The sequence below is a fragment of the Lepisma saccharinum genome, chromosome 5 (assembly GCF_977018435.1).
Source record: "Lepisma saccharinum chromosome 5, izLepSacc3.1, whole genome shotgun sequence".
NCBI classification, from domain to species: domain Eukaryota; kingdom Metazoa; phylum Arthropoda; class Insecta; order Zygentoma; family Lepismatidae; genus Lepisma; species Lepisma saccharinum.
This window is the reverse complement of record NC_139233.1, coordinates 100,974,029-101,095,924: the sequence shown is the minus strand read 5'-3', so window position 1 is coordinate 101,095,924 and position 121,896 is coordinate 100,974,029. Positions and strand designations below refer to the sequence as shown.

Sequence of the window (121,896 nt, the reverse complement as noted above, 5' to 3'; positions counted from 1 at the left end):
CCCACCCCTGTGGTTGTTCTACTAAACTAGGGCATTCCTACTAGAAATCCAGTTCCGTGTGATAAAGGCTTTAATATAACTTTATAGAATTAGGCCGCCAGTTCCCAAGATTCTCATAAACAAGACGTTTTCTTTGTCAGATGATGATAATGCTGCTTTATAAACGAAAATTATTCTATAATTCATGTTCTTATCATGTAGCGCTATTTTTGGTGATTTCTTCGCTTTGCCTAGCGCTTTTCTGGTGGTTTTTAAACTGCAATCTAGCGCGTTTCTGCACTGGTATTTGGCAACCCTGCAACAACAACGAGAAAAGGTAACAGCAATAAAAGGTTTGTTTTTATATCATCTTCAATAAATAACTGGCGTGTACTTAAAGAGATTGTATTTCATGCATGATATTTTGAGAAATTTGTTTCATCTCATGAAACAAGACATGAAAAGTGCTTTTATCGACAATCAATGCAATTTGAAACCAATGGCAATTTTTTTAGTTCATTAACCTGAGCATTTTTCTGCATTGTACAATAACGCAGCAAAGTTTATGAATGTAAATTGCGATTAATGGCATACATATTTTTACTATTGTTGTGTTCGCTTCGAAGGAATACTCCAAACAACTTATTGTACTCCCTTAAAATATTCGAGAATAAAACGTGCTCACGTATTCTTATCTCATAAACGCCGGGGGGCCGTTTACCCACTACCCCCTCGAGAATTACGTCGATTTTTTTAATCGACAGATTTCAATGTTTTACGTAATATGAAAGTGGTTCCACAAAGGTAACAGTTTCATATATCGGAGAGACGTTTCTTCATTTTTACAGAAGAAACTACTTACGGAAATGAGTTTCTTTAAGGTTTCCAATGTTCGTCGAGTTATTTTCTTTCATCGTGGAATCTATTTGACCGAGAAATCATGTATTTTTCAAGAGAAAAATATCTCACCGACGCGCGATTGCCATAGCTTTCCCTACGTGAACCATATGCTGCATACGTATTATGACGTAACCCCCTGTCAGTGTTTCCAACCCCACTTTTTTTAACTATGCTTGCCTAACCTAACCTAACCTTATCAAAATGGTTCGTGGGACTATCCATCAGCTACCTGTGCATAATGTACAATTTGCACACGTGACGAACACGATAGTAGGTATTTTTCGGTGAAGAAGGTTTGAAACACTGCAAACCCACTACGGTAGTCAAGTTTTGCCTGCCATATTGTGTGTTAAGGAAGTGAAAAAAGGAATAAGAAAAATTACTCTCTATGTGAAAAATTGTGTTTGTTTTCGTGTAAAGAGCATAATGGCACCTTGAACTATGTTTCGCAATACACAATTGGTAAGTATGAACCATGCAAAACACAAAATATCAGATTTATTTTAATGTGTGTCCGATCTATGAAACTGGTACCAAGCACAAATAACGGAGTTATTTGATCCCAAAAAATGGCCCACGTAAGTTAAAACCTGCAATTTCAGAGTTTTTTCGCTGCTTTTTGTTTGTAAAAAGAATGTTTGTATGCACTCTAAAATGGCGAAAAAACATGTCGAAAATAACTATCAGTACCAAACCTAACCACGTAAAATTATAGGGTGTTGTGGAAAGTCGTTTTGGATGATATATTCACTTGCGCAAAGCCTTCGGGCTGTTCTGCTACACGGTAAAGTAACATGCTAAGGTAACAGGCATACTTTAATTCACAAGAACACATTTCTGAGAGCTAAAATCAACTGAAAACGTTCATGAACAACAAATTCTTCATAAACTATGCAAGATATTTCACATTCTGCAGGGGGTACAGAGGGTCAGGCGTACAATATATTCAGTGGTGTAGGTTAGCGTGGCAAGTATAGGCAAATAGGCCCAAGTTCGGATTGTTTAATTCAGAATTATCATGATACACAATCATTTTTTTACATGATTCGATGTCAATTTATGTCTATTAACACATCCTTCTGAGTCTTGGTACTTGCTTACTGGGTGTTTTCTGGGTAACGATCTTTCCTTACTTATGCTTCTATGTGATCTTTTGTGAGCAGCCATACGTTTACAGTCATTTTTTGTATGGCCTGCCGCTGTTATCTACTTCGCATGCTGCGAAGAGGTATTAATTACATTGCTATCGTTGTCAAATTAGGCAGCTCAGGTTCAGGGTTCATACTAAAACATCCCTAAATGCTTTCTTTGTTATGTGGGTCAGGTTTAAGGCCCTTACCATTAAAATAACATCCATAAATACTTCACATAAGATCTGGTCCAGGCATGCAAGGGATGACCTGGTAATATATTCAAAAACCAACCTCACTTCCCCGTAGCACACCCCAGTTACTAATTTTTGCAGGCCTACAAGGCTCGTGTCTAGACGTACATTTGCTGACCCCCGTGCCGGAGTGGTCAGCACATCACGCTACAACACTAGGGGTTCCGAGTTCGAATCCCGGCTTGTGCATGTCCATTCATTGCATCATCACTCATCCCCATTTTTTGCAAATTAGTCAAAAGTGGCACAAAAAGCAAAGTAAAATATCAAATCAATCAATCTAGACTTACATTTAGTATAATCCTCTGTAGAGCTGTGGTTTGTTCTTATATGTGCTGAGTGCCCCATTACAGCCTCAGCATTTAAAGGAGGAAATTTTAGTCCTCAGAGACAAAGTGTTGACGGGTACAAAATAACACAAGTCTTAACGCACTTGAAAATTTTATTTCGATCAACTGTTCAACATCTGGTCCCAATTTGAGCTTCACATGAAAATCAGCCAGAAATCTGGGTAATGGTTCCGATTGTGTATGGTTTTTTTCAAATTCTCCTAGCAGTAAGACTAATTATCCTAGAATTTTGGCAATCATTGTCACACGAAATTTGAAGCTTCCTTAAAGTCTTAGTAGAATGCATTTAGGGACTTAATGCTAAGAGAACCAAACCTGGCCTGCCTAACCTAACTACAAAGCATATATTGAACAAAATCTTAAGTAATCGCTGAAACTCCACAGCATGTGTTAACAGAAGTAAATCAAAATTGAACCATTAAAATTGCATTTCTAGCATGATGAAATCGCAATAAAACAAAAGGAAATTGGACCAAAATCTGCACCTGAGGTGACCATCAACCAAAGAATGACTGCTTGCTCCAAAGTGCGGAGACTGCATTAGCCACTTTTCCAATTATAATTTTTCTAGTAATGAAGCTTTTAACTGCACTAATGAGTTTCTCCAAACTTCTAACTTACTTCCACAATTGCAGGGTGGCTACTCACCGGGAATTCTGCGTGAATTATTTGTTCCAGGAATTATGCACGGATTCTGCTTGAATTTTTCTCCGTAGACGTGAAAAATTGCAACTTTTATTAATCCAAATGCTATTGAATTTATACATATTGATAAATGCCCTGAAGCGAGGTTTTCTCAGGCGAGTTTTTATTTTTATCGAGGAAGGAAAATAATGTGTGAAAAATAAAACAGAATTCTCTCGATCTGTTTACTTTGTTACTATCCTTAGTAGAGCAATCTGACAGACGGAAGATTATTGCAAGATAAGATTTCTTGAAGATGATTAGGTCGGTTTGAGTTAGAAATTCTCACACAATCAACAATTTTTCACAGGTTAGAATATATAGCCTACACCATAACATTTGTGACTTCTGTTTGTAGATGTATTTCGAGTCTGAGTATGTGAAGTGGCAAATGTAAACTAAGGACCTCTAATTAAATGTTTTAAATACACCGTTGAATTAAATTAGATTAGAATTTTTCGATACATTGGAATCACACAGACACTTCATATTGTTACTATATTTGTGTGTGCATATCAGTGGTGCATCCACAGTGGGGCAGGGGGCATTGCCCCCCCCCCCCAACCTTGAATGGAAATCAATTCTGAGGAGGGCAAGGAGGCAAACATTGATGGCCAAAGGCACCTGCAGAGTGCACAGAGGGGCAATTATTCCCCTCGATTTCAAATTTTATGCAAATAAAAATACATTTCATAAACTTTTCTCGCTCACAATGCCTGCTTTTCTTAGTCTTGTTAAGGTCAGAGCCGTAGCTAGGGAGCGGCGGGAGTCGGCCCTGGCTGCCTAACAATCTAAATGATAAAAATTGTAAAAGAGAGAATGCCATGTGCCTTGTGAAATTATTTGCACCCTATTAAATCAATATTGTTATCAGTTTGCAAAAAAATGGATTATAAATTTTCTTGTTCACTTCACTCGCAATATGATTGTCTTCTGTAATGCATTGTAAATTACCAGAGAAAAATAATACTTCTCTTAATGGATTTTGTCTTAAATGCAGGAAGAATTGTTGGAAGGAAATGGAACGTGCACATTTGAGAGACAATTTATATAATTTTTGCTGTTGGTTTGTTAAGAGGTGGATGAATTGATTATGTAATGAATATAAATAATACCAGGTAGACCTATATTCTGTATACAGGGTGTTTCGTAAGTTCGTTTACAACGCTTGGGAGGTGCTTGTACGAATGAAAATAAGGTGGAAATTTCATGTAACGAAATTCCAGAAACGGCTTTGTTGCCAAGTTATTGACGTTTGAAAACGTGGGAAAATGATTTTCTGAAGTGAATAATAGCAAAATGGGTGGAGAGAAGTCGTCGGTGTTGGGTGGTCCACTAAGAAATTGGGTACACTCTTGTCCAAAAATCACGCGGCAATGTCGGCATAAGGGATTCCCCAAAGGACGCGAACGAAGATGTTGACGGGAGTAGGGTGGGTGTGTGTTCTGCGTGAGCTGGTATCAACGAAAATTGGCATGTGTTGAATGGCACCAAAAACAAAGAAAATTTCCTGAGCGAAGGTCACCATGACGTAAAAATGAAAAAAATGAACTGTCATAGGTTGCATACCCTGAAGGGCAGATGGGTATCCGTGTGATCTGACGTTAAGTACCACATTTCCCGCTAGGGGCACCAACAGTGTAGGTTTCCTCATGAAGGAGCGCACGTGTCTGTGCCATTCATGCTTCAGGTGCTGTGCCAGCAGCAGGTTGTTAAACATTCACGGTTGAATGGAAAGACGTGAGGTTCTTGGACAGTAGTGTTGGGCAAACATTTCACCTAGCGGTGTTATGTGTTAATTCTTAGCCACAGCCCATCGTGTTCTGTGAACTGTACTAGTGTTAACACCCATAAACACTTGTAGCCCAGTGTAAGGGATGGCTGCATACACGTCCCAAGAGCTGGCGGACATGCATCTGATTTATGGGTAGGCTGAATGTAATAGCCATGGTGCAAGGTGTCTGTATGGGGCACGTTTTCCAAATAGGTTGTTACCATAGCACACCTTATTTCAAACTGTAGACACTCGACTTCGGGAAACAGGATCAGTGTTGCCACCTCGTCAAGAAGTTGGACGACCGCGAAGTGTGCGAACACGACGGTTTGTGGAAGATGTGCTAATTGCAGTGATGGATCTTCCAGGCACCATTGCGCACGCACTAGCCCACGAATGAAACACCTCCCTTGTGAATGTGTGGCGAGTCCTGGCAGAAGAGGGGATGCAACCGTACAAATTGAAGAAAGTGCAAGACCTTTTACCTCGGGACTTCGGCCCAGGTGAGGACTTTTGACAATGGTTTGTTCATCAAATTGAAACTATCCATAATTTTCAGAATACGGTACTATGGACTGATGAGGCTATCTTCACGAAAACTGGTGTGTTCAATAGTAAAAACAGTCATGTGTGGGAACATGAAAATCCACATGCACTGCTAGTGGCACATCATCAGCACAGATTTGCAGTGAATGTGTGGTGCGCTATACTGCATGACCATTTGATTGGACCGTACATTCTCCCTGTTCGCCTATGTGGACCCACTTATCAAGCATTTCTCAGTGAGGTTTTGCCTGAACTACTAAAGGACGTGCCCTTGGCACTGAGACAAAGACTGTGGGGTCATTCCACGTCAATTCATCCAGGCCATGTCACCCACCATTCCCGATTTTGATTAAATTTGGTATACTTATAGAACTTTTGATGCTGATTACAAAAATGACAACTGTTTTTAAATTGGTCAAGGGGTTCAGAAGTTACGAGCTTTTTAAGAACTCCATGTACACCACATGCAGCTCCACTTTGAATGACACGCATTAGGTTATAAACGATCGTATCTTCCCTCGGGTTTGCTGTAGAAACTTCAAGTTTGTTTTGTTTTGTTCAGAATAGTATAAGCTTTCATTTAAATAATGTTTCAGATGAATGCATCAATAAACATGTATTTTTATATATAGTTTTATGTATTTTTTTCGAAAAATAAATGACTAACTTCAAGAGCGAATTTCATGCAATGCCCCCCCTTCAATTTCCCCCCAATTTTTTATGTAGGTAGGTCAGAGTGTGTTCTAATGCCTGATGGAAAAATTGGGATGGGCGGTTCAGAGACAGGGTGATAAAAAAATCATTTGCATAAAATGACATTAAAAGTAAATCTTATTAAAAATGCTTATGTATTTAGCACAAAGCCTGAAGTACATTATGTTTCAAGCTACAATATTCAAAATTTATGTTCGCTATGTGTGAATGTAAGCAAAGGCGTAACCTGGCGGGGGCAAAGGGAAGCACTTGCCCTATCCCAAATTTATATATTAATTAAAATTTGCAAGTAATAATTACAGTGGAACCCCGATTTAAGTTCCTCGATTTTACATTTTCCTTCATTTTGCATTCAATCTTGGTGGTCCCAACATAGCAAATTGTTCAGAAATTTTCCAAGATTTTACATTTTCCCACGTATTAAGTTTTTTCAGCTTTGTCTCCTGGATAACGTAAAATCAAGATTCTACTGTATCTAAGTTAGTATCAACAGTCTTCATTTTTTTAAAAAAAAATTATATATTATATAATTATATATATAATCATTATTAACATTCCCAAGTTTAGCAAATTTATCTTCGAGAACATTCTTTTTGTGCATTTTATCTCAATATGGAAGTTCTTTTTTGGATACTCTTCATGGGATACGTAATATGAAGTAAGAATTAATACTACACATTTGTGCTGATTGAAGTTTTTTCAAATGGCGCTTTTTCGTCACATACCACAGAAAATATCCTTGTGACAGGATGGGTGAAACAGTAAAAATATTTGTATAGACTTCTATAGTATAAAGCAACAAGTACAGCAATTATTTACCAATTCCGTAGAAATAGTATTAAAGGCATAAATTTCTTAGTAATCATCTAGGGTGAAATGACAACAACCCACAGTACAATGTGTCAGGGATTGCAAAGTACTACAACAGTACCAGGAAGTATGCACTTTTTTGAATTTACAGGTTCCGTAAGTTACTTTTTACAAGTAACTGAGTTACAGTCAATCATTAAAAAAGTTACTCAGTTATTGTTACTGGTACTTTGAAAGTAACTGAGTTTCTTTTAGTTACTGTAACAGTAACGTACTGTTAATGATCATTGATTTTGTGTAACTTCCGTGTTTTACTTATGTTTCTAGTACATAATATGCATTCATATAGTACTTACATTATTACTGCTAATAAAGGATGGAAAACACAGTCAGCTTTGCTTGAACGATATTAATTAAGAAATCATTTGTATGCCGACCACGGTATATTGAATATGGTGTCATTGATTCCACTTGCGCCTATTTCTCCTCCATTTCAAGTTCAACAAGATCCAAAGATCCACTCCCTCGACAATGAATTTTCCCTAGCTGGACAACCACATTCCAAACGAACGCAGCAGTCTACCAAAAACAATGGAGTTTTCACATACAATTAGAAATGAATTGCAGTAAAGCGTGGATGTTCTAAATTTAGCATGCAACAAAGCATAGCTTCCTTGTCAGCAATTCCAAGAAAATCTTTTCACGTAGCATCCGGAGAAGGTACATATTTTAATTTTTATAGTCTGGAACAGAATTGTCCAATTTAGCTATTTCCCTACTGCAAGAAGTAACACTGTTACCGTTGTAAACGCTACAGGTACTTACTTTTAAAAGTAGCTAGTTACTGTTAGAATTCCTAAATAAAAAGGAACTGTACTTGTAACTTTGTAACTATTTACTTCAAAACACTAGTTGTTTAACAGTCAGAGCAAAAATAGTAAGTGCTGATGTAATATGTTTTGTATAGCTGTATGGTTTGACTTTTGTGAAAAAGTGGCTTTCCGAATTCAAACTCTAAACAGTCATGTAGTAGCATGTGTGTGCGTGACTCAAACTTGATTGTAGGATTGCTTCAAAAGTCCACGTGAATATGAAGATGCAACTATTAAATTCTTGCATCTACTTGGTCCATCAACTTCCTACTACTGGCCAAAAAGTATGATGTGTCCAGTGGACATTAACAACACAAATGGATGGACATATGTACTTAGAGATAAGTCAAATACTTTAGTGTGTTTAAAATGGTCAAAATATACATCTAAAATGTGAACGGCACAATTTATAGTACATAAAATTTTGGCAATGCATAGAGTACAATTTTTAGGTGCTATCTTAATGGGTGTCACTTGGAAACTATCTTCGGGTTGGGATAATCACAAAGTTTTCCATCGCATAAAAATACTATCCAGAATTATTTGATTAATACACTTGAAAAATCACAATTATTACTCTTTATTCGTTTGTTCCTCAAGTGCCAGGAGGATCACAAAATATATTTAACTTGTAAATTTTAATTAATATATAAATTTGGGATAGGGCAAGTGCTTCCCTTTGCCCCCGCCAGGTTACGCCTTTGCTTACATTCACACATAGCGAACATAAATTTTGAATATTGTAGCTTGAAACATAATGTACTTCAGGTTTTGTGCTAAATACAAAAGCATTTTTAATAAGATTTACTTTTAATGTCATTTTATGCAAATGATTTTTTTATCACCCTGTCTCTGAACCGCCCATCCCAATTTTTCCATCAGGCATTAGAACACACTCTGACCTACCTACATAAAAAATTGGGGGGAAATTGAAGGGGGGGCATTGCATGAAATTCGCTCTTGAAGTTAGTCATTTATTTTTCGAAAAAAATACATAAAACTATATATAAAAATACATGTTTATTGATGCATTCATCTGAAACATTATTTAAATGAAAGCTTATACTATTCTGAACAAAACAAAACAAACTTGAAGTTTCTACAGCAAACCCGAGGGAAGATACGATCGTTTATAACCTAATGCGAGTCATTCAAAGTGGAGCTGCATGTGGTGCACACGGAGTTTTTAAACAGCTCGTAGCTTCTGAACCCCTTGACCAATTTAAAAACAGTTGTCATTTTTGTAATCAGCATCAAAAGTTCTATAAGTATACCGAATTTCATCAAAATCGGGGATGGTGGGTGACATTTTCACAAAATTCTGGATGATTTGACATGGAATGACCCTGTGGTTTCAACATGACGGTGCACCCCTACATTTTGATCGGAATGTGCGCCATTTCCTCAATACCGTATTCCACAACCAGTGCATTGGCAGGGGAGGGCCTATGCCATGGCCACCTCGATCGCCTGATATTACGCCCCTGGATTTCTTCCTTTGGGAAGAGATGAAACGCCTCGTTTACCAAAACACCTGTCATGTCAGCCGAGGACCTCGTTGCCCATATCAATTTAGCTGCAGCATCAATAGCAGAAACACCGGGGTTGTTGGGTCGCACTAGACAATCCTTGATTCACCGTTGTTGCCTATGCTTGGAAGTACATGGTGGACACTTTGAAAACCGTCTGTGATGAGGTTCCCTTCACATCTCCATTAAGCATACTGTGTGCCCTTCAGGGTATGGAACCTATGACAGTTCATTTTTTTCGTTTTTATGTCATGGTGGCCTTCGGTCAGGAAATTTTCTTTGTTTTTTGGTGCCATTCAACACATGCCAATTTTCGTCGATACCAGCTCACACAGAACACACACCCACCCCACTCCCGTCAACATCTTCGTTCGCGTCCTTTGGGGAATCCCTTGCACCAACATTGCACAACATTGCGCGTGATATTTGGACAAGAGTGTACTCAATTTCTTAGTGGACCACCCAACACCGAGGACTTCTCTCCACCCGTCTTGCTATTATTCACTTCGGAAAATCAGTTTCCCACGTTTTCAAACGTCAATAACTCGGCAACAAAGCCATTTCCGGAATTTCGTTACATGAACTTTCCACCTTATTTTCACTCATACAATCACCTCCCAAGGATTGTAAACCAACTTACGAAACACTCTGTATGTATTAAAGAAACTTTGAATATGTACACAATTTAGTGTTGGCATGTATTTTCTTATTTTACGTCACTCCATTTTGAATATTTGTAAAACATACGTTGTACATGAAAGTTATACATGTTATGTGTACAAAAATAATAATATTCGGAATGCATTTATCATACATTTTCTGCCATTCAAAAATACAGTTTGTGTACTTGTTTTCCATTATTAATGATTGTGAAATTGAGCATTTTTTAAAAAAAATGTTTAAAATAGTTTGTTCCAACACAAATGCTTTAACACAGACTTCTACCCCCTTTTTGTGTAATTTTCGAGGATGATAACGTATTTGACACTATCACTACTACTACTACTAATAATAGTCATAATAATGTCATTATTATTATTATCGGTACGTGCTTGCTCCCCCCCCCCCCTGACAAAAGTTCGTGGTTGCGCCTCTGGTGCATGTGTGTGGGTGTTGAGAGGCGGTAATACGTAAGGTTGAAATAGAGAAAACATCTGCTTGTGGCCTTGAATTTTTTGAAAATTTGCCTTGAAAACCGGGAATTATACTTGATTTTCTCATGGTCCTAGAGAGTGGCCACCCTGAATTGTTTCCAGTATTTTAAATCACTTCCTAATATTCCTGTAAAACTTGTGAAAAATCAATAAACACTTGGAACTGTTACCATTGACTGTGATATTGTTTTTTTTCCACAATACTGTTCCACACACTTGACCTTGTTTGTATGATTTTTTTTTCTAAGTGTTCTGTGTGCGCATCTAGGCTAATCGCAACAAAATGTGAGTTCAGTGTGATGACTGAGATAGTTACGCCCAACCATAGTTTAACATATTTTATGCAATTGGCTTAGGTTGTACACTCACCTCACTTAGTGCTCTGGCAGTTTGTTTCTGAATGCAGCGTATTTGCAAGAGATAAAATTCAACCTACGTGATTCAATTGCAATAAAGTCATAATTTCCATACTTTCCTGTAATATAATTTTCATTCTTATTAATGAAGATCAAAAAGCTTCTAACTGCGTGCACAAAGAGTGAAAAATAAGTGTACACTATAAACTGCACCATATTTCTACATTTGTTGGCCTTGTGCATTCTTTGTATCTTCTTGAGGTACAACGTGGCAGACGGGTAAAAAAAAAACAATGTGCTCATATTTAGGACTCCCGTAAGACACATCGCAAGACTAGCAGCAGGACCAAAAGAAAATATAGAATGTATGAATGTAGGCTGTGGAATCCCATGTAGGCATTTGATTAGTGGACAGTGTGAATGGTCCTGACTTCAATTCCCAATGGAAGCTTCGAATTTCTTGTGCTGATGAAGCCTTATGCTAATGACAATTGGGATGTTACTTTAAAGCTACAAGCTAGAAAACAGCAACAATGGGTCCATGCTTCACTCTGCAAAAATCCACTTGGCTATTCCACCGATAAAATTACACAGTTTAAAACTCATGTAAGAATGCAAAGGTGAAACTTTGGATTGTTCTCTAAGGTACAGGAAGGTCCCATTCCCATTAAATCGTTTTGTCCATTTTTCATTCTCACATATTGGTCCCAACATTCTTCATAATATCTTTCTTTGAAAGGTCTCTACCAGCTGTTCATCTTTCCTTGAACTGGTCCAAGTTTCCGCAGCATAGGTCAATACAGGTCTTATCAGTGTCTTGTAAAGTGTTAACTGGACAATATTGTGCTCTTAAAATATCTCTGTAGTCCATAATAGGCCCTATTCACTGCTACAAGTCATGCCTTTACTTCCTCCTGTGAATCATTCTCATATGTCACAACAGAACCCAGGTAGATAAAGGAATCCATCCACTCTATCAAAGGTATAATTAGCCATTGTTATGGTTGGTGATGGATTATATTTGTGTGCTTTACCTCCTGCCATGTACTTAGTCTTCCCATCATCCACCACCAATCCCATCTTCTTTCCTTCCCTTTCTATGGCTAGAAATGCTTCTTCTATTCATGTAGAGATCTTCCTACTATGTCCACATCCGCATATGCTAGTATCTGGATTTACTTATAACATATGGTACCCCTAATTTGCACCCGAGCTTCCCATATAACCTTCTCTAAGGCAATGTTAAACAACAAACAGGACAGCACATCGCCTTGTCTTAGTCCATTCTCTATTTCAACAGGTTCTGAGACTTGTCCTCCTACTCTTATCCTACTATTAGACCTACAATGGTTATTCTCACCATTCTTAGTTATCCTATTGGAATTCCAAGATCTTCCATTGCCAGATATAGTTGGGTCCTGTTTATATGCAGATTTAAAATCAATAAATTGATGGTACGTTCCTATCCGAAACTCCAGAGTTTTCTCCAGTATTTGCCTTAAGGTGAATATCTGGTTAATTGTAGATTTTACTGGCCTGAATCCACATTGATATGGTCCAATGAACTTTTCTACATATGCTAGTAGTCTTTTATATATAATTCTTGCAAATACTTTATAGGCAACGTTCAGCAATGTAATTCCACAATAGTTTGAACACTCCATCATGTCGCCTTTCTTGTGGATAGGTACTATGATACCCATCCTCCATTCGCTTGCCGTCTGTCCCTTTTTCCAAATTATGTTTATTATTTCATTCAAGCCTCTGTCCTTCATGCTTAAGCAGCTCTGCTTGCAAGTTATCTATCCCAGGTGCTTTACTATTTTTCAATATCTTGACTGCCTCCCATACTTCATCTAACGTTGGACTTTCTATGCCCTCTTTTCCTTCCTCTTCCTCTTCTTCACTTAATCCTCCTTCCAGCATACCTGCTACATCTGCACTGCCATTCAATACATCATTAACATGCCTTCTCCACCTTTCTAAAATTTCATTACTTTCACTAATTATATCGCCTGTTTCATTTCTACAGACTGTTGTCCTTGGCTTAAAAACATATTTTGTATTATTTACCAGCTTATACATCTGCCTTACGCAACTGCTTCATCTCCTGCTTCGTCCATTCCCTTTTTTTCTTCCTGTGGACTCTCTTCTCGATCCTTCTTTTCTCTTGATATTCATCCCTAACTCTCCTTGTTGCACTTCTTTGCTGCATCCTCTTACATACATCATTCTTTTCTTTGCTTACATTTTGACATTCCTCATCGAACCACGTTTCTTTGTTTGCTAGCTTTTGTGTTTCATGTATTTCCTTTGCCACATTACTAATCCTAAGCTTATATCTGTCTCACCTCTCATCTACATTTTCCACTCGCGCCCAGTGAATCCCTCTTGTATTTACTTCGGTACTCTCAACGGCCGTTGGATTTCTTAACTGCGTGACATTAAACTTGATCAGGCTAGTCTAGTCACCTTCATTTTTCGACTATTAGATATTCTTGCTCTAGTCCTTCCCATAAGCAAATAATGGTCAGAATCAATATTAGCCCCCTGTACGATCTACCATCAATGATATCTGATCTATGTCTACAATCTATCAGCATGTGGTCAATTTGATTGTAAGTTTTTCCATCCAGGGCTCTCCATGTCATTTTATGAATATCTTTGTGCTGGAACAGAGTTGTTGTTATTACTTGATTCCAAGATGCTGCAAACATTATTAGCCTCATACCATTGTTATTTGTTACTTTATGCATACTTTGTTTACCAATTGTTGGTTGATACACGTCTTCTCCCTATTACTACTTTCATGTCATTTTTTGGGCAATCATCAAATGCTTTCTCTAATGCATACAAATCTTCTTTTACATCATCTGTGGATACTTCCGTGGGTGCATGGGCATTGATTATAGTGTAATTAAAGATCTCTCCTTTAACTCTTAATGTCGATAATCTTGAACGTATAGCTTTAAATCCTATCACTAGATGTTTTATTTGTTTATGTATTATAAACCCAGTTCCTAGCATATGCAGCCTTTCATCACAGCTGTAGAAGACGGTTGCTTCTCTCTTTTCCAAAACTCCTTTTCCAATCCAACATACTTCTTGCAATGCCACCATTTGCAGGCTTATAATTATTTAGCTGATCCATCTATATCCTCAATGCACTTGCCCTATACAAAGGTAGCACATTCCAGCTCCCTACATATAGATCCCTTCCCTTTTCATAATTTGCTTATCCATTATTCACGCCAGTCCGTCGTCGGTAGATCTGTCCGGCTACATTTCCTTGAGGTCTCTTAACGTGGTTCTTTTTGTGGGATGGGGTTGTCAGCCCCACTCCCAACCCCCATTCTTGGAGGGCCAGGATTTGTTTAGGGTTTACTCCCCTAAGTCAGCTGGCTTCACTATGCCTTACGAGTCTGCCCCACCCTTGGTTTTCTGTCAGGGTATCCTTCCCTTAGTCTTTGGGGATTTCTCCCCTTCTTGCAAGGCAGCCGGGCCTGAGCTTATTTAGTGGCAGCTCTCCTCGCCACATCGCAGGATTTTCCTCGGAGCCTTGCAGTATTTACCGAGATGCAGTTGCCGCTGCACATCTCGCCACCTCCTCCAATCCATCACATCAGATAACAAAGCTAATTATAGGGGTGCAGAATCTTTAAGACACGAAGATTTAACTTTCTAAGTTCCTACTTCGCAACACTAGTAAATTTTTTCAAGTGTTATATTTTGATTATAATGCACAAATCAATAACTAACGTGTTAACTTCTTTATCAGAACAGAAAAATATTTTCTAAACTGTCATGAAGAAATGACGTGCATTGATTTGGACTATTCCATTTTAATGTATATTCACAAGTATTTCATGCATCCTAATCTTGCATCAAGGACAGTTTAGTAATAAGTATGGGTAATACCAGCAATTATATTTTGTTTAGAAAAAAAAACTGATCATATTGGTTGCACCGCATTTTTTTTGCCAAAAAGTTTGTCATGAAATCTGTGACAATTATGCTGCAAAATATGGTAAAATTCCTAAAATGTAACGAAAGAAAGGGACAATATGTCTCAATTTGATGTTCATGATATTGCCATTAAAAACATCAAAGTTTCTAATACTTGTTTTGTTTTTAGTAACAATTTCTCTTTGTAGTAAACCACTTATCTGTTGTAGGTTTGATTTGCACCACCAGTGAAAATAAGATATGTTGACCTCAATCGAGACAAGACATGCTCCCCTCTCTTAGCCTAGTGTGAGAAGAGGTAAAGGTAGAAGCACTTTTCACGTTAAACAAGGGTCTGTTGTTATTATTTTGTAATTGTGTGTAAATTTCATCAGATATAATGTTTTTTTTGTTGTTGTGGGAAAGTAATACTAGTACAAAGTATCATTATTTAGTTTTACCCAGTTCTTTTTATGTACGTGTAGATGTCGCAGGATCCAAATGAAGCCATGCTGGATGAACGCATCCAAAGAATAAGGAGAAGAAATGAAGAAATTCATCAACGATATTTGGTAGGTGCATGTATTGAATTACTTAAATTGTTTACAGTTGAAGAAAAATTGTATTGCTATTCATAGTGATAGAACTGATCTTTTGATAGTGGCATGCATCATGTTGATGATGTGGAAATTCAACCGAAAATGGAAGTAGTGACACTTCAAGTTCTTCATAATGAAATAAGAACATCTTCTAGTTCCATTCCCAGGAAAAGAAAAAAAATTCTATCTCATGTTTCAACTTGGATATTTATTTTTGTTCCAAGCACTCTAGAATTGGCAGTAATCTTTGCTTAATTTTTTTGACCTTTCACAATATGTGTGAAACCCTTGAAATATGACTGCATTGGTGTCATTAAGGGCTTCATTTACAACCCACCACCAACTGTTGTGGGTTTGAGTCCTGGTGTGGGTACAGCACCTGCAATGGAAGGTAGTGTGGGGAAATGCAAGGTACTGCTCTCTTCGGCTGTTCCACTGCGAAGGTGCTGGTGTCATTAGTAGTAGATAGATATCATCTGCTTATAATGGAAATAAATGGAGATTTTGTTGCAATGTTTGATTCTTTTCCTTGCAACTTATCTGTGAATGCAAAAATTATATTTGCAATTTTATCTTTCTAAGGGAAGAAATTTTGATGACAAAAACAAGCTTTGTATGCTCAGACAAAAGTGCATGAAAAAGGAAGAGAACATGGCTCCAATTTTTTTGGAACTGACATCTGTGGCATCGTTTTACATTCCATGTAGCTAGAGGTCTTGTATCATTGTGTTTGTCCCATCATTCATTTTGTCAGTTCATTGTTCATCCTTATCATTGCACAGGGTTCTCGCACACCTGGAAATCTCAGGGAATTTGAAAAAAGTAAAATTCTCAGGGAAAATCACCTAATTGATCAATGAGTCACATTAAGTACATCTGAAGGGTTATAATATGCTTCTACCTGTTGATATTCTTCACACAAGCTTCTTTGAAGACATAGCCTTGTAATATATGTTTATTTTCCATTACAGATTAATGGATATCGTGTCCATTTGTAAATTTCTGTTTCTCAAAAGTGTGAAAATATGTGTTCTATGTGTGGTATGTTTCGAATGCTATTTTGTGCACTGCAATACAGTTGGAAAAGGTGTTAACTCTAATATCTGCCGTACCTGTAGTCCTTAATTATATGTGCACAGGGATTCTTCATTTAGTTTGATTTCGGAAAGTGAACTGATATGAAGTATTTTCCAGTACTGATAAACTGCTCATATAAAATTTACTGATTCCGATTAACTGAGCCGGTGCAAGATTGTAAATAATTCTTGCAGAACATTCATTCACCTCCTCAATTGACGTATGTAACCAAGTGATTCAATATGATTTACTTTAATAAGGAACTGCTTATTTAGACATTTACTTCACAAAGCCATGACATAGAATTGTATTTTTTTTATTCGTAATGGTAATAAAAAATGGCTAAAATTATCAGTAATATTACCGACACAGATGTGCCCATACCAATAGAGTAACAATTAGTTTGCTGATGTTGGGTCCCAGTCACGTAGGCACCAAGGGGTACGAAGAGCTGATGCTACCGCCAAGTCTGCTGATGCAGATGGTGACCTTCTCGTCCACCTTGTTCTCGTTCTCGCCGAGAATAAGACATCTTTACTCTGCTTTGAATCCGACACAGCCGTCTCACACATTGCCATTTGCTGCAAGGGCTGGACCCTCCGCTGTGCCATACCTGTAACGGTGTGTTAAGTGTTCAGCACATTCTTCTTGCATGTGCTGATTTTAATTTCGTCAGACGATTTATCATCCATCCATGTTTAAAGATGGTGACAGTGTTTTACTAAATGTTTTTATCTTTTTTGGGAAGAGCAGCCTTTAACACTGTTTCTGAGGAAGTTTTTAAACTATCCTTGCTTTTTTAAAGTTCGTGTTACTCCTGTGGAAATCCCTTCAGAACTTGAGTTTTTAACCTTTCTCAAAGGTCTCTTTACACCCATTTTTTAATCTTAAGATGAGGGGATTTTCCCCGTTTACTTAAAAGGGTGCAAAATGCCCACAATGGTCGAAGCACCCAAAAATTTTTGATCAATTAATCAGCTAGTCCATCTCATCTCTAATAGTAATAATAATAATAATAATAATAATAATAATAATAATAATAATAACAAGTTGGTGATGTTATGGCTATGAGAGGAAATGGAGGCTATTGTAAAAAATAAACAATACTGCACTGTGTTCTGAGTACTCTGGAAGAAAATTGAAGATTCTGGAAAACTCAGGGAAAATATTTGGTCTAGGAATTAATTCGTGCACCTGGACAAGAGATGGCGTAACGAGCGTATCGTCCAACAGTTCCGTGTATCCACACATGCGTTGAAAACTCCTGTCAGCGTGCATCGTTCGTAGTATAGGGCAGTTGATTGACGCGTCAACAACAGCATTTTGTAGTCAACTGAACATGGTGCAGTTCGTGCCAGATAAAGTGTTTTTGCGGGGTGTTCTGCTTCATTACTTTAACATGCAGAAAAGTGCTACCGAAAGTCATTGTATTTTGGTGGAAGTATATGGTGACCATGCGCTAGCTGAGCGAACGTGTCAGAAGTGGTTTGCATGGTTTAGAAGTGGTGATTTCGGCCTGGAAGACCAAGAGCGACCTGGACAGCCAAAAAAATTTTAAGACGAAGAATTGAGAGCATTGCTCGATCAGGATTCGTGTCAAACGCAGGAAGAACTTGCAGAAGCATTAGACGTTGATCAAACAACAGTTTCCAAATGCCTCAAAGCCATGGGAATGATTCAAAAGATGTCACATTGGGTTCCACATGAATTGAAAGACAGAGACGTTGAAAGACGAAAAACCATTTGCGAATTGCTGCTTCAAAGACAGAAAAGAAAGGGGTTTTTGCATCGCATTGTTACTGGCGATGAGAAGTGGATCCATTACGAGAACCCGAAACGAAAAAAGGCCTGGGTGAAGCCAGGTGAACCAGGTCCATCACAACCGAAACAAGATATTCACTGTGCAAAGGTTATGCTCTGCATATGGTGGGATATGGAAGGTGTGGTGTACTATGAGCTGCTGCAACCGGGTGAAACTATTAATGGAGAACGTTATCGATGACAATTAATGCGTTTGAAGCAAGCTCTGGCCAGGAAACGACCAGAATGGGAGAACAGACATGATAAACTTATTTTTCAACATGATAACTCTCGCCCACATGTCGCAAAACTGGTCAAAACCTATTTAGAAAATGTCTGATGGGAAGTTTTACCCCACCCGCCGTATTCACCAGACGTTGCTCCTTCGGAATACTACTTGTTCGATTGCATGAATAACGATTTGATTGGACAGCGGTTCACTTGTTCAGAAGATATCGAAAAATGGGTCTCTGACTGGATCGCTTCAAAGGATGAGGACTTCTTTCGTCACGGAATCCGTAACTTGCCTGACTAATGGGCGAAAGTGGTGGCTCACAATAGACAATATTTTTCTTAAGGTATTTATGTATTTTGTGTTTGAACTACAGCTTCAATGTGTGCGTAACAACTGCAAGAATTAATTCCTAGACCAAATACATTTCAAGTTCACATGGGAACCCTGATTGCAAATGATCCCAAGAGGGAAAAAGTGATGCAAAATAACCTAAATAATTATTTCGTATCTTGAGCCTAGTCGGTTGCTGAATGTACCGTACTGTACACCCTCTCTCTATGTGACATGGAATTCTCTCAAGCAGGAAGTCACGAGGAGGTACTTGTTTATTTTGCTTTGAAAAGTGGGATCCAAACCACTATGTGTCTCCACCAGGTATCGGGACCTGGGACCCCTTGATTGCAAGGCAATGACGTTACCACTACACCATCGGGAGGGTCCTTGTTTCTTTTGCATTGCCGACACAATTTACGCTGGTTCTCCTTCTCCACTTTCGTTGGAGAGGGGTTGTTACCTCCGTGCTGGCCTCAAGAAGATTTTGACAATTCTGACACGTGTCTCCCTGTTCTCTTCTTCAACAAGAAGATGCACAAGATGACATCTAATTTCTCTGTCACATTGAGGCATAAGAGGCGTTACAGTGTGGTGCATGCACAGTAATTTCCCATGCGGAGGATTTGCAAAGTTCATTGTCAAACTGTCACGGAACTTTATCCAGTTCAAGCACTAATTGCGGCAGTGCCAGGAGTTCATGCAGAAAGTTCCATTCAGGAGATGACGCTAGCAGTGCAACCATCTGTTGAGGCTCACCATATGCCAGAATGGTGCAGCAAGGTATGTTCTCCGGCATCCTGGTCCTTGGTGCTGCTTCTAAATGGAACGTGAAGATCTAGTTTATACAAGAAAAACATGTTTTCTTCTGTAGTCCTTTTGGTCAGCCATGTAAGGTTGTGGATATCTTGGATTTGCTTGTCTCACGCAACGAGAATGAAATGCTGCTATAAGAAACAAAAGCCACTGTCAAAGAAAATATTGTAAAATTTGGTAATAATTCTAGAACTGTACTATTTATTATTTTCATCTTATAACTTTTTAAATAAGTACAATGACATGGACTTAAATTTACAATACAATTGTTTCGAGGTTGGAACTTTTCCATCATGTTGTTTTTATTTTTGCGATGAATTTTCTTCAAGATATGCAGCTGAAATAGAGTAGCCACCGTGAGAATGCCAAGGAAAGTTAATTTGCTCAACGTTAAAACTTTTCTAAGGAAGCTTAGCTCTTTAAGTGTTTTTTTTTTCATTTCTTTCCTAATCAAGGTATTAAATCAGAAAATTGACCTAAATTAGGCAAGGACGTATTTAGGTGGGGTCTGGACCCCCCCCCCCCAAAGACTTGCCAAGTACAAAAATTAAATAATGAAAATATGCATTGTTTAACATTTCTTGTATAATCGAGGGTTATTTGTTTCAATTTATTTGAAGGTAGTAAATATTTAGTTTTTACAATTGCTTTATTTAACATTAATTTGATGTGTGTCTGTTTCTAAACAAAAGCAAACGTAGTACAATGACTCTTTTGTTGCATAACAACAACATAATTATTTTATTGGGAGACGCTTGATACTAAACTATCATACTCCACTGCCAATGACATATTTAGGGGTGAAGCCCACGTTTTTTGGGCTCTCCACTCTCCCCTCTCCCCGCCGCAAGACTTACCAAGTACTAACATTAAACAATTAAAATATACATAGCATTTGCTGTATAATCGATGGTTATTTCCGCCGAACTTTGAATGACAGTACCAAATATATTAATCTGAAACTTTAATTTTTTCAACTTTATCTAACATTCTATCTTGTTATTTAATAAATATGCAATTCTTCATCTATTTGGCACTGATTTCCTTGCCTTCATACAAATTTTAGTGATCTTAACTAACGCTAGATAATGAATACATGCTTTTATATCTATTCTTACACCATTTTTTTATTTATTAGTGTACAGTACAATATTAATTTAATATTTATTAATTATTATTATTATTTCTGAGACCTTGGTTCGAACCCCCCCCAAATAAATTTGTAAATACGTGCCTGAAATTAGGGTATTTCACATTGAGTACAATTTTTCTGCTTTGGTTTCATAAATGTATGATTGTTTTTGCAGAAGAATGCTTTACAGGTGTAACACAGTGCATTTCTTTCTATTTGCTGTGCAGGAAGTAGAAGCAGATAAACAGAATGCAGACAAATTCAGTATGGAAACTGAAACTTCGTCCCCAGAGATTAAAGTCGTTCCCAAGAAGACCCCAACAGGAAGACACAAGTCTGCTGCATCAGAAGTGTTCAGACAAAGCAATAAACAATTTAAAACTGTCGAAAAGAAGTACTCGAATGTGTTTGCGCAGGTAAGATGCCTGTTTGGAGCACAGTAACTAAGAGTACCTAATATTGTTCTTTGTATCGACTTGCAAAACCATCAGAACCATAATTAATAAGATGTCTGGCTAAAAAAAACAAAAAAAAAACAAGACTGACAACCCTTTTGGAAGTATACGTGCAGCAGTGGGGAGTGCATGCATGGGAACCTGCTGACGACAGAATCCTGGGTCGCTGTCACTCGTAGTTAGTCTGTGAGCAGTGGTTGAAGGTGGAAGTCTGTAATCGCGTTGCCGTAAAATGGCAAATATGAAACTCTAACAGCGCATTAGCCTCAAATTCCTGGTGAAATTGAAGAAATCGCGTAGTGAATGTCCACCAACACTTTATCAATATCCATTATGTCTGCTATCGTTCGAATGGTGACCAGGCTGTTTCCGAACAATGTCAAAAAATTTTGCCACATTTTGTTCTCTTGTTGCCTTGACAGATCGACCCGGTCTTTGTTGTCTTTGACGACCTCGCATCCCCCGGCGAAGCGTTTGTGCCATTTAAACACACACACACACACATGTGACATTGCATTATCACCATCTGCCTCCTGCAACAGTTTTAAACACACACACGCACTTGGTGATTTCTTCAATTTCACCAGGAATTTGAGGCTAATGCGCTGCTCGAGTTTCATGTTTGCCATTTTACGGCAACACGATTGGGGACCTACACCTTCAACCACTGCTCAAAGACTAACTACAAGTGACAGCGACTCAGGGTTCTGTTGTCAGCTTTTTTTGAAGCTTCAAGGTTTATTTCCCACACATGAGCTGCACTTGTATTTCCAACAGGGTTGCCAGTCTTGTTTTTTTTTTTTTTTTTAACCAGACCTCTTATATCTTGAGTAGCTGAGTGGTTAGAAACATGTTGCTTGTTTATGTGGAAAAGTTGCAGCTTAAAGAGTGAGACTTACAAAACAATATAGTGTACAATTGTGTGCCTTAAACTCTTTTATTCTCTGTTTGTTAGGGGAGGAGATGAAATCACATGTAACCAGGAAATGAATTGCATGCTTTTTAAATGGGTGTACTCAATGTTTTTTTTTTTGGTGGGGGGGAGGAATGTATAACATTATTGAATAACAGCATTTAAAATAGTTGACCTTCGTGGTGGATTGCTTGTCACAGCATGCTACAATGCCAAGGGTCCCAGGTTTGAATCCCTGCCTTGGCATGGGTGTTCTTTGAAAGTGTCCCTTCATCAATTTCATCACTCACCTTCACCTTTGCAATTAGCCAAAAGTGGCAGAAAAGTCAAAGAAAACAATTGGTCAGTATTTAAAATATAAAAAGAAGTAATCTACAAAAGAAATTCCAATTAACCAGAATATAATTTAAAAAAAACACACCAATGAAATAACACACTGTATTAAACCTAAAACTGCATTAATACGCAAACAGTACACCTTACCTTACAACTGCTATGTTTTATCCATATCTCCATTCAGGAACAGCACACTTATTGGAATATTCGCATCACGTGATTGTTTGAACCACTTTAAAACACACACGTCAATATCGGGGAAGTTGCTGCCTCCAACACGCTTTCTCTTTCGCACACACTTCAACTTTCTTATCTAATGTTAAGCTATTGTACGCACCACGTTTCGACATTGTGACTCCACTAAAACATACAAGACAAATGACCTCTTCTGTCCGGCTATCCGCTCGCCTCTCAACTTGTTTCTGAGAGGGTGAAGGTCACATTCCTACAAACAAAAGCTCTGGGGATTCCCGCTGCCCTCTCTTATCTGCCGTGGGCACATCTGTTAACCATAAAAACAACCTTTTCAACAAGAAAAGGAGGAAGAATCATCTGTTGGAATTTCTTATGTAGCAACCACTTTTGTCTTTCTTGGAAAGATGTATGTTAAATTATTGGAAACCTGACTTCGAATTATCCAAATTTAACCTTCAAAATTCGAATTAAGTAGTCATTTTTAACATTGTTTTATGTAGGGGTTTCAAGGGGAATGTGCTTTTGTTCGAATTATCCAAGTTCGAATTAAAGAGAGCACACTGTATAAGAAGTTTTTAAAATGCCGTGTGACTTCTGTGGTTAAAAACAAGTGCACAATAATGTGTTCGTAGTTTTATCTACTGACCACAATAGATGCTGTAGTCGAAAGATTTCACTTCCAGTCCAAGGCATTCTCGCACTTCAAATATGGTCTTGCACCTTTCAGACACAGGGCCTCTGTATCAGATTGGTAAAATATCAGTGTCAGTAAATTTTATGTGAACACTTTTATCATGTCTAAATTGAAGTGATGAGTGAAGACTCATACAACACTCAAACCCAGGTGTCTGGTATGACAGGCCATTCCTCTATTGACAGCTACTGAGCCGACCCTGATTTTGCCCAGATTTTTTTTTGTTCTGTGTGGGATATTTTTACCTCTTTTGGAATTGTTTCAGTCAGTGGTGTTGCAGTGGATCTAGTGCCTTTGAAAAAAAAAAAAAAAAAGTGGAAGAAAAAAACTTATTTTCGACACTCAAGTACATGCCTTGAACTAATTTTCAACGTAGTTGCCAACATTCTTGAGACACTTATCATAACAAGACACCATGTTTTGTATCCCCATAGAACGATTCCACCTGTAACGATAACAATTTTGTGAAGCAGTCAGTGACTGGGAGATGTGTGGAAAGTGCTGACTGGGTGAATCGTCTGTTCTCTGTAATCTTCTCTTCTGCAGAGACCAAGTCGTTAGCCACCACAGATAGTCCCCCACTGCATTCTTCATCATGCACATTGTTCCACCCTGCGTTAAACTGTTGCAACCATCTCCTTACCATTGACGTCCATTCATGGTCTGATCCCCATACACCTCACCAGTCTGTGGTGGATTCATGCAGTTGACACATTCCATGCATTCAAATATTGCATCGCAGACTGCATGTCACATGTGACAAGCAACTCGATTTTCTTAGTATTACCACAACCCACTGCGAAGCATCTGCACTACTGATTATTCCTCCAACTGACCTCGCTGTCTTCCCAATGGACCAAACAACTCAGTGCTCATGCATGCCCTTGTGATCACAGTGCTGCTGCAGCACAAATTGCAAACGGAACTTGCTTTCTGCATATACTATATACATACTGACTAACCTAAATATCTATATATGCACTTACAACAAATTTAACTGTTTTCAAAAAGTAATATAGTAATAAAAATGTAGATTGATGCTTCAGATATGTTTTTATTACTATTTTATTATGAACATACTGACAAATATCTCACAGTTTCATAGTGCTAACCTATCATTCTTGCAATAAACAATACCATTAGTAACAGAAAAAAATGTTTAGAAAGTGGGTGTAAAATTTAAGTGACAGTTACGAGGTAGCAGCAAATTTATGTCTCAAGGTTTTTTTTTTATGGTGTGGGGAAGGAGGGGGATGAGAAACAGAACTGAAACTTGCTATTTTGTACCTTCAAAATAGTCTTCTTGCGCAGACAATCGTGGTTCCAGTAATACTGAAGATCATCAAAGCAATTCTGAACTTCCACTGAATGGAGGTAAGTTTCTGCTGTCTCTACAATGAAGTCAACTTTGTCGAAATTTGTGTCTTTCATGACCAGTTTCAGATGAGGAGACAGGTCAGATAAGTAGGAGGTAAGAAAGCACCATCAGTGCTTACCAGCCAGGAACTTCTGTACTGATAATGTGGTATGAGAGCTTGCATTATCATGAAGAACGTGGCACTGGAGAGGCTGGTAAAGTTCAGGATGGTGGAGGCAGACATTCTGTACTATCCACCATATGCATAGATTTTTTTTACAATGTGACCTTAAGGAATGATTTCTTGATGCACAATGTTCTGTATATCAATGAAAAGCATTTTCTTTGTTTTTGATGGCTGGCTTGGGGCTTTCTTTGATAGCAGTGATCCACAGCCACTACTTGTCCCTTTGTGGTTTGGTTTGTGTGTCTTGTTGGTAGTACTAGATTTCATCTGCTGTGACCTTTTGTTTTACCTGTGTGAATTGGCCATGCATTTTGACGATGTGGATACCAAGTCACCTTCAGTCAGAAAGAAAAGCCCCTTTGCTACTTGACAAACTTCAGCATCCTTAAAACCACTGTTTCGCTGCACAAGGAGGCTATTTTGAAGGCACAGCATATAGTCCAGGACCTGGCTATGGTTCTGTACGAAAGTTTGAGTATAGAGAATTTTTTTCACCAATGCTTAGTTGGTGTCAATAAGTATTTTTGACTTGGGTGAACATCTGCCATCTGGTACATTTTTCTGCTATGATGCCATCTAAGATGGCAGCCACTCGATCACAAAACTGCTCATATCTCTTTTAATACTTGACAGATTTTGATTTAATTTCTATTTAGAAGGTGAATAAAGATTATTTGTGAACCATTTTGTATTTTGTTTATTGTTTTTCTAGTGTTGTTTCGCATAAGAAGATCCTTAGATACTTTCGCTTAATACGTATTGCAATAAATTGAATATTACTGTTTTTAAGTCCACTTTATGTACAGAAAAGCTCATCGGGACTGGACCACAGTTTAAAGTGGACTTACGGGCACCCTGTATATCCAGGAAATGAAGGAGAAAAAAAATTATCACATTTTTTTTTAGATAAAACGTTTGTGTTGATTGATGCAGCTAGAGCACTGTAAAGTCGGGCTTTTGGCTACCCGCTGCTTCTTGCCCTGCGAGAACAGGTTTACCTGCTCCCCGGCCCATGGCAACGAGTCGACTTGAGTCTTTACCTGTGTTCCTCGTCTTCAAGGTGTTCTGTGCTTACAAGGTAACTGGGCCTTCAACAAGAACCGAGCACCTGCAAAACCAGTTGGAAGGAAACAGCCGGCACTGTTGCTCCAGGCGTTTCTTCAACACGTGGACAGCTGCAGCCAGTGTTGCCTACTTACGTAGCTACTAAATCCTAGGAAGTCCTAGGAGGAGCTTCCTCCTCCAAGGAGAATTTATATACTTAGCAATTTCAGTTCAGTATAAGCAGTTTTTATCTTATTGCCAGGAATTGCACGCAGTATTACAGCTTCGTTTATTTAAGAGCCCGTATCAGCGTCGCTCGCAAAAAGCAGCGGACAGATGTAATTTATTCTTCCTAGTCTTACCAATATTGATTCCATTTACCCTTCGAAGGCAAATCCATTGCATGGGAGACCTGAGACTTTGCTGGAGGGAGGGGTTGCTCTGTCGAAAGAAGCAGACCACAAGGTTCCCTGTCCGCTACTCTTCCCTCGCTCAAGAGTCTGACCATAACAGGTTTCCTGTTACAAGACAAAACTTTTTCCGAGTGTTTGAAAGAAGAAAAACCATAGACGAGAAAAACACACATTGACGAACATCGCAATACAACTGAGAGCCAAGGACTATTTAGGGGAGGCGGGGTGTCCAGGGAGTCCGAATCTTCCACTAGAGATTTACGAGGTACTAAAATGAAATAATGTAAATATGCTTGTTTTGTTTAGCATCTGTCGTATAATCGAGAGACGTGTATTTCCGTCAAACATATTCTAAGGGAAGGATTACATTGGGGTCAAACAACTTTGGATGACTGTATCAAATAAGATTTATGCACACCACTACTTAAGTAATATGATTAAATATTAAATTAAGAGCTTTTCTTTTCGTCAAATGGATCTAACATCCTTTTTCGTTATTCAATAAATATTCAATTCCTTATCTGTTTCACAATCACCTTGCCAGGGCAGTTGTTTTTATACAAATTGAAGCGTTCTGAACTATTCATGAGCTAGATAATGAATATGTGCGGTTATATTCCTATTCATATGCCGTCTTTTCCCATTCATGTAATAACAATATTAATTAATATTTTAATTATTAATTTAATATTACAGTTATTTTAATTTGTTTTTACTATTAGAAGAAGGTACCAACATCATAGGCTTGCGCAGACTCTCTGATAAAGGGGGGGAGGGGGCAAAAGCCTTGAAAATTCAGTCAGATCGGGAAAGAAAACCTCATTTTATCTCACTGTTTCTAGTTTTTTGCATTGATGTGCATTTTGCACGCCCGTGTGTATATTACTTATATATATATACCTAGGTATTAACATATTATTTAAATACATTACGTAATCTATTCATCCGCCCCTTAACAAACCAACAGCAAAAATTATATAGATTGTCTCTGAAATGTGAGCGCTCGTTTTCCTCCAAACCAAACTGTTATAGCAGCAACTGTCTGCATTACTTATTTGTTCTTACTTTCTCTCTGGTAATTTACAATGTATTGGAGAAAAGAAACTGCGAGCGAAGCGATCAAGAAAATTTTTCGATCCAAATTTTTGAAAGTTGAAAACAGTATTGATTTAATAGGGCGCAAAAAATTTCATGGGACGGCATGGCATTCTCTTTTACAATTTTTCTCAATCAGATTGTTCGGCGCCCAGGGCCAACTCCTGCTACTTCCTAGCTACGGCTCGGAAGTTGAAAAGACTGCAAGAAAAGCAGGTACCGCGAGCGAAGCGAGAAAGAAAATTTTACGAAATGTATTTTTATTTGTATAAAATTTAAAGTCGAGGGGACAATTGTCCCTCTGTAACCTCCTGCAAGTGATCCTGACCGTCTGGAAGAAATAATTCAAGATGGACGTGAAAACTAATTCCGTCTTGAGTATCCTTTTGTCCTGCTACTAGTATAGATTCTGCTAGTCTTGCTTTTTTTTACTTCAATGTATGCCCCCCCCCTATAATTGATTTCCATCCAAGGTTGGAGAAAGGCATAAGGCAATGCCCCCCTGTCCCCTTGTGGTTGCGCCATTTCCTTCATTTCTAACCTAAGGCATCATGCTTTGTGCTCCGCCTGAGGATGAATTATATGATGAAACTGATGAACGGACACTAACAAAGAGCATCCAAGCCGGGATTCGAACTCGCGGATGTGCTAACCACTCCATCACGGAGGCCAGTGCTAATGCACATGAATATCACTCCAAGTTAGTAATTTGGAATCATTGGGAAAGTCGTGTAGTTAGTAAAATGTGTACTTTTAGCATTTTTGATACAATTAAAACTATTTACAGCCAATGCATATTACTCATATTGAACCGGAACGACGAATTTGTGAATTTACTACAGGACTTTTCAAACATCCGCAGATAAGGCTAATACAGTTTCTTGTTCATATCTATCATAGTTATCCTGAAATACACGTATGTCAGTTTTCACGCAGCTTACTAGTTTCCAGATATGCTTGATTCTGTTAACTGTTCACTCCTATTATTCATAGTTGCGAACTATCTCTCTGGATCCGAGCATGCATGTGAAAAAGAACTGAATCACTCCGCTCCGGAGGGCTCCTTTAGTACCACCGCGACCTAGCTCCGAAACCCTGCCTGCTGGCAATCGTATAATTGTCAGCGATGTTCTCTCCATCCTTTCATCCTTGGGTTCGAGTCCTCGTTGAGGACTGCATTTTTCACTGAAAATTCTACGTAAGTTATGGTTGTAGCAAAATCTGGATTGTCTCCGAAATGGGGAGATTACCTCCGAAATCCGGATTCTCTCATTTTTCCATCGGATTCCCAAATAGTAAAAAAAAAATCTGGATTTGGCCATCTCTACTTCACACGTCTTGCGCGAACACTGACCTGCTGATGTGTAAGTGGAATTATCAGTGTGATAATTCCTAGTAATTCAGACTTCATAACATTCTGGTAGAAAAATGTGCAGAACAAATTCTCGAGTTAGTAACCTCAAAGTTGTCTTTTCGACAGCATTTGCTCTTTTTTTTTTTAACTTTGGACGGAAATGCATGGTAAAAAAAATCAGAATTTTCAGTTTTCATGAGATAATTTGGAAATGTGTTTACAGGACAATAATACATCATCATCACTGGCACTGAGATATGGATCTCACTGGCACTGAGATATGGATCTCATACAAAAATAATTTAAATACACGAATAGAAGAACAGGGGAAGAACACAGAAACGAGCACTGCCGGATCTACAAGCCGCAAGACCCCGCAGTGCGGGGGTGGGGGCAGAGAGAAGTAAGTCTCTAGAAGGCCCTCAGTGATTGACATAGTATAGGGTTCGTATATGCGTATTTAAAAACTAAACTTAATTACTCAGGGGTTCAGAAACGAATACACGATATACAGGGGGACAGTCGGCTCCCACTTTTCACCACTTTTGTCCCCCACTATGCTAAAACGTACAGTATCTACAATGGGATATATACTGTTCCCCCCCTTGGTTTTGGAACCCAATCGCCGCCACTGGGTAAAGGTAAAGTTAAAGTTCCCTGTGCATATAGCACCGTGCCATGACGTCCACTTAGAACACACCAATGTGTTTATATATGAGTTGTTGAGGGACTTTTGAATCACCCTCTAGGCTCTTAGATGTGACTTTGTCAACATGAGATCAAGAACTTCACACACACACATGCATTATAATATACATACAGACACACAAACACACACACATATTATATATAGAGCGTAGAGGGTATGTTTGTGTTTGTGTGTGGTAGATTGGTAGAGGGGAGCCTTTGGTCCGTTGTTGATCCATGCAGATCTGCAGCTGCCACCTCCAACCACGATTTTACGTACAACACGTTGTAATAATCTTGCGATCTTATAAAAGCAGGAAATGTACTTGAACATTGCAATGGCCTTGCCCTAAGGAAAGTTTTATAATGTAAAATATTACGTAAGATAGCTTCTACTTCTTTAATTTTCGATCGCAAGGCATCTACCGTACTATAAAAATCTGGGGGCTACAGGGAGCTTAGATCTGTTGTTGGGGTTTCATCCCCCCTAACCTCCTTGTAGCGCCGTCCCTGGCTGTATGTATTTTGTCCAATGAGTACAAGCTAGCAAAACTGTGAATTTCAACAAGTTTGTAGATAATTCTGCAGGTGTTCATAAAAACAGACGTACGCGTATTTTATTAGTTTCTTGCTGTGGTTCATTTTCCCATTTCAGCAAAAAAGTATTCACACTCTTTGCATACGGTGAGTAAATGTGGGGGAAGGAAGAAGTTCCCCCTTAATAGTCTCACTTAGAAATTTAGTGCAGAGGAATCTAATAACCGTTCTTAAACAACATTATGTTTTTATAGAAATAAAATACTATTTCAGACCTACGAAAGTTCCAAGTAACTACGTAAGGAAAGGGTAGTGAATTACTTCCTATGTAATTGGACTCTCCCACTAGCAAATTTCTTATTAACACCTCCACATATTTCATTCTTTAGTTGTATTATCTGTATGTGTCTGCAGAATAAATTGCCCATATATTGCACATGAATAAATTATGTGTAGTTGTTTTGAATTTGCGGTACTAAACCACGTTTATACGTACATTAGTCTTTGAACGACAGAGATGGAAAATAAAGTGCCAGCAGAGAACAATGGTGCCACTGAAGTTGAAATTCATTTAGGTGGGTCGGGACACACACGACCCTGTTTTGTTCCCACCAATGTAATAAAAACAGTGAGATGGAATGAGGGCTTTATTTCGTCAGCTGAACTCTTATCAAGGCAATTGCTCCCCATAATAGGAGGATCTGAGCACGCCTAAAATTCCTTATACAGAAATAGTGTTATTTGTCGTATATCCAGAAAGTTGATTGATTTGCTGTATTTTACTTCGCTTTTTGTGCCACTTTTGGCCAATTTGCGAAGATGGGGATGAGTGATGATATGATGAAATTGATGAATGGACACTCACAAACATCCGTGGCCAAGCTGGAATTCGAACCCGGGACCCCTGGCGTCGTAGCACGATGTGCTAACCACTCCCCCACGGTGGCCGGCCCCAGAAAGTTGAAAGTGAATGAATTTTTTATGGTGTGTTTTGTATGGTCATTTTCAATAGTAAGTCTGTCATATTATTGCACTAAATAATGTCTTTGGAAAAGAAAAAACAACATATAATTAATGTATTTTATTTTACATGAGACCTATACCTAAAAGTGGGCATTGCTCATCGACCTTGGATGGAAATTAAGTCTAGCAGAGGGGCAAGGGGGGGGGGGGGTCAAACATAAAAGTACAATAAAAACCAGGCTAGCAGAATTTTAGAGTAGCAGGGCTAAAGGATACTCAAGATGGTATTAGTTTTCATATTTTTCTAGCATTTTCCTTCCAGAGGGCCAAGGGCAACTGCAGAGGGGGAACAGAGGGGCAGTTGCAACTCCTTGATTTCAAATTTTATGAAACTACAATATATTATAATATATTATACAGTCTCGTCAAGTTCAATGTCGTAGCTAGGGGGTATTGGGAGTCGGCCCTGGGTGCCGAATGATCTAAATGAAAAACGTTTTAAAGCAGAGAATGCCATGGCGGCCTGTGATATTATTTGCTATCGATGTTGGTTTGTTATGAGAGTGATGAATTGATTATGTAATGTATTTAAATAATATATATATATTGAAGAAACTTTGAATACGTACACAATTTAGTGTTTACATGTTGAATATGTATTTTGTTATTTTACGTCGCTTCATGTTGCATATGTGAAAAGTATATATTTTAATGAAAATTTGTACATTCGGAATGCATTTATCATGCACTTTCTATCTTTCAGGAATAGTTTGTGCTTGTTTTCCATTATTAACTAGTGTGAAATTAACGTGTTAAAAAAATGTTTCAAGTCCTTTGTTTCAACACAAATGCATTAGAACCGACTTCTACCCCCTTTTTTGCATGATTTATGAGGATAATAATGCCTTTGATGCTACTTTATTACTGTTATTGTTATTGGCACGTTTAACCAGTGTACTTGTCCTCCCAAATGAAAATTTGTGGTTGCGCCTGCAGAGGCACACAGGCCTCTGCAGGCCTGTATTCTGTGAATTTAACTATTATCAAGTTTTGAGCAAAATAATATCTGCAGTCTACATTTTCACTCGTCACTGCAAACAAATTTTACAAAGTAATTTGCCAAACTTCAGAAAGTGGGTAGGGGGAGGGTAATGGCAATGCCCCTGGCCCCTGTCTGGCTACGGCCCTGGTGTTCGCAGTAGAACAGGGTGTTGTTCGACTTGCGACCTCTGTGTCGAACATGACATGTTCCAGTCTTGCGCTTTGTATATATATTTTATATATATATATATAAAATTTGTTGTTTACGACATATTCTTATGGAGCCTGTACCACAGAAAACCTATTTCAATGTGTGTTGGGGGGAATAGTAGCAACATTCGTAAATATAATTTCATTGGCAATGTGGCTTACGAAGCTTCGAGTTCCCTTTCTAAATAGTGGAAATCTATTGCAGTTGGCAACACTGCAGACAGGTATGCAACCGGTACAGTTTCTACTCAAAGCAACTACATCATGCAGAGGGAGGGGTGGGCAGTTGATTGAAAGAATGCACTGAAACTTACTAGGTATCGTAGGACTGCGGGCACCTGGCGGGTTTACATTACCTGCAAGGAATGATCTGGGCAGGTATAGTTCGACCACAAGGGAAAAAACCTTCCATCAAAAGCGTTCCCGCATCTTCCCTGCCGTTGTCGGTGCTCGGGGCAGTGTTGCCAGGTCAGACTTGAAAAGATCGGGAAACCAGAAGATCTGTTACAAAATCCAATGATCTAATAGTAGTGGATGAACGATGTTTTGGGGGGTGGCGGCATAGGCGTGTGCACCGGGGGCAAAGGAACGTCCGCAGATTTTTCCAGCGAGGGGGAAACAATGTATTTTTTTTATCAGGTGGGTAAACGAGGCATATTGATTGATTTGTTTTATTTTACTTCACGTTTTGTGCCTCTTGGCTAATTTGCGAAGATGGGGATGAGGAATGAAAGATGAAATTGATGAATGGACATTTACAAACAACCATGCCCGAGTGGGATTGGAACCCGGGACCCCTATTGTCGCATCACGATGTGCTAACCACTCGGACACGGGGTCCGACACAAGGCATATTAACCCGTAATAGCATTGCCCTCTCAGAAAACACCACTTGAGTTTGAAATTATCACGTCCCTATTATAATAATGGATGTAAATTACTGTGACTGAAATCAACTCATATGTTTGAAATAATAGGTACTTTTATGTCAACATTCATTTTCCAGAAGGGAAGGGAACGAGATAGGTTGTGAATAACCTAGAGTCGCCAAGCAAAGGGTCACAATAAAAGCCCCCTGCTGCAGTGGCACGCTTTGTTTACGGCGTAAACGTCACAGATACTTTTGTAACAATGGTGCTAAACCCAGCACCTTGTGTTTGACGAAAAGAAACCGAACATCTCCATTTCAGGAGTGAACATGTTTCAAACAAAAGAAAGTAAACCGTTCAAGGGACCTGACCAACGTCTTTAATCTCTTCCGCATCTTCTGCACACCCTCAAGTTTGCCCTTTCTCAGCACCGACACAAGGGGTCTGCCATGCCTCTATCATAGAATGCCTCTATTTTCGCAAAGAATATTTATGACAGTAAATTGTAGAAAGTTGTGTTCACAAATGAAGCCTTGTTGGCGATTTTCCACAATCTTTCAAGTCGAATGGTAACAATAACAAATTAATTTGTCTTCTGCTGGTGTTCAGTGTACAGGTATCGTTAGGGGTTGGCATGCATCCTGCACCATAATGAGAAAATGAATTACGTATGTGAAATATATTGGTGAATTATACAGCATGTCTTCCTCAATAATTGAAGATGATAACGCTTATGCTAGGGTTCACCTATCCTCCCCATCTGCTGGAAATAGACACACACACACACATATGAGTCCATCCTATTTTTTTTCTTTTTGTGTTATTTACTAATTACTAACTACTATCATTACATCTATATATCATCGTTTATATGTAAGGTGAATCTCGTATGTTTTTGCTTGGTTATTTTCTTGGTTATCATGTGTAAGTTCTAACCTCACCTGTCAGGTTACTACTTTATACTTCTTTTTCATATCTAATCTTATATTAATTTTTATATTACTGTTACACATATTATCATAGTATTGTACCTTATGAATTCTGCTGATTGCATATTTTGTGTACCAAACAGTGTTATAATACAAGACACTGTAAATGGGCATTTGCCTGTAGTGTCATGTCTTTAAATAAATAAATAAATAAATAAATAAAAGTGGTAAACGTTACCCCTACACCCCCTATACGCCTTCATGGCATGGTGCTATGCACAGGGGAGCACTTTACCTTTTTTTTTTAAACGTTGTAAGTGCCAAAAGCGAAAGTGTTGGGAAATTGCATCGTTCTGCATATCAGCCCGTAAGAACGTTCACACTAGTGACCTCTTTACATGCCCTTTGAACTAATTCAAAGGCTACCAGCCACATTTCACGTTTACCACATTATAAAGCATGGCACATTTCACAGTTTAACGTGGAAAAGAGCGTTCGAATTTTTGTAACACTTACCAATTTTAGTCTTCATATATATATAAATCAAAGAAGGTAAAAGGAAACACTCACCGGACAGTAGAAAAATTCAAAATTTTTGCTAACTTCGTAGCATCATCGGTGTGAGGAGAAAGAGACGGAACTGGAAGTTGGGGCCCTGCAGAGTTGCCAGAAGAAGCGATGCGTAGAACGAAAAAAACACTGTTTCGTCACCAGGCTCGTCGTAAACTGTGAGTGTGTAGGATGAGTTGGGAGGGAGGGTGGGTGAGGGATAGGCATTACTGGGTGGCCTTGTTCAGGCCAGGTGGAGTGGTTGCACTCATGGCCGATATATAGGCCCTCTCCCATCTTTTGCGAACAGAGGTGTTGGCTGGTTGGGGTAGGAGGTGGATGATCGCTACCCGGAAGCAGTCGTTGAAACTGATGTTGTGGTGGTTGGTGTGGACGACGACAGTGAAGTCCAGATTGTGGGCGGAGGAGCGGTGGTTATTGATGCGGAGGTTGAGGGGCGTTGATGTTTCCCCCAGGTAAAAATCACCACAGATGTTGCAGGTGAGGATGTAGATAAGGTTTGAGGCATGGCAGGTCCCTTTGGGATGGAGGGTAAATTTGCCAGTGGCCGTGTGCACCTGGAGGGTGCGAGATGAGAGGTAACGAGGATGGGGCAAGTCTTGCACCTGGGGCGGTTGCATTTATGGGCAGGGGGGAGTTGGATGTGTGGTGAAGGAGTGTTGTGGACCAGGATGTTTTGGAGGTTGGGGGGACGTTTGGAAACCACCCTGGGTTTGTCGGAAAATATGTTTTTGGTTTCAGGATCACCGTGGAGAATTGGGAGAAGAGAGTGCAGTGTGTGCCTGATTTTGTTGAGGTGGGGATGATATTGGGTGACGAGTGCCGGTGGGTTGGTGGCAGCAGGTTTCTTGGTGGTAGTGGTACGTGAGGCAGCTCTCGAAAGTTGCTTGGTGACCAGGATGGAGGGATATCCACGGTTAACCAGGGCCTGGTGTAGGCGGAGGTTATAATTCTGGCGCGAGGTGGGTGAAGTGTTCAGGCGCTGTCCCCCGAGGGCCAGAGAGAATGGAATGGCTTTTTTGGTGAGGAACGGGTGGGAGCTGGAGAAGTGTAGGTATTGCATGTGGTTGATGGGTTTTATGTGGATGGAGGTAGTCAGGTGTCCTCCCTCGATGTGCACGTCCACATCCAGGAAGGTGATCTGGTTGGAGGAGCGCGTCCAGGTGAATTTTAGGGAATTGATCTTACTTTCGGGACATTAAAAAAACCCTCATAGCAACCAAAACTAAAAGCTGGATGAAGAAACTTACAAATACAAACTTATACGTGATAAACATAGTAACAATATTCCATAAGTGGTTTCTTTTTAAAACCTTTATTTTAGCTCTGATATGTATTCAAAGTATTAAGCCCATTTTATTCTAAAAGTGGAATCTTTTCCCTTCTTGGTCTCACCAGTTCATATATACATACATACATGTATAAAATAATTTGCCCACGCTACGTAGTTAGAGGTTCTACCTAGTAAGGCATGGACGTTTCACTGTGTTTGTGTCACGTCATCCATTTCATCACTTCTTTATTCATCCTTGTTGTCGTACTTACCCGTAGAGACATAAATGCGATGTAAAATAACTAAAATAGAAATAGATTTTGGGGTGAGATAAAATACAGCCACCTAAAAATAGTAATTTAGTAAAAGTAATAATAATTATGTCTTAGCACAATTGAGTAGCGTTTGCCATAATTTCACAGTTGAAACAGCATTTTTCACAGCTGAGTGGAGTTCCACTCTACCCCTCCCCTCCATGTTCAAGTAAGATGAGCAGGAATCATGTTTTTGAGCAGGCCGCTGGAGGTTCCATAGCAATAGTTTATTAAGGAATTCTCCCGAGAAATCAATAGGCCTGGCAACACTGAAGTTGGCCTCCCTGAATGTTCCTTCCCCCTTTCCTTTCCCACACCCGCCAGCGCGATGTGCTTCTGCGCAGGTTTTTTTGCTTGCGGTTCCTCTATAGTCAGACAAGGTAGTGCTCAAGCTAGGGTGTTGTGCAGGTTGCATGGCATTTCAGGAGCGATGTCTCGCGAACGGGTCTACTCCAGGTCTTGTGCGGGCCTCTGGATATTTGAACAAAGCTGATAATTTTGAAATGTGGTAGCACTTTGGTCATCAGTCACTTCCTTATCAGTCACTTCACTATGGAGGGGGAGCCATAGTGGCTCATCATAGTATTAACTGTGATGATCAATTGATACAATACATTTGTGCATGCTTATGCATTACAATGGAGAATTGAGTACAGTTTAATAAAATGTTGTAAATTGTGGCATAATTAAATCGAAACACTTTTCAAATAATTTTCTTATTTCTCATCATAATGGGTTGCTTGCCATCCTACGTGCACACAGCTCAAAATTATAGTCGATTCAAAGGTTTGAAAATGTCAAAATATGAAAGTGTACATATAGACTGAATTTACTTGAGTACCCTATACCCTTAGAGAAAGTAAGGAAAAGAAAAGAAATAAACTGAAATTGTGGTAGTTCATGAAGGTACATGACTTACATGGGTAGAGAGCTCCTAACCAGACAAATAACATTTATCTTACATGGGCAAGCAAACCATTATTTTGAGATATGAGAAAAATCATTTAAAGAGTGTTCCGATTTAATTATGCAACATTTTACGAAACTTACAGGAGCCATTATGTACTTGCTGTATAATTTGACAATAAAATTATCAAAATATGGCACACGAGTTAGGGCAGATGGGCAGAGACATATAAGTCATCTATTTAATGGCCTTGATAACTGCTGTAAATTTAGAATCATTTAGGTAAAATTATTTCTGCAGCTATGAAACTTTTAAGCAAAATTGGACAAAGTGTTTCAAGATGGTGGATGAAAAACTGATTTTCCCCATGTTGTAGGCGCTATGCTATTCTCTACATTTCTTTCTTTCTTTTTCTATTCTTTTACTGTCTTGAATACATTTTGAGAGTATGAGAGATTCCATTGGTCCACAATTTTGCAGTAAAACTTCTAAAAGAATATTTGTAAAATGAGTTGCAATTTTTATAGTTGCAAGATAAGTTGAAGAATTGGACTCATTGTATTTGAGAAAAATTGGTCACTATGTTTAAAGATAGCAGACGGCAGACTGGTTTAACATGTCTTTGGAGATCTTAAAATTATGCTCATATTTTACTAGGTTACATTTTCGTAGTTTAAGAAATGCAGGCCTCAGCAATGTTATGTCATCACTTGAGTTTTAAGTTTTTAATAAATACTCTGTAATATAGTGTGCATTCTGGAAGGGTGGGGATAAGTCACCAATTTTGAGATCGCGATAACTATATAAGTACTTAAAAAAATACTATAAAGTGCTTACTTATGGTTCGTGAGTATATGTTTTATAGAAAACAACTTTTCGAGATGCAACTGGTCTCTTCCTCAGGTGCACTTCTTGGCAATCGGAATTACTTCATCTTACGTCAGTTTACACAAAAGAACAAGGAATAAGGTGATAGGAAAAAATCATGGTTAAAATAAGTATTTGTTAAACCTGCCCTTTTGTGCGCATAAAAACTCACTTTCTCACATTGCGAAGCATGAACCTCAAAGCTAAAAACGACCATAAAAACATGTCTCCCATTACACGTTAAACCCCACCTCAAGCAACGTTGTCCGCCTGGTAACTGATTTAGCTTCTCGCCGAATGCTGGAAGTTGCCAGACTTCCACCCCTGCCTGTACCCCCCCCCTTTCCTCTCATGATAACTGCAGCAAATTTTGAGGTTTTTAGCTGAAATTAATCATTTGCATTCCCTACTGAAAATTCTGTCTACTGTTTTCAGTAGATCAATGAGTGTGTTGAAATAAGTACTGTTTTCAGTAGCTGAACTGTAATGCTACTGTCTTCTACTATTTTTAGTAGCCCAACTGTACTTCTAATGTTTTCTACTGTTTTTCATAGTCCAACTGTTTCTCCTATTTTAAGTAGCTGAACTGTACTCTTAATGTTTTCAGTAACATAACTGTACAACCAACATCTTTTATTGTGTTCAGGATATTGATGTATGAAAACAGTACTATTATCAGTAATGAAAAATTTCTTATCAGTACAGCTGAAAATACAATGAAAAATCTTATAGCAACTAAAATGAATGTATGGTAAAGCATGTGGAACTTGCTACTTAGGAATGCGTTCACACAACAAAAAAAATCAAGTGTAGTTAACACGTTTTTAAGTGTGTACCTTCATTGTGGTTAACACTCTTGTGGAAAATTGAAAAACATACTGTTTTATACTTAAATTGACATATTGTTCTTTATATATTCACACGAAAACAGCAAAATATTAGTTTAAATGAAGACCTGACCCTCAATGCTTGAAAAACCAAAAGAAGCAAACACTGTTGACTAGTTGATCAAAAGATGGCTCCTTTCTGCAATTGCATATTACACAGATATAATAACAATGGAAATTCCAAGCTGAAAAAAAATCAACTGATATGATTATGTATTCAAACTAGTAGCTGCTTTAAGGTTGAGTTATTTCTTAAGAAAGAGCTGTATAACTTATTCATTAAGATATATCTGACTTCAGTAGTATTCATTAGAAAAACAGTACAATTTCAGTTCATGTACTGTTTTTCCAATGCACTTCAAAATCACTGAAAATATGGTGTCAAGAATTCTTGGAGTCAATAAATGATTTTATAATATATTGAAGCCATATTATGCATTATTATTCACATTGTTATTTCAGTACATTAGCCCTACTGCACAGTACAACAGTACAGTAGCTGTACAGTAGATCTACAATAAGATTTCAGTACATTTCACAGTACACAGTAGAAGACATTTAAAAACAGTAGAATTTGTCTACTGTAAACTAGAAATTTCCAGTAGAGTTGGTTCAAGGTATTTCAAGGTTGTAGATGAAAAATTGATTTTTCATATGCTGAGCTGGATTCCAAATTCTGATGACACTTTCAAATGCCTAAACTAACTACATTTTTGGAGGTTAAGAACTCTTTTAAGAATTTTGTGATATCACTCAAGCTATAGTTTGACAATAAATATTTTGAAATATAGTGCATGTTTGGGGTGCGTTGGGGACCAAATTGGGTGTTACTAATGGTTTAGACCATGGGAATTGCCATTTTCATAGCAGCCAGATATTTTGGAGGATGTATGAGATGAAATCAGTCAGACAATTAAATATGGCAAACTTATAACTTGGCATGGTTAATTCACGGTGGAGGTATTTATGCTTCAAACATCCAGAAAAATAATGGGAAAACACAACAGTGATAAACTGTGAACAAACTGTACCGAAGAAGATTTAAAACATTTTGTTGCATATTAATTTGGGATTATTTAATGGTCTATGGCAGCTTGTAAGGAAATGAAATAAATGAGATAAAAAATGTGTTTGTATCCCAATAGAGGCACAACACTGCATTCACTAAATAATTTGTTTCATAAACTAACATTCAGAATGGAATATTCACGTATAGTATTTACTAAAAATGCACTGCATCTTGTAAAACACATACTTTAATATGCTTAAATTTGAGTATCACTTCAGGGGAAAGAAAGCAACAAACCTGATTGATAAAAGTGAAAGTCTCAGTGTAAAAGAGTTAGTCATTGCTTTTTTTCTAGGAAGATTGGTTCCGGCACTCTTCAAGTTGATTTGTTATGTTACTTGTTAATGTGTTCATCATAACTACTCAAAATTGTGTTATGTTCATAATGATGCATCCAAGTATGTTTACACACAAACACATACATGTGCATTTGTCTTCATTGATTGATTGGGTTTATTTTACTTCTCTTTTCTGCCACATTTGGCTAATCGCGAAGATGAAAATGAGTGATGATATGATGAAATTGATGAAGGGACACAAAAATAATACCCATTCCCAGGCCAGGATTCGAACCCAGGACCTGTGGCATCGTAGGCATTTCTCTTGTTAAAATAAAATGTTATTAGCTCACTTGTAATAAGTACCCCCCCCCCCCCCCTCCTAGTCTGAACGTTCTATACACCAAAGTATGTGCCTTTTCAGAGAATGCAACCCTGACACTGATCACAAAGCAACAAAATTAACTTACACCATCCAGGAACAGTAGAATCAAACTGTTGGACAAATATTTTACAACAGAATATGTTAACAGAAATGTTAAATAGTTTTTCACACAGTCAACTGTGCCCTGTCCGACCTATCCCTGGAGTAAGGCTATGCATAGCATCTGAGAAGAGAAGGCAATTGAGTGGCTGCTGCTGCTGCATGGGCTGGTAACTGTAATCTCTTACCGCCCCTCCACGCAATCCAGTTCCCTCTCACGTGCTCATTGGTGGAGCCATCTCATGTCACCATGTCATGCAGAATCTTGTTTTTGATCGCCTGCTACAGAGATGCTTGGTATAAAGCAATACAAATTTAATGTTATGATGTATTACTACCAGAAAAAAAAAATATATTTTTAAAATATATGTTTTCAAACATAACCTGAAGAAACCAATAAAACCCAGTTTTGCCCAGGTTTTTTGGGTTCTATTTGTAAAAACCGACCCGTTTTTTTTTTTTCCGAAAAAATCTATGCAAAATACCAACCCTGTTCTGTTCGCATAAAGTGGTACTCTTTATGGTGTTGAACCATTTAAGAATGAGCCACTTTATCTGAACAGAAGTGTACAGTTTTATGGAATGAACTTTTACTGCATGTGTGAAAATAACAGGCATTCCAGGATTGTTTAGGCTTAATCTAATTTGCCAACATGCTATTTAAAACGAATATTCAGCTTGACAAATGCACCATAAAATTATGGCTGAGCTTTACTACTGTATGAGTATAAGAAAATATCAGCTGGAATTAATTGCTCATACTTTTGTGGTGTCAAAGTGTCTCGGACTCCTCAAAAATGCCACACAACACATTGATAGAGTATATATTCCCTGATAGTTATATGCAAAATGCATAATGTTCATTATTTTTGGAACAACATTGTGGGGAGAAATTGATTTTGAGATTAAAATATTCTCTATTGTGAAACTATGAATATTTTGAAGAAAATCAATTATAGAATGCTTTGATATAGTTGCAATGGAAAGTATATACATGGTTATTACAAATGATTTCCTGATTTCAGACACGTGTAAATCATGTTTAATGAAACTCAAATACAAAAAGTTACATCAATGTAAAGAGTAACTCTTCAAGTTTTATTTCATTACCTCATAAGTGTTCAATGTGAGCCTCTTTGGTATTGGTAACTCAACACACATCTAGCCTGTAGTAGAGTTCCTGCCAAACACGCTGTAGCATATCATGATCAATTAATTCCTGTGGGGGGTTTGCTAAAGATAGAGTCTACCAGCCACCATTTCTACAGACCATGCTTGATCTGCATTCCATTGCAGAAATCGATCGTGATATGCTACAGCATGTTTGGCAGGAACTCTACTACAAGCTAGATGTGTGTGACACCCTCGTAGTGCTGCACTTCACTGGTACAACTTACCTTATTAACTCAGGAGAGCATGCTGGTAACATTCCACGGTTCGGGCAGAATTATAACACCATTAAGCCTTGTTTCCATGATTATGTAAAACTAAATATGCTGACCAAGGCAGTAATTTATTTTATTAAAAACATAAACTAACGTAACGTTTCAACCTTCTAGCAAGGTCTTCTTCAGACTCTGTATCAAGTACAAAAGTAACCAGATACAACAAAAAGGCATTATATATACACAAACATTACTCCCTCCAGATTATTTAGAAAGTTGTTTTGAACTTTCTAGCAGATGACTTTCACTTGCCAACTTTACTTTCACCTAAAAGGCTAAACACAATTACTTCCATATAGAATGTGGTTGGACTTTTAATCTCACACTCTTTTCCCTTCATTTTTCTTCCTTCTCCTCTCCTCTTTCTCTCTTGTCCTTTCCACTCTTTCCAACATCTTCTTCCATTCTTTGTTTAACTTCAGTCCCCCATTCCAGTTCATTGTGTCTTCTTCACCTTTCTTCTCTATTTCCTTGGCTTCCTTCCATTTTCTCACTAGCATTCTCTTCTCCCTTCCTATCTGCTTAGCCTCATCCCACTCTATGTCATGTCCTGTTTCTCTCGTGTGTTTAAATATTGCATTTCTCTCTCTCTTAAGTCGTACATCATCCCTATGTTGTTTCAACCTGTCTTTCAGTCTTTTTTTCGTTTCTCCTATGTACACACTCTGACATTCTTTACATTTCACTTCGTAGATAATCCCTTCCTCTTCCTCTTCTCTGTTTTCCTTTTTCTTGTTAGCATTCCTCGCTATTCCTAAGATGCTTCTCCCTCCCTTCCTGTAAGTTTTAATTCCCGCTTTCCTAAGCACTTTGCATATCTTTTCTGTGGTCTTCCCCATACTCCTTATTCCAAACCTTCTCTCCTCTTTTTCTTTCTCTTCCAATTCTCCCCTGCCCGTTTTCTTACTTCTTCTGTTTATGTCCAGTCTATCCTGCTTCTCATAGCCATTCTTTTCCAGCTGTTTCCATAGGCTATTTATTTTGCCTTCTTTTTCACATTCTTTGTAAATAATCTGGAGGGAGTAATGTTTGTGTATATATAATGCCTTTTTGTTGTATCTGGTTACTTTTGTACTTGATACAGAGTCTGAAGAAGACCTTGCTAGAAGGTTGAAACGTTACATTAGTTTATGTTTTTAATAAAATAAATTACTGCCTTGGTCAGCATATTTAGTTTTACATTCGGGCAGAAATACGGCATTCCTTCCCCTTTTATCCATTTGTGAAGTCCAGTGAGGTCCTCGTGCTTGTTCTCTTAATCCTGGTATTCCACAAGTATTAAACTTTTAAAATGAAAAAAAAAATGCAGTGTTTTCTAATTTGGGTTTATTAGAATCACTCATGCACGTATATCACGTAATACAAAATAAAAAAAACAATTTTGACCGTTTACAACGTGACATTCGTAAGAGTAATTTCCCGCTACGCAAAGCTACTCTTGTTTCTGAAAATCTCACAGAAAAACTGCTAACGGCTCTCTGGAAAACAATTACACCTCTCCACTGATTCAGTGGTACCAGCCACTATGAATTTTCAATACCAGAAAGTGGATAAAAATAATGTATATGTTTGAACAGTAATATATTGAAAATGTACATTCATCTGGCACAGTGAATTTTTATATGTGGTGGCAACAATGTAAACCGCAATGCGTGATCTTCTATTCCACATAAATTTAAACAAATCAACAATGGCTTTCGAAATAATGAGAGAAAAGAATGGCGTCTGCCAAAAACATGAAACTATGAATAAATTTGAGAAATTTAACTTAAAAATTAATAACTTAGCCTTCACTAAACTTATTGAAATGAAACTTACGCCAATCTTTAGAACGTTTACAAGCAAATCAAACTATTGGTGTTGAGTATATAAAAATTGCTTAAACTTGCAGCTATTTATACTTCTAGATATATCATTATATAAAGTTAACGATTATATAGGTGGCCATATTGGAAAATTGTCTGAAGGCATTAATATAATATTTATGAACTTATATATGAATTATTAACTGTAAAATAAGTGAAACTATAATAAACATGAGATAATATATTAGCCATTATATAATAATATTCGTTAAATAATAATAATATGACAGCGAAGTAATGACCAACTCGGGCTCATTACATGTGTGGAGTTCCCAAGAGAGCTCACATTGAACACTTGTAATGATACACTGATATAATCTTTTTGTATCTGAGTTTCATTAACGTGATTTACATGTGTGTGAAATCAGGAAGATCATTTGTAGTAACCCTGTATATTAAAATTTATAAATACTGTCTAACTTTAGTTGTATCAAGTGAAAATTGGCGAGAGTGTTGGCGTAGATTCCAATTGTACTGGCTCAGCCCTATTTTAAATGTTAATTAATTCATTAAACTAACACTGTGATTTTAAATGTAAGGCTTTTTTTTTTTTTGTGATTAGGGGTTAATTCCACTGTTATTTTCAGATATGCAAGTTAATCTGAAAATCAAATTTAATGCTTGAAGACTGTGTGTATACTTTTGTGATTTCATCCCTCTGTTTGTTGTGTATTTTAGGGAACCGGACCCCCTCCTGATCCTCCATTCTCTTTCCTAGCAGACAGACAGAGGGATGTGAAATGGACACAGCCAAGAGGAACAGGAGGCAGCGAAAGAACACAATTTGGAGACAATGAAAGAACACAATTTGGAGGCAGTGCAGGAACACAATTTGGAGGCAGTGAAGGAACACAATTTGGAGGTGGTGAAAGAAAGCAATTTGGAGACAGTGAAAGAAAAGAATTTGGAGGCAGTGAAAGAAAGCAATTTGGAGGTGGTGAAAGAAAGCAATTTGGAGGCGGTGAAAGAAAGCAATTTGGAGGCATTGAAAGAAAACAATTTGGAGGTGGTGAAAGAACACAGTATAGAAAGGGTGGTGATAGGTATCCATATGATAGCCATAGAACTTCAAAGGTACTGCTTCCTATTTTGAAAAGAGGTCATAAAACACTAGTTTTACTATTTTGTAGTGTCTTGGGAAATTTTTCAGGCATTTTCCTGTTTCTGCGTGGCTCTGAGCCCCACCCAGTCACATATCAATGTACCTGGGGGTAAAGGCAACCAGGCGTGATGCTGATCACTTCATCCCAACTATCCCGAGATCAAGAATATGTGGAACTCTATGCCTCCACATCACCCCATATACCTTCATATCATGTGTGTGCAGGGGTACCTTTACCTACCTTTAACTTACATATTAAGGATGGGACAGATTAATCAGTAATCTATTGGCATTGACCGATAATAGACATATTGGTGTAGCGATAAAATTTCTGATCTGGTTTATCTATAAATATCTTATAAGTTAGGTAATTTTGTTTTAATTTCTATGGAAATAAACATATAATCTCTTTTTTATACTCTGGCCTCACTGATGGTGTGGTAACGTAATCACGGGTGTCGCGTTTGATACCCGGTGGAGATGGTTCGGATCCCACTTTAAACTGTAGGTCCAGTCCCAATTAGCCTTCTGTCCATGAAGTGGAAACTCAAATCAAACCAGATCCATTCCGTGCTAAGTAAATGTCTAAATGTTCAGCTTCTTTTGCATTGCAAAACCAGTCAGGGGTTTGAGCAAATAGGAAAAGAAAGGACAAGCAGGGAACTAAATTTGTTATGGACAAACTATGCTTCAGTTTGATTGCCTGTAGAAATTGTATATTTAATACCCTAGGAAAGGGGCCATGTGTTGGACTATTTTCATGTAGAAATCTGCTATAGTAAGTGGCTTTTGGCATTTTCCACTTTCTTGTTGCAATATTTGGGTTGTGTTTGGTAAAAATTAGACTTCATTCACATACTATTACTAAATTGTACTATAATTATGTATTTTTATGCTATAATTGTTAGGATTTTTTATTTTTTAAAACATATTTGTGAACCATACGCAGGGTTGCTATGCATCTAGAAAAGAGGGGAAAGTCAGGGAATTTGGCTTGTCAGGGAAAAATGAGGGAAATGTCAGGGATCGTCTGGAATTTACGTGCATTTTGGAGTCTGCAAGAGAAAAAAGTTGCAAAATGATCACTTCCACTTATGGATTCGGTTCTTGTGATTCCACTCCCAAAAAATATTCAGTTCAGAAACTTGTTTCTTTCGTTCTTATGATTTTCAGTCTTGTCCAAAATTATGGTTGCTTCAAATTTCTGTAATAAATAGATATTATAAATAATATCAAAGTAAAACTTGCAGTCCAGATTTCTGATTGATAACTGAAGTACATTAACAATATCATCATAATTATCGGAAAGGTGGGTGAAGATGTGATTATAGTCTATTATGTTATAGATTTTAGTCTTGTTGGCATTTCCTATAGAATTCTTATATGCAACAAAAAATTCTCGGTATGTGGTGTACTTATAAATGTAAGCAAAAGAGCAGCATTTTCTACGACACTATAAATCTGCTATAAAATGAAAAATTGTGTATGGTTTATGAAGATTATGTGTATGAACTTTTTCTGTTGTGAAAGTGAAAATTCATAATAATTAACAGATTATATATTTAATTGAAAAAACAAGGTTCAAAAGTAAAAATCATGATGATAAACATGATTTCATTTTTGGACTGGAAAACCTGGAAATGTCAGGGAATTTCATAATCAAAAAATCGAAGCAACCCTGATACGTTATTAGGTGCCAAGTATTACATAAAAGCTCACCCCTTTCCAGCAGTTAATTTCTGTTCAGTTTTCCTTGTTGTTAACACTTTTACATGTGAAGTGAATATTCTAGGAACTAGTTAAGTGGGATTCCAAGCACAGTATTAGCTAAAATGCAGTTATGATCTTACACACATGTGTAAATGCATGAACTGCCCTAATGGTTTGGGTTTGGAAAATCTTGATTCTTTATCTGGAAAACCTGAAATAGTCAGGGAATTTTGTTTTTTACAAAATTGTAGATGCCTTGAGAAACTTGGTTCATCTGTTATAAACATTTATTAAGGAGGTCAATGAACCATTTTGAATTTTACATTGAATGGCTAAATTTATTACTGGTACTTTATTAGCATCGGCCCATCACGCTATATATTAAGTCCATTCCTTCCTTCCTTGCAACTCTGGGTACATTCTTCCTGCCTTGAAAATTAAGTAACATTTTTATGAGCTGCCAGTTAACAGTACATGCTCTTAACCGGCCCCCATGGCATAGTGGTTAGCACATTGCGCTACGACGCCAGGGTTTCCAGGTCCGAATCCCGGCCTGAACATGGATGTTTGTGAGTGTCCATTCATCAATTTCATCACTCATCCCCATCTTCGCAAATTAGCCAAAAGTGGCACAAAAAGCAAAGTAAAATGAAGCAAATAAATCAATCAATGAACAGTACTTGCTCAAAAACTATTAAATTGTTACATTTAAATGTGCTTGTATTCAATTATTGATTTAAAGAATCGTTGAAAACTAAAGTGAAATTTAATACCTTTCATTTATTTCATGGCGTCCCTCACTATGGCTGTGCCTTCTAAGGCGTCATGCTTTGGATTCAGGCTATGGGACGTGTGCAGGTTCGAGCCTCCTGGGGAAGGTAACAACTTTTCTCCTGAGATTTCGGCCTGTGTATGGGAACGATGGCCACCCATCATCGTGAGGAAATTGGGGAGCTACGAATGAGTAGCATAAGCCGGTCATGAAAACCTACAACAAAGACTGGGGGTTCATGGTGCTGACCACACGTCACCCTGTAACTGGTTGAACGATCTCCCATCTGAGCAGGTGGTAGTGAGGCTGGCATTCAGTAGGTAGGCCCTGGCCCTTACAGGCTGTTGCACCACAGGTTAATTAAAAAAAATATATATTTTGTGCCATCAGCGTTCAAAAAAATAAAGAAGGTGCCACATGTAACATTATGGAAATTGTATCGTAATGAATGAAAGAGTAACAAGTGTAAAACATGGCAGAAGAAACAAGCACAGATTTTTATCGAGCAGTTGAAACCCCTTCCTGGTGTTGATAATGGTCAGAAAAACAGGCAATAAATGACCAATTCATGTATTGTATTTGGAAGTTTGTTAACAACATGCCATATTTGTACCTCTCCTGACTAATTGTTATAGTGTGGATGAATTATGAACAGAGCCCAGATTTTTAGGCACTAAAACCTGCCTGAATGTGCAGACAAAATGACACTAGCAGTTTGGAAGAAAGGCCTAGTAATAGGCAATAACTTATAATTTTATGAATAATGAAATGCCTACAATTCAAAATGTAATATTTCCATAAATTTAATAACCATAATTTTGAAATGTTCATAGAAGATTGTATAATGTTTACATTAACAGAATGAAGCATTGTTATATTATACGTTTCTTTAAGATGTAATTATTACAGTAATGTGAAATGACCTCCTTTACTACAAATCTGCTCACAAGAACAAAATATGCTAAATCTGACTTCTAATTAGAATTGATGTGTTGAGTGTTAAGAAAGTGCATCGCAATGTACAGGGTGTCCCAAAATAGTGTTTACGCTCTTTGACTGTTAATAACAGGAGCACTAATAACAGCAAGTATGAACTTGTTTTGTGTCACATGCCAGGGTGGCTGCTCACCGGGAATTCCTTGAATTCTGGGAATTCTGTGTGAATTATTGGGTCAGGGAATTGTTCTTGAACTTTTGCCGTATTAATCCAAGTCCCATTGAATTTATACATATTTATAAATGCTCTGAGGTAAGTTTTTCACAGTTTAGTTTTTATTTTTATCGAGGAAGGAAAATAAAACTGAATTCCCTAAATCCATTACCTTTGTTATTGCCTTTTGCAGAACAGTCTATCTGACAGATGAAAGATTATTGCAAGATAAGAGAAGTTCTTGTAAAATTAACAAATTTTCGTAGATAAGTGTATCCCGTAACATCCGTCACTTGTGTTTGAAGATGTATTTCGAGTCTGAACATGTGGAATTGCAAATGTAAACTCCGTTTCTTAAATTAAATATTGTAAATATATGTACCGTTTAATTGAATTGATTTAGAATTTTTGGATACATTGGAATCACACAGATCCTTTATATAGTTAATATATTTGTGTGTGCATATGTGTTAATGGTGAGATTCGTAATACGTTGATGTAGAGAAAACATCTGCTTGTATACCCTTGAATTTTTGGAAAGTTCACCTTGAAAATCGGGAATTATACTTGAATTTTATTATGCATACCTTTAAGTTATGGATGTTCATTGGCAGCAATACTTCACCTGCAATGCTGTAGAACAGATTTACAAATTGAAACAGGAGATATGGTTTCTATGGGATGGGAAGCACAGGTAGTCCCGATATCATATCACATGTCATCAAGTGTCAGTGGCTTTGCGGCTTACACGCAGTTCCCCACAGGTAGAAAATACCTTCCGCCTGGCGGGCTGTGATGGAACTCACAGACATCAATGTACTCATTACAGCTTCAAATACAAAAAGTCTAGTCAAGTTATCTTGAATACTTTCTCTGTTATTAACATTCAAATTGTGTATGCAGTTTTTTGGACATTCTGTATGTAGACACTGTAGATAGTATAGTACTGCATGGGACCACTTTTTTCTCCATCATACCCTTTGGAGTCTCCCATGCTCAAGTGGATACAGTGAAACCTCGATTTTATATTTTTCAGGAGACCAAACTGAAAAATTTAAAATGCAGGGAAAAGTAAAATTGGGAAAATTTTATAGCATTCTGCTCTATTGGGACCACAAATATTGAAAGTACAATGTGGGAAAATGATGTTTTCCGAGCCGTGACAATGTCTTAAAGTTTGGCAGAAACCTGTTCTGTTGACAATGCGAGTTCTCCCTCCTTTTTCTTGCTTTCAAAGCTTTCGAACCCTTCAGTCAGCCAGGAAAAAAAAAATCAAATGCAGGAAAAGATGCAAAATGAGGACTATTAAAAAGTATACGTAACACTCCTCCTTTTCAAAATCCTGGGCCCATCACATAACAATTCCCTGTATTGTGACATCAAAGAATGTGTAACTTGACGAAGCTTGTTTTCAGTTCACTTTATACAGTTGGGCTGATCGGGACTGGACACATATGCAGCTTAAGTAGGATCTGAATCATTCTACATGTCTCCACTGTGAACCATACATGAAGATCCTTGATGTCCAACTATAAATTATCACTCCCTCCCCTCCAATTACCCGATACTTCTAAACTAGCAACTAATTACCAGTTTACAGAGTAAATGAAGATCCCACACAATCAGAAGCATAAATTGAACCTAATAGGTGGCAGATAGAAGCAGTCATCCATCGTCCCTAAACTCGAAAGTGGGTCATGTTAATCCGCCACTGATTTTCACAGCAGGTCTTACTTTTTCCCCCCATTAGAAATTCATAATCATACTTCTTTACCATTGTTGAATTATTTTTGACACAATATACCACCTAAAAGTCAATTATGTAGTATTTTCTTAATGACACTTGAGTTTCATCCCTCCCTTATGCTTTCCTGCTTTTTATGTTTCCTGCATTTTATGTTTTTTATTTACAGGCCCCTGAAAAATGTACAATCGGGGTTCCACTGTAATTCTAGAAATGTATGTTCAAAAATCCACCCTGGTAGTTTCAGCCCATAATCATCTATTCATTTTCATATATTGGTAAGATAGACTAAACTACATTTTGACATCTAGATGATGACTATGTTCACTTAAGTTTCAATTTCACTTCACAATCCATATTTCAGGCCCACTACCACAGACAAATTATGGTTGTACGTGAACTACTGGGTTTCGAGTATATACTGATCATTTTGCCTGTTGGAGTGTTATTTACTCAAGCAAGAAAGCTCTCAATTCATTATGCTATGTAGCGTCATCCGTTCTACTATTAGACACTTCGCGCAAAGAGCCCTCATTGCAGCACTCTAGTAGATAGATATTAACATGAAAAGCTGCTTGGTGGATCTTGGCTCTTCGTTGATTTTTAATGTTTATTTGCATTGATTTCAGGACAGAGGAAGAGGAAGCTATCACAGATCAGACAGCCATCCCGAATACGATGCATGGAGAGAAGAGAGAAACCGCATAGACCAGGAGAGGATACACAGGCAGAGGACCTCCGAAGGAAGCTGGAGAAGAGAATGGGACAACGACAAAATAAAGCAGGAGTACTGTTGGTTCCTTGTTTTGCTTTTGTCTGCATGCAGAATAAGTCATAGCTTGGTGTTGGCCTTCATTTCCCTACCTCAGCGAAAAATCTTACTGAGTTCTTGTAAGTAACAAAAGAACAGCATTAAACTACAAGAGTTAGTGGCAGAAGTGTCTGCAACTAATTTTTATATCACTAATTGTTCTTCTATAGGAAGCTATCAGACCGAACTGACAGGTGACGTTTGTCACTTGGAAACAAACCTTCATGAATAAATGCAACCTTTCACACGAAAGTGACACAACAAACTGCTCATGCCACTTGTGCCTTGGATGCCACTCAGATTGGGCTGCTTTCTCAATATGAGGGCTGCTGGAAAAGTTTCTGCAATCAATATGAAAAAAGATGTGAAATTCTGGGAATTGCTTTATTGTTTTTCAAAATATTTACCCTTAAACTCAATACACTTTTGCATACGCTCAAACCAATTTTGAAAACATTTTTTCCACCCTGAAGCTGATACCTCAGAAACCGCCGTTCGGAATGCGTCAACAGCTGCTTCAGGCGACACAAGTCGCTCACCACACATCTTATTTTTCATGTGTGGGAACGAAAAGATGTCATTAGGTTATAAATCAGGTGAGTACGGACAGTGAGTCATTAATTCGACATTTTTACTGGACAAAAAATCAACAGTTTGGTGTGCTGAGTGGGAACTAGCGTTGTTGTGGTGAAGAATAATGCGACGATTTGGGTTTGTTTTATGCAATTCATTGATGACCTCTGGCAAACAAATTGTTGTATACCACTCAGCATTTACAGTCCTTCGATCTTCTAAAGCTATTGTTACCACATGTCCGGTAAAACCGAAGAAACAAGCAATCATTTGCTTGGCAGCACTCCTCGAATGAACAATGTTTGTTGGTTTCAGCTCACTTTGAAACACCCAAACAGTGGATTGCTGTTTAGTTTTGGGTTCATATGAATAGATCCAATTTTCGTCCCCTGTAACGATGTAGTACACCAAATTTGACTTGCCTTGGTTGAATTTTTTGAGCATTTCTTTACACCAATTTACACAAGCCTGTTTTTGAGCTTCAGTCAAGTTGTGTGGCATCCAACGGCTTGTATGTTTCCATACGTTCAGATGACCATGCAAAATCGTATGTATTGCTTTCATGTCAATGTTCAAGGATGCCTGAATCTCACGGTATATCACATGCCGATCTCTCTCAATCATTTCACTCAGCATCAACATTACTTGCAACAACAGACGTGAATGAACGACCTTCACAAAATTCATCACTGAGAAATGTGGGACCACGCTGGAATTCGGAAAACCAATTGTACACAGTCCTATTGGATGGTGCTACATCCACAAAGGCCAAATGAAGTCGCTCGATGTATTGTTTCGGTGTTAAACTAGATTTGAAATAAAAAAAAAAATACTCATTGCCTGAAAGTGTTCATGAGAAATTTTCATTTCTCACACGAAACTACTTCTTCAAACAGCTGTGAAAAATAAACAAATAGGCTTAGACAAACAATCAAAGATAATTTAAACATAAAAAAGGTATATTATTCCGATTTTTATAATAGGGGAACACTAGCGCCATTGTTGGTGGTAGTTTGCAGAAACTTTTCCAGCAACCCTCGTAACATTGTGTTGTCTTGGTCTGGTGTTTGTGCATGCACAGTCATGGGCGTCACCAGAAATTTTTGTTGGGGGACTCCAGCCTTTGATAAAGCTTCAGTAGTAGATCTAATTATTATTATTATTGTCATGTTTACACAGTAATAACAAATATAGTCTAATAAGAATTAACCACTTTAATTCCAAATTATTTATTATTATTATATCTTTGGCAGGACTTTCTACTCGCACTGAATGAGTGAATATCCAGCACAACTAAGTGCCTTTTCATTATTTTCTCACTTTTCGTAAGTTAGTGTAATGTTTTGTCATTAACTTTTGCATATCATTCAAGCAAAAGGTTTAAAATTTTGGTGGAAATTTTAGATATAAAGTTATGTTTTTGACCTGTCACATACAACTCAAAAGTTTAATGGTACAATATGAAAAAACATACAACTTGGTTCCTGTATTTTTCACTTGTTTTTTTTATCTAATGCAGTTTTTACTTTAGTTATTCTGTTTGAATACTAACTGAACTTTATTTCTGTTATTAACAATAAAATAACACAAGTTCTGCTTTTTTGTAACTGGAAATGAACTGTGTCAATTTCCAGGAGGGTTGACGCACCGGTTTGCCCCCCTTCCAATGTCCATGGGTACAGAGAATGCTTTTTTACAGGGTGAAAACTGTGTTACTTCATTGTGAAGCCCTCATGCCACACATTATTTGTTGTTTGTCACTTTGGTCTGAAAGCTTCCTTGCAGCAGAAACTATCAATAATAATAATTACATAGCAACTTCAGATATCACACCAGCTGAGCAAAGTATTTCCTAGAAACAATAATGAAAGATGTGTGGAGTTTGTACAACCTGTATGCCTTTGCTTCACGAAACCATATCAACAAAGTCACAGAATATATACCTGTTGGTTGCAATCTGGCCCCTCTTCATAGCCATATTTAATCTTTTGTGGATAGAGCCTTGTGCGAGGGTAAACTCTCTGGGGATGAGACATTTTTACAAACATGCTTTTTATTTGTGTAAACGTAGCTTGAGAACTAATTTTTGTAGATAGATTAAATCAGTTTTGTTTTCTTTCTTAAAGACATGGCTATTAGCGGAGGCAAAATTTATACATTGTGCCTGCCATTAATGAGTGTAAAAGGAAGAAGAAGAAAATTAAATTAAAAAAAAATTGGCCACTGGCATGCCCCTGTGGCCCCACAATAGACCAAAGTGAATGTTAAAATGTAGTATGTAGCAGTTGTACATTGCTACAACCATGCAAAGTTTCGTTGAAAACAGACTGATACTTCTTGGCACATTTTGAGGGAAGCACATCAAAAAAACACTCTTTAAAGATATGTACTGCTCATGCCTTAACTTTGAAATTAAGGCATTCGGAAATTTTGCGTAATTACAGAAAATTGCGATCTTGGTGTCCTTGCCACCTCTTCCCCCCCTGGAACCTTAATTGTTGCATCAACAATGAATGTATTCTTTTGTAATTCGAGTATGTCATACCTTCATATGTATACTAATGAACAAAAAAGACAAAACCAAAAATACTGTGTGTGTAGATTTCAAGAAATGACACGTAAATTACTTCCTCGCGGTACTAGTTGATATATCGACCGTATATTAACTAACTAACTCTCTAGCCTTCTTAAACCCGAAGTTTCATGGCTGCAGCAACACAGGCCTTCCATCTTTCCCTATCTTGAGCAAGATCTATATACTCTTTTCCATCCCTACCGATTTCCCTTAGGTCCATCTCAACGTTGTCCCTCCATCTTCGTCTTGGCCTTCCTACAGGTCTCTTACCATCAGGTTTCCCAACAAGAATCCTCTAAACTCCTCTTTCCTCTCCCATTCGTGCCACATGGCCTGCCCACCTAAGTCTTCTTGATTTAATTATTCTAATAATATCTGGACATGAATATAAATTATGTAGTTCTAAATTATGTAACCTTCTCCACTCACCTGTCTTCTCATCCCTTTTATCATATATTCTCAACGGAAATATCTGTGTGGTCAACATATCAACCATATGTCCGGTAAAGGTTAATCCTGACAATTTTTCCCCTGTAAAAAGAAATTCACTCGTAAGACTTCATTGGAAGTTTTAATGCGAGTCTCTCTGGCTGCTTGGTCTCTATTCGATTGTCTTACACATTCATTTATACACATATGAAGGTATGACATACTCGAATTGCAAGACACTATTACAAATTGAAAATGTCTTTTTGTTCCCTTTCACTATTATGTGATAGATCTTATAAAATTTTCTATAACTCTTCAAGCACCACTTTTTGCTGTATTTCACATTTACATGTATAAATGAAGACAAAAGAACACTTTAACAATCAGGGGTCCAGGTGAAAAATACTCAATTTTCCAAATTTCCAGAAAATTATGACTTTCAACTTGCATAATTTCAGTTTATTTTTCATTCTTCAAAATTGAGGAACACGTATGACATGACATCTAAGAGTGGTCTTTCTTTTTGTCATACTTCCATGAAAATTTTGTCCTTTCAGTGTCATCCACTAGAAGCAATTTAGTGGATTTTTTCAAGAGCTGGCAACACTGTTGCTCTTATCCATTGTTGTTATTTGTCTCGCAAAACGTGTCAGCCTATTTTCAATGAAAGGTTATAGGAATGTACTACTGCTATATACTGCATTTTTCATTCACTTTGATCTATTGTGGTCGCCACAGGGGCAAACTAAATACATTTAATTAAAAACAATATCTATTTTGTTTTCTTCTTTTCCACCAACTTTCATTATTGAAAAGTACAATGTTTAAATTTCACCTCTGCTAAAAGCCCTGTTATTCTTGGGGAGAAAAAAAAGAGATATTACATATATCTACTGCAATTACCATATTTGTTCGTGTATAATGCACACCCTGGTTTTTGATGGGGAAAAGCGACTAACAATTATTATATCTCATATATAGGGACATTGAATGTTCACGATGCGCGAAATCACGAAATGTGAAAAAAAGATGCAATTTTGAACATTCTGCACGTAACTACACCCCCAATGATGAAATATGCATGAGTAATGCGAAATGTGTGCTTTTCCATGAAATGAACGCTTTTTCGCGAAATAACCTTGAAATGTCATCAAATTAAGTAGAAAACACGCAAAAACCGGCAATCGAGGTTGTGCGCACAAACTGTCGATTTGTAACGAAACGTTTGCCGAAAGTTTCCTACGTTTTATCTTCGATCACATCAGGAAGACGCTGCAAATTGGTACTTCCCATGCACATAATCTCAGTTCGAGAACTTCGCTCCCCGTCAAGCTGCATTCCTTTCTTCCCCCAAATGTCTACTCATCTTCCAGTTTCATTGAACTTGCTAGCTGTAGCAGCGATAAGATTACTCTGTTCCTGCACATGAAGATAAGAATGTCTGTCTCGCTCTCGCTGGGAGAATGAATCACACACCCGATAGTCCAACACGTAAACAAACCTTGGAACTTCCAGTTCCACGCAGGTCTCCCTTATCGCACAACGCAAGGACAACGTTACGTTCTGACGTCACCGGAGAATACTTTTACTGTTAGGCTAAATGCCTAAGTTGTTAGGTTTAGTTCTCTTAGCATAATAGCATAAATAATACATTTACAGTGTATTTATGCTAAAAGAAGCAATCCTAACAATGTAGGCATTTCTTGTCAGACGTCAGAACGCATGGTTGTCCACACGTTTTGCGAAAAGGGAGACCCGTCCCACACCTTTTTTTTTTATGTAGGTCAGCAGCTGAACAGACAGCACCTGCAAACTGGCGTCGCTTGGGCGGTTCACTTTCCCCCTGAAAACGAAATAGGGTTTTATCTTTTGTATTGGAAGTCTATGCGAACAACTTTCTTATGAATCACAAATATTTCTTCCACTCACAAGTGAATGTGAGAGAGTGAGTAAAAATATATATATGCACAGCGAGACTTACAACTGTGGTTAAGTGAAATTCTGGGGGGGTCCCTACTTTCTTTGCTCCTGCACTATGGCCTCTAAATACTAAGCCTTGTCTAGGAAGAAAAGTAAACTATCCTTGCCCCACGCTAACTACTAGGTCAGGCAGGAGCTCTAATCTGATAATTTCTTACCATATTTCATGCCATTCTGTTTTTTCAGTCCAAAAATGTTTTATAACCTATCATCGGCTAATCGTCGCATTGGAACGTCAGATGAAGAAAGCGAAAAGCGGTTCGGAAGAATAAATTTTGAACTCCGTACTTCGCAACACTGACGTAACTTTTCTCAAGTGTAATATTTCGACTATAATGCACAAATCAATGTAAGTAATGTGTTAACTATTTTTCCGACCGAGAAAAAGTATTCGCTAAACTGTGAAGGTGGAAAGCCGCGGTGGTCTAGTTGGTAGAGCATCTGACTACCACTCGGGAGACCATGTTCGATTCACGTGGTAAGTGAACTGTTGGAATTATTCCGGGCTTGTCCTTGTATAAAGTGGCTCTGAAACTTACCCAGCTTCAAATAAAGGTAAAGGCGACCGAAGCGTGGTGCTGATCACATCACCTCCAAAATGACCGAGATTGAAAATATGTCGGGGTAGGCCCTCGCATTTCCTTAATGTACCTTCATAGCACGTGCTATATACACGGCGAACTTTACCTTTACAAACTGTCAAGGTGCATCTTCGTCGAACATTTTCTAACATACAAGCAGGTGCTGATTTCAAAACTTAACTTCCATCTACTGATATCTGAAAGTGCAAGAAAACTTTCCCTTCCCTCTCTTTAGATTAGATCATCAAAATTAGAGAAATACCATTTTCTTACTAATTCAAATTGGTAATGTTTAACTTTCCGATATATTTTCGTATGCATAGCAACTTTTTCAAATCCCTCGAAATTTTAATTTGTTCGTGGAATCCTATGTGATCCCCCTCCCCTCCCCTCCCCTACTTCTTCCCCATGCCTGTAGCTGCAGGCCATGATTCACTGCTAAGAAATGTTGAAAATTTAAGGGGGTGGTTGGATCACTCTTGAAAAGGTAGTTGCAAAACCAACATCTATTTATTTATTTATTGAAATTTATTCCAGTAGAGCAAAAGCCATTTTAAACCAGAAAGAAACAACAGTAAAACAATAGACTAAGATTAAAAACACAAATGAAAGGATAACATAAAATAAACAAGAATAAAACAAGGTAAATAGATCAGTTTCACAAAAGCATTACTTATGTACAATTTTTTCTATGTTGCTGATAAAAAAATGAATATGAAGTGAATATATCTATTTGGTTTGAGATTATATTGAACTGATTCGGTAGCCTATGGAATAGTGAGCGTTGTATGAGTGAGAGCCTGGGAGTTGTAGTGTGGAAAGTTTCCTTGCTTCGTGTTTTATGTCTAGGCACTCTGAGTGAGAGTTCGTGGAGTGGGATGCTGCATCTTAAGTTTCCATTTATAATCTTATATAGCAATTTCATATCTGCAATGTATCTACGAGTTTCTGGAGTATAAATATGCAGTTTTACAAGCAGATCTCTCTTAGGCAGGTGTCTTAGGGCAGGCACTCTATATCGAACGATGGAGAGGAAAAAGCTGAGAACGCTGTCTATCTTGGAGGTATGAGAATGGGCAGCCATGCCCCAGATGGGTGAACAATATTCTAGAATGGGGGACAAAAATGTCTTGAAGTAAATGGAAAGTGCTTTCGGGTTATTGATTTCGGTGAATGTGTAAAGTAGGCCTAGCATACGCTTTGCCGTTTTTGTGATTGTTGATATGTGATTATCGAAATTTAGTTTTGAATCTATGAGGATACTGAGATCTCGGTGTTGTGCTTCTTTTGCTAGAGGGAGGTCGGTGAGTGTATAATTGCCTTCAAGAATGTTTTGTTTCAATGAAATTGTTATGTATGAGCATTTAGAAGGGTTTGTGGACAGTTTCCATCGCTTTCACCATTCAGAGAATCTATTTATGTCATTTTGGAGAAGTTGCATGTCTGATGGCTGTTTTATTTCTCTCATAATCTTGCAATCATCGGCGAACATTAGAATTGTGCTTGAGATGGGGGAATTAAAGAGGTCTGTGAGATCATCCAGATATAATACAAATAACAGAGGGCCAAGAACGCTTCCTTGCGGCACACCAGATATAACAGGAAGCCAGTTAGAATGAGTTCCAGGAAGTATAACGCGTTGTTGTCTATTTCTTAGATAGTCTTCCACTAATTTTAACGTGTTTCCAGTGATGTTAAATCTCTTCGATAATTTATGCAGTAAATAATGGTGATCCACTGAATCAAAAGCTTTGGACAGATCAAAGTAAACAACATCTAACTGATTACGATTAGTAATTGCGTTTATGGTATAGGATTACATAGAAGACAGATTGGTAAGGCATGAAGAATTTGGAAGATAGCCGTGTTGTACTGGGTTAATGTAAGGGGATGTGAATTTCAGAAGTCTTCTTTTTTTCAGAATTTTTTCACAGACAATAGCAAGTGTGGAAACAAGAGAAATGGGCCTATAACATGTAGTATCGTTAGCATTTCCAGATTTAAAAATAGGAATGATATTTGCTTTCTTCCATTGAGTGGGAAAGCAGCCTTCGGAGAAGCACTTATTGTATAACATTGCAAGAGGAGTTGCTAGTGAGTGAGCTGTTTTTTGAAGGAAAATAGTAGGAATATTGTCTGGTCCAGATGCTCGGTGAGAAGAATAGGATGTAAGGAAGTGCAAGACTTCACCTTGTTCTGTAAAGACGGTAGAAAGAGAGTTAGAGCAGAGAGATTTGATAGGCGGATGATCTACAACATTATTTGAAACAAAATTATTTTGAAATGTTAGATTGAATAGTTCAGCTCTATCATTACCAACAGTTGAAATGTCATTGTGTGTTACTTCTAAAGGGATGCACTTGGCTTGTCTCCGTGAATTTATTAATGTCCAGAATCTCTTTGAATTAGTAAGGAGTTTGTTTGTGACTGTGTTGACATATTCGGTGTATTTCTGTTTCATAAGGTCTTTACTATGCTTTCGAAGTGCTTTGAAAGTGTTGTGTGTGTGGGGATTGGGGAAACATTTCCACAGTTGCCATGCTCTCTTTTTGTTAAGTAACAGATGCTGCAACTCTGTATCAAACCAGGGGGGGAACTTTTTACTTTTCATTGTTTTATGTGGCACATAGTCCTGAATTAGGGCATGAATCACGTCTGTAAACAGTTCAACAGCCTCGGTCACGGTCCCTTCGGAAAGCAGGCTCCAATTGAAAAGGTCAATGGCTTGACGGACGGTGTCCCACGGCATTTTCTTCCACAAGGAAGTCTTATGGCTGGGGGGTGCAGAAGGGGAGCTTCGCGCTTTCACTGGAATTTCGAAAATAGCACAAAGCGACTCGTGGTCTGACTCAACGAGATTCAACGAGGGTGTAACCTCACAGTTTTCAAAAGAGGAGATAATGTAATCAAGGTTTTTCTCCTTCCTGGTGTTGTGCATATTGTGCTGAAGAAGACCTAGTCCATGAATAAAACTGTCTATGAACCAGTCTTCGACTCCAGTGGTTTGTATGCCGTTTACAGGATTATTCCACTTTATATGCATATTAAAATCCCCACACAAAATAACTTCGGGGCTGGATAGAGCTGCCAGAGTAGATTCATAGCAACACTCTAAGAGTTCTTTGGGACTCCGCCTATGAGGCCGATAGAAACAACCTACAAGCATTTTTCTATGGTGGTTTGTACTTACTTCTACCCAGAGTAATTCGCAGTCTCGTTGTAAATCCAGTCGTATCTTCCTGGGCCACTTCTTGTTCACACACACCATAACACCACCACCCCCTCGCATTTCACGATCTTTGCGATAAACATTGAACTGCTCATATAGCGGAATTTCAGCACACGAGATATCAGAATTGAGCCATGACTCACTAAAGCACACACAGTCGTATTCATAGAACTCAGCTGTCATTAGTTCACAATCTGTAACGTTCATGTTTTGCAAGGTGCTTTTTATTTTTAAAGTCGTGACTGGGCTTGATCTTATATGCTACCTCAAAGGCCGTGGTTTTGGTTTGAACTTACAAAATCAAAACTTACAAAATCAATTGGGGGTGTTGACTACGAACTTCACAATTCCTAATTTCAATTTTGAGAAGATAAGGGGGGGCAAACACAAGAATGTTGCCGTCTACGAATTTATCCTGAAATTTTAGAAAGAGGTACTGCAAGAACTTCCAAAAATGCGTTATGCGTTACACTAACCTTATTGCAATCTAGTATCATTCACCTCCACCAAAAACTACAATTACATGCAACTACAAATGCCTATTTTACTCTTCTTTGGGTATTTTTTGGTAAAGGGAATATTAAGTTTATACGAAGTCAAAAACGGATGCCCAATTTTCAACAATTCAATGACACATTTTATTCAACAATTAAATGTTCACAACAAGAAGTATATTCTTTTTACATTTACCACAACAAGATTTCGTTAAGTAAAATCATTAACAAAGTTCTCCATAATATTAAGATAGTATTGGCCAACCCCAATCAAGTAACAAATTACGCCCTCTTTCGACGTTGACTAGAAACAATTTGTTTGAATCATTTTTTTTTTACCACATTTATCACTATACTTCTATTTGTACTTCAAAAATGTTAAGCAACTATTCAACACAAAAAAAAGGGAAAATGTTCAAAATTTGTAAATAAGCAAAATTTGTGAAATCTACAATTTTGTTATCTTACTTTAGTGTCTATGCTTCAATCATTTTTTGAGACGAAGATTAAATCCAATGGTTTCAATATTTTAAAACACAGTCATCATTATCATAGGCGTATAAACAACAAAAAACCATGCCTAGAAATTCCGACAATTTTACATCAATTTTGTACAAGGTACCCTCCTAGATGCTCATTCAGAAACCAAGTAATTTAACTACTTTGCCATATTCGCCAGTAATTGGCGGAATCCCAAAAGGGGGGGGGAGAAAAAGGGTGGAACTACGTTGTTTAACGACGTCGTCGCGATTAGCTAAGGTAACTATTTGCGACGTGTTCAAAAAAAATAAAAATGCTACAAGTCTTTCCACAAAATAACGAACACACCAAGAACGGCAATTATCAAACAGTAATGTATGGGTATATTAAGACCACCATTTTACTTTCATCCATTTGTTTCAAACTGTACTAGGTTCCTAACAAAATACGTGACGCTTCATTAATTTTCCCACGTGTTGTACTAAAGTTACGTCTTTGGTATCAATTACAGGATTCAATCCAGTCGTTTCTCTAGCAATCCCATACACATATATGTACGACGTAAAACTGAACTTGCCCGCTAACAAAATAGTTATTTAAGCACTTTGAAGCAAAAGTTACAAAAAAATCGAGTAGTTTTTTTTGTTGAGTAAAAATCGGCATTTTTTGACTCGCACTCTAATTCACCAAAAAACTACAAATTCACTTTCCTACCTTCGTTTTATGCATCGCAACTTATAGGTTCTGGCAGGGAACGACTTCCTTCACTCTTGGGTGTACGTGCCTCGTGGTAAGAAACCGAAGTACCTCACTCTCCCATTTTCCATATCACTGGCTGCATACAAATAGTCAAACGCTGTGTTCCTTCCTATGCTTCAATTTTGCAACCGGCACCATATTCGGAACGTAGCTACGTCTATTTTTGCATTGAAGACTCTTGATTAATGTTCTACAAATCTCGGCAATTCATCAGGAGTTTCTAAAGACGACAAAGTCCAAACTACGTATCACGAGAGACATTTTTACAGTGGAGCACGCGAATTACGTGCATTGCCGATACCAAGCACAAGACGCAACAGTTCTGTGCTCACGCACATACCCACACAACTGCCTTCACTTCCTGTCACTTCCGAGCTGCAGATGGCGTGATAACAACGAAATATTTCGCAAATAGTCAGTGGCGCCATCTGTCGGAAGATCAGGGAATTAACTGATAAGTCGTTTTTTTATCGCTATTCTGAGGGGAGCAATTTCCAACACAACGAGTTGGACATTCTAAGATTTAGCAATGTGAATTGCAGTAAATCGTTACAAGTCCAAAAACTTATTTCTTAGGCACTGCACGTTTTGATAGTAAAGATGAAATGCACTATCACTTGATGTTGTTATCCCTGTAGACGTCCCTGGTCCAGGTTGAAGTTCGACGTCTCCATGGGGCAATAGCAGGAGAAAGAGGTGCTGGAGCATGCACTTCCCTGCGAAGGTCCCGGGTGAGGTTTTCCTCGAAGCGCCCTTGCACGCGCTCGCCCCTCGAACAGCACAAAGCATTGGGAAAGCTCTCAGTGTTTTCAAATAACTGTCATAGAACTGATCTGCACATATGTTCTCATCGTTAACTGCAATTGCACAAGGTGGAAAACACTTTTTCACTACGCAGATTCGTACTAGCACAAGCGCAAAACAGATAAAGAGCAGAGCTACAAATTTTGCACGGCCTGCACTCGGCGCCATCTTGACTACTCATCACAACAATAGCTTTGTTCTGCAGCCGTTTTGAGATTGTTTGTATGAACAGGAACGTGTAAACCACAATGCCAAAAATATTAAGCGTGTATGATAAAGCCCGTGAATTCGAGAGTGATGGGTTTTACATTTTTGATAAAACCGTTTTATTGTGCAAATATTGCAATGTTAGAGTAGACTGGAAATGCCAAGATACGTGTGTCAAACATTGCCGTGATAGTGTGCTTCACAAGAAAAACAAGGATGCTTCAAATGTTCAGGGTAGCAAACGGCAGCTATCCATTTCTGATGCAGCCGAGTCATCTAAGAGAATTAAAGAAGACGGGGCAATTTGTATGAGATTCAGTGCGAGCATTTCTAAAAGCCAATATTCCTATGGAAAAGCTAGACAGTACAAGTATAAGAAGTTGGATGAATGAGTATATCAAAGGTAAGCATTTTTTTATTATTAATATTATTGGCAGTAGATTATATTGACATATTTAACGTTTATTGTAATTAGCATTTTCATTTTAGCGCACTTTTCTGCCAAATATACCTAAAATTAAACTATTGTGATTTTAAACATATATTTTAATTTGTAGGTCAGAAGTCCTGTGCCTGTTCGTGACAGTTTCATACCTTAGAAACTATTTTTTAGGAAGTTGCTATCCATTATTTCTCGCTCGACATATACCAATGTTAGAACCCCCATGTGTGCACCCGAACTTCGCCAAAACTGCACCACTTCGCTTGATGATGCCAATTATAAAGATACACACTCGATTTACAACAAAAAAGGGTCACTTTGCTTGGAAATGCACAAAACATTTCTCGCAAGACAAATACCGGTCTCCATCCTAACGTGTGACGCACTCAATCTTCAACTCGAACGTGATGCAAAGATAGAAGGAAAAAAATCGTGAGAAATATCCATTTACAGGTAGTTTCATGCAGCTCTCTGAATTATTCCATTTATAACACGCTTCACAATTTTTGTGGTTAAAATTTCGGAATACGCGTTCCTTATAAATTTGTTAAAATTTTGGTGCATATTAGTTTTAAAGGAAACACAGGAATGTTGGAATTTTGCAGTGTGTTAATAAAAACAATTGTGTAGTATTTTATGTAGGGGGGGTGCGGGACCCTGAAAAGCCGGGACTGGGATCGGGAAAATAAAATTCCATCCCGATCCCAACTTTACTAAGTGACTTCCCGACTCTTTGGGATCCCGAGCAGTCAGGAAATACCGAATGGTCATTTTAGAAAGTTGCTAATTCTCAACGTTGTCTGTGGCCTCCATGATGGCCCAGTGGTAGTGTTGTCGGCTTGTAATCAAGGGGTTCCGGGTTCGATTCCCGGTGGAGGCACATAGTGGTTCGAATCCCACTTTAAACTGTAGGCCCAGTCCTGATTAGCCTTACTGTCCATAAAGTGGATTTAAAACAAGAAAATCAATCCAATCCAAATCAACGTTGTCTGCATTGTAAGTTTCTGAAACTTATCGGAAATTGTTAGTTTCTATTCCAGAAATGCAAAAACAATCACTTAAAGTGAAAATGGCATGTAGAATTCGAGATTTCCAGAGTTTTGGGAAATTTCGAACATTGCCAGTCCTGAAAATTTCCCGACTGTCCGGAAATCGTGAATTTTTCCCATCCCGAATGTCGGGATTAAAAAAAAAATTCCGTTCTGACCCAAAAAATTCTGTTCCGCACACCTCTAATTTTATGCCAAATTGACGTTATTTTGCGATTCCAAATGCATGAAAAATATGTTTAGATCATGCCACTGCACATACACAAACACTTTTTTTTATATTCCACGGTTTCATGGTGGGAACAAGGGGAGTTACTCACCTCCCCCACGTGCCCTGAAATTCCCACTAGAGGTTTATTAAAATTGACATGTTAGTAGTTCTTTTTTAATCTAGAATCTAGTTCATGTTCTGCCCCTCCCCCTACAAAGTATGGCTCCAAGTTATGCTGTTAGTCACATTTGCAAAAAAATCAAGGCCCTTATTTAAATATCAAAAGTGACAAGAAGTTGTTATTGATGGAAAAAAGAAACAGCACAGCTAAGATTTTATAATTTTTAAAAATCCTTCCATGGGAAACAGCGAACATATTTTCTTTTAGTGCTGAGTGTTTTCGCAGGGTAATGTTGGAAGTTTTGTGTTAAGTGAAAGTTTTCTTCTGCAGCAGAATATAATATCTGGCGGTTGTCCTATCTCCCACAACCCTTCCCTCATTTCTTCCAAGTGATTTCCTTCATGATCAACAAAGTTGCATTCATTAAAATAGTAGGCTATAATTTTTATTATGTGCAAATCACAGAATGGTGTGTCAAATTTTGTTGTGAAAAAACAATGAATGAAAATGGTAATGGACGAATCCCCTACTATTACTTTTGCTATTGAGTGTTCTAATTTATGGGAAAACGCTAATGTATGCATGCTATTGAGTGTGCATATAATATTATTTCATCATAATATGGCAATTGCACATTCACATGATTGTCATTTTTTACTCTGAAAATTCCGAAAATATATTTAAAAAAAAGTTAATCAGCACCAAGATCAGTTCTAGCTATGGGCCTCATCATAATCTGTCTACGCCTCTGGCATCAAGTAATGGATATATAGGAAGTTAAAATAATTTGTGCGGAAGGTAGCCATTTAGAATTTCAGTTACTCATTTACATTTTATTGCAAGGTAGTATGGTATGAAGAATGAAGGGCAGTAATATTTCAAATAATGAAATAGTACTGTTGCTACTTACCTTCTTTGTTTACCTTGATTTTAATTTGTTTTGTCCAACCCTTCTTTAAGCAAGATTTGCCATTTAAATACAGACTGTTCAAAAACTGCCAACATGGATTTAATAATAATTTGTCTTCACAGGACTTACCAACAGCTGCAACCATCAGATCCAGGTACATCCCAGAAATTCAACAAGAAAGGAACGAAGAAATAAAGAAGATGGTGAAGGACCAAGATATTGCCATTTTTGCAGATGAAACAACAGATCGTGAAGGCCGTTGTGTATTTGCAGTTTTGTTAAAAGTGCTCAACTGCACAGAAGATTGCAATCTTGTTGTTGGTGGGGTGAAAGTTCTGCAAAATGCTAATGCAACAGAGTGCAGCAGAGCAATTCTTGAAGTTCTGCAGAAGTATGAAATAAATTTTGGCGGTGTTGTTGCTGTTGTGTCTGATTCTGCACCATACATGACAAAATGTGTTCATTCGCTCAAAACTTTGGTGGGAGAAATATTAACACATATTCAATGTTGGGCACACATTCTCAGTCTTGTAGGTAATCAGTGGACAGCAGAATTGGAAGAGCTAAATAAGTGTGTTTCCAAATTGAAACATGCTTTCTTAATTACAAGGAAACGCAAGCACTTATATTTAATTTTTTTAGAAGAGAGATTTACCAGTGGGAGCACATCTAGACTGACAAAAATATTCCCCTCCCAATACTTACAAGATGGAATTCATGGTATGAAGCTGTTGAATATGTTAGTGAATACTTGATGGGTGCTGTAGATTTTTTCAAATCCATGGATGAGAGTGTACCGGCTGTGAAATATTTCAAAGATATTTCACCGCAGACTGTTGCTGTGATACATTGCCAAGATATATTTGTAGTTGAACATTGTCAAGCCACAGTAGAACTTATAAAAACATTAGAAGGCTCAAAATATCCACTCTGCCACAAACTGAATGGCAAATTACTAGACCTTCATGCTAGTTTTGAACTTATCAGCGATGGCTGCTTTGGAGGAAAAATTAGTGCTTCACTATCCAAGATGACAAAATTACAAAAGGCAGGTGTCACTCGCCAGTTGTCTTCACTTGGTGCAAGATCCATGAACAAACTTCTTTCCCTGATAAGTAGTGACCCAGGTAGGAAGCTCACAAAGGCAATGGGACAAATTTTTGACGAGAGGTTCATTGTTACAAACTATGCAGATAAAAAAACTTCATCAAGTCGCGCAAAGTGTTCCATTTGTATCTCAACTAACTCCAACTGAATTTTGCCTCGGATACAGGGCTATGCAACAAGTTTTTAAAACTACTAAATGAGAAGAAAAGAGTGAAACCAGTGGACATTCTGCTGGGATTGAAGCAGGAACATGAAAGATTTAGTGTTGCATGCGTAAAGGCTCTGTGGCTGCCAGTATCGTATGTGGACTGTGAAAGACTGTTTTCTGTTTATGGTAATGTGCTGACAGATCTCCAAACAAACCTTAGTGAAGAAAATTTGGAAAAAATGGTGTCATTTGTGTTCAGTCATGAATGAATTTTGTTTATCATCATGTGATTTTCAACATGTGTATGTGTATGTGCAGTAGTGATTATTTTATTTGTTGGACAGCAAGGATATCCTTTAAATACATACAATGAATAAATCACTTGAGATATGCAATTTACAAATGAAGTGATTTTGTGTTGATGTTTTCTTTTTGGTTGTACAGCTAAGTACTTGCGTATGTGTACAGTATATGAAAATGAAGTAGTTTATCAATTATAGCTCTTTTGTATGTTGTTTCCTCTCATGATGAAAAATTGTGTGCCAATTTTTTTTTTCCACCGCTGGTATATACCACTGATCTATCATTTTATTTACCACTCTCCTCAGTTTTTATTTACCATAAATTTGTCTCCCTACTCATATAATGCACAGTACAATTCAGGTTCAAGAAATGGCTTTCTTGGTTGTAGGTTAAAACTGCTGGTATACTGATCAAGAGACCAGCAAATGTGTGTAACATAATGTTGTATGGCCTGCATGTGAGCCAAATTGATGTGGTTATATTTAGTCACAGCTTTTATTGGTGCTTCGGAGTGATATTTCCAAATATAGTTTATGAATTCATTTATTTGTTATATTTAGGCTCCAACTTTGGTGTAAGACTTTTGCTCATTCTTTCTTTACCTTTTCTAATAAAAGCTTGAAAATATGCTTTTTCCGTGACTAAGGTAACAACTATATGAGACACATTCAGGACCCTCAAACTAACAGTTAGCAGCACAAGATTTCTTCCATTAAGGCATTTACACACTCCATATGTCATATCATTTGGCCAGTAATACATTTTAATTATTGTTTTCTTTTTCCTTGTCTTTTCTTTCATCCAAAGTACCATAAAAATTGAAACGTTCCTTCATTTTGTGATGAGCTTATTTCAATTGCATTACACATTAGTGTCGCCATCTTGAATGGAATACTGTTGCCATATTCATAAACTGTAGAATTTATGCTTTACAACGAGATATAACATGATAGGGTTCCATTAACATGGAAAATCAATGCAAGTGTCACAAAATCATTGAATGACCCTGTATGGTTTCTTGTTGGCTGTCCGAATTATTCCGTGCATAATACACAGTTCTTGGGGGCAAAAATTTTGGAAAGAAGTGTGCATTATACATGAGTAAATACGGTAGTTCTTGACCTACGATATTTTTGTACATCGCAAGAAGTTTGTAAAACTCATGCTTTAAAAGTTCCCTTCTGTAAAGGCTTTCATGTAGGAGAGGCTCCCGTCTGTTAAAGATTAATGCATGTAGGGGTATGCATATTGTGTTTTTGATGCAATGACAGATTAAATTGTAATCATTTCAATTGATTTTAAAATATGCGAAGTTCATTTTCCCACAAAAAGATGCAAAATTTTACGCTACATGCATAATAAATTCATGAACATGAAATTTGCAGTTAATTTCCAACAAAGCTTTTTCATGCATGCATGTTCACTCAGCAGGAACAAAGCTGCATTTGAGGAAGCACAAAATAAATTTCATAACAGAAGAAACTTTTGACTAGTCTGACTCTATGTAATTTCATTCTGTTTAGCACATTCGAACCTGTGTATGTAAAACATTTTGAGTTATTGTTATCCTCTTTGTCAGTCATATCCATCTGTTGTAATGAGGACTGCTACCTCCCATCTTCCTTATTGGTGTGATACTAACAAAATATTTTCTTTTTCTTATTTGCTTTAACTTTGTACCATGCTGTTGTGTGTACATTGGACCAATTAAACATCGATATTTAAATTCATATTTTGTATTCAGTGGCACATACACTGCTATTATGGATGTAAATAGTCATGCATTAAATCTCAAAACTTGCAATTGAAAGTACCAGGTGGTTATAATTAAAGTGGCTGTGTTCAGAGTGGTACAGCACGGGCTGTAATGAGAGTAGCAGTCTGAAACTTCGTAGATATGCTAATGAAGCAATGGGCTCGCGAATTATGCAAAAAAAAAATAGTTCCAATTCTCACCACCAGGGTAAAAAATGGCGCTGTAAGCAGTCAAAATGTGGAATTTTCTGTAACTCTGACGTCAGAGTTGGTGACATTGCCTAACCATTGTGTGAGCTCCGTGGTTGTTGTTGGTGACGCTTGTTGCTTTTTCCTTTAGTAATGTTCATGTAATTCGAATAGTGAAATTTTAGCGATATTTTATTACAAAGAGTATTGTTTTCTGCGATTTATAGTGTTTTTCCTGTAACTATACCAAGTTTGACTGCTTACAGCGCCATTTTTTACCCTGGTGGCGAGAATTGGAACTAATTATTTTTTTTGCATAATTCGTGAGGGCATTGCTTCATCAGAATATCTACGAAGTTTCAGACTGCTATTCTCATTACAGCCCGTGCTGTACCACTCTGAACACAGTCACTTTAATTATAACCACCTGATACAATGAAAAGAAAGTATGATTAACCCAAGTGTGTAAATTAATATGCCATAAAAATATATTTTGTTTATGTCCTTTGTTTGTTCAAATTCTGCCAGGGTGGTTTCACCAAATTTTCCTTTTGCATCAAAGTGATTATTAGACTTTTATTTTGCAAATTTGCAAAGTTTGCTTTTTTCCAGTAAAAAATAGAACAGCCAACACACTTTTATGTGCACTCGACTCCCCACGTCTTGTCGGTCATGCCTTATATGCATCATTGTTATACTCTTGACTGACGGCATGCTAGGAACAACAAAGTGCAAGCCACATGTTTTGGTCATAATGAAAAACATGGTGTGATTGGTGCGAGTCGGTTTCAGTCATTATGACCAACGTGGGAGGTTACTGTAAATGTTGCGTGTTGTTGCTTCAGTGTAAAACCTTATTTAATGTTAACTTGTTTATGTATGTTGCATACGTTTAAGTAGTAATATTAGTGTAAGATATAATTTTAGACACAGAATTTTGTAAGTATTGGATCCAGTTGAAATTTATAAAAGAATGTGATTATTCTACGGCATAGAAATTCATCATGTATAAATAGACATGCTCATGGATGACTGAAACTGTGCTGATGGATAAACTGTAATCTGTTCAAATAAATCTTATCTTGACATAATACAGTGAGTGCAAATTGCAAGGAAATTGTAAAAAATGGTAAAAGGAATGGATGCATTCTGTTTGTGTTCTCATAATAATCCCAGCAAAAGTCCTCAAAACGAATCTGCAGTTATTGTCAATGAAATGATGAATGATGATTTCATGACAGCATGCTACTAAAAGAATGATGCGTCTTCTTTGTCTGTTGTTCAAATCCAAAATCCCTAAGCTATTTGCTTATTTTTCAAGTCTTTTACATTTCCTCTGTCTTAAATATGGCTCCAAATGTGTACCATAGTTTCTGCTGATCTGTTTTTCTCTCTTGCCATTGCTATTGTTACAATACCTTATAGATCAGACAGTATTTCTTCTTTTAAGTTCTGGAAGTGGGAATCATCAGGTGAAGGATGCTGCTTGAAAGTTAGGGATAACTGAGGGGATGCCCTTATAGTTAACATAGAAACAGTGAGAGGGAATAGGGAGAGGGTTTCTTGCTGAGGCATAGTATCCCCCTGCATCATTTTGAGCATTCTGCTTTGAATATTCAGTATTCAAAAAATTATCTTGAACTATATCCCGGCCACGCTATCTCCTGACCTCCATTCACAGCACGGAACGGTTATTTTGACAAAATCCTGTTTCCCTTCTGGTTGTTTTGGGGAGGAGGGATACCAAGATTGTCACTTGTTTCCCAAACAAGGGGGCAGCGTTTGTCCTAATTGGCTCTTTCACTGCAAGTTTCTTCGTAGGTAAACGTGGCAACAGTGGGTCACTGCGATAAAGGCAGTCCCCATGTTGGTTCATAGCTTGGCCGGACTCTAGCAGACATGGATTTTTGGTACAAATCAACAACTGTAAATTTGAAACAGTCTTGAATTGATGAACCCATTTTCAGTATCTGGGCCTCCCCCATGGTGCAGTGGTAGCGTCATTGCCTTGTAATCAAGGGGTCCCGGGTTCGATACCTGGTGGAGGCACAAGTGGTTCGGATCCCACTTTAAACTGTAGGTCCAGTCCCGATTAGCCTTACTGTGCATAAAGTGGACTTAAAACACCAACTCAAACCATTTTCAGTATCTGTACAACCTCCACCACTTGGCTATCTCTTAGGGAGATTGTTCATCGACAAGTGACAGGCACATGGAGGTTTTGCACCCAAGTGTCTACGGACACTTCTGCTCAAACTGCATACTCCTGAGTAGCCTCTTCCAGTCTGCGAAGAAATACATGCCTGATCAAGGTGACATTGCATGCTATAGAAGAAATGGCAAGGTCCTATTGAAACCTAAGTAACAAGCAGCAGTGTGTCATGTCACCTGGTGTGAAAGTTGCATTTGTTTCTGTAGGTTCATTTTCAAGTGATGTTCCATTCATTTTCAAGGCAACGTGCTCAGTGTCAATGTCACTTTGATGTGAAACCTTCCTTATACTGCTCTATAGGATTGTGTAGTTTTACAACCATCTGCATTTTAATATTGACATTGACACATTCTTTCTTAGCAACCAATGTGTCATATTCTCTTTCTCTTCTACCTGGTTTTGTATTTGCAATCTTGTTATGGTCCCATCGTAAAATTATCTAAGTACTGGATGTGAAGTAAATACATGTAAAGTAAAGGAAATTCCTCATCCCACCCATTTACAATACACAGAAAACTCAAAGTACACTGCGTGCATTTTTGCACATTTTTGCATACCATTTAAGGATACAATTTTCTTAAGAACAAAGTGCAAAGCATAGTTGCGAGATCCATTTCGAACTGCAGTTGACTTTGAATATCAGAATTTTCTGAGCCTAATATTTGTATGGATGTGTGTGTGGTTATGTGACCACATGTGATATTTTAATGAGTAAGACTTCTCTGTTTCTTATTCTCCCCAGCAATGTAATGTGTTTTCCTCTTACAGAGGAGGTGAGGAGAAACCAACGGCATTCAGGGGAAGAGGGGGCAGATGGCACAGAGGTCAACATTTCATTCCACGTTCTCGAGGTTAGTGGCTGCTACCAACAGCATGCATATTTTATATTCTTAAGGTATGTATTTTGTGATACAGAGGAGAGACATAGTTGCTTGCATTCTCAGTTGTGAATGTGTTCTCACTTGATTTGCGTCAGTTACAGTATATCTGAAAAATATTGAAATTTATGAATGAATTTCACACACACTTAAACTGAGCCTAACCGGCTAATAAGAGAGCAATCCTAGCATTTTACCCATGAACTACAGCAGAAGCAAGGAACCGCTTAGTTCTTCTTTCATCCTGCATTTGTTTCAGCAGCTAGTCCAATAGCCAACTTGTAATACATCTTTTTAAACTTGAAGAACTTTACGAAACATCCTTTATATTACACATACATAATTACTGCTTGGTATATTTTAACCTTTAGATTCTCTGATGTAGCATTATTTTTTTAAAAAAAATTCAATTTAGTTGTGATAGAAATGTATATTACAATACAATAATGATTCACACAATAAATCAAGGGTTCTGGGTTCGATACCCGATGGAGGCACATAGTGGTTCAGATCCCACCTTAAACTGTAGGTCCAGTCCCAATTAGCCTTACTGTGCATAAAGTGGACTCAAAACACCAACTCAATCAACCAACAAACACACAATAAGAAATCATTGACATGTTTTTTCCACACTGGAATATCTATAATAATGTGTTTGTTTTCCATATAAATCAGATAACAATGTACAAAATTAGCAAAAATCTATGAAAGAACAGTCGACGATAAATTGATATTCAACTAAAATAACTAAAATAAGAGATTGGGCATTAAAATAAGTAGGAGCTAAAGATCAAGAACTGAAGCTAGGAAAAAGATTGGAGAAATGGCTAGAAATTTCAAAGAAGTGGAGATAAAAAGAGATGGAAAATAAAATTTAAACCTGAAAGAATCATCAAGAATACTTCCTCTCAATATGTATTAATCATTTATAAAATTTGGGAAAATTTAATTTGAAATGCAGGTGTAAATGTAAATACAGAAGGCTAATCGGGCTATATCAGACTAATTTGGCAATGCTGCTGCCACGTGTGTAGTTGCGGCCTTGAAACCAGTGTTGTGTCTGAGTGTCGTGTTCGTGCTAGTGGAATGCCACCGAAAATTAACCGTTATTGGGAAGGGTACATCATGGCTCTTTTCCATGCACATTTTCCGTAAAACCGAATAGTGAAACAGTGTCGGGAAAATGGTTTAACCATCGGAGTGACCACAGCTAAAGATATCGTGGCCAGGCATACACAAATGGTGCTCATGCAGAAACATTCGTAAATAAAAGGGGCTCATTCAAGATTGCCAGCGAAAGTGTCGCCTGAGGTGCTTCGTGGAATTCGACCTTGGCTTGCATTTTGGCCTGTGGTGCGTACGTAAGGGCTGGGTACACAACCTTGTCCCACGCCACATTGCAGAACGCAAGACCAACTGCCGCAAACTATACGAAAGACACTTGGTGAGGTCAAAATGGAAGACAATTTTCACATTGGATGAGGCCTACATTTATGTCACGCATAATGGTAACACTAGGGCAATTATGTACCGTGACACCTCTGGCAGACACACTCAAGTTTTACTGCCAGAGCCGAGAAATTTTCCCGGAGGGAATCATGATTGTCTCCGGATACGGTTACGAGGGGAAGTTAGAGATACATCAGGTGTAGAAAAACATGAAGGTGAATGCTGCCTACTTCCAGGAATCCTTTGGGGCCCAATCTATCGGACAGACAATCCTCGTTTGCACGGAGCCAACAAGAACCAGGTGCGAATTCACATGGACAAAGCATTCAGCCACACCGCTAGATCATCTCTCCGGTTTGATCAAGACGTGGAGCAAGAAACAGGAATCCATGTTATTCCCTTTCATGACATTCCTGTCTAAAGCCCTGATGCCATTCGAATGGATTACTGCGCAATTGGACTGTTAAAACATCGCCACCCCCACCATCACAGGCCTATGGAAAGCCTATAAGGAGGAATGGGATTGAATTCCTATACAGGTGCTCCAACGTAGTTTGTTGCAGTGGAAATTGCAGTCAGGTGATAGTCCATAATGCTGGTGGTCCCATAGAACACAACCAGTGGTGGTGGTGGCATGGATTTTCATAGGCTAAGTACACTTTGCATACCGGTCAGATAAAACCTGATCAATAAATAAATGGGTTAAATAATGATGAGTCATTTATCTTATGAATAATAATTTTGGAACATTTCAGATACATTGCCAAGGGAGAAAGAATACATATTCAACCAATATGTTAAAAGAATAGTAAAAACAAGAAAAATTAAAAACTGAAGAAAGAAAGGAAAGCAAAAATAATAAATATCACCTGGTGTCCAACCCGACATTAGACTAATTATGTTTCCATGAGGCCAAAGCTATTCCTTATTTGAAGAATGTTAGAATAGAAACCCTACTGCTGTGCTACCTAGCAAAGCAAATTTTATTGAAAGGGCTGGTAATACGAGGGCTATCCAGAAAGTAACTTACGTTGAGTGGGGCGAGGGGCGTAGCTAACGCCTCCATCTTGGTGTCAGAGCGTCCCCTCACTCAGTACGCATCCAGCTTTGGTAGCGTGCGGTTCACGTTGCTTCTGCTGTGTTCACTGTGAATGTTTAAAATGTGTGCTGCAATCGAAAATCCCACGAGTTGTGAAGTGCGGTCAGTGATTAGATTTTTGTTGGCAAAAAACCACAAACCAATTGAAATTCATCGGCAACTTTGTAAGGTGTACAGAAACGACGTAGTGAGTGACAACGGAGTGAGGCAGTGGTGCAATATGTTTAAAAATGGGTGCACAATGTAGAGTGAAGTGGCTGACCGAGCATTGTGACTGATAAACTGGTGGCGAAATCAATGCAAAGTTTCGTGAAAACCACTGCTTCACAATTACGGAGCTCTCACGTAAGTTTCCTCAAATTTCACGAAATTAGTTGCATGAGAGTGTGACGCAAAAGCTAGGCTACCATAAGTTTTATGCAGGACATGAATGAGTAGTTGATGTCCCAGGTGGCAAAATTGTATGACGATGGAATTAATAAACTGGTGCACCATTATGATAAAGTGTCTCAATTTGTATAGAGACTATGTTGAAAAATAGTGTAAGAGTTTGACTTTCAAATGTACAGCGTGTCCTGCTTATACGTATAATAAAAGAAAGAATCACAACTTTTTTACTTACCAATATTTTTTGTCCAAACTTTGTACAAACATGTAACAACTCAGAAATGTTTTTTACAAATCAAGACAACTAGCGCACTTCCACATGTGAACCGTTAGTGGCACGGCAAATGTCAAACCGGTTGTCAGCCTCAAGCCACACATTTTGAAGCATGTGCGGGGTAATGTTGCTTACTGCAACCACAGTTCTTTCATGCAAGTCTTGCAAATCTCTAACCTGTGTACAGTAAAATTTGTCCTCAACATACCTCCACAAAAAAAAAAAAAAAAAAAAAAAAATCACATACAGTGAGATCTGGTGACCGTGGGGGCCATTCAATAGAATTCGAACCTCTTCCTATCCATTTTCCATTGAAATGCTCGTCCAGGAAGTCTCTAACGAGATTTGAGAAATGATATGGGGCTCCATCTTGTTGCAGGATGGCCCTGGGTGGAAGTTGTGGTATGACGAAAAGCTGTAACGTGGCCAGGTAATTGTTGGAATTCACTGTTCCCTCGACAAAGAAGAAGGGACCGATGATTTTGATCTTAATCACGCCGCACCACACGTTCAATTTCGAAGAACCCTGTTCTCTCACACGAACCTCATGAAGATTTTCGGAACCCCATATTCTACAATTGTGTCGCTTAACATAACCGCTGACATGGAAGGTGGCCTCATCTGAAAAGCAAACACTGTCCAAGAATAAATCGTCCTGATCAATTTTCCTAAGCATTTCATTAGCAAATTGAACCGTGACAGGTTTGTCACCAGGTTTTATGCGTTGAATTTTGTATGCATGAAGGTGCAGTCTCTTGTGGATTTGGATTGGATTGATGTGGTGCTTTAAGTCCACTTTATGCACAGTAAGGCTAATCGGGACTGGACCTACAGTTTAAAGTGGGATCCGAACCACTTGTACCTCCACGGGTATCGAACCCGGGACCCCTTGATTACAAGGCGACGACGCAGTCTCTTGTGGAATACCCTGTGTATCGTAGATTTAGGAATTTACAGTTGCCTGCTAGCTTGGCGTGTGGATTTCCTCAGACTCTGGCTAAATGAGGCATGAACACGCTCCACGTTCTCATCAGACACTTTCCTTTTTGAATGCTTACCTCTTATCGGCAACAAAGAACCGGTTTCGCGTAACTGTTTTTCCCATTTCTTTATTGAAATGTACGATGGAACTTCTTTTTTAGCACCCAAACCATAACATGCATGAAATCGTCTCTGCACAAGTGTCACACTTCAATTCAGACAGCGTTAAAACACAAAACACCTTTTCTTGTGGCGACCACATGACGAATAGCTACTGAGAAACTGATAATGTCAGTTTTCAAGACAATCTGGCTGCTGCGCATGTGCAACTACCACTGAATGTGTTGCTAAAAAAATTTCTGAGTCATTCTTTAAAATGAAACAACAATCACATCATTCTGACAGTTTGTTTCGAAGTTATGAATTTTTATTTTACTATACGTATAAGCAGAACACGCTGTATATAATAAAAAATGTTTCCCTTCACTTGGGTTTTATTTATTCCAAAACGTAAGTTACTTTCTGGATAGCCCTCGTAAATTAGAAAGAAATGTTAAATAAGGAATTAGAATTATAAAAACAAGAAATTGCTGAAACTGCAATGAATTTGGAAACCTTTATTTCACCTGGGCAGCAACAGTGAAGAAAGTATACAGTCCAGGCAACAATATGTAGTGACAAATGATTAAAAAATAGGCGATTACAAACAGACATAGTAGCTGGGAGGTCATATGTTTTGTCACAGATAAACAGTCTGCTATTTTGGGTCTAATTCAACAAAATATGTACTAGTTGCTTTGTTAAATCCTTTGGGTCTGGTGATAGGAATGAACATTTTATTAAACACGAGTGTTTGTAACAAGAAGTTATGTGCAGTTTATAATAATAGGTGGTGAATTCGAATATACAGGGTGGTCTGCAAGTGCAGAGAGAAACATTTAAAACAAATGTGGACGTGTAAACATGAATCAAACAGCTTGGTACTTGATATAGAAGAGGGAAATTTTTTATGTTATGATTAGATCTCGGATCTTAGGTTTTTACCCAATTTTTCCTTTGCAGGTAAATAAGAAATAACAAGTTACATCAGTGTTTCATTAAAAACACAACTTCCGATTAAGTTTTATAGTCTCTAAAATAACCTATTTTGCTTGTTAGGACCTATTTTAGGTATTTTTGCCTAAATCAAACATTTTTTTAAGTTTTTGTATATTTTTTAAGGTTTTACAGGATTTTTACATCACATAAAGGTAATTGTTCTGTTTGGTAATGAAAATATTCAATGACTAACTTGTTTGAAACACACACACTGTCGATTTCCCTCCCTCTATCTGGATAATATGGAAAAGATTCTGCATTTATCATATTGATAAGTAACTTTTGCTAACAGCACAAGTATTAGTATTACAATAACTGGTGGATAATTTTGAAAATGATGCATGGAAATAAAAGAAACGGTTAGAAAATTTATATTTGATGGTTTGGATAAACGGATGATCTATTAAAATTTGTCACGGTTCCTCTGAAATTTTGATTTTTACCAATTGTTTGTAATTAGTATTTTTCAGGAACTTTGAACCACTTTAAAGTTTTTGAAACCTACTTCAGGATTTTTTGAGTTTAATTTAATATTTTTAGAGCCTATTTTAGGATTTTTAGAGCCTATTTTATAAACCTAAAAGTTCATTTTTTAGAACCTAAAAATCCGAGGTCTAATTATGATATGCCCAGAAATTTTGGATTAAATTTTCTTAAATGGAAATGTTGTCAGAATGGGCTCGGATTTCTCAAGAAACATGCTGGTATGCAGACCTTTAACATAATGTCAACCATTACGCTTCCAGATCCATAATGCTTTTTGTGGTCCATAAATGTGGCAACACCCGTTCAAAAAATATTTGGATAGGAAAACACTTGTCATGTATCATGGTGTTTGGTTCATGTTTACAGTGAAGTAAAAACACGTATGTAAGTAATGTTTTCTGCAAGAACCTTATGGATCATCTTGCATTTTTCCGTACAGTGCAAAGAAGTGATGTTTCTTTCAGGTGTATATCTTGTTCTTCCATCTCCTTTTATCTACACTTTGCTGTCACAAGACTTTATGTAACTTTAAAAAAATCCTGTTTGTTATGGAATTTGTGCCTGTGCGAAAGTAAGAGTTAGTAAGAGTTACATTGTTTCTACAGGTGGAATGCCAAATCAACCTCCGAGAAATCCGGAGCATTTTATCCCCAGGAACAACTCCCAGAATGCAAATTTCTCGGAAAACGAGAGGTTCCCGAGAGGCTACGGCAGAGGCGGCCCCAGAGGATACCGTGGAAGGGGAGGAAGGAGAGAAGCGCAAGACCCTGTTGCATCTGAAGGTAGAGATTGTGGATTGTCAAAGTCAGATCCCAACATCGGTAAATGATTTCTGGACTTTCTGGATCCCGAGTAGTCAAAAAATTCCAAAGGATTGTATTTAAAAGTGTATTTGTATGTGAAAGGGGGAGAGCTAGACCAAAATTTTCAGAAAATCAAAATATTTAAAAAAGAAAGCATCAAAGAACTCGGTTGGTTGATTTGGTGTGTTTAGTCCACTTTATGCACAGTAAGGCTAATCGGGACTGGACCTACAGTTTAAAGTGGGATCTGAACCACTATGTGCCTCCACCGGGTATCGAACCCGGGACCCCTTGGTTACAAGGCAATGATGCTACCACTACACCATCGGAGAGGCCCTTAAAGAGCTCTGGGACAAAACAAAGTTGTAAATGCAAACTCCCCTTAAAATGACCCCCGATTACCATTTTTGTCTTTGAAGAACTTTCACAGTGAATATTAAAAATGGTTTATATTGCCCCCTTAGAAAACAATTATGTAATATTCACCTTCACACTTCCAGACCCCTTGTAATATTCACCTTCACACTTCCAGACCCCTCAAAAAAAAAAAGCTGCGTATGCTAGCGATCCCTCACACTCTTACTCAACTGTCCGCAAGATTTTGATGTCTCTTACGAAAACGTTCTCTTGTTAGTTTGTTGGACATGGCAGTTAATTGCTGTAACCAACAGCCTGCAAACCACAGAAAATCAGTGATCGAATTGGGCCAGTATGAGCCAGTATGGCATACCGGTAGTAAATTAAGATGCCGAAAAGCATGCCGGCAGTAAATTTTTAAAATTTGCATGGAGTTGATCGCACATGTAGCTACGCAATGACCAACAATGCACTCTCTCACATCTCTCTCTCTCTCTTTTTCTTTTCTTGCACATTTGAGTTGTACCATACAGCACTCTTCCTCCACCATGCAGTCCACGGCTGAGCGCTCCTTGTCGTTCATACACCATGAGAAATGCAACAATAGCTCCGAGAATATCCTAAAAAGTTCCAAATTGAACCAAATAGAGGAATCAATTAACGTACTCAATCAATAAGACTTGGAATCAACGAGTAACGTGGTTAGAATTGTATGTAATATTGAAAAGAATGGACGGCTTTTTACAGATTTACCACATGATATTGCAATAAGTTAGACAATGTGTCAGTTGGCAGGATAAATATATGACAGTGCTCATGCCTTTTAATTTTATGGCTGTTTTTGGTGGTCTTTTAGGAACTTCTGCTGCCACACGGGAGACCGGGGTGGGTGATCTAAGGGTGGAATTTTCCAGGCTTGCTCTCACATAAAGTGGCTTTGAGGTTCACCCAGCCTCAAATCAATGGGGTGAGGTAAAGGTGGCTGGAGTGTGGTGCTGATCACATCTCACTTCCAAAATGGCCGAGATCAAGAATGTGTGTGGGGCTCTACCCCCACATCCCCTACACGTGCCTTCGTGGCACATGGAACTTTACCTTTACCTTAGAAACTTCTGCGCTAGTGAGTGGTTTAACCTTTAGCCACCCGAGCCTCTTTCATCGTGTGTCACGTCAGAATCTGATTCTGATGATATGTCAGAGGTAATGTCAAGTTGTTTGTCTTCCCACTCAGAGTCCGTGTCTATTGCCTCAAGCTCATCTCGAATTTCATCCGAAGGGAGATCACTTGGAGAAGCCATGGTCGACTATAAGCCTTTTGGAAACACTGCAGGCACTGTTAGCACTAATGGCACTTGAACAGCTCCTTCCCACAAACACACACACTCACAAACTAATTGATGAGGTCGTATAACAAACTTCACACATAAAAAGCCAACTGATGCACGCACGAAACCACCACCGCTGAGCTACGGGATGTTGCTATAATGATAGCCAGGAAAGGGGTGATGAAAGCGTGCCAAGTCTTCCCCTTTCTTGCATCTGCGGCACCTTTCTATTTTTAGACAATGCAGGTCACATTGCAGAAACTTGAAAAACATGTGCTTGGCAACAAAGACCTGATTTCATCTTGCTTTCGAACTTTTCTTTGTAATAGCGCAGTTTTCCTCAAGCCCTCTTGGGAAGAGGGTTGTGTGACACATCAATGTGGGCTAGAATTTAAGCAGGAAACAAACTCTGACATTTGTTTGCACCTAACTTTAATTGTTGCAGAGGTAATGGTACCACAAAAGTAATAACACATGTTCAATATAGCGTCCCTGTTGCGCAACACACATGTGTTAAATGTGTGTTGAGCAACAATGTGACTTTGCAAATGATGCCAACATCGCTACAGCAGTACCTCATCCGTGGCTATTTTCGGATGTTCACGTTGCAGCTTGTAGTCCACTGATTTCACCAGAAACTGGCTGACGGCCACATGTTACACCGGTTGTCTTGCAGGATGGTGGTGATTGAAGTCTGCGGCGATGTCACGCGTACTTCTCTCCCCCTGACATCAGTATGATCGCAATGCGTTCCTCGCATGTTAGTGGCATTTTCACTCAGATCTGTAACGAAAGGAAATGTGCTTCATGAACTCTCCCATGCGGGAAACATCCTTAAAATTAAAGTTAGGTGCAAACAAATGTCACAGTTGGTTTCCTGGTAAAATTTAGCTGACATTGATTTGTCACACAACCCCCTTCCCATTTAAAATTTTCACGTTGGTTTCAAGATGCCCACTGACACCATGGGTGGCGGTTCCCCCTTGGCCTGGTCGTCACCATTTCCATGTTGCATGCTGCAGTGGCTTTGTACCGGGGTGTTAACGGACTTATTGATCCATCCTGTATAGTCCTTTTTAATTTTTTTTTTTTTTTAAGGTAAAGTACAGTGAATAATCTTATCATCCATTTCAATGAAATCTTCCTTGCAACAGCTTACGACATTCCATAGCTTGCTGCCACTTGTACCTGGATTTGCCATTTCACTGACACTCAATACTGTCATCACTATCACACAGTTAAGTTAAAACTATTGCAAAAGAAACTTTAAAATAGAAAGTCTAAATTTAGCAGAAAGTACGCTTTCAACCAAACAGGCATGCTGCTTACAATGCGTTTGTTGCTGCATAAGCCCAGATCGCATTGTTGCAGCAATCGATGCAACGTACTCCCAACACTCAATGGAGGGAGTGTAAGGTACAAGGTGCTTGTTCTTTCTTTCTTTCCTCTAAACTGCACCAAATAGACAATTGTTGAATATTTTGTTCAGGGAAAAAACAGTTGCACAAAATATTTAATATCTAGTTTTTCAAAAAATGGGAGAAAAGGTATATAGGCTGAAAAACTAGTCAATAAAGGGACCAGAAAGAAAAATGTTTTAAGAAAGGGAATGTGGGCTGAAAAAGGGGAAAAGGGGAAAAGGGGAAGTGAGAATCATGTAATCTTGTTGGTGCAAGATATTTATCAACACTGTTGTTATTTATTCCATGCTATTATTGTTGAAAAATAAAAAAAACCTTCCCTTTAAAATCCGATCTAATTATTATCCATATTAATACAAGGTTTTTGTAATGTTGGTATTCCAGATCAGAAATTTGATGAGCAAATCATTGAGGAGCTGGAGAATGCAAAGCTGTCAACAGAGCGAAGCATAGTGAACGTGGGGAGGTCAATTATGATATCAGTTGCCAACGATGCAGGAGAAAATGCTGCAGAAAAGATTGTCCCGGGTAAGTTTGGAGATTGTGACAACATGCCAATTTTCGAAAGTCAAGGACTTTAATCACAGGTACTGTCGACTTCTTTTACTGAATCTGCGGATCTTGTCTGCAATAGCCCCAGTTTTCTTTAATTATGTACCAGTATTGTGTGACAAAGTGGATCTCATGATTAAAAGAGATGGCGCAGGGGTAGCCCCATTGCCTTGTAATCAAAGGGTCCCGAGTTTGATACACTTAAAGGGTTAAAGGACTGCTATTTTAATATTCTGGTTATCTCATTTGTGAACCTGTGAATAACTGATAGATTGACATTAGAAAATGCTCAAATATGACTTTTTTTTTTTTGTCAAAACTGATGAAGTACTGATATAATAGTTACTTGTACAAATAAAAATCCAGTATTTGAATAACGAACATCTCATAGAGAACTTGAATGGATCATGCACTATCTTAATTAGCCCTTAAATGCCGTATTGGGATTGTGACAATCTGGTTGTTACGTCAAAAATTGTATACTTTTGTCATCATCACCATCTAATTAGTAACACATTTGTGTTTTTCATTAGCATGGCACGATAGCCTGATCCATACTGAACAAAATGAGGTATCATTCATTACTATACTATCGTAAGTTTCAGAGATATAAAAGTATTTAGAATAGTGTGTAATTCGAAATTTCACACTAAACAGCCCAGCAATTAGGTTAATACCACAGAAAACAGGCTGGTGTATAAAAGTGAACGGAACTAGAAAATTGGAATGGTCTTCATCTCCGAAAACAAACTTTGTATTTAAACATATACTAGGGGTGCTGAAAAGTTCATGGCCTGGCCCAGAATGAATGCAGTGGGAATTATGAAATTTCAGTTCCTCAACGTACTCCTCTCAAAGCTCAGTGCACTTTTTGGCACAATGCTCCCAACTTAAGAAGATCCCTTAAAAGCAATCTGAAGTTAGCTCCTAACAAAAATACGTTCTGAGGTTTTTTGAGTTGGGGTAGGAAAAGGTAGCCTGACAGCCAGATTGGGGTAATAGGGGGGATCATCAAGACATTGAAAGCCTAAGTCACGCAGTTTCAGCTGTGTTTGCAATGCTCGATGAGCAGGCTCATTGTCGTGAAGGAACAGAGCTCTCTTTTTAAGCTTTCCACAGCGTTGATGCTTCAGAATCTGCTTCAGCTGGGCAAGTTATGATGTGTAGTAGTCTGCATTAACTCTCTGGTCTTTCGGTAGGTAATATATAAGCAACATGCCGTCCTTATCCCAGGAAAATGAAGCGAGTTCCTTCCCTGCAGACTTTTTTGCTTTGAACATCTTAGGGCAAGGTGAACCAGTGTGTTCCATCCGACTGTTGATTTGTCCCCTGATCATGGTGACATAAGCAGGTTTCGTCCATGGTAACAAATCTTGGCAGGAATTATTTGGCATGTTCAAAATGGAACATGATTTTCCTGAATACCTCCATCCTTTTGTGCTTTTGGTCCGTGGACAAATTTTTTGACACCCATTTGTCTCAGAGTTTATGCATAGTGAATTATGATACCAACGTGTTCCCATGAAATACCCAGTCTGTGCCGCACGTTTCAAACATGTGACAGTCTGCGAGAATTGGGTCATCATTTTGAACGATGATTTGCGGAATGGTCACTGTTTTTGGTCTTTCTGCACAGGGGTATCATCTGTTGAGAATTCACCATGTTTAAACTGTGCCACCCACTTATTCACAGCTGCATATGAAGGAGCAGACTCTGCAGGGTGTTGCGCATTTCCCCCATGCATCTCCTTAGGAGACTTGCCCTGTAGGAATAAAAACTTCATCACAGCCCTGGTTTCTGTGTTAGAAAATCTCGCTTGCTGGACAGACATGCTCACTTCATAGGACTTAAAAAACAGGAAATGCTTCAGTTAATGCTCTGACTTTTGGTACTTGAACACACAAGGATATGAACTTTCAAGACATAATATGACCTTCCTTGAAATTGTTTGGGAAAATGGTCAGGCCACGAACTTCTCAGCACCCCTGTACTTTACAAAACCAGGATTCATGTTATTCTTTTACAGCCATTAAAAACAAAGTGGCAGAAGTTTGCAGTGCATTAAGTTGCGGGTTATTTATACAAAATATTAGATTGGTAAAGTTATCATCCTTATTGGTCAATACTGATATATAGAGATATTGTAAAAAGGTAAGAAAATTGGCAGGTCAGTGTTTTGGCTCACTTGAAGACAACTTTACACATTCACTGTAGCCAAACTGTGCTGTGCTTAAGTTTACACCAAGAAGAAGAAGAAGAGTTGCGTGCAACGTCCAGTAAGAACAAAACTTGAGATGTAGAATCTTGTTCTCTGCATAACTAATATTTCTATGTAGATATTGCTGTCTCTCTCTGTGCATCCTATGTGCATTCTTTGGTGTTTTAAGCTGCCATATCTTGGACCCGTTCCAAAAGTCACAGGAGTTTAACGAGTTATGGTGACTGGCCATTCCATAAGTGCTCTCTTGCGTTTCGTGAGATTTGTTATGCTGTCCCAAAAGTCGCTTTCCATGCATGTTGTTCAAGAACTAGATTCACCAAATGCATGGGCTAGGAGGCTGGTTTGTTTGGTGAGAATCGTCTGCTGCTTGCAGACAACACGCATGCATGATGGCTTGAAACTACACTAGTTCGGAAAATGTATTGTAATTTTGAACAGGGAGTGATATGAATCAACATGCACAAGAAGAGTGTCCCTTAACTGTTGTAGTGATTTTCTTTAAATCGTTTATTTTTTTTATTTATTTTTTGATAAATTACGATTGAAAATCAACTACATCTCTCGTACTTCGAATTTATGCTGGTTGCACGTAGTTTAGTAAAGTCCCAATAGATGGCAACATGCAGCAACCTTTGGTAACGCCATATGAGGCAATCTTGGAAAGTTGACTTCTTCCTCGATTTGGCTTGCAAATTGGGTGTGGCAGTCAGTAACACATGTTAAATTTAGCCTTGGCTACATAAAGTAGCTCTGAGGTTCACCCAGCCTTGAATATAAGGGTATATAGATGAGGCAGGAGTGTGGTGGTGATCACATCACCAAAAAAGATGACCAAGGCAAAGAATTTGTGGGACCCCCCCCCCCCCCCCAACTGTGCAAAGGAACTTCACCTTGCCTTAACGGATAACCTGTGATATCTTTAATTCACATGATGTATTTGCAATGTAGTACTTTTGCATTAACCTTTAGCAGACTGTTGAGAACCAATTTTCGTAGGGAGATGAAATCTGTTTTGTTTCCTTTTAGAATGATGACTGCTTTTAGCAGAGGTGAAATTTATGCATTGTACCTCCCAATAATGAAAGTTAATGGAAGAAGATGATCTGTTTTTTTTTTTTGGCACACCCCTGTAGTCATCACAATAGATGAAAGTACATTCCTACAACCATTGAAAATAGGCTGGTACTACTTGGGGAAATAATAACAACAATGTGTATGCAGTGTTGCCATCTTATGGAAACAATTTCGGCCCTATGGACACTAGATGGCCAAATTTGGAGGGAAGCAGGGAAAAAGACCATTCTTTAAGAATATAAAGGGTGTTCCATTAGGATGGATCAAAGTTAGAAGTAAAAAAAACGGTGTTATTGGTGAAACTTTATTGATTTCACTTTTGGATTATGTTATTAGAAGCATGGCAATTATGTGTGAAAAACAATATCGGCCAAATGTCCGCCAAGGCTTCGGCGGCACACGTCCACTCGATGGTCAAAATTTTTGATGACGTCTCTGCATAGTTGCCCCTCGATCTCACCAATATGCCTTATTATCTCATCCTTCAGCTGTTGAATTGTTGTTGACTTGTTTGCATAGACCTTACTTTTGAGATGCCCCATTAGCTTTCTTCCTTTGGGGTTAAGTTGCACGATCGTGGTGGCCAATTGACATTGCTGTTTCGAGAGATGATGCGACCTGGAAACTTCTCATTCATTAAAGCATTGTTGCATTGGCTGTGTGTCCTGTTGTAACCACAAATCTTATACATCCATAGCATTCAATTCAGGCCATAAAAACCTGGTTATCATGTCACAGTATTGCTCGCCTGTGACCATTACAAAATCCCCGACATCATTTTCGAAGAAATACGGTCCAATGATTCCCCTAGCAAAAAATGCACACCAAACAGTGACCTTTTGTGGATGCAGTAGCTTTTCACAATGTTCCTTTTATTTTCATCAGCCCAAATGCGACAATTCTGCTTATTAACGAACCCACAAAGATGAAAATGGGCTTCATCACTAAAGATGATTTTTTTGCGAAAAATCATCATCGGCTTGTTTTTGCTCGTGCATCCAATTGACAAATGTACGGCACTTCAAATGGTCAGCAGGCTTCAATTCTTGTGTAAATTGAATTTTGTAAGCGTGTAGAGACAGATCCTTTGTCAAAATTCGATGTAGCGTTGTTGTGGAGAGGTTCAATTCCTGTGCGCAATGACGAATAGACGTGTCTGGATTCGTGGCCACATGCTCGCACACTGCAGCAATGTTTTCAGCTGAATGGCGTAAACGAGCATGCATTGGCGTTTTCACATCTGCCACCGACCCAGTTTGTTTGAATTTACGAACAATTTTGCCAATTACACTCTCGGTTGGTCGATTATGTTGACCAAAAAATCGCGAAGTGCCCGAAATGCATTTCTGTTTGAACGTTAATTTTCATAATACTCTTCGATAACTTTAACACGTTGCTCGATTGTTAATCTTTCCATGGTTGCAATTGCCAAAGACTGAAATTGTTAAATCTGAAAGAAAAAGAAAAAAAAAACACTTAACCTTATTTCACATTTCCAAATTAATGGAACACCCTTTATAATGCCCATCCCCCAATTTTTAAAAAAATAAAAAAAAAAAATTATGCAATATTTTTGAAATTTTCCCCTTGGGTCCCTAATTTCCATATCTCATAATACTTAGAGGGAAACAAAAAACTTTGCAAACTCTGTTTGTTAACAGTGAACAAGCAAGACAGAACTGAAATATAATGTATAGTTTTGAATTTCTGCCAATGGTGCTGGTACATATATGTACCAGATATCCTGAGCTAAATACTGTTGGTGGTTCATATATGTACCAACTTCATGCTAAAGGTTAAGTTGGTAATTAGGGTGGCACCAATGTGAAACTTTGCTTATTGCGATAAAATACTGATACAAAATTTGCCAATACCGATAGAAATATGTTACTGTCCAATATTTATGTATTTATTAATTTACCTTCAAGAGAGACAAAGCAGATGTTTCTTGAAGAGCATTAAAGCTTTAATTGTCTCTGCAATTAATGCATATAACCAAATGATTTCAATGAGTTTTGCCTTGTGCATATTTATAAAACTAGGCCATACGAATTATATGTATACAGTGGAACCCCGATTTTACATTCCCAAATTTTAAGTTTTTGCATCTTGGTCCTTTGAAAATTTAAAATTGAGGTTTCACTATAAACATGAAAATAGGAACAAAATTGCAGGCCCATTTATAGTTATATTGAATCGCTGAAATTATCTGTTCTTTTACCAACAGACCAATACATTCTTATGCTTATAATATCCAGTATCAATAGAGTACCTATTGAACTATCCCTTCCCTGTTTATAATTAATCTGAACAACTTTGTTCAAATAGTGATGTTGATGTGAATCAGTAAGAATATTGACATCAGTTTGAAGGGATACCTGCTCACTCGGAGTTCTAACTAGAGATGGACGATATCGGAAATTCAGTATCGCAATATATCGTAAAAAAAATATTGTTACAGATGTATCGTCATATCAGCGATATATTGTGTGGGCGATATAAATTATCATGATATTTTGGCGATATATATCAGCCATGATATGTATCGTGCTGATGATCTGTATGATCCTCTTTACCCATGCTGGATTTTGCCGTAACAAGCTGGCCTCCCCGATGGCATAGTGATAGCATTTTCACTTTGTAATCGAGGGGTCCCGAGTTCGATACCTGTTGGAAACACATAATGGTTTGCATCCCACTTTAAACTGTAGGTCCAGTCCCGATTAGCCTTACTGTTCATTCATATTTAGTGTTCGTGCAACTTACTCACGTTGAATAAGTTAGTATACAATAAAATGTAGATACATAGACATGTGCATTAAACACTATTAGGCGCCCGACCCTGTGGCCGAGTGGTTAGCACATCGTGCTGCGATGCCAAGGGTCCCGGGTTTGAATTCCGGTAGGGCTTTGGTTGTTTATGAATGTCCAGACATCAATTACATCATTTCATCACTCATCCCCATCTTCGCAAATTAGCCAAGTGGCACAAAACGCGAAGTAAAATAAACTAAGTCAATCAATCATAAACACTATTAGGCTTATCTGTCAATGCTAAAAAGTTGAGTTGTAGTGACCTGCACGGAAAATCATTGTTCTGGCTGACTATGAGAGGCAGAAATAGACGTTTCACATTATGTTGATTCTCTTGCCTAAACCACTGCTTTGACTCGCACTCAAGTCAAACGATATATATCACGTGAGCGATATATATGTATCGCGGAGACGAAGCATTTCGCTGACACAGTATATATTACGTGGAGACATTGCATATCACTGGCACGATGTATATCGTGTCCACAACATATATCGCCAAAATATCATGATGATATATGTCGCCGACACGATATTTCTTCAATCACAATATATCGCCCAACACTAGTTCTAACCGTTACATTACCATATTGTAAAACTGATGAAGCCCACAGTTACAGTAGTCTCCTTTATTTGATGTTACAAATCATACCTAATTCTGCACAGCATGCATCAGTAAGTTTAAGTAATTTTGAAAAAAAAAAAGTATTGAAAAATTCTTAAGCTGTGATACGAACAGAAGATGTACTACAGGATAGAAGTTGACAGGCTGGACCAGGACTCTAACCTCAGTCTCTGGCATACTGTGCTATTGCTGTACCAATTCAAAGCAACGCTTGTTTCACCTGATTATTTGCTTGCACTGTTTTATCTGCCTTTGAAGCACTAACGATGATGTTGCCAAGTATCTCGGAGTGCAGAGCTGAATAGTACGTTTCATTCACGCACACACAGGAGATATAGTGTTTTGAAATTTAACTTTACGCCATGCTTACTAAGTAATAAATGTTTGTTGTATACTTTCAGTCGGTGCTGGAGGAACCGCTCGATCAAGGCACAACCAAAGACCACTCAGCTGCAGCAGTCAGTCAGATGAGGAGAGGGAATTTCAGCATCCACGAGGAAGGAGAGGGGTAGTGAGACGAAGAAGCCAGGGTGGAGCTAGGCACACTTCTCAGCGTCCATCTAACTTCACCAAAGAATCCCCTGCGCTGGAAACGAGGCCACCTCTGCCACCGCGTGAAGCTCAAGAGAAGGACCGGCAGAAGAGAGGCCGAACAGTGAAAAGCAGTGAATCTGCAGGTGAAGATTCGTGGGAGGACGTGACCACCAGCGGAACCGAAACTGACACCCAATCTTCTCCCGTAAATAATAAAGATGAAGGCTGTTCTAACACCAGTGACATCTCGAACTGTGATCGACAATGTGTGGAAAGTGAGTCAGTAGAATTGACTACTGAGCAAACGTATGTTGATGGTGAAACTGCCGACGAAATAGTGCGTGGCATCATAGATACTTTAGTGGATGAAGTCACGGGTGAAGATGCTGTCAACGAACACTTAGGTGATGAATTGTGCTTGGCCGATGAGCAACATCTTGGAGATGAAGAGATTACTGAATGTGACGTATACCATGAATGTGCAGCCGAAGGTACTCTAGATGAGGTGGAATATTATCACGAAGAATATGAAAATGAGGTTAGTAGCATATTGGTTGTTTGTAATCTAAAACTAAGCAAGTTAAATTTATACAGGGTGTGTTTATTGCACATTTTATTGGAAACGTAGGAGATCTAATGATTGGCAGTTGATTGAATTTCAGGCATTTTACGGAAATTGCTAGAACTGGAAATTAAATGTGGATTCTGCAAGTATTTTGTTCACACCAAAAAAATTTAGCTGCAAGAGTCTTAGTTCTATTGAACTTCAAGGGAACACTCGAATCGGAGGGACCTTGATTCGTCGCTGTTATTTTCCCCAAAATTTTCGTTTTCACTTTACTACACTTTTCTGCCATATATACCTAACATTTTACCTTCAAAATGTTTTTTTAACTATCCTACCGTGGCTCAAAGGGTACCTGGGGCAATCCTGGTGGTAAAGGCAGCCAGAGCATGGTGCTGATCACATGACCTCCAAAATGGCCGAGATCGAGAATGTGTGGGGCCCTACCCCTACATCCCCTAAATGTGCCTTCGTGGCACGGTGCTATATGCACGGGGAGCTTTACCTTTTACCTAGGGTACCTAATTTTAGTAACAAGACCCATACATTTGTTTTTTGCACAAAGAACTTGCAATGAAGAATAACATTAATTCTCCATGTGGTGGTGATAATACGAGGTGTGGCTAGAAAAAAACCAAACTGTTGCTACAAAATCTTTTATTGGTTATTTTGTACAATACGAACATTATCCCCTTCAAAGTACTCCCCTGCACTATTGATACACCGCTCCATACGAATCTTCCATTTCTGGAAGCAGTGCTGGAAGTGCTGGAAATCATTTTCTGAAACCATGTTCATGAATTTTCGGATCACTGGAATGAAGTCCATGTTTCTCTAAATCAAGAGCTCTGTCACATGCTCTAACTGCAAGTTTCCAGAGCACCAGAAGGAAATGAGGTTGATACTAAACAGGGCATCACTTAAAGGACTGTTGTCAAGCACCTTCTTCATCAAGCCCCGACCTTCGACTTGTCACATCACAAAAGTTGCAGTCTATTCATGTTAAGAGCCCTAACGATAACAACAAAAGTGTTTAACCCTGATGTCCGAAGATGGAGGGTGGTGCTTGTCCAAGAAAGTTGTTGGACAAGCATGTGATAAGTGATACCCTAGTAGACAAAGCAAGTTATACTCAACCTTTTATCTTTGTCTTGGAAACTAGCCTGAGGACAAGTTTCCAGTGTGCCTCTTGCTAAATTTTCACTGCACTCTTGTCGGGACGTTAACAAAGAATAAATTCAGACTCTTTCAGATTTACCTTCCACATAGATACCCAAAAGTCAACCTCACTTCCACATAGTACACCGTGGACTGCATTTTGTAGATGAACGAGGCTCTGGCGACTGGTACTATGGCCAGTATAATGTTGTGTGTGTTGTCCTGTTTTTTGTCCTTATGTGTGCTGAGTGCCCGTTTACAGCCTCAGCTTTTAACAGAAGTCAGAATATTTTAAGGTTTTAGTTATGCAACGTTAGAGTTGTTATTTGTAATGGTAAGGAGCTGGACCCCGTATAATGTGACGGGTACAAAATAGCCTAAGTGCTGATGCACCCAAAATTTTAAATTAAAAAAAATTGAATTTTTTCAAATGTGAATTTTGGATTTTCGTGGTATTTGTCGTTTTTTAAACACATACGTGTTAAAAATCACGAAAGGTGCCACAATTTGCATTTTTTGCCAAATTTTCATTATTTCATGATTCAAGTGCATGAAAATCTTATGTGAGCATGTCACTGTGCGTACATGAACTTTTTTTTGCAACAATTAGGATTTTTCCATGTTATTGCGTTTGTGAAAATTTAAGATCCCTACTCATAACAATTAGGGCTGTATCAGTATGAGCCAATTTCGGTAGCATGGGTAGTGGAAGTTATTGTTTTGAATTCAAAACAGCTGACAATTTTCCAGGATTTCAGGTATCTTGTGAGGTCCACAAAATGCATGTAACATGAAGTTGAATGATAGTGGAAATTATGCAAAATGTCCAGTTTTCATTAATTACATGCCAATATTTTATGACAGAATTGCAATTTTTTGAAGACAGCTTTTAACCTTTAGCGGGACGTAAGCCTCTCTCGTTGGAAATTTTACATGATCAGAGCTTTTGAACTTTCCATGCTGTACAAAAATATAATCGTAGCATCCAAAGATGATTTTTTTTTTTCACTGAATGACAGGCCTGTGGATGTGAAATTTATACAGTTTACTGCAAATAATGACAGGCAAAAAAACAAGAAGAAAATCCAGTACACCCCTATGGCCACCATAATATACCAAAATGAACAAAGAAACTAGTATTTAACAGTGGTATAGTCCTGCAACCATGCCATGTTGAAAATAAGTAGTCGTGAAAAATTGCAACTTTCATTAATCCAAATCCTATTGAATTTGTACATATTGATTAATGCCCTGAGGCAAGTTTATCACAGTTTAGCTTATTTTTATTGAGGAAGGAAAATAAAAGAAAGCTGCTTGGAAAATAAAACAGAATTCTCCCAATCCGTTTGCTTTGTAATGTCCTTTGCAGAACAATCTATTTGACAGACGTAAGGAAGATTATTGCAAGATATCTTGAAGTTGATTAAGTGAATTGGGATTTGAAATTTTTATACAATTAACAATTTTTCTTAGAATAATATATCCTGCAACATTTGTGAATTATGTTTTTGTAGATGTATTTCGAGTCTTCAGTATGTGAAATGGCAGCATCGTCCCCTTGTAATCAAGGGGTCCCGTGTTCAATACCTGGTGGAGGCATTTAGTGGTTCGGATCCCACTTGAAACTGTAGGTCCAGTCCCGATTAGCCTTACTGTGCACAAAGTGGACTTAAAACACAAACTCAATCAACCAACAAATGACACAATAAGAAATCATTGACATGTTTTTTCCACACTGGAATATCTATAATAATGTGTTTGTTTTCCATATAAATCAGCTAACAATGTACAAAATTAGCAAAAATCTATGAAAGAACAGTCAACCAAATCAATCAATCAATCAATGTGAAATGACAAACTTAAAACATAAACTTCACAATTCAAATTAAATATTACATGCACACATCGTTTAATTGCATTGAATTACATTTTTTTAAATAAATTGGAATTGCACAATCCTTTATATTATTAATATATTTGTGTGTGTGTTTGAGGGTGGGGGATAAGAAGCGGTAATACATAAGGTTGAAATAGAGAAAGCATCTGCTTGTACCCTTGAAGTTTTGGAAAGTTTGTGTTGAAAATTGTGAATTATACTTGTATTTTCTCAAGGTCCTAGAGTGGCCACCCTGATACAACACACACGTCACTTGGGAATGAACCAATGAACCAGGCACGTATCCAGAGAGGGGGGGAGGGCTTAGGGGGCTCGAGCCCCCCCCGAAAGTTTTAGGTTTACATTAGATAAAATAAGGTTTTTGGTTTCTTGTGGTGTGAAATAAAATAATGTGACAATAATTTAAGGAGAGAAATAATTATCGAGGCAAGACTGAGAATGTTCTGTAACCCTGTTGTTAATATTTCACGTAAACGTTTCTTGCGCTTTCGGTGTTGTCGCAGCGCACTTGAGCACTATGTAGAGTCAGCATTTGGAAGCTGCAAAACAAAGGTAGCGCCACACGTAGGGTGATTCGTTGTAATTTCTAATCTCTGGAAGTCTGAAGAGGGTACGTTCTTGAATGAGAGAAGGAGTCAACTACTGGCAATATTAACGAATCATTTTATCTGTGGAACGTTCTAGAATATAATGAGGATATAAATACACAGATTCAATTTTTCGGTTGATCTGTACACAGAATCGGTTAATGATATTTCTGAGGTAAGTGTGACAATTCATACAGTCGATTGGTGATCAGATCAGTCAGCATCCTCTGGTTGCTTTATAAGATAAAGTGATTCGAAAATGAAGACATTGACGACAGCAGAACTTCCGGGTTCCGGGGCCTCAGTGTGGTGCTAGTTCGGTTCGAGGGCTGAAGAGATCAAGGCCTGCCCCCCCCCCCTCTCTCTCTCTCTCTCTCTCTCTCTCTCTCTCTCTCTCTCTCGCTCTCGCTCTCGCTCGCAAGCACGCACGCACACACGCAGAACTAAATTCCGTATATGCAGTCCGAAAAGTTCATGGTATAAAAAATACTTTTTTTAAGCCTACTGGTTTCGAAACACATTCAAACACTTAACTACCATAAAGAGACAGCTGAAAATTTTATGAATGGCGAGAAGAGAAAGCAAGAAGATGTTGCATATGTAGACATTTTAGGCGGAAATTGCAGGCTCTACCAGGACCCGAATCAGGGCTCTACCAACTGAGCCACCTAGCCATCCTTGACTTCAACCGATTTTTCGTTGAAATGTCTACATAGTACATGTCCTGTGTATATCAAATCGTAAGGTGTTGCCTGTATAGCGAGGTTACAATGACAGTGGCCTAATAAGGGAGATTTCACACTGTGTCGCCTGAGGATTTCACAAGTCGAAATTAGGTTTGTGCAGCCTTTTGTGTCGCTACGGTGTGAAACGTTGCTGTTGATTGGCCCATTCCAATCGACATGTATCGCGTGTCCCTTCGGTCTGAAACCTTCCTAAGTCTTGAAAATCCAAGTCACAAGGATGGAAAATTAGGGCCTTGTTAAGGTTAGGTGGGAAGGCAGGCAGATGACAGCACCCTAAAGGATCATATACAAACCTGCAGGAAGAACGCATCTCACTTCAATCTCCAATATGGAATGATAAAAACTTCTGGTGAGTTGATTTTAAAAAATGTGTCCGAGATAAAGAGAGGCATGCCCAGGATTTTCAGAAGGGAGAGGGGATATGCATACTATTTTTGGTGGTCAGTCTTGATTTTGTCATTTTTTTCCTGTCTTCGACGTTCCTCTTTTTTTCTTTTTTTTTTTTAAAAAAAAAAGGAATACTGGGTCAAATGGGGTTATGACCTCACCAACCCTCCCTTGGGCACGTCACTGGAGATAAATGAGTAAGCATTTGATCATACTGGGAGACGAAACATTAGATGTGTTGGGAACGGAAGTGTTTTCACTGTGCATTAATTGTTTCGTGATCCACCTGTATTTGAATAGACTTCCTTTGTTTCGTGCCGATATATGACAAGACAGCGGAAGCTGTGACAGGCATTTTTGAACACTTGTGAGTGCTAAGGTCTGAATCTGAACAATTTGGTGGGTTTCGGCTTTTATATGAGCTGCAAAAATGGGAGGACAAGACACATTAGTGGTGTTCAGGCTCGAATCAGAGAGCTGTCTGCGTCCAGTTCGCAGCCCACAGATTGAATCTCACATTGTTGAGTGGATTATCCATCCTGTGTAGTGTAACAGCTTCGTAAAAACACTCAAAGATACCATAGATGTTTTTATGTCTGATGAGAAATGGACAAACACACAATGTTAATGCATGGAAACAGAGGAGTCGAGTGGTAAAAGGTGTTCCGATTTCACGTTCTGATTAAAATGACAGCCTTACAGTGGCGACGATTTAAGGGATAGTTGCTCCCCATTTCTTATTTTCTTGCCTCAACATTATGGCCTCTTAATGTCAAGCCTTGTCTACCAAGAGAAAGCAAACTTTCCTTGCAATGCCCTCCGCACCCCCCCCCCCCATTTTGAAACCCAATTGCCACCACTGGTTTGAACATACAATTGTGAGGTTCTTACTATACCCCTTAAAAAATGGTGTTGAGCCCCCCTCCCCCCGAAAGGAATTCCTGGATACGTGCCTGCAATGAACAGCAACATTTCATGCTGTTGTAACAATACAGGCCACACAAGCCTCCATTCGATAGGTGAAATGTTCAAGTGGCATGCGACACGTGTCACTTGTTACTTCAATGTGAAATCTCCTTTAAAGACATGTTTCCGTTTTGCTTAGAAAACTCTCCCTTCTTCACACCTACTACAAGGAGGTAGAAACTGCAATGTTAGTAAAAGGAAGCAAGCAAAGTCAATAGTTAATATTTATTTACTAGTAGATTGACATTTTAGAGTTGGTTATATTGTACTACTTGCCCCAATAATTTCATGGAACGTGGCATTTTGCTGCTAATATTCATGCATCTTTCTTTACTAGAAGGACCCAGTGTGGAATTAAAGCAAATATGACACCCTCTCAACAGAAAATAGAGTTAATAGCACAAGTGGAGCAAAAGGTACTTAGTATTCCGTAGAGGTCCGTGGAGTAGTTGGTTAGCGAAATGGATTTTTATTCTGTTGTAGATTTGATTCCCACCATCGGGAAAAGGGAAATTTTCACGTAACATTTCGGTCAGCTTTTGCGATTACAATGTGTAATATATACAGCACGAAAGGCATGTCAAGTTACACCATCTGTGGTAAATGCACGGTGTTTACATTTGAAACAATAAAATATTATTCTATGCTTGTACTGTATACGTTATAAAGTATGTATGTAAGCAGCACCATTGCTTTGTACCTAATACCGTTTTATACGAAACGTTATGCCTCTCGGTTGAATACTTATCAGTAGGCCTCGGAAATTGAGGAAAAATCCTTTTTTTTTTTTCTAGTGTCCGAAGACGAGGCCCAACATAATATATGTTCATTTTGGGTCATTGTAGGCCACAAAAAGGTGGGTTTTATTTGTCCTTTTTTTTGCCTTTTTTGGCTTATTGGTCCTTTTTTAGCCTTTTTTTAGGTCTTAATGGCTTTGTTTTTTTGCAACTTCACCTTCTTTCGACTACGTTTTTACTGCCCATTCTCAATTCGAACCGTCATCAGTTCATCACCTCTTGAACATCCTTTCTGTAGTAAAGAAATAAAAGAAAAGAAAGAATGAAATATGTTTGAACCATCCCTGAAACGACAGAAAAGCATTTTTGGACGACTGAAGTTGGTACGGTACAAGGTCCTTTAACCGTAACTTGTCTGGAAGGTCGCCCTGTAAGTGGCAACTTTCTCTTGTTTTGAAGCTTTCAGCATGGTGTATACGACCAGACAGCATGCACCTGCAAAGATATGCACATATTCATTAAATATGTAATTAAAACTGAAGTTATTAATTAATTTAGATCACATTTATACATAATTTTTTCCGTTTTTAGGTTCTTTTTTTGATATATTTAGGTCTTTTTGTAGGTCTTTTTTTGGCAATTTATAGGTCTTCAACTTCCGAGCCTAGTTATCAGATTTTAAAAATGTGAAGTGATACATCGTTTACATCCCACTCGGCTGCCAATTCATCTGCACTTGAGAACCAAAGCTCTCTTCTGATTGGTTATGCTACAAAAAATGCTATGGAAATAGGACCGGTTCTGTCCTTGAGAAATGCCAAGGAAAATGCTTTCGTCTAAAGCGGGCCTTAGTGCATTGGCATTGGTGTATATAGGTTCAAAAATGGTATTGGCGCAACCCTGTTATGTATTTATACGTAATGAAATTTTCTCATTCTAGGATTGTGCTTACAATGAAGAAGAGGAAACTGCCGAAATTGTTGCAGAAGATAATGACGATAGTATTCCAATGGAAACAAAAGGGGAATTGTCTGAAGGTAGGTTTAGAACTTCTTTTTCTTCAGTTGTACGATTCTTTGACCTTGACCTCTTTACAAATCACCTCTTGTGTCTTGATTCCTTTCCTTCATCCACCAACTTCCTCTCCTTACTTTTTATCTGTCACTTGCTTTCGGACAAATATTGAAGTATTGAGCTGTGGAATTGAAAGAAGAATCTATCATGACTTTATTGCTGGCAGTGTTTCAGCTTGTTACATGAAGCTTTCCTTGTAATCGCTAATATGATGAACGATCCACATGAAAAGCTGAAAAACAATAATGTTGCATATATATATATCTTGACCATTATTATAAATGATTTGATGTCTGAAAGTTATTAAAATTTTAGTTTATACAGGTAGAAACGTTTGACATCACCTTATTCAAACTACATACTAATATGTATAATTTAACTTTAGCAATGCAATAAGGTGAAGAAAGTATGAAAAATCATTTCCAAATAGGAAACTACCATAATGCCTTGGCCAGAAGTCCACTATTTCTCTAGGTACTTACTTAACACTTAACTTTATAAATAATTTATTTTATATTCGAAGGGGTTTGAAATATTTGTCATTTACATAGTTTTGAACGCTGAATCAAACAATATAGATTTTTTATTCAGAACCATGAGTTAAATTTCATGACGTTTCTTTGTAAGACTATTTAAAGTAGGAATGGGCTGATATGAAATTTTGTTCAATACCAATAGAAGTATTGATATAAAATTTACTGATACAGATAACCGATATTCTACCAATCAAACACAGAATTCCAGATGGTCGTTGAAGATTCTGAATAGTTCATTGACCTCCTTAATAAATGTTTGTTTCCAAGTGACTCCAATGCAAAACAAGTTGCATATTTAGACATTGACTTTTTTAGTAAGTTAAAAAGTATGGCATGCAGATTATTATGACAGATGATTAGATGTTCAGATGTAGTAAAACGTTGTTTGAAAATTAATTTTACACTAGCTCAATCACACTGTACAAATTATAACTTAGCAATGTGAAGAAAAGCCATATTGGCGATCACATTGTATAAAAGAGAGTAATGGCAGTGTAGGTATTCTGTGGCTTCTTCTGATTGAAGGCAGAGTTGTAAGTAGTTCGATGCATGTTGATCTCATTGTTTTTTGATGAATTTGCAGCATGTGAAACAAAATAAAAATTTGAAATCACAAACTCCAGACTTGTCTTTGGAAATTTCAATGACTTAGCATATTATGTTTAAGGCCTGAAAGGTAAAAATCCATCCTAGTAAGGAAGTTGATCCCGACTGTTCTCCAGCTGCAAGGAGTGCTACGAGAATTTAGACAGTCACATTATCCATGAAATTTATAACAAAATTGCCGGAAGTTTGCAGTAAATTATAAGATATTTATAGATATATTGGATTGATAAAATAGTAAATTTACTGATAAACTGATACATCCATAATCTGTTCCATCCCTAATTTAAAGCAAAGCTCCAATAAGTTGATATCATTGCATATGCAACCCCCACCCTCCCAGCTTTTCCCTATGTAATGGTTGAAATGCATGTATGACCGGACATGTTTTGTAATTATTTTTTTTTCCAGTATAATAGAAAAGATGTGCTCAATAAATTCTCTAAGCTAGAAGTATGTTTGGAATGATTTTGTTGGTGCTGTAGCATTGTGTCTTGTAGTCAAGAAAGTCAAGAAATTATGCTTGTGGTCAAGAATTTTTTTTTTTTTTTTACAGTATAGTGAATTTACATTCTGTACTATGGGTAGTTTTTCTTGTATGTATGCATTGCTTGCATTGTAGAATTATTTTCCTGTAGTTTATGGTTATTACAAGCATAAGAAAACAGTTTTTCTTTGTGACGTTTCAGAACACACGCTCCTTTCATCAGACATTTATTTTCATTTTGACTAAAGATACAGTTATAACAATGGTTAGTCATTTTTTAAATAAAAAGAATCCGTTATATAATGGATGTTGTCAATGTTACATTGTTGTAATATAGCAACTTAACTGTGAAAAGAAGCAGTCTGTTTTATTTTTATTTCAGATTTTTTTTTTTTAATTATGAATCCCAAATATTATCAGGTAATTCAAATTCATCATTGTTTTCACAAAGTCTCTTGATGTTTTCTGTTACATTAAATTTTAAAGATGGTGGCTTACTCCATTTGTGAAAAAGAAAACTCCATACTGGATCTATGTTACCATTTTCATTATTTAATTTATTCCAGTGTTCTTCTGCAATGAACGAAGCTTCCCAGACATTCAACTCTGTGTTTCCCGTTAATCTTTTTAAAACCCTTCTCTTTTTAATCAAATGCTTCTCTTTGATGACATGAAACGTCACAAAGAAAAACTGTTTTCTTATGCTTGTAATAAACGTAAACTACAGGAAAATAACTCTACTATGGGATTTGATAAAATTGAATATTTGGAAATCTAAAATTGTGTTGAGTTGTGTCACTTTGTTTCTTAAGAATTACATTATATTTTTGTATGTGTGAAGTTTGTAAAAATATTAAATAAAGTAATGTGGGTGGCTATTCCTAGAGGCATGCAAATTTCGTTTTTGACGAAAACACGAAATATGAAATAACATGCTGTAATGTTCATTTTTCATGTTCCTGAAAGGTGTGTGGTGCATTTTTCTACCCTTTTTTGTCACGAAATAATACGAAATGAACTGCAAAATGCGAAATATACTCTTAAACATGAAATTTACCATTTATATACCGACGCGAGACTTTCTGAAGTCTGAAGTATCCTGTGAGTTATGCAATTCACGGAGAATTGATTAATTCTGGAGTAAATATTTGAGAAGCAAAAATGGACCCCTTTACACAGGAATAAACTTAATACTCTGGTAACTACGTATATGTGCTATTAGAAGGGATATGTTTATGTTGTGTAATAAGTGCAGTTTTAAATCAAATTTAGGATTATATTCACAATTATAAAACCAAAATGTCATTTTATATAACACTTTTGATGTGATTATTCACCGCTATAACACCGAAATTTTATTTTATTTACCACTTTTGAACTCGAAATCAACTCTGTTTTTGTACCGAAATTTTGCTTTTTTATTTACCAAAAATATGTGCCTCTAGCTATTCCCCATACAGGATGAAGTCTGAAGCAATAATTTTTGCATGCATTAATAATTAAAGCAAGTCGAAGTGTCCTGTTAAAGTACAGCTTCAGTTTTCATTGTAACTGGCCTTGTGGTAGGGGTTTTTCATTGAATAGAAATATATATTTTCTTAATTTCCAACTACACCTAAGTATGGGGCGATTAAATAAATGTTAAGAAAAAGGAAAGAAAGGTCAAGAATAGTCATGAAAAAGTCAAGACTTTTGAATTTTTATTATTTTGGTAGACAACCTGTGTAGTGAGAACGTTTTAAAATGAAATGTGAAACTGGCATCAAAAGATGAACTTTGTTTGAATATTTAGAGTTTGAATATTTTTTTTGTTGTAGACCCAGCCTCGGCAGTTGCTGACGAGACTCCCAGTGAGAATAGAGATGCTGCACCTTGCACGTCATCATCCAGCGTTCAAGATGCCAAAATGCAATGACCTCAATTGGTAGTTGCTTTTGTGTAATAAGTTGCAGAGTTTTACTATATTTTAGTAGTTTTATAATTAATAATTTTATTTAACTTTTTGAACACTTGGTAGTTTCCATGACTCTTCTTAATACTGCTTGGTGCTTGTAACAAAGTATTAAAGCATGTACATGATGTTTAACGAGCATTATGTTTCCGTTTCTGTAGACATTTTTGAAATACTGAAATGTACTAAGCCAGAAATACAGCGTGATCAGCTTAAAAGTATAATAAAACAAAAATAATAACTTCAAAGTTAATTAACATATTTCCTACAATATTCTTCTTTCCTACAATATTCTTCTACCTGTAGAAAAACTTAACAGTGCGTACATAGTGTCAGCATGTACATGCACATAACTGCACTATTTCCACAAGCAAGCAATCACAACGGTAGCTGTGTAAACTCCACAGCTGAAGGTTTTCTTCATGCTTTCTCTTGCTTAGCAAAATTCTGTTACATTTGTATCTATTATTAAACAGGACAGATGCTTGTAGGAAATGACAGTTGTATCTATTATTAAATGGGACAGATGCTTGTAGGAAATGACAGTTGTATCTATTATTAAACGGGACAGATGCTTGTAGAAAATGACAGTTGTATCTATTATTAAATGGGACAAATGCCTGTAGGAAATGACAGTTGTATCTATTATTAAATGGGACAGATGCCTACAGGAAATGACAGTTGTATCTATTATTCAATAGGATAGATACCTGCAGGGAATGACAGTTGTATCTATTATTAAATGGGACAGATGCCTGCAGGTAATGGGAAATTTACTTTTCATGTCGATCAATTGAGCCAAGTGCAAAGTTACAGATGCTATTATTGAGTAAATTTGTATGCCTTTCCACCAGAGTCCCAACACATGCTGTAGCAGTGAGTAAAATGTACCTTGTTCAACAGTACACAAAGGGTATAGCTGCAACTTTACCATGAAATCAAACCTGGTGACAAGCCACAACAGAAAAATGTTATTAAAAATATTTTGACCAACATTGATGAAAGCAGGGTATATCTCAATGGTGTCAGCTTCTCAGATAAGGCTACCGTTCATATTTCTAGGAGCGGTGAACAAGGTCAAGTTCAAAATCTGTCCAACGTAACCTTCTCATGCAGTACTCAAGTGAGTCTTCCAAAGTATATGTGTGGTATGCATCGATGAAGGACGGGCTCACATGCCCATGCTTCTTTGCAGAACCTACCTGGACATCTTTGGGGCTGCGGTAGCTCAGTTGGTAGAGCATCTGGCTACCACAAGGAGGACCCGGTTCAAATTCCGGGACAGGTGAACTGAACCAAGAATGTTTCTAGTCATTCCCCTGTTTCTGTGCAGCTCTGAGGCCCACCCAGCCTCGTATCAATGGGTACCTGGGGGCAACCCTGGGAGGTAAAGGCAGCATGGTATGATTCTGATCACATCATTCCAACTATGGCCGAGATGAAGAATATGTGGAGCTCTACCTCCACGTCACTCATATCCCTTCATGGCATGTGTGCACACGTATGGGGGTAGCTTTAGCTTACCTTACCTGGATAAGTTGTATGCTGTGGTTCAACTTCCATGTGATGTAATCTTCCAGCCAGATGGCATGCGTTGCAATTATGCACATGTTGTGACCTAGACCTTGAGTTTCCTGTAGGATTGAGAGGGATGCCCATTCAAACACTGATGTACAGTCACGGACACTGCTGGGTTGTAACAATTCCATTATAAGTCAATGCATTTATTACAACTCAGAACTGTCCATGACTGTACAACACATTGGGGCTGCTATTACCTACAGTGTTGTTGAACACGTAGGCAGAAATTGAATACGGATTGAACGTATGCATATTGAGGTATATTAAGTGTATAAAAAATATTTTTAGTTACTGTGTTATTAATTGTTGTTTCATTATACATTTAAGCTGTACACCCTGTGGACATTATGGTGGAGTATTATAAACAAAAATAAAATATGTAATTTTAAGTAGCCCACGCCTTGTGGTCATAATGGCATCATCAAAAGTTATTGCACATATTTTCTAATGTACAAGGTGTACAACTTTGCTTCCGCCGTTTTTCCCCAAAAATATGACGCTGGAATGAAAAACATTGCTTACCCAGGCATTATTCAAAGTATTGTCCATCGCTGGCCACTACTTTCTCCCATCTTTCGGGCAGCGTACGAATGCCGCGTCTAAAAAAATGTTCATCTTTGGAGGCGATCCACGAATCGATCCACTTTTTGACTTCTTCATAAGATCGGAAGTGTTGGTCAGCCAGTTCATGAGCCATTGATCTAAACAGGTGATAATCAGAGGGAGCGATGTCTGGAGAATAAGGCGGGTGGGGTAGGACGTCCCATCTTAATGTTTCCAAGTACGTTTTTACCACTTTGGCAACGTGGGGTCGTGCGTTGTCATGCTGAATCATACCCATGGCTTTCGGACGTTTTGAAATGGCTTGCTGTGTCACTCCCAATGATCGTGCCAATTCTTCTTGAGTTTGACGCGAGTCTTCACTCAGCAATGTCTCCAATTCTGCATCTTCGAAAACTTTCTGTCTTCCACCACCATGCCGGTCTTCGACGTTAAAGTCACCGTTCTTGAAGCGTTGAAACCACTCACGACAGGTTCTCTCACTTATAGCGTCCTCACCATACGTAGTGGAGAGCATTCGATGAGCCTCAGCCGCAGTTTTCTTCATATTGAAACAAAAAAATAAAACCTCCCGCAAATGGCGAGAATTTGGCTCGTACACTGACATTTTCAATCACGAACAACTTCACGATGCACACACCACTCGACTAATGTTTGAATGAGGTTATCTTGACAGAGGTCCAAGCTAACTGCGTGACGTCTGCGATCTGCTTCTTTCGACCGCTACTTCCTGTTGTTGCCACCTGTCGGAAAACGGCGGAAGCAAAGTTGTACACCTTGTAATAGTTCGTAAATTCCTTAAAACTTGAATGGAAATATAATTAAAGTAGAGTAAATGATCTTCAGTTAAGTAACTCAAAATTCTCGAAAGTAACTTGCTATGAGCTGTGGAAGTATTCTCCATTATCATAGTGAAATTGAATTAAGGGTAAAAAGTGTATGTATTTACATGTATCTAAAATTCACATTTAGTCAATTCAAGGCAAAGCTACCCCCTCTGCATTGCAACGTGGCTTGAAGGCATATGGGGGGAGGATGTGGAGCATCACTCATTCAGAACCCTCAACCATGTGCAGAGGTAATGTGATCAGCACCTTGCTCTGGCTGCCTTTACCCCCCATGGTTGCCCCTCCCCCCCTCAGGTTCCCCATTCATTACAGAGTGCGTGAACCTCAGAAAAATTGTCATCTGAGTTCATGCACCCTAGGAATAAAACCTGGGTCTCCCGTAGTGGTCAGATGCTTCATTGGCTGGACTTCCCTGATGGCTCAGTGGCAGCGTCGTTGCCTTGTAATCAAGGGGTCCTGTGTTTGATACCTGGTGGAGGAACATAGTCGTTCGGATCCCACTTTATACTGTAGGTCCAGTCCCAATTAGCCTTGCTGTGCATAAAGTGGACTTAAAACACCAAATCAATCAGTCAATCAGTAGGGAATCCGACTATATCAGTAAATTGAACAGAATTCTCATCAAGCACAAGGTAAGGATAATCCATAGACTGCCACTCAAGACCAATGCCCTCACCCACTCCACCCACTCCATCAAATATGATGTGGAACTCCATGTAAACAGGAGTATCTCCCTGTGAATGTGGGATGCCACATATTGGGCCAGGAGTAACAAGTTGAACATCAAAGCCACATCAGACTTTTAAAAAAAAAAAAAAAAAAAAGTGAGGATTAGCAGAACACAGCATCATCGATGGTTAAGAGATTTTATTTGCAGACACTAGAATTGTAACCAAATTTGTTGCTTTCTTGGGTGGAAGAGTTAAAGAAGCCATGCCATTGTCTGAGATCCAACCTCTATAGGGTACATGTTGCTCCAGCTCACTTCTCCATAAATGCACGACATCCTCCAATGAAGCACCAGAATCCAAAGTGAACTAGTTACTGGAGAGTCTTAAGCTCTGTCTCCTTGTCCACTTGGTGTGAATGTGTGTGTGATTAACATTTCCTGATAGGGAGAGAAATGTATGCACTCAAGACGTTGGAAGTAAATTCCAACTTAACCTGCCTGGTAATCCAATAACACTTACTTGAATCATGTCACCAGAGAAGTCACAATTCCTGTATTCAATTATTTAACAGGAAGGAAAAACTGCAGATTTCACCATTTCTGGGAGCTGAGACAGAAGAAAGCATGCTTACTTAACAGTTTGTCCTTTCTACTTCGATGCAGAGACCATTATACGCATTACAGTCAATAAGTTCATGAACTGGCCGCATAGTGTTGCTATAATGCAATACAGTGGATAGGTGGCACCACGGGATGGTGCCATGGCAGTTCTTCTCTCGTCCCAGCAAGAGGTGGTTGCATGCATACAGTGTAAACTACAGTCTCTGTTGTGAAGGGTAGTTGAATGCGAGCAGTGGAACTCAAAAATATTGCAGTTTGAGCAATGGGAAAATGTCAACTTCTGTCAGAAATTCATATCCACTAGCAAAACGTTTCAGATGAAGCAAGTGTGTGGTGCCGCCTTTGACCCCAGTGCTGTGTTTAAGTGGCACCATAGCTTTGCGCAGGGGAGAGACAGTTTGAAGGATGATGAACATGCTGTTTGGCTGCAGACAAGCTGAACTTAATACAAGATCAAAGAAGTTGCAACATTGATGCGGGCCAACTGCACCCAAATGGTAGACAATCCTATAGCAGCACTCGGAATTAGCCATGATACGTGCTACAAAATTCTTTCTGACAAGCTGAACATGTCTCGTGTCACCCAGCACAGTGTGTCACACATCCTGATGCAAGAGCAACATGACGATCGCATGACCATTTGCAGTGACCTGATCAGTAATGCTGACGATGATGGGACATTTCTCAATCGGATCATAACAGGAGACGAAACAATCTGCAACTGAAGCGACAATCGACCACCTGGAAATTGCCATTATCGCCATGATGGAAAGTAGCAGCCAACAGTGCATATTTGCTTTGTACTAACCCCCCAGACAAGGGTCTGTTGTAAGAGCAGCCCTTAAAGCCAAAACACGCCCGCTCTAATAAAGACGATTTTATTATTATTATTTGAGTGACAATTGGATCTATGTAAGTGTACGCCATGTTGTGTGGCTGCCTACTTATTAACTGCTAGTAATGGCACCAAACTTTACAAAACTACATGTATCATCTTTACTCTCCAGCCACCAACAAGATTCTGGGACCCACCAGATTTCAACTTCTGACTGAATATGGTAGATATTGTGGCGTCAAGCCAAGCAGAGCTACTCTGACTAAAGTTTACTACCGAGCAAGCCATGAAGTTCACAAAACTACTGGCTACAAGACTCTGTATACCAGAATTGGATGCCACGTCACTTAATGATGCCCAAACTTACATATTGATGGACGACTCAATTTCACTCCTGAACAAAAAGCCATACCAACTGAGGGTATAATTTCCGGCATTGAACAAGCTGTCAGCTGTCTCTCTTTCGATGTCAGAGATATAAAGCTGTACCATCAGGAGACAAAATCCATTACCAGAGCTAAACAAGCAGCCCTGAAATCAGCCCATTCTGACTTGAACATCGCAATTCTACCAGTGGAGAAAGGGAAAGCAACTGTGTTACTATCTATAGCAGCCTACCAGAAGTAGATCGCAGACCTATTAAGCAATCGGGCTTAGAACTAATGATCTAGGAACGCACCACATCAGTAGAACTGAAAACTAACCATCTTCTCAAGAAATCTGGCCTAAGTAAAGATTTTTGCAAAACCCTGAGAGCCCATGGCAACCAGCTTCCAAGACTGTGTGATCTGCCAAAAATACACCAAGCAGGGGTTCCCCTGAAATCCATTATCCGTGTTATGTTAAGTACCTTTTGTTTCTACTTCAAACTAGTCAGACAGTGTGAACATTATGTCAAGAAATGAACTCAAATTGTCCGAATTGGCAAACGCTTCATCCCTCATATTAGAAATGTAGCATGTGATTTCTTCTCCTACAATTTTTCTATATACAGTGGCCGGCCCCCGTGGTGGAGTGCTTAGCACATCATGCTACGATGCCAGGAGTCCCGGGTTCGAATCCCAACCTGGACATAGAGGTTTGTGAGGTCCATTCATCAATTTCATCATATCATCACTCGTCCCCATCTTCGCAGTTAGCCAAAAGTTGCACAAAAGCGAAGTAAAATAAAGCAAATCAATCAATCTACATACAGTGTTATCTTATCGATGAAATGTCCAAGTAGCACTTAGTTTCACGTCTGTTCAGTAAATGTTGCCTCCACCTCTCCCCTCCAATTCCACCTATACTGCCAATTCGGACATCGGCGGTAGGCGACATCTGCTGCCGATTCAGATGCAGCCCAGGAAGTAAATGAACTCGAGGTTTATCCTGGTGACATCCTTGTGAGCTTTGATGTAGTTTTCCATCAGAATCCCGGTGAAAGACATGTAGCATGGGAAGCCACTTCTCACTTGCAATAGTTTACTTCTTTCGCCACATGCTCACCAGCACATATATCATCTACAGTGGGTAATAATAAGAACAAACCAAAGGAGTTGCCATGTGTTCACCATTCTCACTGGCCATTGCGAACTTCTACAGGGAACATTTTGAACATGAAGCCTTGAAGGATGCTCCACACTCACCATCCTGCTTCTATAGATATGCCAATGACACACTCGTTGTTTGGTCGCATGGACTACAGAGAGTACTGATTTTTCTAAAATTCCTCAACAACCACCACTCAAAATCAAGTTTTCGGGTAGAAAATGGCTGCCTTACATTCCTGGACATCCTAATCCACAGCAACCTGGATGGCACACTTGTAAACGATGAAGTTTCAGAATCAGATGATGATGATGAAAATTAAATCTATGTGTAGTACTGCATCAAGGGCTTTTGGCTTGAGTGAATTACACTCGAATGAGCAACGCGATCGCTACATGCTCAAAGCCTAGTAGTTCATGTATAACCGTAATTTGTCTGTGGCCCCTCAAATATGGATCGTGAAGTAAAAGACACAGTGAAATTGAAACTTAAGTCAACATAGTCATCACCTCCACGTTAAAATGTAGTTTAATCTAACTTACCAATACATGAAAATAAATAGATGATTATGGACTGAAAGTAACAGTGTATATATTTCTACGATTATTGACACATTGAAACGATATTTGATTCTATGCACTCGAGCATATCACTTTTGAGTATGGGAGATTCAAAACAAGTACTCTAATGTATGTAAGAGACATGCACTGTGGCCTGTACCTAAATGCCCACATTTTCCATCATAAGGCAGATCATCTTGTCATTCTAAACATCCTATCCCAAAGAGCAGTAACCAGTTCAGAACAGTAAATTCTGCAATCTAAATTCAACTATCTGAGAAAGGTCAAGATGTTGCAGCAGGGGCCAGTCAAGCATAACAGTGTGGTCCTTACGAGGACTGGTTCTTCACCTTACAGTCCCTTTGATGGTGTAAACCCAATAGGCGATGTCCCTTTACAACTGTTGTATCATTCATATTGGACAGAATTCTTGCCAGGCGTAGACTGTCACTCAAGAACAAGGCCCTACTCTGCTCAATCAAATATGATCGGGAACTCTGAATAACCAGCAGTATATTGCAATCCATGTGAACGTGAGACATGATACATTGAACAAACAGGATGCACCATAGAACTGCGACAAAATGAACATCTAAGCCACATCAGACTGTTCCAAACAGAAAAGTCAGGAGTAGCAGAACACATCATAACTGACTTTCACAGATTTTTATTTGCAGACATCAAAATCACAGCCAAATCTGCTGGTTACTGTGACAGAAGAGTAAATGAAGCAAGACATCTGCCAATGAAACCCCAGGATCCGGGGTGAACCAGTCACAAGACAGGGTTTAAGCTCTGGCTTCTCATCCACACATATTTAACTTTACAGCTGCCCACGCCGAAGGAGCAGAAAGTGAAAGGTCCACGTCAAGTATCATCACCACGAATGCGAGCAGGAGAAGAAGGAACCACACCACCCAGTGCAAGACGGTACGTGCCTGACGAAGCTACCAGACAGGTGGCAAAATCAATGGTGAACAATAACTGCGCGGAAAAATAAAATGTGAACTTATTAGAGTGATTCATTGGGAGTAAATGCTGACTTAACCTGGCTGGTAACCAAGAACACTCATTTGAGTAACCAAGTATTTAATGCTCTTAGTTTTGGTGGGAGTTGGCGAGAACTCCAGCATCAAGAGGTCAATCGAGGAGCTATTTGATAATGATAGTAGCATACCCCACCACAATGGATGTAATTAACAACGAGGAGGGGAAGAAGATAGGAGAGGAAGAGATGAAGGCCCTGTTGTTCACTGATGACTTAGTAATATGGGGAAGCAGTGAAGAAGAAGTACAGAGACAGCTTGGTAGTTGGAACGAGGAAATCAGAATAGTAGGAATGAAGTTCAGTACAGAAAAGAGCGAGGTGCTAATAACAACAAGAAACTGAGCCAGGAATGTACCAAGAATAAAGGTGGACACGGAAGAGTTGAGGGTAGTGGAGAGCTTCAAATATCTGGGAAGCATAGTTGAGAGAAGTGGAAGAATAGACGAGGAGGTAAACAGAAGAGGACAAATGGGTAGTGGACTGTATCAAAGCATTCGAAGAAGGTAATATATAACACATACTATGTACCAATAATTATGTATGGAGCAGAAACTTGGACAATGACAGAGAGATAAAAGAAAATATATGCAGACAGTGTAGATGAAATTTTTAAGGAATGTATTGGGGAAAACTAGAAGGGATGGAATAAGGAATGAGAAGATCCAACAGAAAGTGAGTGGGGCATGGTGAAGCTTCGGGGCAGAATACATCAGGCACAGATGAGGTGATTCGGACACACGAAGAGGATGAATGCAGAAAGACTACCAGGAAGAGCTTACAATGCACAAGGAGTGGGAGGGAATAAGGCCAAGATGTCGGTGGAAAGAGCAGATAGTGGAGAGTGTTAGGAAGAAGATTGGAACAGCGTGGAAAGAGGAATGGTGGAAGACCGGAAGATAATGGAGAGGCTTGACTTCTATGCCGACACATCCAGAGGGCGAAGGATGATGATGAGTAGCCAGACCACAGAGACTATGAGATTCAATGTGCAAACCAATTAAAAGTTTTTTTTTAGCAGGCCTTAGCTGTCAAAGGGCTGTTGCACCATGGAGTAGCTAACAATAAGTTATAATAACTTCATGTGGTTCCAGGGATAAAGTAACATCTGAAATGATTGAAAATTTACCTTTTTGCCAGTGACAGAGAAGTTATGCATTTGTTTTTTAAGAGCACTTTATGCTCAAGTAGACTAACTGGGACTGGGTCTACAGATTAAAATGTGCAGAGTGTCTCCTCATGGTTACAAGGCAGGACCAGTTATTCAATCATAGAAGAATTTTAAAAATCATTATCTAAGGTCGGAATTTTTCCAGCCTTGTCCTCGTATAAAGTGGCTCTGGAGCTTACTCAGCCTCAAATCAATGGGTACCTGGGGGCAACCCTGGGGGGTAAAGGTAGCCGGAGCATGGTGCTTGTCACATCACCTCCAAAATGGCAGAGATCGAGAATGTGTGGACCCTACCCCCACATCCCTTAAATGTGCCTTCGTGGCAGGGTGGTGTATGCACGGGGAACTTTAACTTTATGTAGTTAAAATAATTTAATCAAACATTCAAACAATAATTACGATTACAGTATAAAAGTGCAAGTAAAGATAAAATTCATTTGAATGAGATTGAAAATTCAAACAGCAAATAGAAAAATAATGCAGAGTAAAAGATGATGGGGAATTAGTGGGGGTAGGGAAAATGAAGAATGGACACAAGTAAGCATAAGGTAATTGAAATGAGAGAATGCAAGAAAAAGGAATCTTGACAACAGATTAATATTGGAAAATGTGAGCATGCTGAAGACTGGAAAACTGGGACTCGCTGAACATGCTTTAATATAAACTGGAGAGCATTCCATATTTAGCTGCCAGGTAACCAAGTGTTTGTTTAGCTGTACCAGCTCTTCTTGAGCTTGGAAACTCCCGGATAATAACATGTTCATGATCAAGTGGTTTGGGTTTTTCTATTCTCTCAAAATTTAAATTTACTAGTTTTTCTTGTATGTACGCATTGCTTGCATTATAGAATTATTTTCCTGTAGTTTACGGTTATTACAAGCATAAGAAAACAGTTTTTCTTTGTGACGTTTCAGGAGAACACACGCTCCTTTCATCACACATTTATTTTCATTTTGACTAAAGATACAGTTATAACAATGGTCAGTAATTTTTTAGCGGGGGAAAAATACATCCATGCCAAATCAGAACATTCGCGTATAACAATGGATAACATATTTTTAATTTTTTTCCTGAGAGCACAAAGACTATGTTCTAATAATGAGGATATCAAAAATGAAGAAGAAAGGCTCTTTAATATAGCAAAAGAAAATGGCTTTCACACTAACAGAATAAATCAATTCAAAAAACAAGTTCCAAGAAAACTAAAGGAAAAGATAAATACAGACAAAGATGAAAAATCTGTTGAAAAGAAATTTGTGTGCATTCCATTCCACAAGGGATTCTCACATAAAATTGCAAAAATTTTTAGAAGTTTTAATTTCAAAATTGTTTTTAAATCACCAAGAAGTTTGGAATGTACATTTAATGAATTCAAAATGAGAAACTCTCTACCAGATGTGGAAACCACAGGAATATATAGTATAAGTTGTTCATATTCAAAGGATTATGTAGGACAAACAGCAAGGAAAATGGCAATAAGATGGCACGAACACGATTTGGACATTATAAATCTAAACCCAAGAACAGGTTTGTCAACTCATATCATCGAAGAGAAGCATTTGATTAAAAAGAGAAGGGTTTTAAAAAGATTAACGGGAAACACAGAGTTGAATGTCTGGGAAGCTTCGTTCATTGCAGAAGAACACTGGAATAAATTAAATAATGAAAATGGTAACATAGATCCAGTATGGAGTTTTCTTTTTCACAAATGGAGTAAGCCACCATCTTTAAAATTTAATATAACAGAAAACATCAAGAGACTTTGTGAAAACAATGATGAATTTGAATTACCTGATGATATTTGGGATTCATAATTTAAAAAAATCTCAAATGAAGATAGAACAGACTGCTTTTTTCACAGTTAAGTTGCTTATTACAACAATGTAACATTGACAACATCCATTATATAACAGATTCTTTTTGTTTAAAAAAAAATGACTAACCATTGTTATAACTGTATCTTTAGTCAAAATGAAAATAAATGTCTGATGAAAGGAGCGTGTGTTCTCCTGAAACGTCACAAAGAAAAACTGTTTTCTTATGCTTGTAATAACCGTAAACTACAGGAAAATAATTTAAATTTACTGTAGAGAGGGTTGAATGTTTTGTGCTCTTCCTGAAAAACATGTAACAAAATACTCTGAATATAGTAGTGTGTATATTTTGTGCAGACTAATGCCACGTGAACATTTACGAATAATATTTAAGGTGTTGTGAATAGTTTCCAAATACTACAAGTGGGTTATGTTTGCACCCATGAGAAAATGACAATTTTTTGAAAAGGTGGCCGTATGAATGTTAAATAATAGAATTGACTAAATTGTTTCTCAAGAAATTTTCAGATAGAGTGATTCGTGTGTAGGGTAAGTTTAATTTTGCAAATACGTTCTTCAGTGTGAGCATTAAAACTTACAATTACCACTTGTAGGTATTGTAGATTATGAACTAATGGAATCGTGTTACTATTAAGTTCATGTCAAATTGATGTTTTGTGTAAAGGATAATTGCCTTTGTTTTTGAAACATTAATTTCATATTTCGTCCATATTTGGTGCACCTGGTCTTCATGAATGGTGAGAATTACATCCTCTATCCTTTTTTTCATGTTTGGGGAATAAGAGATGCAGTTAATAATATTTAGACGTACTTGTAGCAGTTCAATTAATATAGGTGGCCTCTTTCACCATCCACTTGGGATCTTATTGTATCCTTTTGTTGTAAATATGTGATATCCACAGAATGTTTTACGTAGCCTCGCAAGAAATACTTTATGGTTGTACGGGAGAACCAGGTTGCCAGGACATTGGGTCATCACTTGCCGTTTGGGAATGCGTGTTTGAGTTAGGAACACACACAGTCAGTCTTCACTGCCGTGGTGCACTAATAGGCTAATGAAGGTCTTGATACTATAGTGCCAGAAATTTGGTCAAAATGGCCAGGTATGCTTCTGGTTTGTTCCATCTAGAAAAAAAAGGACGATGATGCAATTGGCTAAGTTACCACATCACTGCTTCACCTTAGGGCTGTCCCATACAATTGGGATCTTTGTTTAAGTTTTTTTCTTCTGTTAAGTCCACTTTATGCACAGAAAGGCTAATCTGGACTGGACCTACAGTTTAAAGTGGAATCTGAACCACTATGTGCCTCCACCGGGTATCGAACGTAGGACCCCTTGATTACAAGGTAACGACGTTATCACTGCGCCATCGGCTCGGGGAGGCAATTGAGGTCTTGGCATCCCCAGATTTTCAAACCCAATCTTTTCCAGGGATATGGATGGTAGCTTCATCAGAGTTAAATATGTTTGAGGATGTTTTCATGCTCAGAAAGTCATTCCAGCATGGTAATTGAAAGTGCTTTTCCCCTTGATTTTCATTTTGTTCAGTCAGTTGTAAGAGTTGTACTTGGGAATTATACAGTCACAAATTCTTATGTAGGAATTTGTGTACTGTGGAGGTGGAATTTTCAACTGTCCGGAACTAATCATAAATGAAGTGACCACACTATCAAACTACTTAGGGCATCTGATTATCATGCGAGAGACCCAGGTTGGATCTCACCCAGCATCGTTAAAAAATGGGTACCTGGAAGAAACTCTGGAGGGTAATGGTGGCCAGGGGCTTGGTGCTGATCACATCACCCCCACCTTTGACCATGATCAAGAAAGTGTGGGGCCCTAACCCCACACCCCCTATGCACCTTCATGGCATGGTTCAAAGCACGGAGGAGCACTTTACGTTTTACTTTACACTATCAGTCCCCTCTCTCCTTATCCAGCAATGATCCTGTGCCCACAACTTTCTTGCACCACTGCGCTACTCTGGTGAATAGACAGAAGGTTTTCTACACTTTGATCTTTGCTTTCGCTGAGTCTGAGTAGCAACTTTGTTTTCAGTGAACCAAGACAGACATTGTCTTTTCTTGTAATGGAGCCATCATGAAAAAGTCTTCCTTAGAAGTACTTGAAACACAAAAGATAATTTAAGTGCAAACTTTAACTCACTTCGAGTTCTAATACTCACCCTGTATAACTTATGACAGCTCATCCATTCAACAACTGTAACTGCCTTTTGATTACTCAGAAACCATTATAGGTACAAATATAAAATTTGTTGAACAGGGAAGTCTGCACAAATGCTAACCTCTGCAGTGAAAGAGATATATAGAAAATTACAACACTCATTCCAGGTGTGTCAGACAATTGATCGCAAATAATCTATATTTTGTGCTTCTTGGAAACTACTAAAGTTTCAAAAATGAAATTTGTACATTGAAAGCAATCATTGATTGATTAATTTGGTTTATTTTACTTTGCATTTCTGCCACTTTTTGCTAATGATGATGATGAGTGTTATGATGAAATTGATGAATGGATACACAAAGAACACCCATCCCCAGCCCAGGATTTGAACCTGGGAACCCTGGTGTCATAGCATGGTGTGCCAGTCACTCCAACAAAGAGGTTGGCGAAAGACCGCTCAAATGCCAATAGTACATTCATCTCGGTCAAATTACCAATTAATTATTGAAGATTGTACTTGAAGAATGGGAGCTGTAATAAATGATAGTATATTCTGACATGTGTGACAGAAGACAATGTCTTACATCTTTTAATGAAAAGTGCATTTTTATTTAATACGGGCAAACCTCAATTTTTAGTTTTTCATGGGAACAAACTGAAAAAACTTAAAATGAGGGAAAAATGTAAAATCGAGGAAAATTTTACAATATTTTGCTCTTGGAACCATCAAGATTGAATGTAAAATCCAGGAACATAAAATTGGGGCCTCACTGTATATACAGCACATTGGTCATTTACCTTATTTTAATCAGTGTGCTCTTAAAAATATATACACCCTGTATAACAATAAATCTTTTGTTTCTTCCATTGTTCCTGGAACTCGTAAGTTGTACAAAATTGAATTTTCTTAAATTATTATTGTATCCTATGAGGTAAAATTAACAAAATAAAAAATGCAGATAACCTTTGTCTTGTCCTGATAAATCTGAACCAAAATGCCAGAAATACTGTAGGAATTTTGGCATTTGCATAGAATATAGTGGCATTTATCAGTCATAAATAATATATTTTCTTGTAGCAAAATTACAAATTATGTAGTAACGTAACTTTATAAATGTCATTGTTCATTAAACTCAAGTTTTCTTGTCTCTATGCAATGTATTCTATGTTGAATAATTTTCAGGTTCTTCATTGATTCTAATTTTAGTAAAAATATAAAATAAAATATGGGCTTGGCTCTGGTAGAACACTTTTGAATCAACTGTAACAAAATTTTGTTACTATTTTGCTCTCATAAGAGATCCTGTATTTTATGACCATGCAAACACTTTTGTAGTTAAACTGATCGTGTGCAATGTTCTTATTCAGAAAAATATATGTATGTACAGTTAAGCATAGATGGAACTAAATGATAAAGAATTAGTATCTGCTTCTTTTTTCAATGTACATAATGGTATGGTTTTTCAATAAACTCTTATTTTATACATACTTGTATTTTTTTTTTCAGAAAACTCATCTCCTTACACCTTTTGTCTCACATTTATTTACTTAATCAGAAAAGTACTTCCAATTATTTTCTTGTTACAGTGTGAATCCATGTCTTATTATATCTAACTCATTTTAGCATGATATTCTAACACATACATACACCATGAACTGGCATGAACTCCTTTATGATAGCATAGTTATTTAACAGTCTCAGTTTATTTTTAAGTGAGACACAGTTCCAGTGTTTCAAATTAATAGAAAGAGAATTAGCATTATTTTGTACAGAGTGGTCACAAAGTGGGCATTAAAAAATAACCCATGGCTCGACAGCCCTCGAAAGGGGCTAGGCCTATCTCCTGACTGCCCATCTCCCTCCCACAATCCTACCTAGAGGTGTGGAGATCTTCAACCAGTAATGGGGTGATGTGGGGTGACGTCAGCACGTCGAACCCCCAGCCATTATAGGATATATCCGTGACCGGGTTATGCTACTCACTTGTAGCTCCCCAATTTCCTCACCTTGGTGGGAAGCCACCAGCCCTATACACAGGCCGAGAACCCAGAGACTGAACCCAGGCAGACTCGAACCCATGCCGTCCCGCAGTCGGAGTCCAAAGCGCAGCGCTTGGACCACATGGCCATTGAGGAAGACACGAAGTGGGCATAACCCTCTTTATTTTCATCACTACGATGGTTACGATTGAATGCTTGATGCTTTGCAGAGATAATCCGGAGTCTTGTGCTTGAAGGCATCTTTCACAGCTGCTCGTAACTTGCATTGTGTGATACTGGTTATTTCCGACTTGTCATTTGTGATCATCCCTGACATGAGATCAAGACTTATTGGTGGATGGCTAAGGAAGCTGTTGGGTAATCTTCGGTAATCCCTTCCAATCCACAACCTGGAGAAGGTCTTATTCAGGTAATGACACACTTGCAACGTGAAGTGTACCAGAACTTGTTGCATAATTCAGCTGTCCTACGAAAATGACTGTCTCTATACCGACTCTGAAATCATCAATCATTCAACCTTAACCATCGTAGTGTTGAAAGTAAAGGGAGGGGGTATGCCCCCTTTGTGACCACTCTGTGTATTTATTTATTGTCAGATAATGGGTAATTTCCTTTGCATTTCTTTGACTAATCAGTATTAATGTTTAAAAGTCAAGTTTACTCACATAGGCTAATCGGGACTGGATCTATAATTTGAAGTGGGATCTGAACCACTGTGCACTAGCCTCCAATTGGTATCGAGCCAGGGACCTCTTGATTACAAGGTGATAGCCATAATTCGTGTGTTACTTCTCTGTCCATGAATCTTGTGAACCTCCCAGAATCATTGCAAAATGGCGTAAGACTTGGATATGCCAATGCAGAGGATTAGGGATGAAATTTTGCCATACTGCAATCATGCTTGTGTGCATTGTGGAAAATATGATTACACATATACTGTACATACGTACATTGGAATGTTTCACATTTCCACTTCAAAATTTCTTCCCAAGTTTCCATATATTTTAAACACAGTACTGTCATTTTTCAATAGAAGATTATCTATGATAAAGCAAATAAATACTATATATTTCTACATGGATCCTTAGATAAAAAAAACTTAAAAACTTGATAATGAAAACCAGTTAATGACAATTCTAACTATACTACTAACAAACTTGACGAATGTGTCCAAGGAGTTTTGACGACCAAAGAAATGACTGCAAAAATAAAAAAATTAATATCTCTTTTACATTCCATTTAAAAGCACATTATTTCATGAAAGGACGTATATTATGGTTTACGTCTTAGCTTGTTTCCTTTAGTTCAAGAATCACAAAATTACTTTATCCTTCATAAACTTGACATCCAGCTGCAATGTGCTGTGTGACATTCTCTCTGCATTATACAAAAGACCATAAAAGAAATAGTAGGAAAGAGTATACCAAATGGAAAATAAGTTGACAGTACTGTACACATGGAAGTACATTTGATAAGATGATGGAATAGTCTGAAAATTTCTGGAACACTCAACTTTGGTATTGAAGGCTATACCACAGGCTGATTGATAACTTTAGTGAGCAGATAAAACAGTTCCTCTCAAGTGCCTGTTACATTCATACATTTTTTTAAACTTCTTTTAACATTGTAGTTATCTATTCAAATAAATAAATCCATGCCGCTTTTCTGCAACTATTAACTGATTGTGGCTACGAGGATGAATGATGATTAGATGAAATTGATGAGAGGACTTACCGAAAGAGTTTTGTCCAACACTATTAACAAATCATATTATAACCACCAACTCTATAAAGAGTATTCACTTACATTGAATAATTAGTCTTGCGATTCTATATATTTTGATAGGGGTTCTATTACTATTTGATTTAGTTTATAAATGGGTTTTATATGAAAAGGAATTTTATGTTTTTTTGGTTATATATTTATTATATATAAATTAGTTTGTGGAGCAGTTTATGATTTAAGATGTAATTACACAGATTTCAGATTTGACAGGAGAACTTTTGTCCTCTGCATGCTTGTTCTCTGGATGCTTATTTTTCAATTAATAATATATCCAATGTTCGTTTTGTAGAGGCTTGGTTGAGAGTTTTTTGCATTGGCCTAAGGGGTCAAGGACATCTCTTTCACATCCAGCAAACATTTGTGTCCTGTGCTTGAAGTGTGATTCACTAACTGGACATTGCACTGTTATCTGCTGGGCTGCAAGTGATTTTTCTTTACTCAAATATATTTTGTCAAAATTTTGACGTATTGGATAATCTCAAAACAATGCTAAATGTTTACTACTTTTAAGGGCTAATTGATACTAGAAAATAAATCATAATTTGACATTCTAACATTCCATCATGTAAAGCAAAGAATAAATTGTTCCATGAGAATTTTTCAGATTTCAAAAATTGAAATTTGTATGTGGGTGATCACACAAACATGGAGACCAAAATTCCATATTAACTTTCAAAGCAAGGACAGCTATGTAACCTGGTCAATGTTTTGAGAAAAATAAATAATCCTGAAAAAAGTTATGTAAGAACAATTCTGGGTCTTGCGCACTGCTATGCCTTGACATTGAAGATAGTATAACAACAAAAATCATATTTTTTATATTTCTTTAAAGTATAGCTTCAAGGACAGCCCTATACATGTTGCCTTGCAGGCAGAAAAAAATGTTTATTTATTTAGCAAAGGATTCCACATGCAGCATTAGCCATTTTACATTTAATTGGAATGTAGTCAAGAACATATTGGGTGGAGGAGTCCAGGGGGTCCAGACCCTCCCCTGAAAGACTTCACAAGTACTTAAATTAAATAATTAAAATTAGTCGTTTAGCATTTGTTATATAATTGATGGTTATGATGAACTTATTGGAATGCAAGGATTACATTGGGATCATATGGCTTTGAAGGACAGCAATGACATATTTAGGGGGGTGGATCCAGGGGTCCGGACCCCCCAAAAGACTCTCCAAGTAATGAAAATATTAGCATTTCTTGTATAATCAATGGTTATTAATTTCTTCTGAACCTTGAAGGCAAGGATTATATTGGTAACAGTGTGAGAGGAAGCATTGGTTAGTTAGTATGAAATTTCCAGCCTGATCATTACAAGCGCTTAGTTAGAGATTGGTTAGTTCATTGAACTCTCCAGCCTAACTATTGCCTATTTTTGTGGGAGCAAGAAAAGGTTTATTATCCATTTGTCTTGACTCATCTCATCCAACAGGTCGTTAGGTGCTGGGGCTTGCCCCGAGTTCATAGCTTCCTGGAGATGAGGCCTGCTCAAGAAAAGGTTTATTATCCAAGGCAAGAGTTATATTGGGATCATACAGCTTTGAATGACATTAGAAAGAAGATTTGTGTACACTACTATTCACAATAATATGCATAAAATATTAATCAGCAACTTTATTTTTCTCCAACTGCATCTAACATCATTTTTATTATTAAAGAAATATTCAATTCTTCATCTATTTGACATTAATTTCATTGCCATGGCAATTATTATTATTTCGATCTTAACTACATGTAAGGTACATCATGAATATGCACTGTTACAACTCTGTTCTAAAAAAACATCGTTTTACCCATTCATGTAATACTTTTTAATTTAATTTAATATTATTATTTTAAGTTAAACATTATTATTATTATTACTATTTCTGAGACACTTGGTTCGGACCATCCCCTCCTTGAAACATATTTCTAGATATGTGCGTGAATGGAATGGAATGTAGAAAAATAACATAAACAAAATTGCATATGATACAGAGACTTACACGTTTTTACACAACAGCCTTGTAAAGCGTGCCTTATTTTTAAAAAATGTCTATTTGGCTTGCTAAATTATTGAATTGGCTGGATAGTCTGTGCAAAAAGGAATGCTGGATGAGGCATAATCTTGGCTTCTGAGAAGCAAAAAGTTGACTATTTTATGCAGAAATATATGGTCTACTTTTATGTATCATGTGAGGAGTTTGGATATTTAACATTTTCAGAAGTATGGACTTTTGCAAGTGTCGTATCAATCCATAGGATTATTCTTTATTTTATTTTAACTTTCTCTGGAAGCTTCAATTCACCAAGGTTCATTCACTTGTTTACACCAAGTGTCCACTCCTCTCAGGTATTTGAATTGTGCACAGTCGAGTGTTAAGCAGACTTCCACTTCCTGATATATTGAGGTTACAAGGTTTACAACTGGTAAACAAGTAGTAAGCTGTTTACAATAACAGGAAGGTAAAATAACTCACATATCAGCGTATAGGAAGTCTCCAGAGAAAGGGGTTTAGAGGAGCAGACAGGCTGGCAG

The 121,896-nt window shown here is 38.0% G+C and overlaps 1 protein-coding gene across 2 annotated transcripts; it reads left to right on the top strand.

The window, feature by feature from the left end:
- The first annotated feature begins 295 nt into the window (after nt 1-295).
- Nucleotides 296-103,755, top strand: LOC145987950 (uncharacterized). Of its 2 annotated transcripts, XM_083122789.1 has the most exons (11): nt 296-332; nt 15,483-15,569; nt 21,214-21,402; nt 44,903-45,298; nt 51,332-51,489; nt 72,840-72,922; nt 79,329-79,505; nt 83,014-83,157; nt 90,318-90,988; nt 98,434-98,530; nt 102,011-103,755. In XM_083122789.1, exons 2-11 carry the CDS (start codon nt 15,483-15,485, stop codon nt 102,106-102,108), a joined length of 2,100 nt encoding a protein of 699 aa, XP_082978915.1. In that variant the 5' UTR covers nt 296-332; the 3' UTR covers nt 102,109-103,755. The 2 variants fall into 2 exon arrangements, with proteins under 2 accessions (XP_082978915.1, XP_082978916.1); XM_083122790.1 differs by lacking the exon at nt 21,214-21,402.
- Nucleotides 103,756-121,896: the final 18,141 nt, after the last annotated feature.

Bases quoted from the DNA above. Each gene is read 5' to 3' on its own strand.
- LOC145987950 (XM_083122789.1), top strand. From the start codon at position 15,483: ATGTCGCAGGATCCAAATGAAGCCATGCTGGATGAACGCATCCAAAGA. The intron at 90,989-98,433 runs GTTAGTAGCATA...TTCTCATTCTAG, and splicing joins ACGAAGAATATGAAAATGAG to GATTGTGCTTACAATGAAGA. The intron at 98,531-102,010 runs GTAGGTTTAGAA...TTTTTGTTGTAG, and splicing joins AAAAGGGGAATTGTCTGAAG to ACCCAGCCTCGGCAGTTGCT.